This window comes from Manacus vitellinus, unplaced genomic scaffold, assembly GCF_001715985.3.
Source record: "Manacus vitellinus isolate BGI_N305 unplaced genomic scaffold, ASM171598v3 scaffold_40_pilon, whole genome shotgun sequence".
Classification (NCBI taxonomy): domain Eukaryota; kingdom Metazoa; phylum Chordata; class Aves; order Passeriformes; family Pipridae; genus Manacus; species Manacus vitellinus.
The window spans coordinates 2721362-2845530 of NW_021940541.1; the positions used below are offsets into that span (position 1 = coordinate 2721362).

Sequence of the window (124169 nt, forward strand, 5' to 3'; positions counted from 1 at the left end):
ATTTAAGTGTTATTAATATGTTCTTTGGTCATTTAGACAGACAGAAAGGCAAGGTAGGGAGAGATCATTTTATCCAGTGAAATGTGCAGGAATATTTACCCAAAACTAAACTTGAGGGTCTGGAAGGAGCCCTCCCACAGCCAAGATCAGCTGTGTCCCCAGATCTGGGGTTTATGAGGCATAAAAAAGAACATCTGTCTAATTGCTGTCTAATCCTTTGTATTGTTCACTTGAAACAGAAAATAAAACTCACCTGAGGCTTTGTCCAACCATCAGTTAGGGAAAGCAGGACAGGAGACAGACTGAAGGGGTAGGGGAAGGAGAGTGTCAGAGTGTCCTTAGTGCTTCATGGTCTGGTTATTTTCCTGATAAATAACTTGTGGTTTTGTCATCACTCCATGGCAGGTTCTCTTCAGGCCCCCATTGCATCTTCAAAGGCTCCATTAGCTGAACACCTTGTTTCAATTATTTTTGGAGGCTGTTGAGAGACCTGTTCTAAAACATGAATAAAACACCTTTTCCCTGGTTTGCTGGCTACCTGAACCAAGCAAAAAAACCTTGAGAAGCATTTCTTCAATTGTATTATAGCTTTTCCTTGTACAATAAAATCCCATTTCCCCTGAACTCAGACCTAGAATCCCCCCAAAATTTGGACTTCACACTTACAGGATTATACCTTAAAGAGGCTGGAGGATTTTATTCTTCCCTCATTTAAAGAGTATCAGACTGTTTGTCATCTACTGATGAGATATGGAAAAAAAGGATTTTGAATTTCTTGGTTATCAGGATATAGTAATTATATTCTGCTTTTCCCATGGGATGAGCTTCTCCTTTAGGCTCCAGGTCCTGTGCAAGGGTAAAGTTTTCCTGTGGAAATGCACAGGTTTGGTTGATGTAAAAGTGAATCTGAACAATCCCGTACAGAAAGTGGGAGACCCCTGGGGGACCCAGTTCCACACACACCAACAAGGAAAAACACCGTTTCTCCTCCATGGACATTGGATATTAGGAAAAATTTCTTCCCAGAAAGGGTTGTCAGGCTGGAATAGGCTTTCCAGGGAAGTTATGGAGTCACCATTCCTGGAGGGATTTGAAAGACATGTAGATGTGGTGCTTGGGACATGGTTTAGTGGTGACCTTGGCAGTGCTGGGGGAATGGTTGGATTTGATGGGCTCAGAGGGCTTTTCCAACCTTAATGATTCCATGATTCTGTGATCCCAGGAATGGAAGTGGATTTGCTCCAAATGGGAAAGAACAGAGCTTTAATGGAACTTTAATCTGAATAGTTTCAAAGCACCTTTCTTATCCTTGGCTAAATTGAAGCAAAATAAGAAGGAAGCTGAAGTTTCTTCCTCATTTGGAACTCACAAACTACCTAATTCCAGAAAATGGTAGGTTTGGTAATTTTAAGACAGATTTCCTGGGGAGTCCCTAAGGGCAAACTTTATCCAAGCAACAGCAGAATGATAGATGTGCTATTTAGGACACACAGCTCCACATCTGTGGATATGTCAGTAAAATAAGATTAAATTAGGAGAAATTCTTTTCAATTTCCCTTGGGTTTTGGTTGGCTCTCCAGAGACAACGAGCTTCCCTGGAGGTGAGCTCTAGGGAACAACTGGAAAAAATCAGCCTCCCAGCTGAGAAAGGGAGACAGCACATCTACACTTAAAGCTTCCTTGGCAGGAAACTGGAAGTTGCTAAGGGATGGATCCAACAAAAGAATCCAAAACTGAAAAGGACTTTGCTGGTTTGGCCCCTGTGCAGGAGGTTCTCCATCACCATGTTTGGACTTGGTTGGTTGAGAGTTTCCATCCATAATCATAGAAGGTTGGAAGAGGTCTTAAAGCTCATCCAGTTCCACCCCCTGCCATGGGCAGGGACACCTTCCACTAGCTCAGGTTGCTCCAAGCCCCGTCCAACCTGGCCTTGGACACTTCCAGGGATGGGGCAGCCACAGCTTCTCTGAGCAACCTGTGCCAGGGCCTTCCCACACTCACAGGGAAGAATTACATCCTCTCCTGCTGCAGCAAACCCACAATTTCTCCCAACATTCCCTGGCTGCTGATTTTCTCCTGCGAAGGAGAGAGAACTGCTCAGGGGGAACCTGAGCGGTGTGGGGTGAAGAGTACAGAGGAGCCCACTGGAAACAAGCTGCAGTCATTAATATGGATTCCAGGGTAATTTTATATTTCATGAGCTTCTTTTCTCTCTCTCCTCAAGCCCCCAGGAGATGGCAGATGTTTTTGGGTATCACGTGGAGAGCAATGTGTCTTTTTTTTCATTTTTTTTATTGTGAAGATTCCTCCTCACTTGAAAGGATTACGAGGGGAAAATCTCTCTTTTGTTTTTTGTTTGTTTTTTTTTTTAATCCAAAGCCTAACTCAGATCTTCTTCACCAAATGCAATCAACATTTCTGAAAAGTTTGCCTCACGGAGCCCTTTCCCTTTTGAAGGAATGAACTTGTTCATTAAAAGTGGCTCCTCAGGAAGTTTGGATCCCTTCTCTCCTCCAGGGTTGCAGCCCATGTGCAATAAAATACCAGGATCAGTGAACTGCAAAATGTTTGTGCTGTTCTACGTTGTACATTTATTCCATACACATTATTGTCTCCTTCTAAACCCAAATTCAGAGCAAAGCACCTTGTTAGATCAAATCTATGCATGATATTTGCAAAATTAGGTCTAACCCTGCAGTTTGTAACTAAAGAAAGGTATTAAAAATAAAACTTCTGCAAAAGCCACGTTGAATTTCTTCTGGCAAAATCCAACATTATCACTGTAACAATGGACAAGATCACACATTAAATCTCTATTTTCCTCGCTATGGCATTAATCTTATTTTAATACTGAATCTATTGAACTTATCTATAATTGTCCCTTCAATTTCTTTTTTTTGATTTCCTGCCTTCCTTTAACAAGAAAAAAAAAATCTCTCTTTTGCATACAGATATAAGGGTGGGAAGATGAAGTACATTTTTTTTTCTGAAAAACTGTAAAATTACAGTGCATTAATTCAAAAAAAAGCAAGTTCAAAAGACTGGCTTTTGCCAGTGCATCTCTGATGGATAAACATGCTGGAAATGGGACCTTTTCTTCAGTCTGCTCTGGAAGTATTTTAAAAATGCTCCATGACATGGAGATGGGGACTAAGGTTGGAAATCATGGCTGGATGGGATGTGGTCACTGTTTTACTGACATTCAACATCCATGAATTCCCTTAAAATGTGGGCATTCAGTGTGGGTGAATCAATGTTCCAGGACAAATACAGCAATGTTCAAGGATAAATACAGCAATGTTCAAGGATAAATACAGCAAAGGCACTCCAGAAGAAATGTCAAAGTTCTACCAAGTCTCCTCTCTCACCCGACTTTTATTTTAGCTTAAAATGTAAGAAATAATTTACTTCTTAGAAAATATGGAGGACAATTTATAAACTATTCATTTCCCCCTACCTTGCTGTTTAAGGTGGCTCTATTCTTTTCCCTCCTATTTCCAGGGAGGGGAACAGACAGATCAAACCCTGCTGAATGAAAGATATATGAATGATAAAATTGCTGGAGAATCTCTAATGTACATGTTCAAGACATCAGGCTTCAGTTCCTTTTGAGTGGGAGCAAGGACTCTGCCTATTCCCATGTCTGACGGACATGGCAGGGTTTGAAACATTTATTTTAAAGGACAAAAGCTAAAAGAACTTTTATAGATTTCAAAGTAACCAGGAATATTTTACAGAGTGTTGTGGTTTAATAATCATAAAGAAAAGAGAAAGAGAGGAATAAAACCCCAGATGAACTAGTGATGCCCAATAGAGTTTCTCAGCCTGTCCCCCAGCAGCAATTGGTGACTTCCAGCCAGTTCTTCCACTTATATACTGGGAATGATGTTCTAAGGTGTGGAATATCCTATTTAGACATTTTGAGTCCCCTGTCCTGGCCATGCTTCTCCCAGCTTCTCGTGCAGCTCCTCCCTGGCAGAGCCTGGGACACTGAAAAGTCCTTGACTCAGGGTTGACTGTCCAAAATCCAAAATATTGCTGTGTTATCAACATTGTTCTCTCTATCCCAGCCAAAACCAGATGATGAGTATTATATTTCCTAAACCTAATGGGAAGGGTCCCCCAAGCCAGACCTTGCAATATTGGCTGCACAGAGGAAAACAATAATTCATTTTAATGTCGCTTTGCAATTTCCCTCTGCCTTCTCACCTTCAACTGATGCTCAGCAAAATAAAATGATTGTGGATGTAGCAGAAAAATGCTTTTAGTACTTCTCATAAAATGAGATGCATTAGGCTCTGTGAGCTTCTCCTAATGGGTATAATAGGGAGAGGCAGACTGAAGCCCCAGACTAATTTTGCAGTGGGGATGTTATACAATGAGATATGGAACAAAGAAAGAGCTGGAAGGAGGATAAGATGATGATGGAGCCCTTCCTCAGTCTGTGATGTGCCTTTGCCCATTCCCAAGAAACGAGGAAGAAAAGTCTTGTAAAAATTGTCAGTGATATGAAAGTACATTATCTGGGACACTAAAGAAAAAAGATCATAACTTTTGCTCTGTATCCTCTCTATTCCCCTCGTGTCAAATGAGAGAACCTTAAAATACTCTTTTTTGTTTTATTACTTGGAAAAGTGGAACAAAGTTACAAATGTGAAGTTTTAAATAACTGTATTTTTAAAGAAACTTCTTCTAATGGTACTTTTGCCTACAAATGTCCTGATGTGGAATATTGTGCTCTCTTCCCGGGCACATGGAGTAAAGGTTTGATCCTGTAATGCTCAGGGAGGTGCCTGGGAAATGAATAGTATATAGTAGTATTTATATATGGTGTATATATATATATACAGTCTCTATATATGTACCACTGCACACTATTCAGATATACATTCAAATAGTAGATGAAAAGAATATAAACAACAGACCTAAAAATATCTCAGTGCAAATAATCTCTGCAGAGTTGAGAGATGACTGCTGGAATTGGGATAATATGGGAAAACACAGCAAAGGACAGCCTTAGGGTAAAACATGGACACATGTATGAGTTGGCAAATATGCAGTTGTCTATAATAATCAAATAAAATTTGGATAGACTTGAATATTTCTCATCCTCCAAATTATTCATTTAAATAATTACACTTATTTGCTTTTTTTCCCCCCCTAGGAGTGAAAATTCCAGAGTTTCAGACAAAGCCCACTACATGGAAGAAAACCCCAAAACCATTAAATTGGATGTCGTTGGCCATGCACCAGTTTTTCATAGGATCCCAGACTGGTTGGGGTTGGAAGGGACCCTTAAACCCATCTCATCCCATCCCTTGCCATGGGCAGGGACACCTTCCACTAGCCCAGGTTGCTCCAAGCCCCATCCAACCTGGCCTGGGACACTTCCAGGGATGGGGCAGCCACAGCTTCTCTGGGCAACCTGTGCCAGGGCCTCACCACCCTCACAGGGAACAATTTCTTCCCAATATCCCATCTAACCCTTCCCTCCTTCAACTTAAGGCCATTCCCCTTGTCCAGTCCTTCCAGGCCCTTGTCCAAAGTCCCTCTCCAGCCTTCTTGTAGACTCCCCTTTTTCCTCCCATTGTAAAATTTTGAAATAAATATGAAAATAATAAACTATGTGCTGTAGCCCAAAATCCCACTGGGGCAGCTGGGGTGGGTTTCCCAGCTCTCATGAGAATTGAGCACAAAATTCCAGAGAAAAGATGGGGAACCATGAGCAACATGGAAGAGTTTTTGTTTGCCACTTTGCAGAGGCACTTAGACTGGTGCCTGTGGGTGTGGAAGCACCACTGTCGTGGAATTCCCACACAAGGCTCACCCCTATTCCCTTGGAGAGGATGAGCCCTGGCAGATCCAAGGCAGGAGCCCGTGATCCCGAGGTTCAGGGAGTGTGCAATTATGTGTGAGATTCAATTAAGGGCTTGTGGAGGCCTCCCTTCTTCCTTTTCGACCAGCATTTATGTAACTTCTGCTTGATACAAATATAGTTCTTCCTACTTAGTAAACTAGAAGAACAATCCCCCTCGGAATAAAAAGTTCCCCTGGAATTTCATTCCTGATGCATTTTTCTTATGTAAACAGCTTCTGGGAAGGGAATGATCTCCAAGAGGGGGATGCTTTTCTTTCCACGTTGATTTAACGGAGAGGATGAGAATTCTTCACAGTGCAGTTCATCATTCCTTAACCATGGCTGTGACATGGTCTCCTGAGAAAACACACTCATTCCATCATTCCACATCAAGCCTGACACTTTCAAATCCCATTTCACTGTCACACATTTTGCCCTGCCATGCACTCCACAATTTATTTTGACAGAAGTATATTTCCAACCCCTTTTCCCAGTGCAGTCATTTCCAACGGGTGCAGTCCATGGGAAGCACAGGTGATGCTGGGAATGTCATGCTGAGGAGCAGAGGAACAGCACAGGGTCTTGTTGAAACCTGTCTAGGAGTCCTTCTCAAAGGAGAATTTATAAAAGATATATTAGAAAAAAATCAAACCATTAAGTTTTCATATAATGTAGAGTGTTTAGAATTGTAAATTTTCTCCTCTTTTGCAAAATCCCAAGAATATGCTTAAAATTGTAAATTATTTGACCTACAAAGCTTATCATCATAGATATTTAAATGGTACGACAGAGCTGGTTCTCCACCCCTACTCTGTTCTCATGAGGCCCCACCTGGAACTGCATCCAGCTCTGGAGTCCTCAGCATGAGAAGGATGTGGAGCTGCTGGACAGAGTCCAGAGGAGGCCACAGAAATGCTCTGAGGGCTGGAGCCCCTCTGCTCTGGAGCCAGGCTGGGAGAGCTGGGGATTTTCACCTGGAGAAGAAAAGGCTCTGAAGAGACCTCAGAGTCCCTTCCAGTGCCCAAAGGGGCTCCAAGAGAGCTGGAGAGGGACTTTGGACAAGGCTTGGAGGGACAGGACAAGGGGGAATGGCTTCCCAGTGCCAGAGGGCAGGGATAGATGGGATATTGGGAAGAAATTGTTCCCTGTGAGGGTGGGGAGGCCCTGGCACAGGTTGCCTAGAGAAGCTGTGGCTGCCCCTGGATCCCTGGAAGTGTCCAAGGCCAGGTTGGATGGGGCTTGGAGCAACCTGGGCTAGTGGAAGGTGTCCCTGCCCATGGCAGGGGGTGGGATGAGATGGGCTTTAGGGTCCCTTCCAACCCAAACCCATCTATGACAGGCACAGACAAGTGGAGAGGTGCAGAGATACTCAACCATTCTAATACATCCAATCAAAGCCCAAAGAAAAACTGAGGACCTAAGGTGGGCTGACATAAGGAATTTAAACCTGCCTCTCTGTCCTGTATCCCTCTGTTTGAGGAGGCCTTTCCAGGACCTGCCCTTGGATTGCTGAACTGTTCATGACACCAGCATTTTGCACATTACCTTTTACTCTCCTGCACTTAGAGGAATCAAATGCTTATAATGGCAAATTGGGAAACTGGGAAGTGATGTCGTTCCTTCAAGAGAAAGGGCATTTGATCAGGAAACAGTGACTTGGGGCAGGAATAGAGATTTCAGTTTTGGAAGGTGCTTTCTTCTGCCCCTGCTGGGTGAAGGGACAGGCCCCTCTCTCACCATGGAGGACACCTGGGAATGTCTCACTGAAATGGGCTTTTACAATGCCAGATCTTTTCCTCAGCTACTTCTGATTATCAGTTTCTGTCTTCAACAATAGTGCTTATTACAGTGAAGGGAAACCTTTCTTCAAGGGATTTGTGCACAGACCACAGATTAAGCACACACATTGATCATAACTATGGGTTATGATTAAAGTAAGGTTTTAAAATGTAATTTAGAGCTTAACATACTGTCTGAGTTCTTTTTCCTTGCAGATATTTAATGGTTTGTGGGTTTTCAGCAAATAGGAATCATATTTAAAGAATAAACTGAAAAAATATGCTTGAATTTCAATTATCTTTTTACTCTAGTTAAATTTTATTTTTTTTATATAAATATGTAAAGAAATCTGTAAATTAAATAAATCTTCTTATTAGGAAAATGTTCTTCCCCCAGAAGGTGGTTGGGCACTGAACAGGCTCCCCAGGGCAGTGGTCACAGCCCCAAGGCTGCCAGAGCTCCAGGAGTGTTTGGATGATGCTCTCAGGGACAGGGTGGGATTTGTTGGGGTGTCCTTGGCAGGGCCAGGAGCTGGACTCGATGATCCCTGTGGGTCCCTTCACTCTGTTCTTCAGAGCCAGAAAACACACTGGTTGGACTTGATGATCTTGGAGGTCTAATTCCAACCTTAATGATTCCTTGATTTTTCTTTGCACAGGGAAGCAGAAAACCTCCAGGTTGTGTTTCAGTGTTTCCTCTTCCGAAACAAACAGGCTGAACTGTGCCTAAAATAAGCACAAGCTCTTGAGCTGAAAAACAACATCAACCAGCTTTTTAGAATCCAGTTAATTATTAAACGACCCATGAAGATTCTGAATGCATGGCTGGCTTTTGTGAGCTTATCTGATAGACTTTCTCTCTGGTTTGTACAGATAACTTCAATTCCTCCTCTTTTCTCAAAAATATATCCATATTCATATATATCTATCTCATATATCTATGAATAGATGAGAACATGTGTTCATTTTGAGTAAGGGGTACTTTGACGAGGCACAACAGAGGAATGAGAGCTCCAGAAACGTTAAAAGGAGAATAAGAGGATTGCAGATAAGTCAGTTTTTGACATTAAATAAAGGTCAAATTCAATTATCATTAGAGGTAATTAAGAAAATGCTGCAGGCCAAGTAAACACAGTGGCCAACATACCAAGGAAAACCAGGTGTATAATCAGATGGACCTTAACACCAAAACACATTTGTACTAACTAAAACAACCCCATTGCATGTGTGTGTAAACATTTGCCAACTTTCTAAGCCCAGCTTCAAGGGATCAGTTCAGGTCTGTTCTTTCTGCTTTGTACCTCTGGTCTCTCCCCATATTTTTTTCGTTGCTCTTACCGAGCAGTGACAATCCAGAGAAGATATTTATCCTTCAACTCCCAGTGCCATTTGTGAGCAAGGATCCCAAAAAGCTGCTGCTGTTACTCAGTGCTGTCCCTGTGTGCTGTCCCTGATGGGGGACAGCTCAACTCGAAAAAGCACAGAATTAAGTGTGTGCTAATTTTTCATTTCCATAATGAGCTTTTAGAATTCTGTGCGGAGCACGAAGAAAAAACCCTTTCAAATATAGAAGTGATTTCCATGACAGGCCTTCCTGTGGATTGATTGCCACTCTGGCAGATAAGCAGCATCCCTTCAGTGCAGAATCAGCCAGTGCTGCTATCACAGCCCTCAGTCCTGCTCCATTACAAGAGTTCTGTCACAGGGACCCCTTATCTGCTGCTGGGTGATGGGCACGGCTGAGGAATGAAATCTCTCGTGATAGAAGAAATGGAATAACTGGATTGTAAATAAATCCATTTCAGACACTTAAGGAAGGCTAAAACCTGTGATTAGTTCTCCAGAAAAGGAATTATTATTTGTTTGTTAACTGGAGCCTGCCAAGTAGGTTATAAAGTGAACCCCAGTTCTAAGGTGAAATGACAACTGGAATAGAATCAGAGTTACAGACTATAATGATTAGCCCATCATTATACTCCTATTATTTTGGGAGGTTCCAAATATCATTTCAAAGCCCTGCTGAAATCAGTGAGTACACTGCCAAGAAAAAAATGAATACTCCAAAGGGAGCCTCACTGTTACTTAAGTATTTTAAGTACTTGTTTTGATGCAAGGAATATTTTCCAAGGAAGTTATGGGAGTGGAAAATTCTTGTGGAGAAAGATGGGTTATTTTTTATCATGGCTACTTCAAAAAATCAATTTCTGAGATAATACATTATGCTTAAGGAATCTGGTAAAACACAGGGTAGAGATGTACACTCATGTTTTCCTCTTTTTGCTACCATACTCTTACTTTACTCATCTCCAGCAGATCAGTAGGTAAGTTTGGTCCTCATCCTCTTACTACTTCAGCTGTTACTGTTCTCTGATTCAGGTCTTAAATATTGAGTATTTAAGTATGCACACACATAAGTATATATACATCTGTAAAAGTATTTAAGTATGTATATATATAAAGTATATAAGAGTATTTGAATATAACAATCAAGTTTAAAAGTGGAAGTTTTGTGTGATTTGCTGAACAATAAGTTGCACATATTACATGGCCTTGGAATGAGCAGAGTCAGACCTGCTACTCCACCAGTTTAAATCAACTCAGCCACAGAAGAGGGCTCTCCTGTGAAGATGGGGAGACCTGAGAACCCCTTCCAGTACCTAAAGGGGCTCCAAGAGAGCTGGAGAAGGACTTTGAGCAAGGCATGGAGTGACAGGACAAGGGGGAATGGCTTCCCACTGCCAGAGGGCAGGGTTAGATGGGACATTGGGAGGAATTCTTCCCTGTGAGGGTGGTGAGGCCCTGGCACAGGTTACCCAGAGAAGCTGCCCCATCCCTGGAAGTGTCCAAGGCCAGGTTAGACAGGTCTTGGAGCAACCTGGGCTAGTGGAAGGTGTCCCTGCCCATGGCAGGGGTTGGAATGAGATGGTCTTTAAGGTCCCTTCCAACCCCAACCATTCTGTGGCTGTGTGATTTAATTACCATAACTCTGCACCCTTGGCCCTCTACTGCACTGGCTGGAAAATGCTTTCAAAGCAATATAAAAATTCTCCTTTGAACAATACCCTATAATAAAACTAGGAATTTGTTACAGATTAAAAAGAACTTCTAGGGTTTGATCCTATAGTTTGTAGAATAAGTAATTTTACATTCATGCTTCAAGGTATCCTCATTCTCTTCAAGCAGATGTTGAAATGTAGTTATAAAGGCAACAAAGTTCCACCAGTTTCCTGAGCCTTTATCTGCTTTTTTTCCTGTCATTTTTCATATAATACAGGCATTTAAATGCTCTTTAAATACTGATCTTCCTTTTGACTGGCCATTGATCCTAATGTCTAAATCCATACCTGCTTTGGCAAGGTACATCTTGCTGTATATTGATAAATCTATATTTTTATGGTCTGTTATCCAAAAGAAAACAAAGTTTAATGTGATGCATAAGTTTATGTTTGATTTTATTTCTAGATAAATAACAGTGGAGCTAAAGACAATCCTCTTGACTGACCTCTGAGTTATAATTTCACAACTGTGTATACACATTATTCTCACATTTTCCATGCTTTGTGAGTCACAAAAAATTAAGCCAAATACAGATCCTGCATAAAATAAAAATGTGGGATTTTCATTATTTTATTTCTGTTGTAGAACTTTTTTTCATCATATAAATAATCTTCATTGATTTGTTTGGTGCTTAAATATACTCTGACAAGATCATAGAATCGTTAAGGTTGGGAAGGACCTCCAAGGTCATCAAGCCCAACCAAGATCTTAACTTGTAGGGAGACAACTCTCCTGTAGCACTGATGTCAGCTGCTGGTTTATTTATCTGTAGAATGAGATTTTCTCAACCAAAGAAAGACCAAAGAGGTCCCATTTCAAATGACACTGAGAATACAAGGCCATGGTCATCATGGGCTATGACCAAGCATCTTTGGTGTGACCCAAAGAAAGATGCTGCCCATGGTTTTTCTTCCTAACACAGCTATTTTGACATAGAATGAAGTTCTGTTTAAGGCTGCTTAATGTACTTTCAAATGTTTTTTCCATCCCTGGAAGTGTCTTCATTAAATCATATTAAACTCAGCCTCAATAGCATCTTGTGGCAAAGAGGCACGAACGCCAGCTATGCATGAGATGAAAAATTAATTCTGTTTTATTCATAATTTCAATGAATTTCTGTCAATTTGGACTTTAGGCAAGGCATAAAAGGAGATTGGAAAAAATAGTATATAGTAACATGCTGGGGTTGAAATTAACTCACAAACTACTTACCTAATTATTTCTCTGAGTTGCAAACACTGGTTTGAGTTTGAAGAACACAAGAAAAGAAGCGTTTGCTGCTCTGAATGCTGGCAAATGGGTTAATCTCCCAAAACATGATGCACAACATGTTTCTAAGAAACAGCTTGAATCAGAGAAGAGCAAGAGTTTGATCTGGAGCAAATGGGAGTTAAGAAACAGCTATACCAGAAGACAGGGGTGGTTTCAAACCCTCTTCTCTCCAGGGCCAAGGCACTCGAGGAGCTGGAGCAACACAAACTTTTCAACCCTGCCCAGGGAGAAATCCCTCCACTGATGCACAACAGCTATTTTTTGCTGCTAAACACATGAACTGAAGCCTGTTTGGCTTGTAGGGAAAAGTGCTGCTGGTGCAATGCTTGTACATGTGAACCTGCTCCCATGGGGGATGGCTGCAAATCAATTTTAAATGTACTTTGCAACACAGACCATGTAGACAAGGAAAGCTGCTGGAACAGCTCTAGCACTGCCATTGCATGGATTAAAATCATTGAGAGGAAACTCCATGGCTTGATGCTGTGGCACCCAGAGCCCTGTGATGCTCCTCAGCCTCTCTGCTCACAGCCCTTTAACTCCCAGATCCAGTCCAAGTGCCCCATTCAGGGATTGACCCCATGTGTGAACAAGATGGGGGTGTTGTGGCCAAGTCTGGATTCTCTAACAGAGCAAAACTCTACACAGAACAGTTCCCTCATTTTTACATCTCTCAGCAGGGCAAATTTGGCCAAATAATGGGCAGAAGCCCCCAGATAGGAGAGGTCAGGTCTGTGTCTCACTCCAGCTGGACATACTGGCTTCAAAATGTGATGCTCCATGGGCATTGTAACCCTGAGAGATGCTATTTCAGGGTAAAACTTGATAAAACAGTGCAAGTTAAATCATAGAATCATAGAATGGTTTGTGTTGGAAGGGACCTTCAAGCTCATCCAGTTCCACCCCGTGCCATGGGCAGGGACACCTCCCACTAGCCCAGATTGCTCCAAGCCATGTCCAACCTGGCCTTGGACAGTTCCAGGGATGGGGTAGCCACAACTATTCTGCATAGGGAAATAGGTTATTTACCCCAAGGACCAGCACTTTCCTTAACTACAAAAGGAATGTGCCCATGCAGTCCCTAGTGGTGCTCTTACAAGAGCCTTGTGTGATCAGCAGCAATAATTCAATAATTCCATCTTCAGGAACTGCTCCTTATTATTGTCCATTTTCCTGCTAGGGTGACCAACTCTGTCTGCATTTCATATGTTTTTCTCTCAGTCTCTGAATGTGTTCTGCTTTTCATGTTGTTTTTTTTTTTAATCTGATTAATAGGGTTAAGCTCTACTTTTATATTTTCTTGTCTAATGCTTGCTTTTGTCCTATCAATCAAGTCACTTTAGGCAGTCCAGCACAGAGGAGCTTATTTTCCTCAGCATTAGTTACTTCTGGCATTTTTCATCCTTGCTGCTCTTTACAACTTATTTTGCTTTAAAGGTTACATGGAGAGCCTGTTTTAAGAATCAGTGTTTTAAGAATTTCTTAAACACGATGACAGCTGGACAATATTTTATCTAAATGTTTTGATAAAAACAGCAGAGAGCTGGGTCTCCCTCTCTTGGTGTCAGGAACACCCATGTGTCAGCTCAGTTCTGCTGTAACCCATGTACAGGACCACTGTATATGCAAATGTGGAGAAAGGGTAGACAATAATCCTTAAAAAAAAGAAAATTATGCACTGTCAATGAAAAACAGAAAGGGTTTTCTTGGAATTACTTGTGCCATCACAAGTAAAGCCTCATCCATCAGGCTGGATGGGGCTTGGAGCAACCTGGTCTCGTGGAAGGTGTCCCTGCCCTTGAAAGAGGGATGGAATGAGATGAGCTTTAAGGTCCCTTCCAACCCAAACCATTCCATGATTCTATGATTCTATGATCTTTCCCTGTAAATTGGACATAGAAAGAAATAAGCTTCTGTCATGTCAATGACTAAAACATACCCTAAACAAAGCTTTGTGATGGTTAGAACATACCAAATGTTCTATGGCAAGAAAATGGCATGGAAATGGCAAGATAAAATTCCTAGTGGACATATATATTAGAATTCCTTCTCCTCTTACCCAAATATTCAACATATAACCTTAGAACCTCCAGCACCATAAATAAAAACAGTCCTCTAAGTTGGCGTTTCATTTAATTTTTGAATTAGAATGAAATGAAAGTGAATTTAATCACCCTATCCTGTTTTGGAACAAATAAAGTCATTATGATTAATGTTACTACACAAAAGGCTGAATTAATTTTAAATTAAATCACTCTTGCAGTAAGTTAAGTGTCTACAACCTAAGAGGGAAGCCCTTTATAAAATGGCATGGCAACTAAAAGGTCTCTGGAATTACTGACACTGGCCAAGGTGCAGTACATGGGCAGGAGGCAGAGCTTGGGTGGCCTCAGGAGAGATTCCCTTTGCAGGCAACAGAATTTTTCACATTGATATAGATGTATTTTTCTTAATGAGATGAGATGGGTTCAGAGTATGTGAATCTCTAATTCAATTAACAGATCACAGCTGTATTTCCTACTCAACTTTGGCCTCATTTTCTTGTGTTTTCTGCACTGGCAGGTCCATCAGTTCCATCCATTTCATTACAATTTTAATAACTACTCTTTCCTTTTCAAAGAGTCATAGGATGGTTTGAGTTGGAAGGGACATTAAAGGTCAACTGGTTTCACCCCCTGCCATGGGCAGGGACACCTTCCACTAGCCCAGGTTGCTCCAAGCCCTGTCCAACCTGGCCTTGGACACTTCCAGGGATGGGGCAACCACAGCTTCTCTGGGCAACCTGTGCCAGGGCCTCACCACCCTCACAGGGAACAATTTTTCCCAATATCTAATCTGAACCTACTCTCTTTCATTCTTTTGAGGTGGAATGGTGAAGATCTGTGAGTGGTGGGAATCTGTCTTTTGTCCTTATTTGCTGTAACTTAATGTCTCACTGCATCAAGTCTTATTCTTAGCAAGAAGGACTTTGTAAACCTGAGCCTGACTGACATTTTTGGTACTTGTGTGCATGTTCTAAATACACTCAGACCAGTGATGCTTAAAGCAGTTTACAAAATCAAATCCATGAGTGGTAATAAAGAGTCCTTCCTCCTTTTTGAACAAAAAATATGATTAAAAGTACCAAAAACTAGTGGGCTTATAGGTTAGTTCTGATCCATTAACAGCAACTAAATAATTTTGAGGCCAAATTTCTGGTTTAAAAGCCATTTCACTGCATTCATCATGTGAAGGGCTGTGGCCAGTCCTGGGATTCAATGAGGTGCTTTGATGGGAGTCGAACAAGGTTGTTTTGTGACTGTGAAGCTCCAGCGCCTCATTTGGCTCCTCCCTCTGCATTTCATCAGCCTCCAAACCCAAATCCAAACCCACTGTGACATAATATTAATTGAGAGCAAACATAAGCAACCGAGAGCAGCTGGATCTGAATTTCAGCAGTTGTTTTCCCAGGGACCAGAGGCAGCACAACACGAGTTGTGATCCCAACCCTGCATTTGGGAAGGGAACAGTCGTCCTCTGCCACCCCATCTGCACAACTGGCTCTTTCCCTGGCACAGAGCTGCCTTTGTCCAAGGAGGGCAAACACAGAATCATTTTATCATCCTGGGATTCGTAATATGCTCCAAATTGTTTCAGAAAGAGAAAACTTTTTCAGAGATTTGAAACGGGACATTTTTTTCCCAGAGATTTTTGGCGATTTGCAGAATCTTTCAAGGAAAATCCTTGTGAGAGGTGCAAAAGGAAGGTATTTTCAGACAAAAGTCAAACAGTAGAACCCCTAAATATAGTAATGGCTGTTGCTGAATTCCCTCGAAGCTTCACACAAGAGCAGTGAGAGCAAAGCTCTTCTTATCTCTTTGTTTTAAAATGCTCAGTGGTTTTAGTGTTTATGGCTGATCCTCTCCAAGGGATAAAATCTCCCCCTTTTCTATTCAAAATTCTGAAAGCATTAGAAGTTTTAAAAGATTCCTGTTCTTTAATAGGCAAACAAAGGAGGAAAAATAGGAAGTGACTCTGATTTTATGATAGTCATTTACACTGGAGCTGTTCACAGTGTATTTATCTGACAAGAAGCCATTACTTTTCCTCAGAGGATGCATCAGGATTTCAACCATGAACAGAATCCAACAAGCCAAGGAGGAGTTAGTTCATGGCCTCTCATGGAAATTAGTATCTATCCCTTCTCTCTGTCTCTTGTGGTTTGGTACCAACACACACCTTGAGTCCCACTGTGTGAGAAGGTGCTGATTCACATTATGATTGTTGGAAAAAACGAGGAATTGTTGTTTCCCAGCAGGCTTGGGGAGGCTTGAAGAAACTTTTGGCTGATGCAGCAATTAAATAACTGTAAGTCACATTGATACTGTATGAAGCCACATACCTGACTATGCCCATGACATACCTAGGAGTAAAAAACTGCATGTCATCAGCATTTCAAAAGAAACTCAGTTATAAGTTCATGAATTCAGAGAAATCTGTTTTCCTGACATTTAATGTTTTATTGGATACACACAACCCAGTGAATATAAGCACAGGAACACTGCATCACCTGCAGTGGAAGATCTTTCACAGCACTGAATGTTAATCTCATTATAAAATTGGTATAGATATATAGAGACAAATATATACAAAAGTAGATAATAATAGAGCACCTGTAGTTATTTTATTCTTTAAAATAATTCATTTTTTAAATGGTTAAATGCATATTAAATATTGCAGGTCCTATTGCTTTGCAAAAGAACAAGACTACATTAACCTCAAGCAGTGGAACTTAAATACATTGATTATATACTAAAAGATGACTTAGTGAGTGTGTTCTTCTTTCATGGGGAAAGATAGGGAATGGTTTGGAAGTCCATATATTTTTTTGGTGCAGTTCAGGTGTAGGAGGACTAGAAACTAAAGCAGTGCCCCTCAGCCATCCCAGGCCACCCCTGGGATGGACACACCATAAGTGCCTGAGCAGCACCAGGCTGCTGCTGCAGTCAGAGCACAGATATCCCAGGGAGAGTCATGGAATCACAGAATGGTTTGGGCAGGGACACCTTCCACTGGCCCAGGTTGCTCCAAGCCCCATCCAACCCGGCCTTGGACACTTCCAGGGATGGGGAATGTCCCATGAAATGCACAGAAAAAAGGGATCCCCTCCCACTCTGCACCCTACCCAGAGCTTATTTAACTTGCTGAGGGATTATGATGATTTCTATGAACAAACCTTCTCTCTCCACTGAAGCTGCAATTGCTCCTCACACAGGGCTGGGCTTCAGCAGCCCAATATGTCTCTTCATTTGAGGAACAAAACAAATCCTGGATTTGATGTCTTTTCCCTGCTCCTTGTCCAATGTTAGCACTTGGCTGGTTTCCTCAGACAGTAGGAACATACGGACATAGCCCGGAAACACCGCCCAGGATCCAGAACATAATTAGAGCAGAACAAAACACTGCATTTCACAGCTCCTGGGAAAGCCTTTCCATCAGCATGGAGGGGAAAGGGCCACATGGAGCAGCCAGCCCTGGGAATGGAGTGTGTAAAAAACAGGGGGATAAGAGTATCACCAGCTCCCAAGGGGCAGGAAAACTCTTTCCTTTCCCTGGACACCCTTCTGAAATAAATCAGGGTGCTGACTTCGGTCCAAGGGCATCTTGTGGCCAGGCTGTATCATTCCTAACAGGCAGAAGTACAGTGCCATTACAGAAATTACATTTATAAATGAAAAAATTTGACAGAAAAACCAGATTTTCTTCGGTAGCAAAAGCCACAATCCCAAAACCCACTGCACACCAGATGACCCTCTCTCCTCTATTGTTCTAGGACTGAAATCCCAGGGTTTTAACACCATCAACTTATTAATTTTATAGAACAGAATTAATGTATTTCTCCATTCAAATGACTTGTAGCTGTGAAGTCGTGTTTTCATCTGTTTGCTTGGTTTTCCCAGGCCAGTTTCAATTCTAGCATGGAAAATAGCCTGGAATAGCCCAACAGCTTCCTGGATCAAGACATACACCTGCCCCAAATCTTGCAGCTCGCTGTGAGTGCACCCTGAGTATGCCATGTGTAAGCACACAGGCCTTGTCTGAATACATTCATTGTGGAAAAACTTGTTCTGCTGGTTCATTGTATTATCACAAATGTTTTCGCTGACTTAACTCCTCTGATGACTCACACAGAGGCAATTGGGCTCCCGGAATAAAACACTGTTGTAGCAGTTTTTTCACATAAAAGGCAAGTGTTTCAGGGCTCCTGCCTCAACAGGGGTTTATTTTTAATGTACATAATACATGTTCAGTGTAATCTCTCGTGCGTTGTCCGGAAGCTCCAAGTTTGTATGCAGCCAGGAAGGATGATCTCCCACTGAATCAGTCTGGAGGAGGAAGCTGCAAACCTTAACGGGCCATCTAAATTTGGAGGAGAAATAAATTTGCCTCCTGGGACAGCATTATCTCTATATGGTTTCTATGGTTGCCAGTTCAGGTCATTCTACTCCTCATGAAGTCTCTCTCTCTGCAAAAAAAAAAAAAAAATCTGATTTTTTTAAAAAGATGAGTTACTGACATATTCATATTGTAGCATAAATCTATTTGACAGGAGTGATTGGCATTTTTCAAGCCATGCGACTACATTAAGTGGACACATTTGTGAGCTTTTGTGAACAGATGAAGAAATGCTACTTATACCCCAATTCCCACGTCTCCTGAACAAACAAAAAAAAGAGGTATAAGACTTGCAACAGGAGAATGAGATGATCCATAGGAAGGAGGTGGTGGCTGTGTTTGAAGGAAGCCAGTTCCACCTAATGAAGGCTGGGATAGGGCTTGTTGCTCTGGACCTATTGAAGCCATCACTGTTTCCTTTGGCACAACACAAGCAGAAAAACACAGCCTCATGAGGATGATGAAATATTGTGATGAAGTAAATTAGGAAAAGAGAGGGGCTTATGGTAAATATATATATATATATATGCAGGCTTACTTATCAACCCTGTTAAGGAAAAGAGTTCTGCAAAATTCCAGTGCTCTGTAGACTCTCTAGGAGACATTTAAGAATCATTTAAAACCAGAATTCTGAGGCTGAAAGGAACAGCTACTTGCTTTGCAGTTGGATACTTGATTTCAGAGTCTCTAAGCATGAAATAAGGTCGTGCCTTTGAAACCAGACTGGTGGGAGATACCTGATAACCGTGGGACAATGGAGCAGCCCCACAAACAAGGGGTGAAACGTGGGCTGGCCGATGCTCCCAAGGACTTGGGAGGGCAGTGTCATGCTGGGGATGAGGCTTTTGCATGCCAAAATCTCTCTCTGGAGCTTCAGATCCAGCAGGCTCGAAAACCTGATCTCACAGTTTGAAAGGAATTGGGCGGGGAGGTCAAATGAGTGAGTGGAACAGCAGCTCCAAAGAGCCTTCAGCACCTGAACTGAAAACAAAGAGGGGTCTGTTCCTCTCCTGAGCTCCCTGACAGCAACAGGATTTCCTCTAGCATGAAGGATTTGGGAAACTCAGATGCATCCAATACAGGGAAGAGTCTTCCAGTGATACTGAAGGTGTGCTCAGGAAAGAGTGAGTCTGATCCTCTTTGTGCAGGATCTGGAGACATTCCTCCGGTGAGAATGAAGCTTTTGGAAAATAACTGAAAAAGGAAAACTGAAAAGCTTCACCTGCACCTGCCAGACACTGGAGAACAGAGACATAACAACCAGGAAATACGAGGTAAAGGTAAATTCAGAATTATGGGGGGAAAGGTCCATCTGTTGAAATTGGAATGTTTGGATATTGGTGGAAGCCTCGGACACTCTAATTGATGCCTCAGTGATGTGAAACTGAACTATAAAAAGCTCCAATTGCATTTTTCTTTTAGCTAATACTCAGACTGAGAGGATGAATGTGAGCTAGTTAAAATTAGGAGCTATTTGCCACCGTGGAGAAGGAAATGGATGTACAAGGGCCCAAGTTGACTTGTCAAGGACCTTGCTCCAAGAGCAAGATTGCAGCCTGAGGCTCTGCACGTTGCCACTGAGTTATGAAACAGTATTTCTAAAACTTCAGCATCTCGCTTCAGATTTAATTAATTTTCCTCTCCTTCAAAGTTCTAGAAAGAAAATAAAACCATATCAGAAATATAAATGCTGTTACTATGGGCCTTTTGTTTCACTCCTGCATATCTAATAAACTCTCAGATATATTGTATGCCTGAAACAAAGCGAGTCCTCTTGTGTTCGGGAGAGATTATTCCCACAAAGGGGAATCGCTTTGTCAAAACAATGAGAATAAGAAAGTTTTCAAGATTAAAATGTCAGGTAGATAAACACATTACTTTGAACCATATTTGTATTCCACAGCTCCTTCAAACACGCCGGCAGTTATCTTTCAAAAAGTAAACACGCGTGAAATCTGATCAGCTCTTTATTGTACACGGAATAAATTATGCACGGCATTGTAGGAGACTCCTATATGGCTCATTTACACATCTTTTGATAAATGTAATATGCAGATTCCAAGTCCTTTGTGAGGCATTAACCTCCCTGCATATTGATGCTGTTATTCTGAGAGATGACAGGCACTCAAAGACCTTTCTGTGTCTCTTTGAAAGGCAGCAGGGCCCTTATTGGGGAGGGACTTGCTCAGTGATGTACAAATGACCTTTCTTTAGACTTCAGGCTTGTCATAAATTTTCTTCTCAATGTCAAAGAATGAAAGGTTTCAAGTCATTTTAATCTTGGTATGAAGTGGTCAGGATAGAAGACCTGCCTTTAGTGCACTATTCAGGAGGAAGTCAGTGCTAATCCACCAGCCACAGGAATTACTGGGAAGTTATTTTACTTGTGCTGGATGATAAAAATTCACACTGAGAGGCCAAACTCTTTGAAGATAAATTATTTGGCATACTTATCTCAGTTTAAGACACCTGGAAAGGCTATTTTAAGAAAGGAAAGAGCTCCTTAAGTATCTCAATTCGGCACTCCAGTGGGGCACCTTCAATCCCAACTCATCAGATGCTGCAATGAGGATCTGGAAGCTTTTCCCAAGTACCTGTGCAATGGTAATTTTTGCTAATACCTTGTCTGATAGGCCTGAAAGCCAATATAGCATGTCTTGCTACAGAACATTTACTGATAAATGGGATTGAAATTATGTGTATGCTTTTTTTTGTGTGCAAAAATGTTCCTTTTCCTTATTTGGCAGAAAAAAAAAAAAAAGGGATGCTGTACTTTAAAGGTGAGGTTTTGTGGATTTTTATTTTGAAAGAAGCAAATCCAAGGGAAATCTGAAGGCTTATTTAAAGTGTTCTTTGTATTTAAAGTCAAGGCTATTTATTCTTACCTCCTTCTTGTTCCTATTTAAAATCAAGGCTGGGAAAAAAAGACCTTTGGCGAAGGAAAAAAAAGGAAAAGACGCATTTTGTGAGATGTTTGGTGGTGGGGTCAGAGCATTTTCCAAACATCAGCCCACCTGCTGTCCTGAGGGGCAGTGCAGCACTCGGCAGGCAAGACCTGCTGGTCCTGGAAGGTCCATTTATCTGTGTCTCCAGGTTTAGTGACCTTGGCTGGATGAGCTGCTGGAGGAGTGAGGACACAGCCATGGGATCCGTGGGCTGGGAGGAGGGTGCAGGTCCTCACCTGTGCTCTCTGGTTACATTTGAGCAGCAGAGAAAGGGTTGGTGTGAAAATATCGGCAGCAAAAGAGAAAACTGGCTCCAAACTCAGCAAACTGACCTCTGAGAAATCTCCTCCTAGCTCAGCCCATCCTGTGGGATGAGCCCAGCATGTGGGGGCTGCTGGATGCAGGGAGAGTGGGAGTTGCTGAATTACACAAGTCCCCTGCTAAATCAAACAGCTGGAGGGCTGAAACAGGAGATGTCATTTGCTTGACAGTGCAATGATTATTTCACTTGACAAGGTAAGGAAGGACTTTGCTGCAAAACATCCCCAAGCTGAGACCTCTTCTCTTGATTCCTGGTTTCATTCTGGCTGGGAGGGATTGGTAAGGAATTGAGGAGCTGGGGAGGGAACAGAAAAGTAAATGGCTTTTCCACAAGTCCTTTGAATATTTGAAAAGTCGAGATATTGCTGATAATTGAATAGAAATGTTCACAATGAGCTGGAACTTGGTGAAACCTCCAGACGAATTAGATAATGCTGCTTTAGTAAGTTAGTAAAGGAGACTCTTAAAAGCCACAGTACCAGGATGTCATTGGCTTAGTCCTCATGTGGACATGAGAAAAGCTACTCCAGAAGGGAGCTTTTCAGCCTAATTAAGTCTCACTCAGACTTCCAGGACCTTGAAGTCCTTTGTGTGGCTCTAATACAGAAAACTGACAACATACTTCCCAAAAACCCCTCTATTAATTGTTAGCCACACAAAATTCTCGTTTTAAGTTTGCAGAAATGTAATTAGAGATTTTAGCTGATATTCTTGGCTCTGCAGTGCTGTTCTACAGATAAGAGTAAGTTCCTTGTCCTTCCTCCATTTGCAATAAAGCTGTAGCTGAAGTGCAAAGCAAGAGCAGGAATTCCATTAAAATCAGCATCAGGACAACAAAAATGTTATTGGCTCAAAAATCAGAGGTTTAAGATAATTATATGTATGCAGATGTATAATAAATGAAGCCTTATTAATTATTCTCTGGGGTTTGAGTGTGTGGGATGCATTTACTCAAAAAACCTGAAAGCACACACACACAGCTGTCAAGGCTTGGAAGAGTCTTTTATCATCAAGCAAAAAAATGAAGCAAATAAATAAAGGAAAAAACAAGAACAGGAAAGGAATGGCCAGAGTACAGTCACTCACTTTTAGAAGCATGATTTTAGAAAGGTGAGCCTTGGCAACACTGGTGCCAGCAAACCCCATTCCCAGGGGAATTAATACCTGGTGTCTGCTTGGCTCCAAATTAATGGGAAAGGATGGACTTCAAAGGAATCAGAGTGAAAAAAACAATTAAACAAACATGCTACTTTCTGCCAAATCCTGGATTAATGAGCAAGATCAGCCTGTGGGCCCCCTGATTTGGTAGAGCACTTGATAACTACACATTTCCAGTTAAATCTACAGCTCAGAGGATGTGTTTGGTGCTTGTCTCTGAAGGGAAGAATTACTCACACTCAAAATTACTTGCTGGCTGCTGGCATGGAAAAAATATTCTTTGTGTTTCTCTGCCCTGGACAGGAAGGCTTTCAGATGATTATTTTAGGTACCCATATTTTCCCGTTAAATGATATAGGAACATCTGACAATCTTTTTATGTATGAATTTACACAATGCTCCTGTGAGATGAATAAATGTGATTAATCTATTTTACAGGCAGGGAACTGAAACAGAGAGAAAGCAAGGATCAGATCTGTGGAGATCCTAAAATGCCCAATGACACTCCAAAGTTTGAAAGAAAAAATATCCATTCCACAAACAAAACCCCCAAGCTCAGTCAGTATCTTATTAAAATCTTTCAGCATCTCACTTGGTGGCTTCATCAACAGACTGTCCTGGACAAGGAAGGAGATGAATCTCCCCTAAATAAGCAGAACCAGAGAACAAGATAATCTAAATTCTATCACCTTTAACATCACAACTGCTACTTCACCACTGCCCATCTGTCAGCAGCACCTACAGCTCCAGAGCAGGCAGCTGAAGTAATTAGCTTTATGCTCCTGATTAACAATACTCTAATTTCAGTGCAACAGCCAATGAGGTCTTCAGACACCCAGAACCTCCCTCAAATCAGGCTATGTCACTTATTTTTGGAAAGGTACTCACAGACTACTTGCTTATATTGTTCTATCCTGACCTACTTTGAAAGACATCTCTGAAACAGCTTATTTTTATGGCAATAATTGAGTAACCAGACATAAAAATAATGCTGTGGTGCCCATTTTCTACAGTTGTGCAAGCACTGTAAAAATGTGCCTGGTAACAGGAAAATATAAATTAGTCCTTTGTTCCAGAGGGAGAAAATTGTCAATAAAAGCTAAAGAATAGAGCAACTTTTTATAGTCTACAATGCAAAAAACACCCTAGAATATTTTATGTTGTAAAACAAGAATCGCTGAATAGTTTGGAATGGAAGGGATGTTAAAGGAGGTTCAACCCCCTGCCATGGGCAGGAAACCAGGTTTTCCTTTCCAAGAAGGAAAGCTATAATTTAGGAGGAGGAAAAAGCAAGGATTGTCTCTTTGCTGATTCTTTTGGTATAACATGTTCTTTCATGAAAAACTTGCTCAAGACAGAGTAGCTTGGGCTCTTCCTTCTGTCTGTCCCTCAGTTTGGGAGTAGCTGAGGAGGAGCAGAGGATGCACTGCACCATCTCCCTCAGAGCATCGTGCCTGTTCAAAAACACTTTATTGCTTCAAAGAGGGTCCTTCCCCTTGGATATTATAGCCAGAGGAAGCTACAATAATTTTTTTTTGCTTTTGTTTTTAGCTATCTTATTCCCAGATTTAAAGCTGCATACTAAAAATCCCCACCAAATATAGGCATGGGAATCTGTGCCATCACTATGGCTAAAATAATTTAGGGGAAAAAAGTATCCAGCTCGAATTCCAGGTAGGATATACAAATTGCAGCTTAATTCATGAAGATTAAAGTGCTGCATAATGTACCTATTTTCCCACCCACTCCACAAGCTGAATGCTAAAGAAGGACTTGTTAATTATGGAGCTTTGCAGGCAGTGGTACGTTCTTTAATTGATTTTCTGTTGAGTGCTGTATCCAGCTCTTGGGTCCCCAGCAAAGGAAGGACATGAGTCTGTTGGAGTGAATCCAAAGGAGGGCTATGAAGGTGATTAATGGGATGGAACACCTCTGTTTTGAGGAAAGGCTGAGAGAATTGGGATTGTGCAGCCTGGAGAAGAGAAGGCTTTGGGGTGACTAATTGTGGCCTTTCAGTGCCTGAAGGCAGACAACAAGAAAGATGGGGAGAGACTATTTACAAGGGTATAGAGTGACAGGCCAAGGGGGAATGGCTTCAAACTGAAAGAGAGTGGGGATATTGGGAAGGAATTCTTGGCTGTGAGGGTGGTGATGCCCTGGAACAGGTTGCCCAGAGAAGCTGTGACTGCCCCATCCCTGGAAGTGTCCAGGGCCAGGTTGGACGGGGCTTGGAGCAACCTGGGCTAGTGGAAGGTGTCCCTGCCCATGGCAGGGGGTGGAATGAGATGAGCTTTGAGGTCCCTTCCAACCCAAACCATTCTGGGATTCTGTGACAATTGATCTGTGCAGCCAAGTGAAGAGACCCCCTTGAGTTACACTCCTGACTAAAATTATCACAAATAGGAAAAACACAAAATCAGTAACCAAACCCTGAATTTACTGGTCTTGCCAGTCTCTTCAGAGCCACGGAGCTGTTTGAACAGCAGCTCATGATGTATGTAACAATCTGAAAATTAGTCTCCCGTTCCCAAGCAACCACTCATTTGGAGGGTGGGCTGTGGCATTTTCCCCTGACCTTCCTGAACTAATGGCAGTTGTAAAAAGCTGAGGGGAGTGGAGTTTTATTCTATTTCTTCAGTCAGCATTTTGTACAATGAACAAAATCAATACAGGGCAGAATCTACATGAGGGTTTGGATGAGTGAGCTGTGCTGTACAACAAAAAACCCCACTGGAAAGGTCAAGTAGTGAAATAGAAAGGCAAGACCACATGGCAAAACCTCACCAATTTCTTCAGGAAAACTTTCTCCCTTTAACTCTTGCCTTCAGTGATGGCAGTGCTGACTCTGGTTGCAGTTTCACAGCAAGTGCTTGGCAGAGTCATCTCACATTCTGCAAACCCCAGGGTCTAACCCTTGGGGAAAATTTTTACATTTTCTCTTCTCCTGCTAAAGGGGGATCCACTGGCTTGTATCTCATCTGATTAATTAGTAGTATCCTGCCCTGTTAATTATGCAAAAAATCACACCTCATCGGCATAACACAATGTACATAAAATCCTCCCATGAAAAGTAGGGAGAGTTCATGTTCTACAAACTCTTTTTTTATCCTGCCTTTTATAGTGCTCGATAGCAAATTACACCAGATCCAGGCTGAGGATAAATCTAAGTTGCCTCCAGCAAAAATTTGGAGATGGGCAATCTCCATACTGCAGATTTGTTGTCAGAGAAATGCTGCAAAATATTGAACTGAGCACTTGGGAAATGTGCAACGCTGGGTAAAAACAGGGGTTACAGGGAAAAGCTTGGACTCGGAATTTTTGCCTGCTGTGTTGAAAGGTCATTGTGACCAGCTCAGCTTTAAATGTGTTTAAATGGTCTGAAACAAAACTGAGAAAACAGTGACTCTGCAAAGGGAGTTGTGGGAAAATCGAGGGATGATTTGTAGTTGTAACTCTTTAGCACCTGATTGAAGCGAATGGAAGCTTTGTTGAACTCAAAAATGTAACAAAAGGCCTCTGTAAGGCAGGCATCCATGTGCAGGACCTACATCCTCTTACAAGGACAGGCTGAGAGAATTCAGATTGTTCAGCCTAGAGAAGAGAAGGCTCTGGGGAGACCTTAGAGCCCTTTCCAGTGCCTGAAGGGGCTCCAAGAGAGCTGGAGAGGGACTTTGGACAAGGGCCTGGAGGGACAGGACAAGGGGGAACAGCTTCAAGCTGGCAGTGAGTAGATTTAGATTAGGTATTAGGGAGGAATTCTTTCTTCACTGTGAGGGTGGTGAGGCCCTGGCACAAGTTATCCAGAGCAGCTGTGGCTGCCCCATCCCTGGAAGTGTCCAAGGCCAGGTTGGACGGATCTTGGAGCAACCTGGGCTAGTGGAAGGTGTCCCTGCCCAGGGCAGGGGGTGGAACAAGATGGGCTTTGAAGGCCTTTCCAACCCAAACCATCCTGTGATTGTATGATAAATCCACCTGAAAACAGCCACCTTTTGCTTTTTAAGAAAACACTATGAACCTGATGCTCCTGTAGCTGATTCGATTTAGCCCAAGCTGGTTTTATCTCTGCCCACACCTGAAGGGCTTTGCAAGAGCAAAGTCAGATCCTGATGGTGAGGAATTTTTCACGTCAACTTCTAAATGCCTTTGAAGTCAATGCTGTCAGAGCAAAGAAATTAGTCTTGATTATGGCCTGACTGGCTGAAAGAAGCCAGGACACCCCATTTGAACCCTGATGCAGAGCCCAGGCACACAGAGGTTACAGGAGAGGCACTTTCCCCTGCAAGAGGGGCCTGGCAGCTGCCAGCTTACTGCTGTAAAGTCTCTTATGCATGTGAAATAAGTTTGTTGTGTCAATTTGAGGTGAATAACAGGCAGGGGTTTGGTACAGCCACTGGAAAAGCCACCTTGTGTAAAGCAATTCATCCCAGTGCAGCAACAGCAGCAGAGTCTTTCTAAATATGATTTTAGTCTGGCCCCCGTGCACTAAAATACATTGAAGACCCTCTAAATATTAAAATAAAAGCTGAAACCACGTGCAAATCTATACTATTTAAATAATGTCACATTATCTTGTCCATGGAAAACCCCAATTTTCTTTTACTTTTTTTTTTTTAAGACATAAAATTCAGGTTATTTGTAAAAACTTCGGAGTGGCAACGTTTTTATTCATTATTTTTGACCTGACAATTCTACCATTTAAAATCAGACAAGGGATATTATCTTTGTAATAAAAGGCTATCGAGAATCTAAATGAGAAATCAAATGCTTTTTCATGCTGGTTTAGTTTAGATTAGAAAAACTTGAACCAGACATAAACCTGAATTGCTGAAGCATGGAAAGGGAATCACAGCAGAGTGATAAATATCTGAGTTGTGTTGTTCTAGGTGCAGATTTGCATTAACTCAAATAAATTGATCCATAAGCTCTTCTAAAACTTAATTAATGCTGCAGAACAAAGCTGGAGATCAATTATCAGCTTGATATCTTGGCACAGATAAATTTGAACTGAATTAACTGTCCAAAAGTTTATGTTATCAATATCATGGTGAAATGATTGCTGTCATGGGGTAGAAATGGATCCCAGTGCAGCCTGAGCCAGAATCCTCTGTTATAACCAGATGCTGGAAATGCAGGAAGTAGATCCATAAACTCTAATTTTCCTTTAGCAAAGAAAGAGAAACAAGAGACTAGAGATGTCAAGACATGGGAAGTATTTTTCTAAGCCTACTCAGGAGCAAACATGACTAATTTTTTTTCAGAATGCTGAATTTACTGGTGAGCTGTGGATAACACTGTGAAATTGGTAGTTACTGTTAATAATCTGATGGCAGTATTGAATTAGTGAGACAAAGATGTAATTTCTATGTATCTGGTAACTCTTCAGGTACTTCATTTTTGCTTCTTTCTTCTGCTCCTTCTTTAGGCTGAATTTTCTTGTGGGTTTCCAGTGAAATTAGGCTTTTTTAATACAAGTTAGTATGAAATGAAGATAAGAAAATGTAGAAATGGAGATTCCCTGGTTAGGAAGTTCACACATACACATGAAATGTTCAGCTTGCACCAAGATGAGAAGGTGTTCTGGATGAGATAATTAAAAATTCTCTAAATTCCTTGATTTACTTCAATCCCTACATCATTTGTAATGAGGGCAAGCCTCAAAAGTCCTATATCAAAGCCTCCCAAATGAGATTGATGACTCCACTGCCATCATTCCATGTAAGAAACATAAATTAATAGAACATCTCCTAGTGTAGATCTGAATTTTGACATGAAAGACAAATTAAAGCTGTTTCCAGTTCAACTGGTGCACAACTTGGCAAGGATGGATGGATGGATGGATGGGTGGGTGGATGGGTGGATGGATGGATGGATGGATGGATGGATGGATGGATGGATGGGTGGGTAAATAAAGGGTTCTGTGATTTCCTTTTTAGCTGCCAAACAGCATCTTGTGGAAGCTAAAAACAGATGAGCATTTGTCTTGTCATCAGCATCATTTTCTCCATGATCCCCAATCTTTCTAAAATCTTGACATGTTTGCCACCTCCCTTTCACACAGCATTATTTAAAGGTAATGGCTCCACTGGAAGGTTTTCCAGTGGTATTTCCTTTCCTTTAAAAGTGCTCAGCTAATGGTGTAGGAGGCCATGAGACCGTCCTGCCTTTCAACCTCTGCTTAAGCAAGGCATTAAAAACTTTCCAAGACAGAAACAGAGTATCCCAGAGATGGATTTTGATCTCTTCAATCAATTATATTGATCAAACACTGCACCACTTTAAATTCTGAGTCAGATAGCCCTAATTTGTTTATAAAAGGGTCTCTTTGAAGATAGTCTTAATTAAGTAGAAGGAAAACCAGCATGTCATTAATGTGAAGAGAGCCATATAGACAGCTAAATAAATATCCCATCACCCAAGACATATGCTGGTGTTAAAGCTTTCCAAGAGAATGATTAGGGAATCACTAAATACAAAGGTATTTGTCCTCTGATCAAGGACTTCTGCTGGAGTCCCGAGTAGATAACAGACAGCTTGGTTCCTGGCTGTGTCTGTCCACTGCATGGCAATGAGTGTGTGGTGCAGTGCACTGGAAAATTCACCCTCAGAAATGTCATTTATACAAACGTTTGTGCACTGCCCAGCACCAGGGGACCTGTTCCCGGGGGGGCCTCGAGGAGCTGCTGCTGGAAACCACACAAGTCCCGGGGCTGGTGGGGGCTGCTGGAGTCAAAAGTTCACTCTGCTCAGTTGCCTGTGGCCACCACCCACGGCGAGCTGGATGATAAATTAAACACAGCATCTCCTGCTGAGCTAATAACTGCTAACAAAGATGGGAATAAATAGGATTTTGCCTCTCCCATGCTGCTGCTTTGTGCACAGTGGGCATAGGACCCCTGCAAGCTTCACTACACCTTGTAGTAAAATACTACAGACTTAAAATCTTGCCCCTCAAAAGTTATTCCTGTCATAGAGCGTTTAAGTGTTGGTTGATCATGATTTGTTACTTCATTTTTGCAGTTCCTTTGAAGTCATCGATATCCCCGGTTCATTTTGAGGCAGAGTTAGCTCAGGGGAGAGAAGGAGTGGATCATGGACTCAATTCCACAGCTAACAGCTTACTGGGACTCTGAGCCTCTAACCCTTCATCAAGGAAAACTGCTGTCCTTAGCAAGACAGGGGGAAAATGCTCCAGGATACTTCTTGGACTTGTTTTCATCCTGATACTCATTATTTGAAGATTATATATCCAGTGAGTGCAATAACAGGGGGTTGTTTTTATGTCTCTGCAAAAGAGTCATCTCATCTCAGAAAGACACAGAACAGAAAGGAAAGCCTTTCCCACAAAGTGCAGGGAATTGCTTCCTAGCTACAAGACCAGCTTGTGGAGCTTTTATTTCCATTTCTCTTATTAACTATTAATAATGATATATGCTCTTTGAAGTCCACTCTGTTTATACATAAAAATCACAATGTAACAGCAATGACGAGGCATAAGGTAAATCTGGGTTTCTAAACAAAACATTTTTAAATGATAAAGCAGTTACAAGCAGAGAAAATGCAAGAAAAAATTGGTCACTTGGGATGCTCTTGCTGACTTTTGGGACCATGAGAAGATTGCTGACTAGATTAGATTAAAATCACTGAAGCACACAATTAAATTTTCATGCAAAAAAATTAATTTTAAATATTGATGACAAGCTTTTCTGACAAACCACTTAAAAAATAGCTGTGGCAGCACACTGGTGTCAGTGCAATAGAGTGACACAAGTGAGGGCTATATGGCCAGTGATACCCCTTCAGTGTGTCAGCAAAAATCATCTGCAAATCCAGCTCTGTTCCTTGGATGGGACTGGTGTCATCTCTGAGGGGCAGATTCTCCAATGCTTGGTCACATTTTGCTGTTATGTTAAAGAAAGTTTCAAATAAGAGGCAGATGGTGAATAAGATCTGCAGCTAGGACACAAGTTCTTTGCACTGAGCCTTCATCTCAAACTGCTGAAGATTTGAGAACTTTTCTCAAGTTCTCATGGGTCTAAATGATAGAGGCCTTCCAGAGGAGGCCATGAAGGTGCTCTGAGGGCTGGAGCCCTTCTGCTCTGGAGCCAGGCTGGGAGAGCTGGGGGGGTTCACCTGGAGAAGAGAAGGCTCCAGGGAGACCTGAGAGCCCCTTCCAGTGCCTAAAGGGGCTCCAGGAGAGCTGGAGAGGGACTTGGGATAAGGCATGAAGAGACAGGACAAGGGGGAATGGCTTCTCACTTCTAGAGGGAAGGGTTAGGTAGGATATTGGGAAGGAACTGTTGGGTATGAGGGTGGGGAGGCCCTGGCCCAAGTTGCCCAGAGAAGCTGTGGCTGCTCCATCCCTGGAAGTGTCCAAAGCCAGGCTGGACAGGGCTTGGAGCAACCTGGGCTAGTGGAAAGTGTCCCTGCCCATGGCAGGGGATGGGACTGGAAGATCTTTAAGGTCCCTTTCAACCCAACCAGTTCTATGTTTTTTCCTGACAGGCAATGACTTCCCTGATGGGATGGAAAGGTTGTTTTTAAAGGCAGCCCTTGTTACACTCCAAAACTAAACTCTCCTGCTCTCTGACTGACATCTCCCTCACTGTGCCCTAACTGAGCCTCCAAGGACCATGGAAAAACACACACAACAGATGAGAGTTATGCAACTTCTTGTTACAGCAACAACCTCTCCCCTGCTGCTGACCGGGGAGTTTGTGCCTTTGTAGGGCCGTGCTCTCACTGCTCCAGGTCTGCTCCGCCTGATTTGGCCAAGTTCTGATTCAGTAGGCACAAGAAGGAGCACATTAGGGGCAGAGAAGTTACATGCAGGGAAGGAACTGCAGGTAGCAATAGCTCTTCTGTTTTTTTTTTTTCCTTTTTAAGAGTCTCAGGAACTGTGAATGCCTCAAACGGTGGAACTTTTTTAAGTACGACCCAAAAGGTAAGAGAAGGAATGTTGTGTTGGCTAGAAGGTAAAATGTAAGGGGGAAAAAAGCGTTTATAGGGGTTTCATACACAATTATTTCACATATGCTTTAAAAACTAAACTAGAAACAAAGGGGAGAAATACTAGACTGAAGGAAGGAGGGGAAAAAAAAGAGGAGACAGTCCTCTAAGTGGATGCAAAATGGTGGCACTGACATTGATGCTGTGCCACTTTCTTCATCTCATGTGTCTCGAAGAAATCCTCAGGAATGAGCTCCATGAAAGTCAAGAGAACAGGAAAAACTAAATCCTGTGGGAAAACATGTCGGTGGTGGGGATCTGACAGCACCCCCATTGATGGACTAGAGACCACCTAATGCTGGTGATGATGAGCCAGATTTCTAACTCTGGAACCTCTGGACATCATCTCTTTAATAAAACTCAAGAGATGACTCTGTCAATGGATTTGGGCAGGTACAAGCAGGAAAAGGTTCATGGTTTCCTTAGTGCTACTTTCCTGCCTTCAGTCATCCACACTTCACGTGAATAGAAAGGATGAAAGTGTTTATTTTGTAACTCAGAAGGAAAAAAACCCAACATCCAAATCCTGAAATGAAAGGAATATGCATTTTCTGAAGCAGAAAGTGATGTCTCAGCTGATCATTCGAATGTGAACCCAGGTAAGGGGTTGATACAGTTCAAGCAGACTTCTTCCTCCCATTCCTGCAGCAGCTTTAAGAACCCCAAGACCTGCCAGTCATTTAACCTGAAACTGTGCAAACTGAAATTCTCCAAAACTCACTGTCAAAGGCAACCAGCACTGCCAGTGCCACACACTGAGTCAAAGGAACCTCCCCACAGAATCCCAGAATGGTTTGGGATGGAAGGGACCTTAAAGCTCATCTTGTTCCAACCCCCTGCCATGGGCAGGGACACCTTCCACTGGACCAGGCTGCTTGTGTTATGTTAGTTGCTGACAATAACTCAGTGCCAGTGCCTGGATTCTGCTGCTGAACCTCCAGAAAAGTGTTAAGATCAGAGAAAATCCTGTTGGGAATTTAGCTCCAGCCTCAGGGGCCTCAGTGGCTGCCCCTGGTGCAGCAGGACAGGCACGTGCTTGGAGATGGAAACACTGAGCTGCAGAGGGCTGTGGATTGCCCATCGTGGGTCACTGCAGTCCTTTATGATCTTGCTGCCAATTAATTTCCCTTAATACATTCAGGAGGAAATCTGGGAAGTGCTGCTGCTTTCTGGACACATTCCTGGGCACTCACATGGTTCTCTGGGTACCAGAGCCCAGAAGATGAGGTGATAAAACAAATGCATCTTCTAGGTCAAGTCTTGGCCACTGAAGTTGATGGCAGAAAACTCTTTGACTTTCCTTTTGCTGTTTCAGTGGGGTCAGGATTTAATCAGGAGGAAACTAAACTTTCTATCTCAGTATTAAACCAAAAAAAAAAAAACAAACCAAACAAACAATCCAACAAAAATTGCTCTCTACCATTGCACTCCACTGAAACTGTGAGAATAGCAAAGAGCAATTAACAGAATATATAAATATATAATTTAGGTTTTGATTGATGGCCGGACTCAAGAAAAACCCTGGATTTTTTTTTCCATTGAGGTTAACGGTGCCTCATTCAAATACCTTAAAAATAAATAATCTACCACTCTTCTTTTCTTATTGCAATTTTGTTGGCATTCCCTGCAATGTGAGCTAGTCCTTTCCTCTGTTGCTATGGAAGTCTTGTCTTAAGGCTTACCAGAGAAAAGAGTTTAAAAAATGTAAATGGGAGATTGACTCAAAGATATTGATTGTTTCTACAAAGTGCATCATGATTTCATTCTTTCCTTGCTATATATCTTTTTTTTCAATGTCATAATAGACTCGCAACATAAGTTTCAAAGTTATAACAGAATTTTGGCATCTAAAAAGAATTATGTCAGTAATTATACAAGATTTTTATAAAAACTGTGTGCAGTGGAAGTCTTGAGAACGGGAAGGAGACTTGTGAATGAGGAAAGAATGGTGCACAACTCACTGGCTTTATCAATCCAGGGAGTAAAAATAGCCTGAGTTTTCGAAAGCCTTTTTTTTTATTTATGTCCTTTGTGGAATAAAAAGAGGTTATTTCAAATGATGTAAAGAGCTCAGAATTTTCTGTTAGGAATGATACTCAGAAAATTAGATTTAAAGCTAAGCCCATTTTGATTTAAACACTCTGGACTGATGAGAAGTGAGTCTTACTTCCTATTTGTAAACTTAAACCTGAAGCTTTGGAGTAAGTACCCAGAATCTTCATTTTTTATATTCTGCACACATGGCTTGGTTTCTGTTGCGTTTTCTGGTTGTTTTTTTGAAGCAGTAAATGTCTTAATTCCATGAGGGAAAAAAAATAGAGCACTGAAATTGAATTTTGAAAATGTAGGGGATAAATTAGCAATGAATCTTTTCATGCAGGGATGGCCACTTGAAGGCAGGTAGGAAGACAATCAGACAGATAAGTAAGCAGATAGATTGAAAGATTTATTCAGGGATTGGAAAACCATTTGGAGCAGTCTCATGAACTGCCCTGGAATCACAGCAAAACTGTTCAGCCAGAAATGTATGAAGGGACTAAAACTAGATTTTTTAACATTTGTGCAGGGAATCCAAAGACTTTTGGCTCCTGCAAAATATGGACTATTTGCAGCAATTAAATTGCTCTGTTACTCTTGATTCTATCAGAAATGTGGAGCAAACACTTAGAAAAATGGAATGGGGGAGTCTCTTTGATAATCAGATTTATGTTCTTAAGCTCCTCATCAACTTCTGAAAACGGATTATGAGCAACTTGGTCACTTAGGTAACAGTCATTTCTTGGGAAAATACTCTGAAAGCCCCAATCACCCAGGAACAGCATTAGACATCACTGGAAAATAAGAGAAAAAGGAAGAAAAACCCATTCTCTGGCTTTACCATGGCTTTTGAAGATCCCAAAATCACAACTCGGTGCTACTCTTGGAATCTCTTTGGTTTCTCTTGTTTGTTTGGACACAAATTCATGCCTGCAACCTTATTTTGTTCAATCACCAACATAACAAACAAGTTTTTATGCATGATTTGCTCATTAGTGGCTGCTTCAAACATCCCATCTCCCGGTACATAATCCAATTTTTAAGAATAATTGGGAAAATGATGTAGTGTAATTAGCATCCAGAAATCTGTTTTAATCCGTGTGGCTCTAGGTCAGCTGGGGAGAAGCAATTTCAATTAGGCATTAATTGTCTGGGGGGGAGGGGAGCAGGGGGTGTTACACAACCCTGCGGTGTCGCCTTGGCCGGCCGGGGAGCGAGATCTTCCAGAAAACTCAGAACTTGCCAGCGCGCTTCGCTTGGCAGAGCTTTTCCCCTTTGATGTATTTCCGATGGAAGGATCTGATCTTGCACCTTTTGAAGTCAGAGGGAGTTTAGCAGTTCCCTTCCCCGGGGGCGGGGCTGGAGCTCAGATCCCGGGGGTAACGTGGGCTGAGACCCCGCGCTTGGGACCGGGCTCATCAGAGCATCCCCGGCTCCTCCGGGGGTGGATGTGGGGCAGGCGTGTGTGAAAGTGCGGCGCTGATGGTAATTCCCTGGCCACAGACCAATTGCAGGAATGTCACATAAGTAAAATTCACCCCGGAGCCTCGGCTGGGAGAGCTCTTCACGGCCAGGCTGGGAATGCTGCTGCTAAGTGGACTCGTTTGTGGCACTTTGCCCTGAGATCTGTTTTCTTTTATCGGGATAAGCACCTGGCAAAAAAAAGAGTAGCGAGAAAAACTTCCAACAAACAAATGCAGGCATTATTAAGGTTGGAAATATCCTTATAAACCTGTCCTGTGTGGATAGATGGAGATTTTTATTGCTATGCAAATGGCTGTTATGTACAAGTCTCACAGGCTGCAGTGGAGATGAATCATTTAAATTGACTTAATCACTACATATTCTGTTAAAGGGTTATCTGAGAATCTCATTAAGTATCACTGCTAATGGTTGGAGTGTTTAGGACATTGTTTTAAAACTCAGAAGTCACCAAGTTTACATCTGACAGGGAAATAAACCCCTGGAAGCTCAACAGCCTGACTTTTTATTTTGGATGCTTCATTTAATAACTCCTCGGAGAAAAAGAGTGACAGCACTGAGATTTATGGTCTCACTTCAAGGTATTCCACAATTCATCTTGAGAAGCTCTGAGCATTTTCTTAAGCAACTTAAAATAGAATGACTTAGGGCTTATAAGTATCTTCATTTCCAACTTGTTGCTTGTGCGCTTTTCAATTACATACGTGGGGATGTACCTGGAATTCACACCACAGAGAAGTCCCACTAGCTCCCATTTTTCCCTCTGTATTAGCTTTAATTGTACTGGCTAATACAAGGATTTAGGGGATCAGCTTGGACAATATTTCCTAATGATATAAAGTAACACAGAAGCACAGAGCTTGAAGCAGAGGATTGAATTCTCAGGCTTAATGAGATACGGGGCTTCAGCTTATCTATTCAAGCAGGGATTTTTATTGACAGAAGGAGCATGAATGCAAGGTTTGGAAATGAAGTGAATACAGCAGCTCCTCAGAAGATCACCTTGACTGCAGCTCCCGTGGTCAGATGCCCACTCTGCCAGGAAGCTTCTGCATTATCCCCATCCTCAGTCCAAATCTGAAATCCAAAGATTGGAATTCATCCTTCCAATTTCTCCCTCTGCAGACCAGCTGGCACACGGACCTGCCTCTGTCCTCTCAATCTTCTTTTCCCTCCTTCAGTAATTTTCCACTTTGCACCCCCACACACCTTCTGCCCTCACTTGTTGCAATTCTTATTGGTTTTATGCAAAATGGACTTAATCCTCCCAGAGTTGCACCCCTGTGCCAGTGAATGTGATGCAGGAATGCAGATATGTCATGGAATAAAAGAGTGGTTTGGTTTGGGAGGGACATTAAAGCCCATCCAGTCCCACCCCCTGCCATGGGCAGGGACACCTTCCACTAGCCCAGGTTGCTCCAAGCCCCATCCAACCTGGCCTTGGACACTTCCAGGGATGGGGCAGCCACAGCTTCTCTGGACAACCTGTGCCAGGGCCTCCCCACCCTCACAGCCAACAATTCCTTCCCAATATCCAATTTAAACCTGCCTAATGCTCATGATTTTCTTCCCTGCTAGAGATCACGTGCATGCAGGTGTGTTTTGCAAACTCAGCACATTAATACAGTCTCCCTGCCAAAACAATTTTATTGCTATGGTACCAGTGAGGCTGCTTTAGGCTTGGCTTACCTCGAGGGGCAGGATTTGGGCATGGAACTCCCCAGGTCTGTGATGGGCACGGCACCTGCCTTTGGTGATGGAATGGTGCAATGATATTAAACAGCACAAAGGTGAAGGTTTGGGGATCGGGGATTGCAGCTCAGGCTCTTACAGTGGGGGTCCCATGGGGTGCTGAGCACCCTGCGCTGAGATCAGAGCGTTCAAAGGTGACAAAGCCGATCCCATCCAGGTCGTTATTCCTGGCCATCACAGCGCTGTTAAACCCGTCGAGAAATATTCAAGTCCTACCCCTGCATTCCTTCTCGGCTTTAAAACTGATGTAAATTTACATGCAAATGAGGTGCAGCCCTCAAGCTTTTGGCAATTTGCCACTGCAGCCTTTGATATTGCCCCGAGTAGATGGTCCTTTATGAGGAAGCCATCAGTCATCCCACAATACCGGAGGAGGATCATTGCCCTGCATGAGCTGCATAAAGATGGCACTGCACGTTGCTGTACTACCCAGAGCAAAGAGAGGAAACAATTCTGCTCCCAGGGTTTGCTTGGCTGCTTGGTTTCTTTTCCAGGCTACTGAGCAACTGCAGAAATTGGATTTACAGGATTAAAACAATGGGGATTTTTGGAACTGAAGTTCAGCGCTCTCATGTATGTGCAAGTGATAATCCTTGGATAAAAAATGCAATTTAACTGTCTTGTGTACATTCCCTCTTTTCAAATATTGTATTTCTTCCCATGTCACTGCCTTGCTGGTTACATATTCTTCTCTGTAAAGAATGTCACAGAGAAAAAAAAATCCTGGGGGCAAAATCCCAGGTCTGGCCCTCCCTAATAGATAACTCGTCATCCCTCCAAAAATGTTTGGGAGAAGAATAACTGTGTAAGAGTTGCTTGAAATTCCTACTGTTTACTGCTTGATTGCTTCTTTTAGTGCAATGTTAATAATGCAGCAGTGGCCAGAAAGGGTCGATAATGAGGTAATGTGTATTTATGGGCTCTATGTCCAAATGATCCTCAGTGCATGGTTATTTGAAAATAAATAGTGTATTGATTGGAACAGCCATGGAACAAAATGGTGTTTCAACATGTGCTGATAGTTGATAATTACTTAGAATTTTTTTTTTTTTGGTGGTGTTAATATTTAGCTCTTTTGTATAGAAAAGCAAATCCACTCAGAAAAATATGATCATCTCTCTATCAGTTTGAAAATTCTGCCTCTGATGAAAATGCAATATTCATACCTATTTCCCATATCTGCATAGTCCCATTTCAACACAGTCAATACCAATTTGAAAGAGGTTTTAAATGGCATTTAGTGTAGCCACTCTACTAATATTCCATTAAAACCACATAACCTTCTGTCCTGGGAAAAATCAACAGAACCCAAGAGCTGCAAGCAGTGGAATTTATAGGGCAAAATATCCAGCTCTTAAAACTCTCAGGTCTATGGGTGAAATCTTTCATGGCAACAATTTTGGTAAATGAATGAAAATTATTTGAAAGATGAAAAAAAGGATGAAAAACCCATGAAAAGAACAAATCAAGGGAGCTTTATCAGATTCTCCTCGGTGATTTGATGGACCCTGATCTCATATTCAGTTTTCCTTGTATTCTAAAGCCAACAGATAAAATTCCTACACAGAGGAAGAGCTGATATGGCTTATTGGGTGAATATCTGACTGAAAGAATGAATTCAATTTTGAAAAAGCTGGGATGGGTTGAAAATGTGGAGTTTCAATCAGAAAACATAACGACAACTTGCTTGGTTTTTCATGCCAAAATGACCCATGAAAAATTAAAGATGATTTTTAAAACATTAAATATCATATTCTGAGCTGCAGGCAGTAGGATTGTTGGGATGTTTTAACCAAATATTTGCTATTGATATTTACCAATGAAATACTAATCCCAAATATTTGGTGTTGACTCTTGCAAAGGGATGTAAATATTGACCTGCAAAGCTGATCTAAGCATGAAGAAGATACTTTGTCTTACAGTCAACAAACATCACACTTACTCACTTAAACCTCTAGTCCCCTGATTTTGCAGGGAGGAAAATGTAGATTAAAGCAGTCTGAGGATGTATTCACTCTCCACCAACACACCCAAAATGTGACACGCATCCTCCTCTACTTGCCTTTACCCTTTAGATCCTTTTCAGTGAGGTCCCAGCTAAGAAAACCACAATATTGTCTCCTGTAGGCACTTTTTTTAAGTGCCATTAGAGTAATAAAATCTATAGTGGTCTGTCCCTTGGCCTCCTTTATAATTCATAAGTATTTTGTAGTTGTGATCTTTTATATTAAGAACTTCCAAACTCCTAAACTATCAGGTTCAATCCCATTTAATTGCTTGCCTGCAGCACCAGAAAGGAAAAAGATGAATCATTTATTCATTTATAAACCTCCTCTACACAGCACATCCAGCTCTGTAGACTTAAGAACAACTGTCTTAATACCTGTGAGTTTAACAAGAAAATGTTTATAACACAGAGCTATAAGCACTTACCAAGCAATTGAGGTATTTTTTGCCTGAGAGCAGCAGATGAATGTACCATTTTGGCAATTCAAAGGACAGTTAAGGGTTTTTTTGCATGGGAAGGATCAGAGTTACAGGGCATTTGTTGAGGCAGTTGTAAAGCCAACCCAGATTCTGTAATTGCCAGTACAAATCTAACGTGCAGCCTGCAGCAGTTGCACCACTCCAGCTCTGTTTATTGATCCCTGTGATTCAATGTTTGTGCTCATGGGCATAAGTCAGCACTTTGAGCAGATCAGCACGAGGGCTGAAGGATCAATGGCTCCTTCCCCCTCCTGAGCCATTTTAATTGGGGTATCAAAGGTGGAGTAATCTTTTCTCAGGTCAGAAGACGTATTTGAAGCTGGGACAAAGCTGTGTTATAAAAGCAGAGAGACTCTGCTATGCAGATCTAAAGGGAAACCTTCTAATTCCAGGAACCGACCCCAAAGCAGCAGTTGGTGATGCTGAGCTCAGTTTAAATTGTTACAACAAGCAACTCAATAAATAAAGTGGTTCACTTCCCTCACCTCTCCCTTGGCAGCAGTGGAGAACAGAGAGGCAAACTGTCTCTGCAGGACAATGGTGCTCCAGGGAAATTATTAAGCTCAGACTCAGAGTCTTTATTTTGACATTCAGGAGCAACCCAGAGCGCAGACATGTTACCAGGAATGTGAGGGCTGAGCTCGCTTGAACTTTAGCTGTGTCTTCTCTGTCTCTTTTGAAAAAATCTCTCCTTCCTTCCATCCACCAGCATGTTTAACCAAGGAGAAATAATTCCTGGGGAGAAAATAAAAAAAGCTTCTCAGAACAGCTGCTGGCTGCTGTACTTAATGGAGAGGTGTAATTAGGGAGCTGGGGTGGCAGCTTGTCACAATTCAGAATTGCTCTCTGTGGTGGGGTTGGCTTTTTTTTCTCTTTTGCTTAGAGGTTTGTCACCTCTGCCTTTGGCTATGCAGGATGTTAAGGCTTTCACATTCCATGTGGAAGATTGGTCTACATCTTCTTTGGATTTTCTGGCAGATATCCTGTGGAGGGAGCACACGTGGGAGCCATGAAGAGAGGTGGAGGGAGAAAGGGGATTTCTTCAGGGCTCCTGCACTGGTCTACATCAAGAGAATGCTCTTGAGACTCTTTGGAGTGATTTCTCCTACCTAATTTGGGTTTTCTCCATCCTCTAGTCCTAAGAATTCTACCAAGGAAGTTGAAGCTGGTAAGTCCACATGCTGTAGGTTTTCTTCCTCCTGAAGAAGACATTTTGCCCTTGGGCTAATGCTGCCCCTCACAGCCAGCATCCTTCTAAGGGAACTCAGAAATGGCCCTGGAGAATCAAGGGAGGATTTTTGTCTGGGACAGAGCTTAGGAAACTTTAGAGTGCCCAGCTGGCACTCCAGTAAGAAGGACAGAAGGAACCACAACTTCTCTTGCTCCCCTTGGGATGCAAGCAAGAGATGGGGATAGTGAGGTGGGGTGGCTGGAGATCTGGATCCAGAGAGGAACTGCACTAATACAGGACACACAACTGAAGGATTTCATTGGAGTGGTGCAGAATTTGTCCCTGAGGTCCTGACTGAGTGAGGAGATGCTGCTGGCAGGAGGCCTGGGATCCTGGCTGTGCCTGTGTGGAGGAAGGTGGTGAGTGGCTGTCACACCAGGCACCTCTGCCCTGCTGCCTGCGGGGAGGTGAGGGCTCCCTGCCCTGATTAATTTAGAGGGGCCTGCAAATAAATCAAGGCTGAAAATGCATCCCTTGCCTTAGCTTTGGGATTACATTCCAGGCACATAGTTATCCAGTGGCTTTTAGACCAGGCTCCAGCAGCACTGTCTCACAGCAAGGGCGTGTTCCCTGGTTCCCGCTGAGCTGCCGCTCACCTGAGCTGGCACAGGTGGCACACCTGGAAGCAGCAGGCTTGGGACCTGCTGCAAGCTTCATTCCCTGCTTATTCATGAGGAAGTTGCTTATGGAGGCCTTTACAAGAGGCTGGTGGTGAGAGGGGAGTCAGGGAACTGTTGCCTCTCCCGTCATTCCCGTGCTCCAGGGGAGATGCTGCAGCAGCAGCACCCACAGATTCAGGGATGATTTCAGCTTTCCTTGGACCATAAAGGACATAGATGTGGAACCACAACCTAGAAGAAGAAAGGAGGTTGAGTTTTTTTAATGTATGTTTTATCAGATTTTATTTTCTCTGAGAATTGAGGGTAATTTTGCATTTTGACTGATTCATAGTAGTTTCTTGCTGTGTTGTGGGAGCAGAGAGGTGCCAACCAGAAACAAGATTGTGTTCAAAGGTGTCCACTATCAGACCTGGAGACTTCTCAGTTGACCCCTACAGCACTCTCACACAAAAAAGTAATTACAGATGATTTGATTTCTCAAATTTTCCTTCAAAACTGATAAATTGTCCTCATTTAATTTTGCATTTAACTGTGAATGCCACAGTTGACTCTCTCATGTTGGTGATATTAGATTAAGAAGGCTCTCCTTAATCAGTCTACACAAACTGGGCAGCACATCCTGCCACATTATTTACACCCACAGACAGGCAAAGATTCAAGATCTTCTTGCATACATTTAAAGTGAAGTTTGAAGTGAACCTGTGACAGGGATTTGTAAAGATGGGAGCACCGAGTGGAAAAGGAGTAAATAAAATAATTAGGGGAAAAGTGTCAGCATGGGAAGCAGGGGAGGGATGGAATAAGAGAGGCAAAGCAAAATGAAGATTGGCTGGGCTGGGAACACACAGCAGGTGTTTGGACAGCAAACAGGCATTAGGAGATGATTTTATGGCAACCCTACAGTGAAATGAGGGGATGCTGCAGACGGAGGTGAACTAACAGACAGAGATAGGTGCCTTTAAAAATTAACACACACAGAAAGAGGTAATGGGAGGTAGAGCTGGCATAAAACTGCAGAGATGGATGGAGAGGCATCAACAAAGAGGACACTGGGAGGAGGGAAGGAGGGGGAGTGTATCCTGGACTCCCTGCAGAGAAAACGATTATCACTGTTAGATAAGTGTAATAGTCCAAGTCCTTGAGATACTGTTATCAGGAGAAGGAGCTGGAAATACAGCCCGAGATAAAGGAGCTCTGACACAGCTCCTGTAACAGATCCCACCTCTGTAAGGTGATGCTGAGGAGCTCCAGATTGATCTGCTGCTGCACCTCACCGGGTGTCATCCAGAATTCAACACCCTTTGATGCTCAGACACTTTTCGTAGCATTTTGTGGCTAAAACAAGGAAACTTTCTGGATTTACAGTTTTTCTCTGAAAAACAGGATTTGAGCAGGTGACCTGGAAGTGGTTTGAGGACAGAGATGCCATGAGTTTGTTCTGATTTGCTGTGAAGTGCTTATTCTTCTGTTTTTCCCCATTTGGGAACCAAAATCTGAGATATTTTCAAAGGTCTCTCCAAGACTGTTTTCCTTGCTTTGTGTATCTATCTATATATGTATATAGTTAGATCGAATCTATAACAGGTATAATTTTATAAATATAAATTACACTACTATAAACTGTACTTTGGTACCTCTGCCCTACCATTTTTGCCTTTGGTGAGTTTATTGCTTATTTATTGCTTATCATTTTGCCTGTGGTGCATTTATTTTCCCTTTCTTTTCTCATGTATGTGGTGACCCCAGGTGTTTTCACATCTGTAATAGCATTCATTTTTTTCTCCCCTACCTGGGGCATCAGAAACCAAAAAAGTTATTGTCTGGGAAGCAATCACAGAAAATGCACTCTCTCAGTTAAAGGTATGGCTCTGCCTGATAACTTTGTTATCCTTCTGTTCTCAGCACCGAGCCAATATTTGGTGTCCTGCAGGTTATTTCCATTAGGAAGAGACAGTGATGATGGAGTTGTGTGGTCCTCTGGTGAGCCCCTATTTGTTTCCAGGGCACGTTCTCACTCCCATTTCCCATTTCCAGTGGGGCTGGAGCTGTAGGAGACCACTCACCTCAGCTCCCCCTCTACCCAATGTTCTGTACCAGCACTGTTTTCTTAGCTTTCCCTTTTCTGTGTCCCTCAGTGGTGTTTCCTTGCTGCCTTTTCTTGCTGTTTCTCCCATTTTTGTCTTTCTTTTCCTCCCAAAGTGCCTCAGAGATCTTTGCCCCTGTGTGTGCTCAGCACACAGTGGTGGTTTGCAGGGAGGCTGCTGGTCATGAATTGCTGGGAGATCTTGTTGTGTTCATTATTTTTCTAAAAGATAAGGTGGTTTTTTTTCAGCTAGTGAGTTAAATTAACCAGAGTTAATCCCACTGACAAGAAGACATCTGATTTGATGCCTGATCATTGCACCTTATTACAGGTAATGATAGTGGTAGGGGGGCTTTATTGCCTCTTCCTTTCACTTCATAGGATGGTTTGGGTTGGAAAGGACCTTAAAGCTCATCTGTCATGTGCAGGGACACCTTTCACTAGCCCAGGTTGCTCCAAGCCCCCTCCAACCTGGCCTGGAACCCTTCCAGGGATGGGGCAGCCACAGCCTCTCTGGGCAACCTTTGCCAGGGTCTCCCCACCCTCACAGGGAAGAATTTCTTCCAATATCCAATCTAAACCTACTATGTTTCAGTTTAAAGCCATTCTCCCTTGTGCAGGGAGGAAATTATTTATTTATTTATAAATGTATTTATACATAGATTCAGTCTGAGTAGCCAAAAAGAAATGTCTTCTGCCAAATGGCTCCTACTGAGGGAACTTCCCAAAGCAAGGTGGGAAATCCCTCTTGTAAATCATGGCTCAGTATGTAATAAATGTCAACTCAATGTCTGCTTTGCAGTAAAAGGTTGCAACTTGTCTATGAAACCATCCACCAGAGTAATCCTCTCTATGGCAAACTCTCATAATTCACATCAAGGGTATCTTTAAAATAATGCAAAAAAGCTGAAGATTTGTGGTTGTGCAGTGAGACACTGAAAGGTTGTGAGGAGAACAGCCAGCTGGTCATATCTCATCACCAAATCCATGCTGACATGGCCATAGCACAACTGTACTGGATTTTGAGCTTTATCAGAGATACTAGAAACTTTCTCAGGTTTTCAGATGAAACAATAATCCTGTAACCCCCTTTTTCCCAGTTTCTGGCTGAAATGGCTTGATTACATTGTAGGTTTTCTGCTCTCTTTTTGTGGAAGAGTTTGACACTTGTATTAAAGTAAAACAAACTCGAGGATGGAGGTGTTGCAGCCAGTTCTGAATGTGATGAAGTCAAAGATGAGGTGATTCCTCTCTTGGCTGGAATGTTTGCCATGCTCCTACCTTGGTTTCTGCTAGGATTGTCTCCTATTCTCACAGGCCTCCTGGTATTTGGCATAATTCCTAAAATAAAATATATTAAAAAAGGAAAAGAAAATGGTTGGAAAAAATCAGCACTAAATAGCTAAGAAGGGAAACCACTAATATTTAAGATGTGGTTTGTGTTTATTTTATAATGAAGAGGAAGAACTCCTTTAATGAATTAACAACTGAGAGCAGATTAGACCAAAAATACCCTATTGCCACTGTCTCTAATCCACTTCTAATAATGCACCAAGCTACCATGGAGCACTTCAGACCTGAAAAAGCCTTAGTAAGGAGCAGAAGGCAATTGTCTGCTTCAGCATCTCCGACAGGGGCATGGACACAATCCAGCTACAATTGCCTTTTATTCCATTCTTTCTAAGCTCTTCACAGCCCTGCAATAGTTTGGGCTGTTAAATGGAGTCTGCAGGTGCAGCCAAACACCCAAAATGCAGAAGCTTCCACTGAGGAGGAAATGTATTCCAGGGTGATAGGACTAAGATTGTCCTTCTCTGGATTTTTGCAGAAACAGAACATGTTTCAACATTATTAAAATAATTCAGATCACTTTGCCTGAAAAAAATGTGGATCTGATTACTGCTAGTTTGCATTTCTTTTTACTTAAGTTTGGAGAAGGCAAAGCTCTCCAGTGAATTAATTAATTTCACTCAATTTTGACAGACTGCTTAAATCAGCTTAGAAGTGCCACAGCTGAGTAAACCCATCCCACAGCCCGTGATTGCTTCTCTGGGAAGGACCTGCTCAATACCAACAGCAGCTGAAACAGTGCATTAAGGAGAACCACTTAATTAAAGAACTCTTGCAAGAGCAGACAAGGCTAAAGCCTGTTCTGTTCCTATAACAAATTGATGTGAGGTCTTAAAAAGTGATAAGGAATTTTTTTCTTTACATTCGTACATTTACCTTCATGATCCAATGGAAGATGTTCCACAGGGTCCCAGATCTGATCCCCCTTTAGCTTTCCAGGCTCACAACCCACAGACAGAAGTTTGCAGCTGTCTTTTTCCAAGGCTGGAAGTTATTTTGTTGGTATGTAATTAAATTAAAATGTTTAATCAACCTGAAGTTTTCAAAACTGGTGTGTTATGGATATTTATCTCCCACTTAATGCATTTATGTAATTATATATATTTTATAATATGCATTTCTATATAAAAATACTGCACACTTAGCCCTCTAATATTTATTTCACTCTTGAATGGTCCATCAGCCTTTCATGTGACAACCTGGCATGAACTTGATCCCAAAGAAAATGTACACTGCAAAAGTTCATTAAAAATGTATATCCCTATGAGAATGAGCTGTCAGGCCTCTGGACCAAAAGTGTCTTCCCATATTGATCTGAGTGGACACAATCTGTGGACCAGCTCCTGTGAAATACTAATTCCTTCCTTTCCTGACATGTAATAATTTTCTTTTAAGTGCAGCAGAATTTGAAGATGGAATCACAGCACAGTTTCTTAAGCTAACAAATCCCTCTGCCTATAATTTCTGCAGAAAATATTTTCATGTGCTTTATCATGAGGCAAAAATTGAAATGCAGTCACCTACAACTTAGAGATGGCACTAACATTTGTGTTTTCCTTCTCAGTGCTGTGTTTTCCCATGTTCCAGCACATAACTGGAGTCATCAACCTTGTTGACCTTTTTAAGTTTTGATTTTGTAGAGATCTTCCATTACTGTGAATGCTTCAGAAAAAACAGCATTCCCAGCAACACCTGCAGTCAGATAAACTCCTGTCATCTCCCAGTTCATCCTTCCCTTTTGAATTATTTATGAAGATCATGAATTTCTTAGAAAATCAAGCAGCAAGACACCGAGAAGTGAAGAGAGCCCTTTGTAAGTTTGTACCTGGGAATTAATTTACTTACCTGAATTGGGAAGTGGCCAAAGGGAAGGTGTGCAACCCCATACACTACACAATGAAATTGCTTCTTGTTGCTCGTTGTTGCAGGTCAAGCAGGTTACTGTGCCTGTAAATTCCTTTTATATAAGACCCACTTGCTGCAGACGACAAAGTAATCAAACCCTGCTCACCTTGGGAGCCTCAGAAATTCCCACAGGAAAGCAGAGATGAGACAGGGTTTGTACCTTCAGCAGCTGATGGGAGATTTTCCAGCTGCTCCACTGAGGCCAAGATTTCACCCAGGATGGTTTTGAAGAGGTTCTGTCTAAAACAGACCCAAAGAAATGTTTCAGCAGCAGGACATGGTGCTCAGAGGTGAGAGTGCAGTCCTGGGCTTGCTCTGATGCTTCGTGGCAGCATCTGCGTTTCCATAATCTTATTTGGAAAAAATAATCATTTCTGGGTTTAAGCTGTAATGGGAGAACTGAACAGCACAGGTAATTCTAAGGTTGTGATCTGCTTCTATTCCATTATCTAGGCAATTCCAAAGTTGTAGTGGGCTAACAGAATGTTTTGTCTCTTCTTCTTTTTTATTTTTAATCCTGTGGGTTTGTGTTAGAGATCAGTGCAGCCTCTCAGGCTGCAGATCTGTGTGTTTCTGAGCAAAGCAGCTGATCTGTGGGTTTACCAGGATGGAGGGCAGAGGAGCTGCAGGGTGGGCTGTCCAGGAGGCTGTGTCATCCCCATCCTTGGGGGTTTGAAGGGCTACTGGGGGAAAGCTCTGAGCAGCCAGGTCTGACTCTGGAGATGAAGCAGGGGTTGGACCTAAGCCCTCTGGAGCCCCTTCCCACTGGGGTTATCTAGAATCCTGTGAACTGTGTGGAGAAGATCTTTTACTGAGACATATTACAGATATTATAAAGGCTTGCTACTAATTCATGTGTACCACTTTTTTTTTTTTTTTGGCTGACCTCTGAGAGTCCCGAATGGATCCCTGAAAATATGAAAGGGAAAACATCAAGTTGATCCTGTCTGGAATGATCTATTTATTTTGGTGTGCCTGCCAAGCTGAGAGTCACAGTCCCATCTGTCTTGCAGCACTGGCCAGGCATCCCAGCTCATCAAGGCAGGCACTGAACAGAGACTGAAATGTAGCAGTGCCAGAGAATTTACTGCTGAGGTAAAAGCTGGGAAAACATGGGTGACTCTCACAAAAGTTGACAGAAATACAAGGTTACTGTGAGGATCACAAGGGCTGCCCCAGGACTTCAGTTCCTTGACCATTATTGAGGTGTTTGGTGTTTTATTCTCTGCAGGAGTGACAACAGAGGTGACCTCTGAGGAGAGAGGAAAATTAAGTCTCCTTTTAGATTCTGAGAGGGGAATTGTTTCAGTCCATTAAGCCTGGCATGGAATGCAATTCCAAAGAGAAAGGTATGACCCTGCAGCAGCCAGGGCTGTGCCAGTGTTGAAGCAGAGGCCAGGATCAGCCTCCCTGTGATGGTTTGTGTTTGAAGCAGCAGTGAAGAGCTGCCAGCACAGGGCTGCGAGCAGGGAATTCATTCTGCTGGAGCAATGAGCCAGAAAAATTATCTATGAAGAAGGATGGTTGTAAGTGAGGTGGTTTGGGATTTGTCAGGGTCACAGAGAGATTTCTAATAGCCCACGACAGATGTTAATCAAGACCAATATGAGCACTTTGCAATGTGCAGTTAAGAAGCAAAACTTGTGCATTTGTTGTCTAAGAAAGACCTTAGAAATGTTGTACAGGATAAAGCACAGAATTTGACTTCAACTCCAGCAGAGCTTACATCAAATGACATAAACTGATTGTAGGACCTCTGTCTTCTTTGTGGGCTGGAATTAAATAAACTTTAAGGTCCCTTCCAACCCAAACCATTCTGTGATTCTCTGATAAACTTGGATAATATTGCTTCTGGGAAGCAAAGGCAATATTAAATGATTGCATCTACGTAAGAGATCATAACTTCATCTCCCTCTCCTTATTCCCATTAAATTATTTAGGATAAACTGTTGGTGATACAGTGCTGATGATGGAATCCCAGTCCAGCAGTCCTGCTATTCAGGACTTATGGACAGCACAGCCAGTTACAGAATACATTTGTATTTTGCTACTTGAGCCCAATTAATATCAAATGGCTTGTTAGCAATTAAATAGCTTATGTTTAAATATTAAAAAAGCTTGGGAGACAAATATTTGAGGGAAAAGGCTATTACAGGTGCTTTCTCAGTTTAGATACTTGGCACATCAATTTATGAGTCTCTTTTATTACATTTTATGAGAAACAAAAATGAGTCAAAAAAGCAAAAGCTTTTTCTTAGTAAACAAATTCTCTTGTTTCTCTCTCCTATCTTAAATATTGTTCTTTAGCACAGTTTACAGTAAATTTGATGTGAGACACCCTACCTCGTTCCTTGTTCCACACAAGCAGTTCCACTGGGTCTCCCTTGGCCATCTGGGTCTCTGTGGTGGATGTCAGATGAGGAGCTGGGTCTGTGTGTCTCAAGGTCCTAGTCCTGCAGCTGAAGGCAACTGCAACTTCTCTTGCTCTTCTCTCACTCTTGTTTACCACCAGCCCAGAGAAGCTGTGGCTGCCCCATCCCTGCAAGTTTCCAAGGCCAGATTAGATGGGACTTGGAGCAACCTGGGCTTAGTGGAAGGTGTCCCTGCCCATGGCAGGGGGTGGGACTGGGTGGTCTTTAAGGTCCTTTCCAACCCAAACCAGTCCATGATTCTATTATTAATGATTTACTCAGTAAATATTAAACAATGACTGAGGGCCCATAGGGATGGACATTGTGGAGGTCTGAAAGATATTCCTCATATCTGAGTAATGAATGAATAGCATTAAAAGGGGGCAAATAAGGCTTCTGGTTGTCTGGTCACCTATAAAGGTGTATGTAAGTCTCCTATTGCCTCTCAAGGAGCCAAGATTTCACCTGTGTCGTAGCAGACCTCTGGGAAAGAACTCCTTAACTGCAGTAAATACTTCAGCCATGCTTAGAATTCTAAAATCCATGCAAAAAAATATTTGAAATTACCAATCACTATTTATATTCTTAATATAATGATATTCACAGAATGATATCTAAGAGAAGTTTAAAGAAGTAACGTGATGAGAGGAAACCATTGTGGGAAAAATTGCTACAACATTGTGAAGGACAAATAATACACAGTTCATCTCCCTGTTGCTGCAGAATGTTTATCAGAGAGACATTTGCTACCCACGTTTTCTTGGTGATTTTGCAAAATTGCAGTGTCACTCCCTTCTTCTTTTACAGTTAATCCAGTTTGTGCATTGTCTGCTGATAAGTAAAGAAATTTCAGCAGGCTGGTCTGGTGGAAGTGTCCCTGCCCATGTCAGGGCAGTGGAACAAGATGAGCTTTAAGGTCCCTTCCAACACAAACCATCCTGTGCTTCTATGGCTGCAAAAGGCTGTGGATATTTAGGATTCATAGTTGGGTCCACTAATGGGAATTCTGAGCCCCTGTTCATCTCTTGAAAACCCCTGCCTGTGACAGAGAGCTTTTTGGAGATCCAATAGTGGGCTGCAGCCAAAAGGGCTCTGACTTGTATTGAGGAAAATTCTGAGTCTCTGTGTTTCCCACTGATTTCTGTATTGTTGGACGTGCTCAGTATTTTGCAGTGTCATGTTCTACTATGGGGGGGGAAGTTAGTTACACTCCATATAAATATTTAGTCACTTTTTGTAATGTTTCTGAAATGCAAGCCAGCAAACTATACCCTCAGTCCCCTTCTCAGTTCTTTCTCCCAACTTTCTAAGTTCAATTTTCTCTCATCATTGCCCTGTTCTTAATTCCTGGATTACATGACAGAACAAAAAATATGTTCTTGTTTAGTCAAGGGAAAAATTACACAAGTGTTTTTACTGCATGTCTTTGTAAGTAAAGTGTCTTCATACACATTACAAACATAGAGGAATTCTACAAAAACAGTACTGTGGTATTTATTAACATAATATTTTCTTTCCCTTGATTCAGTGCTGATGCAAAAACCCCATCCTTGCCCTTAGGTTTAAATCATGCTTTAATTAGGTCGTTATAAAATCACCTGTGACTTTATTAATCTTGCAAAAATAATAGTTGTTTTCTGTACATGGTGGCCTGAGAATTGTGGTTTATATTTGTTTAAACTGCTTATTTTGTTACATTAAGTGCTTGAACTAATTAAAGACATTTTTGGGGATGTCTCAGCTTTGGCCTAATAAATGAGAGGCACAAGAAGGTACACACAGACACTTCTTATTGCCCATAAATCTGCACTTATTGCAACTGTAAACTCTGGAATGTAGTTTTATGGCTCCCATTTCATCGAGAACTATAGAGGCTGTTACTGATGGCAGATATTTGAGTAAGAGCAGTTTTGAATTTTAGGTTTGATTGCTTTTAACTGTGAATTATGCTGAAGCTGCTGTAGTCATTATCTTAAAAACTATTTAATTAAATGTAAGTATCCAGCTGTGTGTATTTTTAAAGAGCCAAAATGCTTTAAGATCTTGAACAGAAGAGCAATATATATAATATATATATTTATATCACAGGGTTAGCAAAAAACGTCCCCCCTCAGTTTTCTTAGAATTTTCTTACTCTGGGGTATTTCATTTGCAGCTTTAGTGACTGTTTTAGTCTCTATTTCTTGTGTGTAATTTTAATTTCTGAAATAATAAGCAGGAATTAAGGGCAGGACTCAGCCAGCACGATCAATATGCAGCGTGCCTTGGGCAGGGAGAGGAATGGAGACTGGAATCCTGTTCTGCCTACAAAAGAGGAGCAAGTCTAATGTGCCCTGACTCTTCTGTCCACTGCCACCAGACAGGAGCTTTTTTCCCCTCTTCATTTTTCTTCTTCAGTCTCTCCCAGTCCTAATTTCTTCCTGTCTGAGAGACCATTGTTCTCCTTCCATTTCCACTGCAGTCCCCATCCTTGTGCCAGATCGATACCAGAGCCCAATCCAAGTCTCTCTCCTCTCATTCCCTGTTGTCTTTACTTTTTCACTGTACCCACACTCTCCCTGCCTGGGTACCTGTCTTTCCCTGCCCACCTTTTAACTCATGTCATCACTCTTGGATTCCTCATTTGTCAGTGTCCTTAATTTTTCTTTTTCTTCTACAGAATGAGCTTATCTCTTCTCTCCCCTCCCTTCCCCTTCCTAATTTCTCAGAATTCTGTGTCTTGATCGCTCCTCTTTTTCCTCATTTCAGTGATATCCAGTCTCTTAATTCAGCCCTGTTCCCCTCAGATGTGTGAATCCGCAGCTGGTTACTCATACCAGCAAGAGCTGAGCTCAGGCTGCTGCCCAGGCTTCAGGCATGGCTCTGAGTTAATGTTGTGAGTTAAGGAGTCAGCATTAACTTGGAATGTCCTGGCTTTTGACTTCTCTTTTCACAGCTTGATGTTTTTGTAATGCTTTGTTTTTCTGGTACTTCAAAAAAATCCAGATGGGGAATAATGAGACAGCAGAATGTGTAACCCTGGCTTTGGCAAGCCTGCCACCCCATTGCCACAGCAATCAGAGCTGGTTAAAGGTGTTGTCCTGGCTCCTCCTGAAGCACTGCCCCTCCTGGTGCCACGTGCCAGAAAACCCACAATTTGGTGTCTCAGAATTACAGGATTATTAAGATTGGAAAAGACCTCCAAGAACATCAAATCCAACCTGTGTCTGATCCCCACCATGTCACCCAGCCCAGAGCACCGAGTGCCACGTCCAGTTGTTCCTTGGACACCTCTAGGGATGGGCACCCCATCACCTCCCTGGGCAGCCCCTTCCAATGCCTGAACACCCTTTCCAAGAAGAAATTCTTCTTGACATCCAACCTGAACATTCTCTAGTGCAGCTTGAGGCTGTTTCCTCTCCCCCTGTCCCTTGTTCCCTGGGAGCAGAGCCTGACCCTCTCCCAGCTCCCCCCTCCTGTCAGGGAGTTGCAGAGCCAGAAGGTCCCCCCTGAGCTTCCTTTTCTCCAGGCTGAGCCCCCCCAGCTCCCTCAGCTGCTCCTGGTACTCCGGACCCTTCCCCAGCTCCATTCCCTTCTCTGGACATGCTTCAACCCCTCAATGTCTTTTTTTGTCGTGAGGAGCCCAAACCTGGAGACAGGATTGAAGGTGCAGCATCACCAGTGCTGAGTACAGAGGGCAAACGATGAACATCTAGTGCCAAAGCCAGCTCAGCCACCTCGGGGAGGTGGCAGCTGTAGACAGGTCTCTCAACAGGGAACACATGGCCTGCCAATGGTGCCAAGGAACAAGAAGAAAGAAAAGCCAAATAACTGAGGTGACAAGCTGAGAGACAGCCAAGAGGGAAGGGTCAGCCCCTGGGCAGAGCAGGGAATCGATTCACCAAACTCCAAGATGCATCTCACTGATTTTCTGCAGTACCCTGACAGAAACCAGATACTACAGTGATAGCTAATTTAAAGGTATCAATAGACAGTCACACTCCAATCTCCTGATTCCCAAATCTTTTCCATAGTCACACAGTCACCCTGTCCCTCCCCAGCTCCACAGTATGCTGAAGCTCTGTGATATCACACACGTCTGCTTTGAACCGTGACAGATTGGGGCTGTGCAAACCATTTCCAAGGTATGGTGCAGCTTAGGATATCCCAGGAATGATTTCAAGCAATTACATACATGGATGCAACTTTGCACAAAGGCATTTTTTTTTATGAGCAGTGGAGATTTACTAAAGGATGGAGCTCTAAGAGTCACCACTGGAGCAGTACAGATCAGCAGGAGGCTGCATAGCTGCCCTGTATTCAAATCCCACCTCAGCTGCCTAGAGGAAAAAAAGATGAATTAAAAAATGCTTGATTTGAATGGAATTTCATCATCTGGATGTTTTAAATGGAATAGAAACAATTTGTCCCTGGAAGGTTCAAAAAACATGTAGATGTGGTGCTTAGAGGACATGGTTTAGTGGCAGTGCTGGGTTAATGGTTGGACTCAATGGTTTTAGATGTCTTTTGCAACCTTAATGAATTTATGATCTCAGAAAATACACGATAACGTAATCAAGGGTTAAGGTGTTGTTGAGTCCTCCTGAAATGCAATTAGAGAGATCCTATTCATGTTGTGAACAGCATACCTTTAATCTTAAACTATTTCAGAAGCTCCATTTGTGTGGATTTTTGCTTTGCATTTGCAGGAAAGCTCCAGTCTAGGTTAATAATATAGTGGCAGTACTTCACAATGCTCTCCAACATACAGAAGTAGCTATTAAACTGTCAACAGCACTAAAAGATGATATTTTGATGGCAATGGATAGGAGCCCCATCTTCCTGCTCGTCCTACTCAACATTTCTGTAGCTTTCAAGCACAGTCAAGCATAATTTGTCACTGACTTGCATATGTGACATTGTCTGAATAGGGAGTCTGAGCTACAACTGTGTCAATCAATTTTTTTTTGCAGGCAAAACTCCCGTAGCATCACCAGAGAGCTATTCCCTGTCCTTCTCTCTACCTCCTGCACTCATTCCTGTTCACCATCCACCTGGAGACCTCTGGAGGAGCTGCAGGACATGCCAGCTTCCCTGCTGAAGCTGTTCTGCTCATATTGACCTGTATAATCCCCTTCCCAGCTGCAGCCAGAGATATCATTATATGGACAGAGCAAGCAGCAAATTCCATCTCTGACGGGAAACGTTTCCAAGGGCTGAGTTGGCCAATATCTGCCTGGATATCTCCTCTCTTTCAGCATAACCTTTCCTTCAAAGCTGCACATATCCTAAAGGACATTTCCAACATTTAGTGCAGGTGAAAACATATTTGTTGGCTGTTGTTGCAAGCCCACCATAGGAGGGGGTGACCTCAGCAGTGATCTCTGTAATCACCACCTCGAAACCCTACTGCACCTGCAATCTGGAGGAAACAGCAGATCCTGGTTTGTGCCAAAATCTAGCAGACAATCACAAACCCTTCTGTCCCTGCTGCAGTTTTAAGCCAGTGATCAAAGTCTTAAAAGTCACTCAGTCCCATCTACATCAAACACCAATTAAACTTGTGTTTTTCTCAGTCTAAACCAGACTAGAGTCAGAATATCAGAGGCAGAAATAAGTTTTACTTCTAAGTTCTCAGGCAACATCAAATTATTTCGTGTCCTTGTGCCCCAAGTTGTTTTTCTTTCTTGTCTTAACTGGAATAATGAGAAAAAGGTGGGAGGAAAAGTGCATCTACCTGGGTTGTTCCAGAAAGGCTCAGCAGCAAACATTTTGAAGTCTGCCATGAAACATTCATCAGCCTCATTTGCATTACAGTGTAATGGTTCTCTGGGTGAAATCTTGAAATCATGGCAAATTTTTTTGATTTAGAGATTACTAAAATCACTCCATGCAGCTTGATAGGAAGGTACATGCTGGAAACTTCAATGAACCACATGAGCACAACACAATGCTGAAAGGATTTAAAGGAATTTGTCCTTATGTTCTCTGCATTTTAAGTTCTGAGTCCAGTCATTTTTTTACTGTTTGTTTGGCAAAGGCATATTTTCTAGAAAGGTATCTCAGAAATGTAGAGGTCACTGGTGTGCTCAGGACATTTTTGAAGTAAGTAATCAGTGTTTCCAAAAAACTATGTACCTCAAAAGTACTTCTGTCTAAGGTATTTTCTCCTTGTAAAGCCCTTGGTGCACTGTAATCAAGTTAACTCTCAATATCTTTTTTGACAGCAAACCAGCTTGAATCACATATTTTTAAGACTTTTTTTCTTTTTTAAGTTCAAATAACTCTTTCCTACAACTCTGTTTAGAATAGGAAGGTCAAAATACAATATTCCAGTGCTGCTGTTAGCAGTATCAGATAAAATTATATAAATCTTTGTTTATAATGCATTATTTAACTAAATAGATAATTGATTAAAAATCCTACATTGCGTCCAATTATTAGTTTCGTGATCAACTAATCAGAAGGAAGATTATTTTGTTATTATTTTCAGTTATTGTAGATTTGCAGACAAATGCTGAGGAAAATAATAGTGCTACTGCTGATTATTTAGAATACTTGCAATAAAAATTAAAATATCACCTTCAAAACCTTTTAAAAATAACGCTCCAATGTCTGGCTATTTTTTTAAAGTGAATTATGAATTTGCTGGCTTTCACTGTAGTTTTTTTTTTCCCCCATATCTTGTACTTGAAACGGGAACATTTTGGAAGCCAGGTGTTAGCTATTTAAAAGTCCAAGAGGTCATTCCAGAAATATGTGTGCACTTGGAGATTTCCTCGGGAAGCACTTGGAAACAGGGAGCCCAGTTCAATACTTAAGTGAAGAAAATGAAACATTCATGTGCCTTAGGCAGATATTGTTGCTGCAGCCAAGCAGGTTGAGGAGGCACAGCTGAATTTGTATTCCGTGCATTTAGGGATACAAATTCTCCCCAATCAGACTAAATAAATCAGCAGGCCCAGGCTTTATCATCGCAGATAACCCTTGTTAAACCAACGAGTTGTTTTTTTTTTTTTTTCCCCGGAGACAAAGGCTGGAATGAATTGCTCCACTGGAGCTGCCAGAGCAGCGCGTTGATGCGGGAGGCGGGAGGGGGAATTATTCATGCCCTCGCAGCCCGAGCTGGCACGTCCTGGCTTTCCCTGTCACCGCCGCAACAAGTGGCGGCTGTCCCCATCCCATGGCCCTGGAGAGCCCGGGATGCCTTCGGGAGAGGGAGCAGCTCCGCAACCCCGCAGTGCCCGACACGCCCGGCTGGACTTCCAGGTTAAGCCCTGTGCAAAACCGACTCGGGGAACGCAGTCCTCTGTAACTCAGATGTACCTGACCATAAACTTTGCTTCTTGGGAGAAAACGGCTTGTTTCGGTAAGTTGGTGCAGCTTCTGATGTTTTCTGAGCCTGCTGTAAACTCTTTTCTCTTTTCATACGTCTTTCTAAACACACTCTGCATTCTTTCTGATTTTAAAGGAAGCCTAAAAAGGCAGGAAATACCTTTATTTTTAACTCCAGAAAGTATGTAAGCAGTACCTACAGAGCGGACACAAAAGTTATGATCAAGCCTTCCTAAATTATCTTGTACTAATTAAATTTTCAAATCCCTGTAGCACCCTACTAAAACAAGGTGTATTTATGTTCCAAGCCTGATTTTTCCCAAACTGAGACTAACGTAATTCAGTGTCACATGCAAGAATCTGAAAGGAGTTTTATTTTCCATAAGAAAAAGTTAGTTTCCTGTTGGAAGTGTAACTTGTGTTGTTGCTCTTTATTCAGTTAAATACATTCCTGACTGGGTTGGGAACAGGAACTGAGACCTGCATTAAATCCTTACCATGCATTAAATATTCTGTTGTGTCATAAGATAGTGGAAAAACTTTGGTAACGTGGTTTTCCTAAGGAGAGGAAGGAGATATATTTTGTATGTAAAGGGTATGGCAGCGATGAACTAAAGGAAGTTTCACCACTTCTTTATAAAGTGAAAAACTTCAAAGTCTTTTGCTTTATTAATCATTATCAGCAAACCTACCTGTATTGTTTGTTTCAGCTGTCTGAGTTCTGTTATTTTCCAGTAGTGGTACTGTCAGCAGTGCCTGAGAGCTCTCAGGTAACTCAGTATTTGGCACAATTAAAAAACTGATATAAAAACAATCAGCTCCCCAGAGCAGAGGCCACGGGTAGGAGCATGAACGTGAAATGAATCATGAATGAGTCGATTGTGGATAACAAGGCTCTCTCTCTTTTTTATTTGTTTTTAATTGCAGAGTCCAGATTCTGCTGCTTCTGCTTTATTTTCTTTGTTTTGATCACAAAGGCATTTTATTTTGCATCCAAAAACCAGTCAAAATTTTGAAGGGATAAAAGTATAGCATAATGATATCTGGTGCTGACAGTAATTAAAAGCCCTGTGTTTTAAGGGAAAAAAAACAATCCAAGAGGTGAAAATAGGGATGTGTAAACAACAGGAGATATGCAAACAATGGATGTAATCCTGCACTCCTTAATCATGGGAGTAATCCTTATTCAGAAAAGTAATCCTGTTGCTTTGAATAGCCTCCCATCAGTAGGTGCTGTAGCACAAGGCCCAGCTTTTCCAGGGAGATAACAGTGTTTTACCTGGTTTTGTCTGCAGTGCAATTTTAGCAACACGGGTTTTAGTGATGTGTTTGAATGCATTAGTGATAATAATATTAAATTAGCCTTTACCAAATGTTCGGTTTTCCCTCTGCAAGTATGAAAGAGAAAAATGGGATAATGGATTAGATGTGTCAGGGAGAAGGTACAAACCCCACGAGTTTTATTAGAGTTGTGGAATAGCACTGCTCACCCTGTTGACCACATTTGCAAATCACTTTTGGTCCATGAGATATATAAACTTCGTGGGTTTTTTAGGGTTTGTTTTTTTTTTTTGCAACTTGAGCAAAAAAACCACTGTGACACCTGATATCTCTTAAGTATCTCTTAAAGGTGATGTTGATGAATACTGTTTATCTTATTTAAATACATGGGGTTTGTGGTAACGTCCTGTGAATATTTTTGCTGCTGTTATGGTTTGTGGTCTTGCCAAAATAACACCTGCAGTTCTGCTGTGCAAATAACCCGTTTTTATTTAGATGTGGGGGTTGTGTTGCCCGTTTTTATCAGCCCAGCTCAGCATTTCTGAGCTCTCCCCTTCCAGCCCGTGTCCTGCTGCCCTGTAATCCAGGATGGGGCTTGGGAGCACCTGTGTGCCCTTCCCCAGGCAGTGCATCTGTTAATGAGGGAAACTAATTACTTAAAAGCTTTCAGCACAATGGGGTTGAGAAGTATAAATAGTCATGAACTGCTCGTGGTGCCCTGCAAGCTGTGAAGCTGTGTCTGTGCTGCTGCCAGCAGTGGTGGTGTGGGTATGGATGTCACCCTTTGCAGTCCTTGCTCTGTTAAGGTGCTTCCTGGGGTGGAATATTCTCTTGTGTGCACCCTGAAGGGGCCAAAATAGAAGTGAAGTAAAAATGCAACAGTCCCAGATGGTATAAAAAACTTAAGTGAAGTTGGTATTAAGTACTCGTTTGGCTTTTTGTTGGCTGCAGTGGGATGTCAAAAATGAGCTGATTTTCTTTCATCAGCTGTAAGAGTTTAGCAAAGACATGCTGAAGATTTTGGTCATTTATATTTGGAAATGAGGTATAGTGGATTCTCAGTGTCTATCTGCACAGAGATGCAGGAACAGTTTAGTGCTGAGACTACATGGCTCTTATGGACATGAGGGTGCTGGAGGCAGTAAAATGTCCCCAGTGCCAAGAAACTGGAAGGCCAGACTGGCAGCTCCTGCCAGGGAGAGACTGGAGTGGTCCTTGGCAGCAGCATTTCCTTTCTTTTACTCCATACAGAATCCCAGCAGGAGCATTAAGTCTCTCCAGGCAAGTCCCCTTCTGTCCCCTGAACCCTGCCCCTGTGGTCAATTCCTAATCCTTGGAGAATCCCACAAGCATTGGTAGCACATCAACTTGAATTTTATAACCACAGTTTGGAGGATACTTTTTTATCCATCCATTCTCCTTTATTGAATTTTATAAAAAAACTCACAGGCAGCTATTTTTGTTTAAAGATCTCCCTCTGGCAACGGGCAGAGGTCAAGTGCCTATTTTAAATTTTTCCAACTTTTGTGAATTTTAGAGGTGGTTGTTCATGCAAATTTATCGAGAAGTCTTTAAAACTTGGCTAAAATGTGCTCATTTGGTGTCAAAAATCATGTGGGCAGTGATGTAGAGCAGCCTGAGTTGGTTTATTTTTTTTTTGTGTGTGTGTGTAAGAGGTGTTTTCTGTGATCACTGACATGACATTCTCATGTCTCTCTTCATTAGGGTTGGGGTTGGTGGTATTTGGTTGAAGGTTGGACTGGATGATCTTGGAGGTCTTTTCCAACCTGATTGATTCCAGGATTGGAGGATGCTCATGTCTCCCTGCTTCCCACACAAGGTGGGGGGATGTGTAGTCTCAGCTATTTCCACGGGTTAGAATCTCTGTGAGAGCAAATTTCTGGGTGTGCATGTTGGAAGGGATGGTAAGAACAGGTTTTGCACGGTTTGACAGCATTCCCAAGGGAATGTTGATGTATTTTGCTGCTCTTTGGGGTTGGTGACACACCAGCAGTGCATTGTGGCTGTTCTGCCTGGCTGTGGGTGTTGCTCTGGTGGATGGTCTTTGCTGCATCAACATAAACACGTGTTCAGATTTCCCACTGAAAAAGTTGCATAAATAGTAGTTAGATGATATTTGAAACAATACCAGCATTCAGTTCTAAATCCAAATACTACACAAAATAAAAGGCAAGTTTTAAAGCCCAGGTAGAGGAACTATTCTGGCTGTTGTTTTGCAGCTGAGAAACTGTGGCAGAGAAAGCAGGAGGACTGGAAAAGCCAGGGTGCAGCCTGCACAGGGTCTGGATTGAGCAAGGTCTGTGAGTGTGGTCCTGGGAATATCAACCAATGACTTGATTGGTCCCCCAGGTCACAGCCACGTGGCAAACTTCATCTAACACAGCATGGTGTGGACACTGGCTGTGGAGAGGAAGATGTGTCCCATGGTCCAACCTGTCCTTGTGATGGGAATTGCCATGTTTGCTGTGTGTAGGACCCTGGGGACAGCAGTGCCATGTGTGTGTGACCAGGGAACAGTCACAGCAGAAGGGAACCACAAGATGTTGTGGAACAAAAGATTAAACCAACATAACTACCTTAATTACAGGCTTATCAGCAGCTTCCTAGTGGCAGAAGCCACGAGGAATGCCCAGGGAGGTGGTGGAGTCCCCATCCCTGGAGCTGTCCAGGGAATGACTGGACATGGCACTGAGTGCTCTGGGCTGGGTGACAAGGTGGGCATCGGGCACAGGTTGGACTTGATGATCTTGGGGGTCTTTTCCAACCTCAAGGATTCTGTGATTCGAAGCAGAAAAGCTGTGCTGGTGTGACTGTACACGTTGCACTTTAATGTATGGCAACAGCACAGGTGAAACTGCAATGCATATTCTTAAAATAAAGGTTTTTACTGGTTCTCCATGTGTTCCTTTGCTGTAAATCCCAGTCTGAGAGCAGCCAGGTCTGGAGGAGCAGAGTTAGTAACAGTCCTTACCCTGTTTGTGGTCCAGCACAACCCCACCAGTGTCCCCCCAGGGCAGGTTTCAAGGGTGTTGAAACATTGCTCTTGTTTCTTGAGACAGTTCTGCCTCTGTATCTCTGAAGAGAGGGAGAGGTGAGCAGAGGACAGTCACACTCAAACCTCTCTCTGTGTGTGGTTCCAGGCTCAAACATGCCTCAGATTTCCATCAGTGATGTGCAACACTCATTAATCACAGTCCTGTGTAACACGTCAGTCATACACCTGACACTCCACTGGGAGCAGCTGGGAAAATTTTGGGAAATTACTGTCAGGAATATGCAATGACCACTATTTTGAACATGGATTATCTTTCCTCCCCTCTGTGCAAAGTATAAACAGCTCTCTTTGAGTGTTGTGTCTTGTTGATGGTACGTTACCATTAATAATTAGGTTCCTGCATAGGGATGTATCACAAACAACTGAAAATATGCCTTTGCTGCCTTTATACAAACCTCTCCTGATGATTCAAGACCATCAGTGCAGGATTTGTAAGGGACAGAGCACATAATGGTGCAGAACAAACATACAATAAACAAGGATGAAATTACTGCCATTTACTTTTGCCATCTTTTGGAAGATGAAGAATTGAGTCAAGAGAATGTGGATACAATTTCCCTTGTGTCTGTAGTATAGCACAGGATAAACATATGGAAAAAGAGAAGTGTTTTTAGCAGCAGAAGACAGAGCAGAAGGTAACACTGGCTGCACAATATCTTCATGCAAATTTATTGAAAAGTCCTTAAAACTTGGCCAAAATGTGCTCTAGAAGGGTTCAGCTCATTTGGTATCAAAAATCACGTGTGCAGCCATGTGGAGCAGCCTGGGTTGTTTTTTATGGTGCATTCAAACTGCATATGAAAGAGGTGTTTTCTGTGATCACTGACATGACATTCTCATGTCTCTCTTTGTCAGGGGTAGGGCTGGTCAAAGGTTGGACTCAAAGATTTTGGAGGTCTTTGTGGGTGCTCTGGAGCACCTCGGGGTTTGTGTTTCAAATCTGTTTGGATTTAATGGATTACATTTATTTTTATACTTCATTGATTTAGACTTCTGGTGTCTCTTAGCAATGCAAACATATAAAATAAAGTTGGGAGGTCGAGTACAAAACGTCTGGGAAGATTGGGAAGATACCTGGCATGGCTTGGCTTGGGAGTTCCCATGGGAAAGCAGGGCAAGGCACAGCCCATGGCCACACACAGTGGCTCTCTACACTCTTCTACCTGCTGTGTCTTCTGAAACCACCAACTGATGCTTTTTGGGTGCCAAGGAGGAGCATTGAAAGTTATTTTTAATTTTTTTTCAGTAATATCAAACTTTAATGGGCAATGTTCCTCTGCAAAGCCTTACAGGAAGGGGGTATTTTTCTGTGTGTGTAGTAAGTTTTTGTTAACAGGTCACCTTTATTAAGGGTAGATTATACTGAAAACAAGGTTTAATCAACGTTATGTGTCCAGTTCTCACTTTGCTAAAATTTTGTTCAACTATCTTTTTGCTCATGTGACTGAATAAAAATGAGACACCCAGTAAATTCCTGACCTTCATTAGTGATACTGTGCAGTACTGCAAAGGCAGAGGAGCTGTCTGCAGGGAGGGTCTGTGCCAGCCTGCAGGTAACTGCACAAAATATCTCCATTTTTAAAAAGGGAATGGAAGAAATGGGATTTCTTTCTCACTTTCTTTGTCTGGAATTGGATGTGGACACTCCAGTGTGCATTGTGGCACGGGGTGTGATATACAGAGAGGTCATTGAGGATGGATCTCTTGTACAATCCTTCCCATGTGGGATAAAAGAGTTGATGTCATTATGCAGCCTGAGAACTGCCTACTGGCAACAACCTTTGCCTGGTGAGCCCATAGCTAAATAAACCAAACTCTTATTTCCCTATTTTATCCTCTTTTTGTTATCTTTTATTTCAGAATTTCTCAAGGCTGAATTTTTTTTTAAGGCAAATGCTGCCTGCTTCAGTTTTTTCCCCTTTTTTTCCTCTTTCAGTCTTCTTTTTCTCTCTGCATATTGCCTTGAACAACAGCTCATGACCTACTTCTGTCTTTTAATTGCTGCTGCAATATGAATTTTAATTCCAACTGGAGTCCAGATGTATTGAGGGTACACAGCACATGCCAGAGCTGGTGCCATTTATCTCACAGGCCAGTGTTTTCCAGCCCTTTGAATTCAGGGACCCCTTAACCTCTCTGAAAAAATATCTAAAACCATCATCACACATTTCACTGTTGTCTGGTGATGGAAAATTGAGATAATAATTGTTAATCTAAATGCTAATATGTATTTTCTCTGACAGCTTAGTTTGTTTTACTGTTCTTTAACCTTTGACTAAAAATATTAATGGAGATGGATGTGAGTCTTGTGTTTGCATCCCCCAGTGCCCAAGTGAACCTGGCCATGGGCACTGACAATTTATAGGAGGTTATGTCTAGGGGTTTTTTATATATATTATTATACTTATATTTCTATTATTATACTAATATTTTTTTCCTCTTTTCATTACTATTTTTTGGTAATTGTGAACATGAGAAGACAAGTGGGTCATTGAGAACCATAGGTATTATACATGTGGTAGAGATCACAGCTTGATGAGCAGGGTATTGGGCTTTACATGCTCCAAGAGAGTTTTGTGAACTTTGTTCACAAAAAAATCTCTTTATTCATTTCTCTGCACTTGAGGAGAAACACTGGCTGCATGTACTGCATTTTGAGCATCTCACAAATTCCTCTATCAGTGGATATTTTGCTATTTTGCTTAGCTAAGATTTCCCTTTTTTTACTCCCTGAAATGGGTAGTGAAGGCAAGTTATCAATATGTCTTCAATGAAATTAATTCCACCAGAATTAAAGCTAAACTCGAGAAAGGCTTTAATTTGAATCATTCTATGACTGTAGCTTGTGAAGGACTCGGGGATCCTTTGGGAGGGAAAAAAATAAAAGCATCTATAAAAATGTAAGCTGGTTTAGGCTTGGTGAGATCAGATCTTGAAATTCTGGGACACACTAGGTTTTGTGGCTGGGAGAAATCCAGGGAAGGACAGCCTATGGGGGAGGATCCCTGCCTTCACCATTACAGTACCCTCTTTCCCATAGATATTTGCCAGACCCTGTTGCTTGCTAATCACTGCCAAGGAAGGATTTAACAGCACAGATGCATCAAATCATTATCCCAGTGATGTATGACAGGTATGATGTTTTTGCAACCTGTTCTCACAGCCGACATAACGTTACTGCCTGATATTATTACTGATATTTGATGTACAGTACAACTGTACTTAGTTAACTCCAATGCATTTTCTGCCAGAGCAGGAAGGAAAATCACCTTCTTGGAGAAATGCCTCAGAGCAGGATGAGTGAAAAAAGCAGATAGGAGAGTGTGAGAGGCAGAAATTTAGCACATTAATCCTGAAGACCCTCCAAAATCTGCGGAACCTTGTAGCTGAGATTTTGGAATACAAGGCAGCAGTTTAGCTGTGAAATAAAACTCTTTAAAGGAAACTGTCATGATATTACCTAGAAACATTTTAGAACAGCAGCTTAATCCAAATGTTTATGGGTAAGGTAGCAGAGAAATGCTTCTGTGCTCAAAGGAGAAGTACTTTTATGTTTGGGAAAACAACCTATTCCTCCACCAAAGGGCTGAAGATGTGCCTTAAACACAACATTCAGCCATGGCCCAGGGAGTCATCCCTGATACAACCACACTTATGTCTCCTTCATACCTACATTCACAGTGGCACCACAAGACCATTAAATAAAGTTTCATCTTCTTTTTGCATCCTCTGTGGAGGCAGGAGACCGAGTTTTGCATTGGTCTCTTGACTCCCCTTTGAGTGGTTGATGACAATTTCTGTGCTGCCATCCTGCCCACAGCCAAAACCTCCCTCAGCAGCACACAAAGCCTTCCACCAGCAGCTGAGTTATTAGAAATAGCTTTCCTGTACTTCTGTCCTGTGGGAAATGTGGGCTGGCTTGGTTATTGCACGTGGGAGGAGGATGCGGGAGCCAAACGCCGCTGCAGGTCCCTTTTGTCTCGCAGGTGGAAAGATAAAAGGGCTTGTAAAGGGGTCTCTGAGCCCTCTTCCATAAAACCAGGGGGGATTTTCTTGCTCAGGGCCCATGGGGGGTTGTGAGAAGGGCCTCCACTTGCATTTCCAATGCTGCTTTCACCCTGTGAGGCTGGAACAAGGAGCAAGGGATGCAACAGGGCAGGAGCACAGCTCCTGGAGCTCTGGGCTAGTGGAAGGTGTCCCTGCCCATGGCAGAGGGGTGTAATGAGATTGTCTTTAAGGTCCCTTCCATCCCAAACCATTCTGGGATTCTGATTCCTGCAGTGCCTGTTTGAGGCAAGTCTGACTCCCAAGTTTTGTCATTCCCTGCAAACCTCTTCCAGGTTGAACAGGACTGCACTGGGAAGGCTTGTGGAAGCCTCCAAGGGAACAGGGCTGAATGCAGGGTTGATAGGCTTGTGGGAAGTGAAAGAGCTGCTTCAGTGGCTCCTTCCAGGAGCTTGGGAAGCAGAAAAGTCAGAAAGAGCCAGCAGGGAGAAACCTGAGGAACAGCTCAGTGAGCTGCAAGGAAACCTGGGCTGCTGCCTGCATTTTACAGGGTGGGAAATGAAGTCCTGCCCTGGGTCTGGGAGAGGCAGATAAGGGAAGAGTGAGGAAGGGGGATTTTCTCACGTGCTGGTGCTGCCTTTCCAACCCTCCCAGCCTAGAGGGTCGTGGAGTGATTTAGTCTCAATCAGCTGTGCTCATGTACTGTTGGGATCTTCAGTGAGCTGCCCTGCCTCTTACATCCAAACTCCACTTTATTACTTCCCGTGTTCTTTCTCTTCCCCTTTGTGCTCCTCAGGTGGCAACTGTGTCTCAGCTTGTTTTCAGAAACCAGCAATAATATTTCCTGAGCCCATTCCTTTCTTTAATTCGTTGTTCTGGTGTCTGACACATCCTGCTCATACAGAGCTCTCCCTGGACTCCAGAGTCTCTCTGCAGTACAAGTGTCTTGAACACCATTTATTTTAATCAGGGTTTCCAAAATTCCGTAACACTTCAGGCCAATTTCCACAGTAAGTCTGAACACATTCAGCAAAAACATGTGCAGCCAGTGATCAGACATAATTGCCAACAATTTCACACCCACAGAATCCTTGCTTGCCTCTAACATTCCCAGAGCCCCATCCTTCCCACCACTGCTTCAAGCAGGAGTCTCCCAGTTGCTAAGGGGATGGAAATTTTTATGCACTTCTATATGAAATAGTTTCAGCATAAAGTGGAGAAATAACCAGAAAGATGTATGGGTAATGTTTTCTGTATTAAAGTGGAAGGACGAAACTGCAGTGAGAAGCAGATCTCCAGAGGTCTGGAGGCCAGGTTTGATGCAGGTACATCCAGGCGTTCAAAATATTACTTGATCCGTGTCTGCTGCATTTCACTGGAGCTCTGACAATTACAGGCTGTCACAGGAGACTTCCACTTCTACTCCTGGCTCAATTACTGTCTCATGCTTCTCATAAATTACCACTGCTGTACATAAAGTCAAGTTCATTCTCCTTTTTCTTTAGTATTCTAAGGAAAAGGGAGAGGCTGAACTTCTACCACCCAGCATCAAACTGAGCCCAAGCCTCAGATGAGCTCTTTATTGCATTTAAATTAAATTTTTTTTGGCAAAATTGTGGTTACTGATGGCACTGAGTTTAAAAAAACAGCTTCCTATGCTTATTGGCCATTCCCAAATTGTTGCTATAGGAGTACCTAGTACACCAAGGATTAAAATAACAAATATAGCTAATCAACTTAGGTCCTCTTAAAATTTCACAGACACAAATCAGTACTAGACACAACACTTAAGGACATCACTAGATTATATTATTGCTACTGTACTTTCCATACTGCATTCTGTTCCTTACACAGCCTAATCCTTGTTTTCCTTTTTCCCTCTTCTCACATTTACCTTAAGCTCTTTGTGACTCCTGGTTTCTTTCCCAAGAGATTAGTTGATTGCAGCTCAATAATGTCTGAGTAGTTCCAATCATTCCTTGCACTTGCTGTTTGTAGTGATCTGAGTGTGTCTACACACAATTCCTGAATTGTGTCCAACCCTGACACTCAAATGTGTCAAGCAGGCTCTACTTCCCTTGTAAGTGTTTCCCTTCTCTTGCTTCTCTGCTTTTCCAACTGGGATTGCACAGCCTGATTGCCAGAAAGGGTATCAGCAGAGGGTCATCTCTGGAAGTGCTCTCCTGTTGAAATGAAATTCCTCCAAACCTGGGAAACTGTGAAGTGCACACACAGAGCTACTGGAATATGGGATGAGTTGTTCCCAAATGAATTATGGAAGTGCTTAACTGAGCTGCAGGAGAGAAATGCCTCCATTCAGGCGGTACCTCCAAAAAATTCCATATCTGTTAGAGATCCCTGTATACTCCTATGACTTTGCCCCTCTTCCAGCTCAGGTGTCTCCCCCTCTGAGACACCCCAGTTAGTTGCATTTGGGCTGATGTCTGGAGAGGTGGGAATGGATTTGGCTTTGTGATGTCATGGATTGAGGTATGAGAGAAATGGCAGGGAGGTTGGGAGATGGGAAATGTTTTAGAGTCCTGGGTAAGGATGTAAGGATTTGACTCAGTTTAATAGAGGAAGAAGCAGTTGATTCATGTCTGGCACTTGTGCACAAATCCTCTCCAGGAAAAAAATATATCTGCTTAATCAGTTTGACCAAGGGTGATAACACAGTGTTAAAAAACAGGTGGCAATGGGATGGAAACCTCATGGAAGAGATAGGGTTTAGCAAACAAGGCTGTATTCCGTGTTACCTCCTCTGGCTTGACAACAGCAGAGGGAATGTCTTGACTGCACTTCCTGGCTCTTATGTTTTAATGTACTTTATTAAAGTACATTAACATTTTTGTTGTCCTAAATGCATGAGCAGCTCCTTGAGGAAAGAATTCCTTCGAGCAGTGGATTGCCTGCCCTATTCCTTTATGTGCTTTCTTTCCTCCTATGAACCCTCTATTGTTTCCCTGCCCCACGCTTCCACCCAGCTAATGGGTTTGTTCTGGGAACAGGAAAATACACTTCTGAATCTCAGGTCTAGAGTCCATCTCCTGTTTCTTTATCCCTCTAATGAGCCATTTATGTATAATTAGAGAAACGACCTGAGACACCTATTAAGAAGGATTTAGCTGTGGATCATAAAATCTGTAAAGAATCATAGAAATATGGAATGGTTTGGGTTGGAAGGGACCTTGAAGCTCATCTCATTCCACCCCCCTGCCATGGGCAGGGACACTTTCCACTAGCCCAGGTTGCTCTGACCTGGCCTTGGACACTTGCAGGGATGGGGCAGCCATAAATGGCATCACTGATGCTCTGTTTCAAGAGGGCTCATTAACTCCCCAGCACTGTTTCTGAATATGAAAAGTCTTCCTTTCACAGTGCAGGATTTTTAACTGTGCCCTGGCTAAGGATTACCTCAACCTGCTATAAATTGAGATGTTTCACTAATTGGTTTCTTGGTTCATTAGCCAAATTGTGAATATGAGGGAAATGGAAAAGGCTCAGAATGAATTTCCCTTGCAATCCTTAATTTAAATGGTGAATAATAATTTAGTGTTGAACAAAACATGTTATGTGATTTGCTGTGATGGAGGTAATTTTTTACTTAGGAATCATCTGCCACCTCTAAATCTTTGTGGGAACATTATCCTCAGCTCTGCCTCGTTCTGATCTGATGTGACACAAGGTAGAAAGTATAATCGTTAGAGTATAATGTAATAATCTCAAAATTTATACAGAAACACTTTGTCATGGGAAGTTTCTCCTCACATATTATTTTAAGTATTGAGATAAGAGGCAAAAATCTTTAAAAGTCAGCTTTAGGGCCATGGATGCCATGGCTCTATTTCCATTTCAGCCATGTAAGTAACAAAAATATATAACAAAAATACAATGTGTCCCCAGTTTACTCTTTCCAATGCAGGGCACTCAGCTAAAAATCAAAGATTAACTCTGAGCAGCTAAAAGGAACACATTCTCCTGATTCACAGAAGCCACTGCTGTAGAATTTAATCTGTTTTATGAAACCCCAACCATTGATTGTTATGGCATGACCGTGGCACGGGAGGTCATTTGTGAGCACTGAATTACTGGTTGCGTGACAGGGGAAAAAAGAAGGCTAAAAGCAAGGTTAAATTAAAGAAGCTGCTAGAAGCTATTTATGTGAGATGAATGGATATTATCCAAATTAATGACAGGAAACCTCCAATTAGCTGAATATTGATGCAGAATTACAGCTTTATAAGGTAAATACATGTTTTCTCAAGCCAAAGGCGTGGGTAAGGGAATGTTTATCCTGCAGCTGTAATGGGGGTACAGGTAGATGAACATTTTCTGTGTATTGGGGCACTGTGACCTCACTGCTGTTGCTGACAAATCTTTACAATAAATCTGTCATTGTTTCCTAACATCAATAGGAATATTAAACTTCTGACCTTGCTCTCTAGACTGTTATCCCAGAGTATGGGATGGGCAAAAGCCTCGACTTGCTGCTTTGTGTTTCAATAAACAGCTTAGCTTTTATTTTAGGGCAGAGGTTTCTTCTTCAGCCCAGTGTATGTTGTTTTGGCATCAGTAAGTGTGAGGGGGAACCTCTAAGCTTGTTTCTGTTTTGTTAATTTATATAATTTCTCTGCAAATATGCATCAAGGAGAACTGTGGCTCTGAACTCCTTTTGTTGTGTTTTTTTTTTTTTTTTTTTTTTTGGTGATTTATACACCATAAATAATTGTGTAATGGAGTTATTGGATCAATTTACTCCTTGGGAAGGGTAGAATTTTCTTTGGAATTCTCTTTATGTGAAAAGGGGGTTGTCCAAGGCCAGGTTGGATGGGGCTTTGAGCAACCTGGTCTAGTGGAAGATGTCCCTGCCCATGGCAGGGGGTGGAACTGGTTGGGCTTTGAGGTCCCTTCCAAGCCAAACTATTCTTTGATTTTATGATCTCCCAAGCTGTGTCCTCTCACGGTAAAACACTGCAGTTCACATTCATGAATCCTTGTAGTACACCATTAACTGTGTATATATGGTCTGCAAAAAAGCAAATTAAAAAACCCAAACAAAAAAAATCCCACCCCAAATTCCCAAGACCTATTAAGGTCCTATTTTCCTAAATATTTCTAAAGGATGCCCACAGTGTCTTTTATATAGTGATGGGAGCACAATAACAGCACCAGGCCAGAGCAAGGATCCTGTTACAGCCTTATCCTGATTCTGGTCATTCAGGTTCACAATTTCATTGCATGTTGTGCAGAAAAATTATCTTGTAACATTCCCACATCTCTTCCTATGCATCTTTTGAAGATGTTTGTTATTCTTGTCCATCTCTACCCTATTCCCTCTCTTTTGACTTTTGCTGACAAGTCCCAACTTATTTAGTGCCAGTATTTTCCACTAATGTTCCTTTTTCTGGGACATTCTGGGAAAATATTAGTTCTTAGTATAGTTCTGCTGTTTTAGGATGCAAACTGTGTTTAAGGAGATTTAGAGGCACTGCTGTACTTTATTTATTTACCTGGTTTACTGTATATTTTCCTTGGTTCTTGGCTGTGCTCCTTTGTCAACTTGATCTTCTGTCATTTCCATATAATTTATATTGAGTTTATTTTTTTTATATTGTCCACTGATGTATCTTAGTCCTATCATATTTTTGAGATGCCTGTGATATCAATATCCCTTTTTTCCAAATTAAGCTGGCATTCTGGATTACTCAGCATTTCTATACTATATATTCTTACTTGAACTCACACACTGTATTGCTTTGGTTGCTATTTTTATGCTTCAGGTACAAATGCAGCTTTCCTTGTCTTCACTGTTCTTTCAAATTATTTTTTTTAAACCCGAGATTTTTCTCTCTCCACTCTGTCCAAAAATACAGAGGCTTTTATAACCAACTTTTCTTCAGCTTTTAGTTGGTGAAAAAACCATAAAAACCCATGAAAAAAAAAATCCAAGAAAACTCTCTCAACTTTAAAAGCATTAACTGTGCTGTTCTATTCTGGTGTAGGTGGGCAAGGCTTTCTTTGCAGTCTCCTCCTTATTCTCCAGGGTTTTCCCAGTAAACTTCTCTATTTTCCTACTTTCCATTGCATTTTCCAGCACAGGGACTGCTTTGGAGTGGGATTGGGTTTTTTTCTGTGACAGTGTTTCTTGTTTTTTTCCTGTATCCGCCTTGTCTTTCCCAGTTTGTCTGACTACCTGAGGAGAGATTGATCTCCTCCCGAAAGCTGAGGGATATTTCCAACACACCTAATCGAAGACAAATGCTTATATATGTAGTTTGATCCAGATAAAGCACCAGCCCACCTTTACTTTCTTTCATTTTTCCCTGCCTTTGATCCCCCCAGCTGTTTATTTTACATTTCTAGCAAGAGACATTTAGTAAAGGCTTTGGATATAAGATGAATCCTGCAATCAGAGCTTTTCCTCATATTGTATTTTCAAACTGAAATCCTCTCGAAAGGTCACTTGAAGGCTTGAAATATTGGAGCATTTAGATTGCTGTTGATTTTTCTCGCAGTGATTGACTGGCCATCAAGCTCATCATGCTCTTCTACTAAAAACAGAGTAACTGGTTATGTTTTATTTCCTTGCAAAGAATTTTTCCATGTAGCTGCCAGTGGAAATGCACTGACCAAATGGTGCAGAGGAAAAACCATTTAATGTATGTGCTGTAATTAAAGGAAAGCCCTAATCCATTTATCAGTGCTTATGATGGGGGGTTCATTTTCACAGCCCATGGGAGTGTTTGAGTTTTTCTGCACATAGCCCAGAGAAGCTGTGGCTGCCCCATCCCTGGAGGTGTCCAAGACCAGGTTGGACAGGGCTTGGAGCAACCTGGGCTAGTGGAAGGTGTCCCTGCCCATGGCAGGGGGTGGAATGAGATGGGCTTTAAGGTCTCTTCCAACCCAAACAAATTTATCATTCTATGATAGCAGTCTCTGAATGATTAACTCAAACCCATATCCCCAGTGAGGGGACATGATGACCTCTTTCATTCTGGGGGCTGGTTTGCATGAGGTGCTTTTTCTTGAGTGAATTGTATCAATATTCCTGTTAATAACATGTTTTTAGTTGTACAGCTGGCTGTGGGTGTGTTGTCTGGGACAATGTATTCATTGGTTTGGTTTGATATCCTTTCACCAAGTTTGGCTGAAATAAGGATTCGAGTTCCCAGTTCTCCAGGCAACCCCAAATGGTGGATAATTTCAGTATAAATAGCACTGAATCAAGGCAGGAATGGCAGAAGGTGGTTCTTTTATGAAACAAATACATTAAAAATATAGCCCCACCACCATCATACATGCAAGGATCAAATTGCTTCTAAGACTTTAGAAAAAAGTCATATTGAAGGTTTTGGGTAGATGGCAAATTCTTCCAGCAGTGACCTGCCTAGACATGAGTTTGATGCCATTTTAATTATTCCTTTTTAAGCAGCATGATGAAGTGTGTGAACTTGCATGTGTCATCTCAGTACTTTTTTCTCTTTGCCATCAGTACATTTCTGTTGGTCCACTCTTAGTTCATGCCCTTAAAATACTTTTCTTCTTAACTTCCAGGCTTTGATGATCCAGCTCTGCATTGACACAGTGCAGAGTGTTTGAGTTATGGTAGAAAAATGTTAATAACATCCAGGGAGGGTTTTTTTTTGGCTTGGGAGAAGATAGATCATGTAAATGAGGCAATCATTGCTGAGAAGCTCACTTAAAATCCTTCATTTCTCCAGTACAAAGAGCCAAACCTTTTAAAGGAAATGGAAGATGTGAAGTGCTTTATGGAACTCAGTGGCAGAAATATAATAGCTCCGTGTATCCCCTTTATGCAAGTGTGGGAGTTTTTTGTAATGAGTGAAAAAGTAAATTATATATTATTTTTGCAAGAGAATTAACTTTTATTTATGTAATCAATGTTTATTATAAGTTACGGATTTAGAGAAACAGATTTGAAAAAAACCATACTCTCTTGAGTTTACAATGGGAGTGATGTGCTTGATTTTCACCACAGTGAAATAAAACCTTATCCTTAAAAAAAAAAAAATAAATTCTTCAATTCTTACAAACATTCTTCAATTCTTATAAATATTCTTCAATTCTTATTAAATGTTCCTCAGTTCTGGATAATCCTGTATCATCTTCCATTTGGCAGCCTCACAGCAGCTGTTGGCTCAGTGTCTTTTGATTAATTCTCTCCCTGTTCCAGGGTGTATTATACCTAGTTTGTTTAGTGAAAGGGAATATGCTTCATATTTAAAAATCCCTTTTAATGCAGTTACTGCGTCTTTGCAGATTTAATTAGGTCTCAGTCCCTTCCAAATCACAGAAGTCAGAGGTCCCATCTCACTTGTCCCTGAGGCATCATTACAAAAAGTCCCCAGACAGAGTTGAGTTTCCAACTGATGACTTTACCATATAGGGGCTAATTACTCCTAATCTTACACGTTGATGAGGTTGTATTTTATGTCTCTGAGCCCCTGAGACTGTGGCTGCCAAATTATCCGCTCCTGTAAAACACGGGTTATTTCTCCATTAAACGGGCTGGCTTCACAAATGACAATCCCTTCCTGCCAGGCTCTTGCATTTTAAACCCTAATTATTCCTGGCACACGGTTCCATCCGATGAGCCCTTGTTAATCCACGGTGTGATCTGGGATAAGATGGTGGTGCCTGGCTGGTTTAAGCCAGGGAAGGGTGAGCAGAGCGAGGGAGGAAAGCCGGGCCCTGAGTCCGGGGGGATGTGGGAGCTGCAGCTGGACTCTGTGCCTCACTCAGCCCTGCCTTGAGTGCTGCCTCTCATTTTATGAGCAATAACCCCAACAGATCTTTAAAAGAAATGACTCAACACTTTCACCTTCTGCGAGGGGAAAAAATGTCTTTGGAGTCTGTAATGCATGAAAAGTGTTGGAAGCCTAATCTAGTATAAGCTGCCTTCAGCCAGCCCTTTTAAGCACCAGGGAAGAGAAATGAATATCTAAAAAGCAGCAAATAACTACAATTGCACTCTGATTTCATGGTTACATGTGCTAGAGGTCAGGAACACAAAGCTGTTTATTTCTTCACACAAAGCAGAGGCTGTTATCATAACCTGCTGCAGGCACAGGTATTGGGAACTCTTCAGGCAGGGAAATCTTGTATTTTATTACAGCACTGCTTCACACCACATAACCTCTCCTCCCTGCTTCTTCCTCTGGTAGTTCTGACCCAGCCTGGTGGAGCTTGGGGTTGGCTCCCAGAAGGAGGAGTTTATGCCAGGAATCCAAGCGTGAATAATTTGGGTTTAGTTTATACAAGACCTTAATCCAGCTCTGCCAATAAGTAACCACTAACTGGGAGCTTTGTTAGAAAAGAAGAGGCTGGGAAGAGTAAGTTTTGGAAATGGTGGAACTTTTCCTTGTCTAGTTGCAAGGAAGTCAATAACACCTTGATTTAGCCACTACTTTTTAAAAAGCAACAGGGACCTAACCTGGTAGTGCTCTTTGGGGGGAAAAAAACCAAAAACAAAAGACAAATAACTCCTTCAAACAACAACAAAACCCCAAACCCTCCACCTTGGAAATCCTGGGAAAATCCAAGTGTTCTTACAATGGCTTCCACAGGCAGAAACACCAAGGTATACCCAGGGTACAGAAACGTTTTGAGCTCATTTCAGTATTTTATTTAAATATAAAAAGACCTAGATAAATTAGAAAAATCCACCTGCTTGTGAATTAATAAACTTTCCTTCGATGTTGAATGAAACATATAAATCTATGTTTTTATATCTATCAGCATTGAATTTCGGGCCAAGGTGTTAATTGCAACATTCCTCTAACTAATGCAGTGACACATTTGGAGCAATAAAATGGTTCTAAATCAGTGTGACATAGAGCAGACTGATCTTCCAAAATGGTGCATTCAGTTTAGAGTATAAAAAACATTTTTGCCCTTTTATTTAAAATAACATGAGTGGCCGACATTTTTGTTTTCTTTTTTTTTTATGTCATAGATAACTTCTATTCCACTAAGCACCCACAAAATATACATGCTTCTGAGTGTACTTTAATTTTCTTTTGCTTTTTAAAAAGGCACTGTGCTGAAAGCCTGGGTTTTAATCTGTTTAAGGAGGACAAAATCTTTAACCCAATGCCCTTGCAGGTATCCCTACAGTGTTTCTCTCTCAGGTTGGCTGCAATTGGTTGGATTTTAATTTACAGTAAATACTGCTGTTGTAAATATTGGCCTTTTCTCCTCAGTTCTCTTGAATAATGCAGTGCTCTCTAGATTCAATCCCTGTGTGTACACATCTGTTTATCATTCTCACCATCCAGATTGCAGGGAAGTGTTATGGGAAAGAAAATACAGGATCACTAAGCTCCATGGCCCATGGTTTGAAATAAAACTGGCTTGTTTTCCTGCTCATGGTGGGACAGCTCTTGGAGTGCTCCCAGCACACATTTATATGTGTCCCAGCAAAGACCAGGCTCTTCTCTGTTTTCCCTTTGGATATAAAAGTCACCAAGGTAACTTTTTTGAGCGGATGTAAAAAAGGTCCATTACAAGCTAAAACAAAGAGCAAATAAAACAGCCAAAAGCCCATCTCTTCCTAAAAAAACCCTGCATATTAACCAAATTAAGTCCAAGTAATCCAATAAAGATGTCCACCTAAGTCCAAGAAAATCAGGAGAAAAAAGAAGATGTAGTTGTAGAAAGGAGGAGGAAGGGGACGTGCTGCTCAGAGGGGAAGTGCAATTGTTATTTCTGGAAGGAGGGACAGCACAGTTGGTGGCAATGAAGTACTTTCCTGGCCTCTCACACCATCTGCAGTGGGTTTGTGGCTGGGAATTCAGCCAGGACACTGTTCTAAAGTGGGAAAGTGTGGCACCAGCAGCTGAGTGACAGGGAAGGGGGTCCCCACAGTGATGTGTTAGTTACCTGAGCTCACCCTGGCTGGAAAAGGATGGGAACTGTATTTGCACCAGGATTCAGGAGTCAGGTAGAACACTGTGTTGCTGATACAAAGAATTACTAACTCAGTTAACGTGACTGGCAATGACTAATCCACTGGCACAGTGTGTGTCCATTGCAAGGAGCTCAGGTTAATAATTACAGCCTATTCCACAACATGCCCACTTTTTCCAAGGAATTTTTCTTTGGTGTTTTTGCTTGGCTTTGAGAAGGTGAGGGAGGAGAGTCGTGTTGCATCATGAGAGAGTTCAGCTGGGAGCCAGCCTTAAATGGAGAGGGGAGATGTCAAAATTGAGGGCTGTAGCAGTGTAGACAGGCTGTAGAATTTTATATCCTAATTTCCAGCTGAAACTTTCCTGAAAGAAAATTCCACCTGAGCTTCTTTTCTGCCAAAGCATCCAGGCTTGCACTGGCTCTCTGCACACTCCCAGTGCAAAGTTCACTGCCCTGGGCTTCAGACAGACCATCAACTGGTCACATCCCACCCGAGCACGGGTGTCACCAGCAGCTCTTAACATACTCTTTGTTAAGCTTGAAAATGCTTGGGAATGTCCTACAGGTCATTTTGCAGCTTCCAGCTGCAGGATTTAATGGCAGTTAATGTTAGAGAGAATATTGATAATGACCGAAGAGGTTTTTGAAAGCACATTCAGCAAAGTCTGTCTCCTGTAACTGGTGGACCTGAAGAGACCTTTGGGATCAATCCTTGTCCCAAAGCACTCAGTGGAAATGCTGAAACTGAGAAGGGCCAGGATTTGGCTTGGGGAGCAGTGCTGGATGAAGAGTGCAGCTAAATTATTTAATGGTTTATGTGCTGGCTCTGGATCAGACATTGTCGTGGAAAAGAACAACTGTAGGACAAACCAAGTGGGGGTGGTGGGAACCATCCACAGCCACTTAATTCTGCCTTTGAGAGGGGGTCACTTCAGCATTTGGTTACACTGAGCTGTTCAGTTATTCCTTCTCACTGCATTATTCCGTGTATTCTCTGGGATAAAACCTGGGTATCCAATGCTGTGCCTATCATAAACACATTTAGGAGGGTGACTAGTAATGATTTGCTACATGACTTTAAACAGGACAGATGTTGTACATGATTATGTCTAAGGTACCAGTTATGGCATCATTAGATTGGCCTCCAGCAGTTAACTTTTAAGTCCCATAATTTTCATAATCTTAGCATGAGATTCAATATTTATTTAGAGACTGAAAGCAAAAGTATTAAATTGAAAATACAGGCTAAAAAGAAAGAGGTCATTTCATGAGGGCACTTGGTGTGTCCAGCTGGAGAAGAGGAGACTGAGGGGAGACCTCACTGCAGGTACAACTTCCTCAGGAGGGGCACAGGAGGGGCAGGCACTGATCTCTGCTCTGGGGGGACCGGGGACAGGACCCAGGGAATGGCCTGGAGTTGTGTCAGGGGAGGTTTAGGTTGGATCTCAGGAAAAGGTTCCTCCCCCAGAGGGTGGTTGAGCACTGACCAGGCTCCCCAGGGCAGTGGGCACAGCACCAAGGCTCAGGGAGTGTTCAGATGATGCTCTCAGGCACATGGTGTGACTCTTGGGGATGGTCCTGTGCAGGACCAGGAGTTGAACTGGGTGATCCTTGTGGGTCCCTTCCAACTCAGCACATTCTGTGATTCTGTGACAGAGCCCATGAGCCAAGACCCAAATATCACCCTGGTGCTCCTCCCTCCTCCTCTGTCTCCTTGGCCATTCCCTCTTCCATCTGCCCCCCGTCTCTCCTCGTTGCTCCCAGGACAAGGAGCAGCACCCCCCAAGAGGGATGTGTCCTGCCCAGCTGGTAGGAGTGTCCATGGATCAAACATGGGAAACCCAGTGAACCTCTCCCTGTGGCAGCCTCTCATTTTTACAAAGGCATTGATTTTCCTGGGGAGCTCATTGGAGATGAGCCATCGACCCTTCTGTCACGTTGTTTCAAAGAGACCACAAGCTCAAAAGCCCAAGGCTGGACATAAAAAAGGATAGGGCATAAATCAAATTCCTCCTGGAAATCAGGCTAAAATCTGATCAAAGCAGAGGGCACAGTGTAAAAGGGTTGTCAGATTTTTTGTTCTGTGTGTTTGTTTTTCTTTAATTGTTTCACATGCAGTAAATAATAATTAGGAAAAATAATAATAGTTAGGAAAAAAACAGGACTTCTAAAACACAGGGGCAAGTTTTTTGCAAGCACATTTGTGTCATGCTATGCAACATCCTCCTGCCCAGGAGAAAGTGGCCCTTTGTGTTTGTTCCTGTATCAGTCTCAGTGACATCATCATTAAAATGTAAAGGTATGTGAATGACTTTATTCACAGAAGTATCCTCTAAAGGGTGAATATTTTGAAAATAACTAGTCACATATTGAAATATTTTTCCAATTGGTCTTGCATCAAAGTGTGTTGGGGCATGTGTGTATATTTTACAAATGCAACCCTGGAGAGCAAGGAAGACCTGCAGCAAGTAAAGGAAAATGCGTTTTCTTCTCAATCAGTCACAGCTCTGGTGTCGCTGAATGCAATAATTTGGGATCTGAGCTTTTAGTCTTGCACAAGAAATGGAATATACAAACAATCATCAGTTGTGGTGGTTGCTAGGCAGCAGGTTAGTGCTCCTTGAAAAGCAGCCTGGTGGGGCTGGTGGGTGCAGACAGTTCCCAACCTGGCTCCTTCCCATCCAGGTGACACCCACAGCCAAAGAGAGCTTGAAAATTCTACTTTTCCAGCATTTAAAAGATGAAAAGTTAAAGCTTTGAGGGCTTTAACGTTTAAGCATCAATCCCAAGCTTTTCTGCACCTCCATTTCTGAACTGAAAGCCTGAGTGATTAAAGAAGAAAAGAAAAAAGGCAATTGCCAATTATCTTCTGTTGAGTCTTGTGATAAACCCCAAATCCACCATGCCCTGTTTTATGATCATATGACAACATTTTTGTTTTAATCTCTGGCATGATCTGTGTTTCTAAACCTGTTGTCATGGAATTCAAAAGGGATAATTCCAAGATCAAACAAGTCATGGATGCACAGTAAAAGCATGTGATGAATAGAGATTTGGTTTTTTATTTTCCCTTCAAAAGGTAAATGTAGGTAATAATTCACCAACCGAAAAGTTTTATGTGGTGGAATAATTACTAAGTTCAGCTGTGTGAAGAGCTGTTAGCTTTAGAATTGAGGCAAGTCAGTGGCAACTCAAACTAGGGAGAGCTGCATAGAATTCTTAAATTATGCAAAATAGAACTATTTATTTGTGATCAAACTAGTGACTTAGAAACAGAACTTTTTAGGCTTTTTAGTTATTTAAATCTTAGCTATTGTGAATGCTGACTTTTTAAACTTGGTTTTAGCATCCCCTATCATCAGGCAGTTTCTGATGTCTGTAATCACAGCACTTAATGGGAAAGTCTTTCCAGAAAGAAATAATAATCCCAAGTATTACACAAAACCAAATGCTTCTATTGCACAGAAGTAGCGTGAAAAGTCTCTATTAAAGTTGGCATGGCTGATCGTTCGGTGTCAAATTTGGCTCATGTGAACATCTTGTTCCTTTGTTTTGGGAACAAAATGGGAGTAATAGAGGTGTGTGTCGGAATCACTGCTTTGATGCCTCGACAAAAGCATCTGTACCCGCAGCACACATCATTTTTCTGGACTCACCACTGTATTAAGAGTATTAAAAGGGGAAAAAAAAAAATCAATAAATACCATTGTTAAGCCAAAGCATCATGAAAAAATCCCTGCAGCAGGACATATATTGAGTCATAAAATGCGTAAGAGACAGTGCACAGGTTTTCTCTTGTCCTCCCTACAGTTTCTTGTCTTAAAGTTAAGCTCTTTCAAAAGCAGGTAAGTGTAGGAAATATTGAATCCCTGAGGCCAAACAATTACCTCAAGCTCTTATTTCTTATTATGCACAAGCAGCTCTGGGCTAATTTGTGCAATTTGTATTTGCCACCAGTTCTGAGGAACGCGGGTGGAATTTTTATTTACAGAATCCATTTGCACCATCAAAGTCTCTGTGGGTTATGACCTTCACATAAATATACATAATAGCACAAAATAACTCTTCATAAATATACTTTTTGGCTGCAGAACTACTTTTCCTTTGTTTGCTTATGCATTGTGTTTGTCATGTTTGCAGTCACTTAAGAATTTTCTGGCCATCTCAAGCATTCCTGAACTTCCAGAAATGGACGTGGACCCTAAAATGTGGGTGCCTTAATGATGTGCTGGGAAGGGGACTCTGAGAGGGGTTGGAGGAGTCCTTCCATCAGCTCCTTCTGTATGAAATGTTTCTGTTAGTTAAATTTCTTTTGAAAGGACATTAGGTGGTCAATAAGCCAAATAATGTGACAGTAGGTACTAAGGAATCCCAGTGCAAGGCTCTGAAGCAGGAATTGTATTCAGAATGCCTTAAAATTGGAGATAAGTGGAACCCAGAAAATTTAAATTTGGATTTAGCTTGGACTTGCCTCCTTTGTTTGCCTTTATCTCCTGGCTACTTTCTTTTCTGGCACATCTAGTGTTCATATTTAAATGTTTTATTCAAATTTTTGTAACCCTAATGTATCTCTGACATGAAGGAGCTCCAGAGTTTGCCTTGCTCTTGGTTTTAATCCTCTCCTGCCTCCTGTTCCATATTGAGGACACTTTCAGAGCCTGTCAACCCGTTATCTCCATCTCTGATTGCCATCCATCTGCCTGGTCCCACGTGGTCCCAAATATCACCTTCAGGACAAAACCCCTTCCTGTGATTCCTGACCCCACAGAAGGGCTTGTTTAGGCAATCCCAAATAACTTTTTCCTATGAACAGTTTTCCAAAAGAATAGGATGGCCCCGAAACAGGAATTTTGGCAAAAAACCAGTGTCACCTCCCTTGTGCTACCCTTTGCCTTGGTGTGAGCAGAGAGCACTTCATACAGGAACCAGAACTTCCCAGTTTTACCTAGAGAGGACTCCTTTTCTCCAAGGAGAATTTGGGTTCTGTTGCTGCTCGTGCACAGCCTCCGACTGCTTTGCCAAATCTTTGTGTCCCAGTTACAGAAATTCTGTCTCACAGGATCCTGGTGAAATGTATGGAAAATACGGGATTGCTTTCAGCAGGACAAAGGGATGGGTGGAAGCCAGTCCCACCAAAGTGGAGGAACCATGAAGCTTCAAGATGTCTCTTGTTCATCAGCAGTGGGGAGCTTGATGACTTGCTCCTTGTCCCTAATTTTTCCTCTCCCTGACACAGGAACCTGTGACATTCATGGCATCTCTTCTGTTTCTACAGTGAAACTACTGAAAAAAAACTATGAAAGAGAATTATTTGACTATTGAACATTGTTATCCCTCACGATCCACCCCAGTTCTTGGTATCCTCCCTCCATACCCTGTTTTTGGGCTCCTCATTCCCCTCCTACCACATTTTACAAAGATGCCAGCAGAGCTCCATCAGGGAGCTCCAGGGACAGCCCATGTTGTTTACAGTGAAGAAATCAAGCCTATGCCAGTTAAATTTTCCTGTGCACTCCCATTTGAGCCCTTGGCCTGAGTTATGTCCACACAGTTGGGCTTTAGAAACTTCAGTGAGTTAGTCACTACTTCTAGGGACTGAGATTTGTCAGCATAAGCCTATGGTCCCTAAAGAAATGTAGGACTGTGTTCTTCCCCACACCTCTGAAAATTGAACAAAATAAATGTTTAATTTATAATAAAAATAAAACTTGGAGGAGGAGAAAGAGAAAAGGGAGAAAGTAAAGGATTTTCTTAATTTTATCTCTGTGTGTGTGATGGATTTGCTGGGGGTGATTCCTCCCTTTAAATTATTAACTGAAGATAAAGAATAATAGCAATGCATAATGAAAACACATTTCTTTTTCTCCTTTGCATGGGCTTGAAGATATAATTCTTGTGCTCCTTCCAACCCCCTGATGGGCACCTCGTTTCTAATGGCAAGGATAATGAGAGATTTATGACTTCTGGCTTTTTGATAGCAGAGCAGGACTCATTTGTCCCTTCCATGGTGGATCCTGTAATCATCTCTGCAGGCAGCAGCTACAGCTCCAAGGTGTGTGAGCAGGGAAAGATAATTCACTTATCAAAATCTCACGATGCCACTCGTAACAGAAGAAAATCCATCCTGACATCTTAGAAAAAATATTTTTCTATTTTGTTTACATAATGAATCCTGTTCAGGCTGAAATGATTTCAGGCTGTTTTGCTTACTCTGATTTGAAAGCCTTCCCAACAAAGCTGCCTTAAAACACTGTCATCTTTGTGCCACTGTGTTCAAGTGCTTTCCTTTGTGGCAAAGTGCTTGTTTGTATTGGTTTGGCTTTTTTCATGACAAGAAAGGTTTCAAATAAAGAGCTGGCAGCTGCTTTTTCCTTCTTTAAGCCTGTATCATTTGACCCCCATTGTAAGGATGTGCAGGGTACTTTTTATGAGTTCTGCAAAGATTCTTTGAGAGGACTGGGAGACTGTCCCTGTGTCATCCTCTCTTGATGAGCACACACTGTGGGTTTTAGCTGTGTTTGAGCTCTCTGGGTGGCACCCTGTGCTCCTTCAAGTATCTTGGTGAAAATTACTGCCTGGTCTTACAGGAAAGTTGTTAAATGTCAAATCCTTCAGAGATGAATGTCAGGTGTATTGTTATGGGACTGTAAGAGAGTAAAATCCTCGTGTGGCTGTGGGGCTGCCCCCTGCCCCGCCCAGTCCCATCTTCACTGGGCTGCTGCCTTTGGATCATTGTCTGTGCAACACCTCCCCTCTTCCTGGACTTTAACATCCCTTCTGAAGGCTCAGGGTAATGTCCTTGAAGGACAACAAGACTTTTACCCAGAGAAGCTGTGGCTGCCCCATTTCTGGAAGTGTCCAAGGCCAGGTTGGACGGGGCTTGGAGCAACCTGGGCTAGTGGAAGGTGTCCCTGCCCATGGCAGGGGGTGGAACGAGATGGTGTTTAAGCTTCCTTCCAACCCAAACCATTCTGTGCCTGTTCCAAGGCTTTCTGGAGATGCATCACTATCTCCACTAGCAAGTAAATGCAACGTTTGCTGGTAGATACCATATAAATTGATTTAATATCATCAGGGATTCTGATAAAAGTTGGAATTTTCAGCATTCATCTGTCTCTACTTTTAATATCAAGCATGTGAACTTCAGCTTCGCTGTTCAGTTCTATTTTAGATGACAGCAGTCTTTGCAATCTTATGATATTCCTTCTTTATGACACATGAAGAAGACCAGAAGACATGGATTTGGTTCCGGTGTTCGTTCTGCCTTGGCTTTCATCTCAGATGTATCTGAAACGTCCGGATGGTTTTTCTGGATGACTCACTTCAGATCTGAAGGAGCGAGTGATGATCTCTCCCAGCCCTTTCTGAGAGGGAGCATGATGAATCTTTAATGGTGACACTTTTGTCCTCAAGGCTTCCTCAGGTATTTGAATTAAAGAAGTCACAAGGAAATTTAAGCAGTTTTAATGTTTTAAACAGAAGGAAGTATCAATTACTTCCTCCAGTAGGAATAATGCACAGAAGGAGGAAAAGGCTTTAAAAAGAAGGTTTAATGATGTTAAAGGTATTGTATTAACAGGGTGGTTGCTCTGATGGCTGACCCTGCAGCCAAGCCAGTGGTGTCCTTTTGCTCCCAGGTTCCAAATAGGGAATTTGAGCATTTTTGGATAATCAACAGTGCTGACTAGGGGGCTGTAGGGATCCTGACTGCCATGGACATGGGAGGGAGCCCAACTCTCTTCACCATTTTCATAGATGATCATTTAAGATGAACCAAAAAGATAATTTTTCTGCAAAGTGGAGAAGTTTTCCTCTTTTCAGACAGTGTTCATGTTCTGCAGTGCTGTTTTATGGCATTTTGAGGGAAGTGCTGGAGGTTCCTGGAGACTCTGGAGGAGTTCATTGGGAGGTGATGCTGGTGGCTCAGCAGTGATGGGGGATGTGAGCAGTGCAGAGCAAGCAGGGCTTGGAGCAGAGCAGAGGAGACCAGAAGTGCTGACACACATTTGAAATTTGTCAGCATGTGAATAGTAAATGAACAGAATATGCAACTTTCATGACAAAAACTGGAGATGAGGCCAGGGCCAGTGGTCTGAAGTCATTCCACCTCTGCCCAGTGTCACTCTGGGTGTCAATCATGGAATTGTTTAGGTTGCAAAAGCCCTCTAAGATCAAGTTCAACTGTTCCCCCAGCACTGCCAAGCCCATCACTAACCCACGTCCCCAGGGGCCACTCCACAGGTTTTTTGAACACTTCCAGGGATGGTGATACTACTGCTTCCCCAGCCAGCCTGTTCCAATGCTTGACAACCCTTTTGCTCAAGACATTTTCCCTGAACTCTAATCTAACCCTCCCCTGACACAACTTGGGGCCGTTTCCTCTTGTCCTGTCCCTTGTTCTCTGGGAGCAGAGCCTGACCCCCCCCAGCTTCCCTCTCCTGTCATGAAATTGCAGAGGGAGAAGGTCCCCCCCGAGCCTCCTTTTCTCCAGGCTGAGCCCCCCCAGCTCCCTCAGCTGCTCCTGGTGCTTCAGACCCTTCCCCAGCTCTGTTCCCTTCCCTGGACATGCTCCTGCCCCTCAATGTCCTTCTTGTAGATAGTTTATCATCAAACAACATCCCCCAGCAGGCAGCCTGTATATGTCTAGAAAACACCTGAAACATTGGTAAAACAGCATTTTCCATGGACTGTTTCTCTGTGTGTCTCAAGTTTTGTACAAAACCTCAGCTGGCTCCACACTGGGCTGTCCTGTGCATGCCAAATATTCGCAGGACGCTGTTTTTCAGCAGCACCCTCACCTTTGCAATCGATCTCTGTTTCAGCAAGCTGATTTACAAGTACATCTTTTCTGAATCATTATCTGAGCCGGCTGCCAGTTGGCCCGAGGCAGAGATCCAGGCACTCGAGACTGGGAGAATCGGTTCCAGCTGCACTCCCTAATTAGGAAAACCCTGGTCTGGAGCCGGATGTCCAGATGCCTTGCCAAGGAGCGTATCATTTGGTTCAACAAACAGCGTTTTGAGGGGAAAAAAAAAAAAGAAAAAGAGGGAAGATGTAACAGGACAAAGGTCACCTGCCAGCAGTTGCTTCTCTATTCCTCGTTTCATCTCCCGTTAGTGTAAGCTGGAGAGGTGGATCGTGGTGGGAAGGGAAGGTCTGGGGAGGTTAAACAAATCCATGGGATTTCAGCTTGGATAGAAATAAGTTTCTCATGCTCCCCACAGAGATGGAAAGTACTTGAAATGCCATTTCTTTCGTGCTTTCGCACCAGGGAAAAACTGAACTTTGCGTTTCGTTGTGTAACAAGAGTTCCAGTGCAATGTGTTTTGTCAGCAAGGAGAATTTGAAAACCTGGTATGTGACACATCTCAGCTAAAGCCTTGTGCTCCCCGTAGTGTCTTCATTTCAAACACAGACTCAAGCTCTTTTTAAAGGTTTAGTTTTTTTTTCTTTGCTTGTTCTGGTGACATGAATTAACAGACGTGAAGCTTCCAGGAATAGATTTAATAATATCAGGAAAAATACTGGTGCTTTTGCCACCAATGCCATTTAATCTGTCTCAGCAACGAGATCAAGTGACTTGCCAAAAGTTTGAGTGTTTTCCAACAATAGGATTCCTATAGTAATATGAGAATGTCGTTGCACAGGATATGGTAAAAAAGGCAGTGCAAAACTCCACTGTGAATGATTTAGCAAAGAAAATAAATATTTCCTCCTCTTCTTCTTCCCACCTCAATTATTCCCATCTTTTCTGCTCCAGAAACAGCTACTTTTTAAAGTTAGATAAGCAAGGATTAACCAGTCTGTTCCAAGGGATCTGTAGGAAATTGGAAGTTTCTACCTACAGATTATTGCTAATCATAGGAGATTACTTTGATAAGAATAATTTACCTGTTATATGAAATCTGCAATGTGGACTTTGACAGCTTGTTCTTCTTTGGCCCTTTAGTGTCAGTCTTTTGTGCTGGAAGTACATTTGAATGAAATTCATGGAAAACCATCTGGTAAAAGAAGCCTGCCTGGATCTGATTTATCTCTGGCCAGCCCTCTGGATTTCCTTGTGCACTGGTTGACATTCACAAGTTGATGTTCTCCTGTTGTAGTTTCCTGCTCGATCCGAGACAACTGTGGGTTTCTTACTGTAAAGCATTTGAGGAAAATATTGATAACTCAGTGGAATTTGTTGCTTTATTACGTAAGGTTTTTTAAACAAAATTTTGGATTTTTTAAGATCTTGTCATAACTCAATCCAAGAATTTCTTCTTTATCCTTCTCTGCAAGTTATTCTCTATTTAGCTGTTTTAAAAAGTGAATAAGACAGCACATGTGGCAGCTCTTCATCCTGATGGCATTCACATGTAACTCATCACATTACTGGCACACTGAAAATAACCTTTCCGCGAGGCTCCCCCAGCAGTTACCCCTATCCCACTGCTCGTGAATCCTGATGGATTTTTTCCCTTGCTGTTTTTGTGCTCCTCTCTGTGCCCCACGACAAGGTGAGGTGCTCCAAGGGCATCTCGCCCATGTTTGGTGCCAGCAGTTACCAACATTAGATCAGGTTCACTGATTGCAACTCTGCATTATTTCTTTGCCAAAAAACATGTTGTGGGCCCTCTGCTCTGGCTATTTTCTGTATTCTCTTTTTTTCCCAAGCTGTGGCTAATGAGTCCAGCTGTTTGCTCTGCTGCTCAGGACTCTCTGTTGCTCAATGACAAAAACCAACCTCTTTTTTCATGCCAACCACGGATAAACACAGTGCCATTGGCATCTTGGAGTTCTGCTAGTAAAGTGTTAAAGTATATTTTAGTGTACTTTATTAAAAAAAAAGGTTCATCAAACATCCTCTAAGTGTTTTGAGATGTGGTAGGACTGAAGGAGATCTCTTGATCTCTTCTTTCCTCTCTTCCCTTCACCCAAGGAGACAAAGCCATGAAGCCTGTTATGGTGAGTACGCTTAAAAAAACACTTCTTGAAGTGGAGCTGAGTTACATTCCTTTGTTAATATATTGTTACATATAAACTGAAATTCTGCTTAGCAAAAAACTTCTGTGGCAGGCTGTCTAGGTGAAAGAAAAATAACACAAAAGCGCTTAGCAGTGGTGTGACATGTTGCTGTAAAGCAATAGCCAGGAATACCAAGAGATTTCAGTCCAAATGGAGAATTTCTGAAAATTAATTTTGGATGCTTGATACAAAATAGAAAGTAACGTAATTTCTGGCAGAGGGGTTGACAGCAGACGTAATGCATCATTGCAATGGCCCAGCCTGTGTGTTAAATGGAAATTAGCTCCATGTAAAAAGCTGCAGAGAGAGTAGAGTTCACAGAAAACAAAAAAATAACAAAAGCAGAGGCTGATGTACTGGTGTAATAGTTGCCCTGAACTAGAAACGTTCTGATGTAATAGAACCGGTGAATATGGCTTGAAATTACTGCAGTTCTTTAAACGTGAAGGTGACTTAGTGCAAATGAAATGGAGCTCACAGTGTCCAACCCATTCCTGGGCTGGTTTGTGCTCCCTGTTCTGCAGACAGCACAAAAGGGATGTTTGTTGGAATCTGCGTTTCCCACCTTCCCTGATACCTCCACCCTCATGCCTGAAGCCATGGAAATCAAAAGCAGAGATATTGGAGCTTTGGATCAGCCCTGAACACATTGTGAGACTGTCCACATCCTTGCAACAGGATCCCAGGGGTTGTTCAAGTGCCTTTCCTCCAAAGCAGGAGAAACAGATCCCAGGGCAACCAGATCATTTACAGGAGCTCTTTCCCTCCTGCTTGCACTCCGTTTAAAAGCACATTTTCTAACTCATCTCCTCCAGAACACTGGAAATAATGTTCCTTTCTCTGTGTTTTTCCCCAGGGGTGACACAGAAGCAATGGAGCACTGACGGTCACAGGACATGCTCAGGCCTTCAGCAGGAGAGTGCTGGGGGGGGCACATCGAGCTCTACCAAGGTAAAATAAATAAATTCTGTTTGGATAGCAGTCAGCAGAACGCATGAGGGTTTAGAAAACAATCACTGATTGCTGAGCAGTGTGTTTGGACTTGGTTTTGTTTAGCTAGGCTTAGCTTAGGCAGCAGAAAAGCCAAATAAAATGATGGCTAAGTGTTGTGATTCTGTGCGCTCTTGGTCGGGGGGAAAATTGCCTGTTTTGTTGGGGAAAAGAAGTTGTTAAAAACACCCCAGGAGACTAAATCAAGTGGCATCCCAAATATCAGTACACTCTGCCTGAGATGTTCTCAAGATAAAGCCTGAAGCTTTCAGATCCTCGCAATTACTTTGTGTAAGTGTGGATTTTTCTCACAGGGTGCAGTGAAGCTTGAAAGCTCCCAACGAGCAAAGGATCTGCTGGTCAAACCTTAAGGATCCATTTCTTTGCCAAAGATTGGGAGGAGGAAATAATACAAATATCCAAGCAGAAAAAGGAAAAGCAAATTATTTAAAATACTGGTGCAGGAGTTGTAGCTAATCAGGAGCGTTTTTGACATGCCTTTGGACTCTTGCAGGATGTCTCCATCTGTGCAGCCCTTAACAAAAGGAATAAATGTCAAATTAGCTACTGGAGCATGAGAGATGCATCCAAAATAAAGTCTCTCAAGGAACATTCTTCTTTGGTGCCCTGTAGAAATCTTGGGGAAGGCGAGAGTTTTGGAAGGCATGCAAAGGTCTTAAACCTGGAGGCAGAAGTAAATGAAGTGCAGAAAATATGAGGCAAATGTTGTTACAAACCATGAAAGAAACAGAGAAGGAAGAAAATGCTTTCCCTGGGGCTGTGAAATTATTGAATTGTCAAAACCACAGGCAGCTGGTTTAAAGAGTTGATAAAATTTATTTGGCATTTCACCTCGTTAATAAACGCTTGATCTACCTCTACCCATTTGGGTTCCCAATCACCTCCTTCTAAAGAGTTACAAGGGAGCCCAGTTTTGGTGGTGTTTCCCTGCACGGAGGACAGGAACACAGGAATGCTCTCATAGGATCTCAGGTTTGGGTTAGAAGGGTCCTTAAAGATCATCTCCCCATGTGGTTTGGTGCAGTGTCCCAGCTGTGGCACCAAAGCCCTGACAAGGATGACCCTGGTATCTGGGAGGCCACAACACTGCCACCCTCACAGTCTGAATAATATTGTGTTCTGTGAAACCCTTGTTGAGCTGATTATCAGATGAGAGACGCCCAGATAGGACTGGGGTGAGCTCATAACAAGCAGGAGTAAATGGCACCTAAACATGGGCTGAGCTTTCATTATGGAGCTGATCCTCAGATCCTGCATGCCAATTCAGTGTTTGGGTTTTTTATTTCCATCAGGATCAAAAGATCTGGGAGCACAGGGCAAGAGCAATCTAATCAGCCAATTTACAGCAGCAATGAGATTAGGCCAGATGCTTTATTGCGTGTGACTTATGTGACCAGCCACGTGGATAATAATAGCAGGAGGTTTTAAACTCAGGTTTACTCTTTGTCAGAGAGCTGGAACATGAAAGCACCTCCTTTGACTTCTCAAGTGAAGTAATATATGGAATATCAAGATAGATGTTTACTGTCATGGAGGGAAAATGAATCTGGGCCACTGTCAATCAATCTTGGACATAGATTTTTTTATATCATTGGTAGGTATCACCAAGTAATTATAAGCAAGAGGGAACTAATTAATTAAAATAGTACCCAGAACTCCTATCTGAGTAATGGTACCACTTTTGTGGGAGGGATCATGGAGAAGTTTCTCCATGCTTATAACTGATGAGGTTGTAGAGCTGTGATGACCTTTGTGCCCACAGGTTCTCTGCACCATGTGATGTCATGCATAATGACCCATAATATATTTAAATGTACTTCAGGTTCCAGCAGACCATCATGAAAGAGAGGTTTAGAGTCTGAAACTGGCACTTACCTTTGCCATGTCCATTTTTAAACAGCTACAAATCCCAAATGTGGTGACAGAATAAATACTCAAAATAATAGTGTGGAATACACAATTTAAACTTCTTTAATATTTTTTTTCATTGAAGCCTCCAAGACAATTCAGAGCTGATTTCAAGAACGTGTTCTTAAGTGACAAAAAAATTTAATATGAGTAGAAAATTAAGAAGAGATATTGAACAAAACTGTCTGTGATTGAACAAAACTGGTGTGATAGCTGGTAGATGAGAAACAGTTGCACATAGAGTATGTTGATAATTTGAATCTTTTCATTTGCAGGAATCTCTGTCTTCACAAAATACAGCCTTGATTTCACCAGTAATCATTTCACAGATGATTGATGGGAATAAATCCAAAGGAAAGCAGCCTGCCTTGCCTATGCAGTCCATGATCCCCCAGCCCAGTGCTTGCCACACAAAGCAGTCTTCGTCTAATCAGGGGTCAGTCAAGGTTACCAGAGCATTTTTGGTACTTCCCAGCAGACTGGAGGTTCAGGCATCTTTAGAAGACACCAAGTCACCACTGGACTCTCACATCACAGAGAAAAAACGGTGTCCCAAGCAGCAGAACGGGTTTGCCTCCATAACTGTGACAGCCAGGCGTGTGGCTGTGGGCTCTGGGGACACAGCATGTGGCCCTGGGGCTGTGCAGGACCCCAGCATTGTGTCCCCCACCTCCAGCAGGGTCCCTGCTCTCCTCCCTCAATGGCCTCCACCAGGCCACACACCCCAACGTGCCTCTCCAGGAAAGGTTTCTGAGTCTTGCCCAAGATTAGGTGAAGAGCCACAAAAGCAGCTTTTTGACCCTGGAATCAAGGAGACTGGCTTGGGCCTTGAAAGCAGTGATGGGATGGAGAAAGTACCACCTTCATTCCTCTCCTGTGTCCACCTCCAGGTTTCTCAGCGGTGCCCAAGTACCATCTATTATTTCGACAAGTCCCTCGATGTGTGCATTGCCCAACCTCGAATTAAATGCCAAAAAACATATAGATCCACGTTATCCTTCAATATAAAGTGCAGTTTGTCCAGATTAACAGCAGATGGAGTAGATGGCATAGCTAATGGAGAGCCCATGGAGGAGACAGCTCCAACAAAGCTCCCAGGAGCAAACAAGACTCCACTCAGATCAGACTTGAGTGCAGACTTCACAGAAAATAAGGTAATTAATAAAGTGAAAACAAAGGAAGGCTGTTTGGGTAGCAAATACCCTTTGCAAAGTGTCCTTATCTCAGAACTTCCAGCATTTGTGGATATACCCAGAGGACATAATAACGTAGTAGCAACAAAGAAGGAAGATGATGAGCATTCTGGCAGCTCTCACAGTCTGTTTTCCCTCCAACTTCCTAATTCAAGTGGTGAGCCAGGTAAGTGATTTCCTTAAACCTCAGTCTGGTGGAGCAGAGGTTCAGGCTGGAACAGACCCACCGCAGTGATTTTGTGTGAGCAGATAACAGTAATGCTTGTTTCTGCAAAGGCACAGTGAGTCAGAGCACAGCCCAGCTTTCAGTTCCAGGATTGCCATGAATATTTGCCATGCTGCTCATCAGCTGATAGGGAAAACTCCACCTGTGTTTTCTGCACTAAACCTCTACTTTTAACCATCTATTACTGTAATTTTTTTTTTTTCTCCCTGTAACATGCAAGTGCTTATCCCCTGAAAATAACTAGGTCTTTCTTTGAATAAGGGCTGAATTTCAAGGTGTGAAATTTGGAAGATGACTGCACTGAGCTCAGTTTTGTGCTCCTTGCAATCAAAAATTATCTTGTTTTCAGCTTTTAGTTTAGAAGGCTACAGTAACAAGCCCAGGGTTTTATAACTAATGGATCCAGGTAAATGGTTTGCAAATCTTGAACATATTTGTTTCCAACATTTCCAAGCATTTTGCAAGCATAAAATTTCCTTTGCAACATTGCTCTTGGGGAAGGGAGAGGTGCCCTGGGGATTGCTTGGTGCCCAGAGTGGTACAGCTCCTGCTGCACTGGGTATTTTACAGTGCAGCTGTTTTCCAGCACATTTGGATAACCACAGCTGAGTTTATTGACTTTCCAGGAAGGGAAGGTGGATGGGAGGAATGTCAATGAGCAAGTCTGTTTTTCAGCAAAAGCACGATGATTAAAACTTACCCCCTATGTATCCCACGACCTTGGGCTACATTTAATTGCAATTACCTTGTTCTTATATGGTCTTTTTGGTCTAAGGGTCAGTGTATGAACATAAGCTACTTCCTAAGATTCCTCTGTAGCTTCATCTTCCCAGTGTGCACATGGAAAAAAAAAGATGAGAAGCTGCATCTTGTCTTGAGGGCTGGACAAGGTACAAATTCCTTGAAGTTACTGCTGCTCTCCCTTTCCCATGCCTGAAATCAATGACACTGATCCTGCAGCTATAGGGATGCAGGAGCAGCACCTGAGAGAAAATATCCCTTTGTGTTTCCAAGCATAATCCATGCTGCGTGTTGTTGGGAGGGAGATGGCACAGAGGGAAGCGGGAGAGGGAAGATGCCAACCAGTGCTAAAGGGTTGGAGGGAGAAATGTAAAGGGATGACAGCATCAAATTAAGCTTTTCATTGCATACATCCCAATTTCAAATAACAATGTCCTCCTGAAGTTTCCGTAGGGAGTGTCACGTATTCAAGGCTTTGTTCAAAACCATCTAAGGTGTCCCTGTGATATTCCACCGAAACAAGGAATAAAATAACACTGAGCCTTCCCTTGGCTTGGTGATACCATGGTGGCCATGGAAGAATTGCTTTTACCAGAAGCAATTAGAAAGTGAAATGGGACACTGCTCACGGTTCCACAGTTTTACTGAAAAGAGGAAATCAGTGAGGTAAGAAGCTGAGAAATACTGGTTTCTGAAAAAGGACTTCCACCATTTGTGTACACAAGAATATAGGTGTAAATAAACATGGGAAGTGTTACCTTTTTAACTGCTTCCACCTTTTGTGTGAGCAATAATGTAGAACGTAAAGATATATATTTCTCTTGCTCGAACCCTTTGTAACATATAAGAAGGTGTTTATCAGCTTACTACAACTTTCCTGTGTGAAATTTGTATAAACAACCAGAATAATGCTGCAAAACAACAGCCTTTCTCCCCAGGATCACTGAAGTAATGAGGTCTTGCACTGCCATCAACCATTAAAGGTGACAATCATGAGAAACCTGGTTAAACACACGAAACATCCACACTGCTCATTAAAATGAAAGGCAATTGGTATGATTTTAACCTGGGAGGAATGACAAAGTGAGTCCCCTTTAGTTCTGGGTCAAATGAGGGAGAGAAGTGATTAATATGAGATTAATCATAGAATCATTAAGGTTGGAAAAGGCCTTCAAGTCCAACCATCCTCCAGCATTACCAAGGCCACCACTAGCCCATGTCCCCAAGTGCCACATCCACATGGCTCTTAAATCCCTCCAGGAATGGGGGCTCCACCTTTCTGGGGAAGAAATTTCATATGACAACATATTCCCAATTATTTTAGATATTTTTCCCTCCAGTATTTACTAGCTCATATCCACTCATGTTAAGCTTTAATCTGCTAAATGTTTATGCAATTAAATGTTTGTGAAATGAAATGTTTAAAAAGAAGGAAGAACTAGCAAAGAAGGGGCAGCAAACAACTTTTGACACCATGTTAGTACTTTAACATAGTTATCTTGTTGGCTGAAGGAACTGCAGAAAGCACTTTGTCCATCACATTTCTGATGACCCAGAAAGTTGGAGTTTATATTGGTTTGCAGCTGGAGGCAATACCTTCCTGCCAGCAGAAATACAAGTGGTAATAACATCACCATGGTTAAAAAAAAAAAAAAAAGAAGAAGAAGAAGAAAAATTACTTTCAAGGCTACACTTCTGTGTATGAAATCTGTAAATGTAGTTTCCAGGATGTACAGGCTGCTTTATTAGGATCTGAATTGGAATGAGCACCCAAATACTTCTCTGCTTTACAGGTGCTGGGGCCAGGTTTGCTGTCTCCTAAAGGGCCAGTTGAGTCACGGCCTCTTTGGAATGTCTTTTTCCTAATTTTTTGGTGTGACTTCACTAAAGAAATGATAACTCTACTTACAGGATTGTTCATAGTATTTCGTGTTCAAATCCAAGTATTCAAGTCTTGGCTTTACACAGACCTGGATAACCTAATCTAAGGCCCTGCTTTCAGCAGGAGGCTGCTCCAGGTAATCTCCAGAGTTATGTATTTCCACCATGTGCCACATATGAAAAGGATATTTTAGGATTATTAATGAAATGTAAATTTTGGGCTATGCTCATGAGTGGTTATTATATGTAGAAGTCCAAATCTCTCAGACTCAGTGTTCAAAGCCGTGTTTCGTGCTGTAGCATCCCAAGGATGGAATATGATCCCGTGATTTCATCACTATGGACTGTATCTTCTACCAGCTCCATTGTTTTGGGTCTCTACATCCATCATCTGGCAAAAAATTGAATTCCAAGTGCTGCAAAATCCATGTTACATGTGAAGTCAGACTTGAACTGCGGGAGGCCGTAGAGTAGTGGGACTTAAATGTGTTTATTTTAGTGAGTGACCAGCATCTACATCCCCTGGGCAGCTGGAGGAGCGTGTGAAGTGGCCCACTGAGAGCCACAGGACCCCCCTCAGAGCATGGCTAAGGGGAAACCCTGGCCAGGCTCCATGGGGTCCTTGTCACGGGTGATGGATGTGCATCACCCTCCCTTTGGTCACAGCTTTTAACAAGCTGTCAGAACCTGCTAACGCTGCTTTTCAGGGAATGCTGCAATTTCCTTCACTGTCTGCAGCTGATGTCTCATAAATACAAGGTAAGTTAAAAATGAAAAGATTAGTCTTGTTTCTGCTGAAGACAGGAACATTTATAATCTTGATTTCTCACTTACATTTCGTGAAGTGTATATTCCACATGAATATCTAGTTTTCCATCCATCTTTTACAGTCTATTACCTACTGGGCTCTATGTTGAATTATTAAAAAGGGGCAAAGAGAAGAAAATGGGACAACTTTAAATTCCTTTTGACCTCTTGATTAAACAGTATCATCACTTTTCTATGAAAGATTATAAATGCCAACGTCTGAATTTATCTGTTTAAGCTTAAATAACTGTAAACCTCTTGATGCCTGAGCACCTTCACAAACATCAGCTATTTTCTAAACCAAAATAGTTTCTGCTAACAGCTACAGTTTTATTCTTCTTTTGTTGTCATATCCAAAACTGCTGTGCAGAGTTATTAAGGAAGAACCACTGAGGTGGAGAGTAAATCCAGTTTGGATGGTGGGTGCTGTGCTGGCTTCCTCAGCTCTGTGTTGAGATACAGAAGATGGTCAAGGAGGGTGGGGGGAGATGAAAAAAGGGGCATGTCATGAATCACACTCCTATGTAAACATCAGGATTGTGGGATATGTATCAGCACTGGTGTGCAGCAGGACCAGGGCAGTGACTGTCCCCCTGTGTTGGACTCTGTGGGAGCCTCAAATCCTGGGGTCAGTTTTGGGCACCTCACAAGAAGAGAGACATTGAGGGGCTGGAGCGTGTCCAGGGAAGGGAATGTAGCTGGGGAAGGATCTGGAGCACCAAGAGCAGCTGAGGGAGCTGGGGGGGCTCAGTCTGGAGAAAAGGAGGCTCGGGGGGACCTTCTCTCTCTCTGCAACTCCCTGACAGGAGGGGGAGCCGGGGGGGTTGGGCTCTGCTGCCAGGGAACAAGGGACAGGATGAGAGGAAATGGCCTCAAGCTGTGCCAAGGAAGGTTTAGATTGGAAAATAGGAAACCAAAAGAGTTGTCCAGCCCTGGCACAGCTGCCCAGAGCAGTGGTGGAGTCCCCATACCTGGGGGGATTTAAAAGCTGTGTAGAAGTGACTCCTGGAGATGTGAGTTAGTGGTGACCTTGGCAGTGCTGGGGGAGCAGTTGAACTCAATGACCTTAAAGGTCTTTTCCAACCTTAACGATTCTGTGATTCCATGAGTGAGTCAGCAGTGGAAGGTGAATGACACAGACAGGGGATGGTTGTAATGGACATGGTCAGCAGGAGCTGTGGGCACTGGGAACCAGTGGGGGTGTCCGGGGGAGTTGTTCCTTCTGCAGAACTCTGGAGTGAAATGCTCAGGAGGGGAAGAAAACATTTACATCAGTGAACAGGATAGATCAGAGAGCTGGTAATGGAGTTGCTTATATCTTTTCCCAAAGAGAATGGCAGGTGACTTGAAAGCATAATTCACTTAATTAAAATAACCCTAGTCAGTGAAGAGGGAAAACTGAGATGGGATCTGGGCTTTTGGGGTGTTCAATGGCCCCAGATGATTACAGGCTTGTTTCCTTCTTAGACAAGAGTTTTATTAACAAGTGCTGAAGTCAGCGGCATGTTTTCTAAGGGGTAAATAGCTAGATTTTAATTTGTTTCAAGAGCTATTTTAATTTCTTTATGCAGTGCTCAGGTATGTATATACATACTCCTACTGGAGTAAAAGCAGAACAGCTGGTGCTGTGGGACTTTGAGGTGCTTCTACCTGCAAAATAAAAATATATTTGTGCTTTAAATACACATCGAAGAGCCTCTGATACTTGAGATGTTTTGCATCACGAAAATCCTGTAGGTCACTTTTAAACTAATATGTACTCCTGGTAATCAGAATGGGCTAACTAGGAAATCTGAAGACTATAAGTGGTATTTACTTTCCATTATTAAATAGTATTTGAAATGTTATGGTGAAAGAATGTGGCCTATCTGGTGTTCTCACCTCGTCTTCTGTATATGGGAAAGTCACCATGCAGTAAGGCAAGCACAAGATTTGTGTATGTGTAAATAATATATATATATATATATATATATATATATATATACATGAACAAGATATAATTAGAGGAAAGCTGTTCCTTACAATATGGAATTTATTGTATAGAAACTTGAGTAGCTCCAGCTGATGCCAATTAACTCTCCAGCCTGTGAATGTGTACAGCAGCAGGGATGGTGAAGACAGGAGAAATATGAAATATGGCACACAAGATTTTACTTTAGCTTGCACCTGCTAAGCACAGAGAGCCAAATCTTCAGCTGATGTCAACCAATAGAAATATCTGCCTTCAGAGGGGTGACACTGATTTACATCAGCCCAGAATCTGGCCAGGGACGTTACTGACTTGGCACTATGGACACAGCAGCTGGTGCCGACTTGTTAAGAACAAAGCACCACATGCCAAAAAGCCCATTAAAAAGCGCTCCTTTGATGTTTCCCTTCATCTGGTATAAATTTAAAATGGAGGAGGCTGTCAATTTTCCTTAGTCTAGACATTTTGTGTCATTGGGTCTGTGTCACACTGCAGTGTGACCTTCATGTACTGCGTCACATGCTCAGAAATTGAGAATTCGATCCTTTCAGATGCTGAAAACTCAGTGGGGAATTGGCAGTCCTGTTCTGGGTGACTCTGGAAGATGCTGCCAGGCTTCAAGACAGACCCCAGCCTGTGGGATGGGCAATAGCAGTTGTCTGTGTTTATCCTGGAGCTTTTTTATTCACTTTTTGGAAGTAAGAGGACGCCTCTTCTCTGCTGGACCCTTTCGCATTTATGGAGTACCAAACTCTTGAGCTTTATTTTTTGTTTCAGTTACCTGCTGCCGGTTTCCCCATCCTCTGGTGCGACCAAGGAAGGAGTGATGATGTCTTTGAGTGTAAGAGAAGTAAGGGATCAGCGTGGAGGGGTATTTATTGTTCCATTTATTTAAACTATGGGACTCAGAAGAGTTGTGTGGCCTGCCCTTCATATGGATAAATGTCTACCCTTGGAGATCTTAGACAACAGATGAAAGCAAGAGGGATGGATGATGTTCAAGTTGTGTTAGTCAAAGCTACCCTTAAGCTGTTTTTCAGTGATGTCACTGTGATGGCACACTGGCCCAGGCTGAGATTATTTTCCTATATGATTTCTCTGTGGTTTAAGGCAATGAGCAGCCAGGGATGGTTGGGGGGATGGTTGGGTTTTCTTGGTTATTCTTTTGTTTGGGATTTTTTTGTGGATGCTTTTGTTTTTCTAAGGGCATGATCATAAAATAATTTGGCTGGAGTTGAAGGAGCTCCTAACCTTCAGATGTCTTTTGGGGATTAAAGGCCCAGTTTTATGTTATGGGACATAGCAATGAATGTGTTGGATAGAAAGGTCATTATTTCTCGAGAAGACAGAGGGATGTCTACTCTGTTAATGATGTTATGGAACACATTTCTATGAGTGAAACACACAAATTAGAATTATTTTCCCAAAGATCTTTGTATTGTCTGAAGATCCAAGTTGGTTTGGCTTGTGAAAGTTAAGGGTTTGATTCTTCTGCTGTTTTCCATCTTCGTTAGGTTGGACTTCATGATGTTAAAGATCTTTTCCAACCTACACAATTCTATGATTCTGTGATTCTATGACATTTCTATCTGGGGTTGTCAGAGTTGGTAAAAATGTGAGACAGTTTTGGAGTGAAAGACTCTGGAGGGTGCAAGTCACTCGTTAGCACTCAGGGCAAGCGGCAGCAGATGGAATACTGGAATCATTAAAATAATGATTAAAAGAGTTGGCTATGTGGATTCAGTGACTGCATTATGCCACTAGAGTAAAGGGCCTCATTTTGCCCTAATTCACACTTGGTTTAAACCAGGAACAACCCTTCTGCAGTCTGTGAAATGAATACTTGGCTCAGCCTGGCTGCGGTAAATTATCAGAAAGAGCTGAACTAGGTGCCTTGGACATGATGAGAATAACAAGTGGTCGATACATTTCTTACCCAGCAAATCACCATTTAAATGTCCTGAATCATCCTGAACATTTTTTTTTAAAGTCACACTGCATCAGATTACTCCTTGAGTCATTACAATAGTGCCTGATAGCTTCTAGCATGACATCCTGGAAATGCAAACATGGATTTCTGACTCCGAGGTTTTTGGTTCGTGGCTGTTACTGGGAATGTCTCACAAGTACAGCAGCAAATTTCAAAGTATTTTTCAATAACTGTTTCCATGGTTCTTAACAATATGAACACACATCCTCTCACTCTAAGGACCAGTTGCCCGGGAGTGTTGCGTCTGTTAAAGACACAGGTCTGGCACAGAATGGTCGAAAAAACAAGGCAAGAAAAACTAGGATGATTCAAAGCATGAGTCTAAAACCTAAGACTGATTGTCTTAAATGAGAAAATAATTACCAGGTGCTCGACCAACCTCCAAATTATGAAAGGTTTAATGAAAAGGAAATATTTTTCCTTTTATTCTGTCCCAGCTCATGGGAAGCAAAGGGGCAAAATGTTACCAAAACATGGAAACGCTGTAGTCGACCAGCTGGATATTGGGAGCTCACTGGTGCAAGCTGTCAAATCGAATCATGGAGGTGGATTATTAGCTGCCCACTGAAATGTTCTGCAGCAACAATACACTGTCATGATTTGAAGTGTAAGATGATCTCCTGCAGGTGCCATTGATAGAGTCATAGAATCATTAAGGTTGGAAAAGACCTCCAGGATTATCAAGTCCAGCCTTCAACCGAACACCGTCATGCTCACTGAACTATATAACTTAAATTTCAGTGAAGAAATGTTTCCTGATGTCCAACCTGAACATCCTTTGGTGCAGCTCGAGGCCATTGAACTGCACCATTTTGCTGGTGCAGCCCTTGCAAGTCCTTCTTCCCACCGAACCTCTCCGTGCCAGTCGGAGTCGGTGCCACGTCCTGTCCTCAGCAGCATATCTGTACCCGTGACCTCCCTGAAATAAGTGTCATTCTCTTGTTTGACACCAAGAAAGAAGGCCAGTTAGTTATTTGTGAAGCATTTAGAGAAAATAAATTAGCTATCACCACGGAGAGGCTTATTGTGAGGGGCTGTTGATTAGTTGGTTATGGGATTGTTTGCTCTGAAGCCAAGTGTGGGACTACACTAATTTTGCCAAAAGCCTTCTGTAAACAAACTGTTTCTTGACATCAAGAAGCTCTTCCTACTTTGGACTGATTATAAGGTTTGAAGCCTAGCAGCTCTTAGGTACACTTGATAAGCTTTCTCTTATAAATGATTACAACTTCCTACAGTCAAATATTAGTTTTTGCCAAAAGAAAGCCTTTTTCCTTCTGAGAAATGTGTCCACAGCTGTCAACATGGTTTAAAGAAAACCCGAAAGAGAGAACTAGGAAAAAGATAACCTTTTTTTGTTAGAGATAATTTTTTAATCTAGACTCTTAGCTTGAGGTTTTATTGATATAGCTGAGATAATTAAGCTTTATCCCCACCAGGCAGGGCTGTTTGAAAAAGAATTAGTGCAGGTACAATGACACTTTCATTGGGAGTAATGGGCTGTCTGATTCTCTTGCTTCAAACTTACAAAGTAACCTTGACTTTGGATCTTGACAATTCCGGGAACGGAGTTGAGGACACGACCCAGCCCTGTTTCTCAGGATCCAACCCCAGGTTTTTGTTGAAAGGTAAATCAAGACCTTGTTTAGCATCACATTTTGAATAGGGAGCACGGGCAGAGCTACATTCCCAGCAATTCAGGTAGTTTCCATGGGTGCTAATGCTTAGCAGCAGCTGAAGCTGCCTCTTGTAAACGAGTCATTTGACAAACATCAGGAGGCAGTTTGGGACATGGGGCTCATTGCTGGTCAGCAGAAAGTTTAGTAAAAACATCTGAATTTTGTAGCACTCCTTGCCGACTGCAGCCTGTTGACTGATTAGAAGTGATGCCTTTTCCTCGGCAGCCATGTGAGACATAAATTATCCGTCCTATCTCGCATCCCTTGACAAACACTGAAATAACGAATAATGCTGTCATTGCTCTCAGTGTTTCCATCTTTCTGTGTTACCAGGCTGCCGAGATGATGGGGGCTGTTTACTCATGTCTAAGATTGTGTGGCTTAGCTGTGGCAATCCTTGATTCATGATAAGAATTGAGTCATCAGTCTTTGTCATCGGGAGTCTTGCTTTGGATTAGGGATCGTTGCTCGAGGCACATGTGGGCTCTGTGCAACCCACTCCTACACGTTCCTGGGTCTAAATCTTGAAGAAAGCAGAAGTTTCTCATATTTGAGGAATGTTAATTGCTGCTGCTCTCTGCTTGGGGTATTGGCAGCATCAGCTCCCACCATGGAGGTCCAGGAGAGCTCAGCAGCTCAGGACATGGGGCTTTTATTAAATTAAAATAAAAAAACCCAATGAGTGGTCTGGAACAGAAAACCTACCTACAGTGGGGATGTCTGATCTCATTAATGACACACAGTGGATCAGCACTGTGTGTCTCCTTCCCAGCCACCTTGTGTTGGGCTGACTTGGTGGCCGGGGAGGATTCGTGGTGCTGCGGCTGCTAAAATGAACTTCGGCCAATTTCAAAGGAGCACTTTGTCACAAATCGTCAAAAATCCCCACTGAAACACTGTGAAGAGTCTTCTATGCAAGTATGAAAAGCTGCATTATCCTGCTGTAAAGTGAAAGGGGAAAAAAAAAAGGCAGTAACAATGGCAAAGGGGATGTTTGCCTGGATTGTGTGTGTCTCAAGGAAAGGCAGGTTTAACCTGCTGTAATGCAGGGTCACTTCCCGTTAGCAAAACCCCCTGAAGGGAGAGGAGGGAGAATGTAAAAAGATACTTTACAGTAAAACAATATACTTCTTTTTCTCAGAGATCAAGGATTCGTTTTTTGTTGTTTTTTTTTTTAAAGGAGTTTTTGAAAACCTACCCTTGGTTTCGCAGAATATTTTTAACTCCTCCAATATGGTATGGTTTTCACTAAGCCATTATTTAAAAATTGAGCTGTTGTCATCTTCTTTCTTGCACGGGACAAAAATGACCTTTCTCCAAATGCAATTATGACTTTGTTCCTTAAATTTTTTTCCTGAACTTTTACAACTAGGATCTGTACTCGCTGAATTTTATTAATGGAGTCATTCTGTTCTCTGTTTCTTTGAGTTTTGCTCTCCTGTATCTCCCAAACCATTACACTTTCATGTCTTTGTTCATTAGTTTTAAAGTCTTTCTTCAGCTGGGATAATAGGAAAACCATATATTTCTAGTCATCCAGTTGCAATTCTAGCTGCTCTCAGAGGGGCATATACATTTCAAGTTTGGTTCGTGGGGATTTAGATATACAATTCCAGATAGTCTTAATGAGAGTAACAGTCCTAATTCCCCACACAGTATATTAAAAATGGGTCCAGAATGTACAGAGTGAAACACTGTGATCTTACCTTTAAGTACCTTTGCCTTGTTCTTTTTTTTTTTCTCAATATCATTTGCATCTGTGTTCGTTAGTGAAGGTAATTGAGAGCTGCCCTGAGGATGAGGGAGCTGATCTTTGGAGCCCTTGTCTGGTTTGCTGTGCTGTGTTTTCCTGTGGATTCACTGCACCTGGGTGTACCTTTTGAACAGAAAGGTTAATTCAAGAGGGAGTTGGAGGAAAGAATTTAGCAAATTGACTCTGTTATTATTCTGATTGCCTTCAGTGTTAGACAAGAACAAGACACACCTTTTTTATCACCTTAATTAACTAAAAAAATTTAAAAATCCCCCCATACTGTGAATCTAATAAGGATTAAGATTTAGTTATGATATTAGAACAAGATCTAAGGAAGACAGTTTTCATGCAGGAGGAATGTGGTGGTTTTATACCTGAATTTCATGAGGAATTGTGCTGGTTTTAGTTCTTTCTTAGACATCCTTTTGTTGTCACAAAACACCAAGAAACATCCATCACTTTTTTCTAATTTGAGACCCCATTCCTAGTTTTGTTGGTGCGTTTCTTTCTCTCCTAATCCATGTCTTTACAGGTATTCCCCAGACCTTGTGGGGTGAATGCCAATGGTGGCATTTCTTTTAGCAGGGAAGGGTGCAGTGAGGAGGGAGGGTTGTCTCCACTTGCAATGCATTAAGGCATTTCTTGGAGCTTAATTCTCACTTCCTGAAGGTTCCTGTACTTACACCTGGAAGCCAATATCCACAAATAACTGGTCTCGTAGTTAGGAGTAAATGGAGTGTGAATACTCTTCTTTCTTTTGTTCAGATCAATACACTGAGAAGTTAGAGAGGAGAGATGTGAGAGTCTGCTCCTTCACTCACTCTGGTCTCTCCTGTTTTATCCTTCTTCCTTACAGCCCATTTTGACCACCCTGACGATTCCAGCTGGAGTTTTGGGTACTGATGCCCAGCAGCAGCAAACGGTCCCTCCTGGGGACACAGCCATGCTTTGAGCTGTCTGGCTGTCTCAGTGAAGAAGCTGTTTGGCTTCACAACACACACACATTTGTTGCACAGACCATTTCTTGATATGAAGGCAAATTATCTCCTACTTTGATGTAGCCATGGACGAGCAGAAACTTTTCTCATTTCCAGTTTCTTCTTCTCTCTGTTGTCTGCTGGCCAGTAAACTCTTTCAATTTAAAAGGTGATTTAATGAGATAATTTGTTTTCCATTCATGTTCTTTCTGTGGCTTAGCTCCCCTCTTTTTTTTCCCCTCTATCCATCTAACATTTTGGCTGCCTTATTGAAAGGACTTCCTCCTCTGCAGTTAATGCTACCTGCTGCTTTCTTCATCTTCTCCTACCCCACTGCATGTTCCTACCTCCTCCCACAAACACTCTGTGATGCCCATAACCCATTAATCTGTCCCAATATTTTTTCCTCTCTATGTATCCTAAGATATTCATGGCAACACAGTGTGTGACTGCAGGTACAGGATCAGTCAGGGACTGAAGGAACAGGTCACTGTATATGCATGAACTCTGAGTGTATGCACAGAATTGAGTCTGTCCAGTCTGCTGAGAGCATTTGTATCAAAACTATTTCCCTCTGAGAAGAGAGTTCAGTTTTGACAAAAGATAAGGCAAATATTTGCAGTGCATGAAAAGCAAGGAGAAAAATAAGTTATATCAGAGAGGAGAGGGAGAGCTTGGATGCTACCCCAGAATGTGAGAGCTCTGTATGCACCTCCTTGCTTTGAGCAGATTTCCTGTAAGGCTGTGGAATTGCTTAGGATGGAGTTCATCTCAATCAATGAAATAAAGGACTGTTTTTTTTCTGTCTGTGGTGATCTTCAGGGATCCCTCATTAGAGGATCCCCTGAGAAGCTGACTCTGTCTCCCTGTATGAGCAGTTACAGAGAGGAACTTTAGATGTTATGATTCGAGTTGATGATCTTAGAGGTTTTTGCCAACCTAAACAATTCTGTGATTCTGTGTTCAAAACTTTCTGATCTGCATGGTAAGGGAAAACCAGTAAATGCTGTGTCTTAATGGCTCTGATTTCCTCAGAAATACAGGGTAGTCAAAAAGAGCCACTCAGACCACTAAAATGCATAGGAGACCATCATTTTGTTGCAAGAATATTTCTCATCTATTGTGAGTGGGTTAACAATTGGGAAAGTGAACTGAAAACTTGCCACACTGCAAGATCTGATTTCAGTGAATGACTGTGAAATAAGAAAGTGCCTAAGACAGAATCATAGAAACACAGAATCATTTAGGTTGGAAAAGCCCTCTGAGATCATCGAGTCCAACCATTCCTCCAGCACTGCCAAGCCCACCACTAATCCATGTCCCCAAGTGCCATGTCTACAAGGCTTTTAAATACCACCAGTGCCATCTCATCCTTTCTCATGGATTGGCTCAGAGGAGAAAAACACTTCTAATCTTCCCTCTGTCCTCAACCAAAACATGGGAAAGAAGTGTTTAGAGAGGGGCAGCTGCTGAGAGTGAGTCAGCAGAGAAAGGAATTATGTTAAATCTACTTTTAAAAAGTCTTTGTATTTGAAACACTAGTCATTTATTGAATGTTTTGTGTTCACATTATAGAGTAGGACAATCCCTGCCTGGTTTGTTTGGCACTGTGGTTAGGGCTGAAACCAGTTGGTTTTTTTCCCCTTGTACCTCCCAGACGTCTCAGTTGCATTTTTTTTCAGAGATTTTAAATAGCTATTGATCATTCCCCCCTACATAAATATCTAGGTCTGATCCAGCCTGTAACTAGAACTGCCAATAGGCCATTCATGTACAGGATTAAAAAGGAAGAGCAGAGTTGTGCTGTGTGCATGGCCATGGGGCTGCTGCTACAAGGGACCACTGCCCAGGGGCTTACGGGGACATTGAACAGTTTCCATCTGCTCCTCCTTTCTCTCCTTGCTGATCCTGATGCCCTTTCCATGCTGTCCCTAATTTCTTGGATATAATTTCCTGATTTTTCTTTTTTTTTTTGCTACTCTACTTTTTCTCCCTTCCAAACTCTGCCTAAAATGCACCTTTGTAAATGGCCACTTGGTTTAATCAATTTTAAATCATAGAATCCTAGAGTGGTTTGGGTTGGAAGGGACCTTAAAGATCATCTCATTCCCACTCCCTGCCATGGGCAGGGACACCTTCCACTAGCCCAGGTTGCTCCAAGCCCCTCCAACCTGGCCTTGGACACTTCCAGGGATGGGGCAGCCACAGCTTCTCTGGGCAACCTGTGCCAGGGCCTCACCACCCTCACAGGGAAGAATTTTTCCTAATATCAAATCTAAACCTACTCTCTTTCAGTTTGAAGCCCTTGCCCCTTGTCCTGTCACTCCAGGCCCTGTAAATAGTCTCTCTCTATCTTTCCTGCAGGCTCCTGTCAGGTCCTGGAAGGCCACAATTAGGTCACCCCACAGTCTTCTTATTTCCAGGCTGAACAAGCCCAGCTCTCTCAGCCTTTCCTCACAGCAGAGCTGCTCCAGCCCTCTGATCATCTTGGTGCCTCCTCTGGGCTTACTCCAAGAGGTCCATGTCCTTCCTCTTAAGCAAATAAGAGGCAAGACAAAGATACATAACACAGTTTTTTGTCAGAGATATCTTGACTCTTGCATGCTGTCCGTCAGAGTGTGTATGCATTTTTTCAGAAGGGCAGTGTATTTTTCTGAATAGTGCCCTCTGAGATTGTTTATACCCTCTGTGATTATTTCTGTCAATAACTTTTTGTTACAGTACAGCTGCACAGCAATCCTGATAAAACTTGTATCAGTTACAACTTTTAAAATATATTCCTGAAAGCAGTTTTGCAGGAAATAAAAATCATGTGGACTGTGAAAAAAGTATTCTCATAATATAGGATTTGGGTGGGTTTTTTTCTGTTTCTTACAGGAACACAAATGCTGTTGGGAAGCAGAAGGAGGAGCTGCATTCTTCCAGATGCAGCATCCAGAGAGGCAATCACTGCTGCTGGCTCATCAAAAAGGAGAGATCCCTCCAAAGACACCTCCAAATCCAAAGAGATCCAAGCACAGGGTGTCCTCAAACCAAAACTGTCTGTCTCCAACTGTATGTGCAGCATAAAAACATCATCAAGGATCCTCTCGGAAGAAAACGTTCACAGGCAAAACCAGCTCCTAAAAAGTAAGGTACAAACCCTGCTGGGGTTGTCAGGAATATGGTTTCAATAATACGATGAGATCAGCCTCAAAGAAAAATGTGAAATAATGGAAAGTCAGGCCATTTTTGTCCAGCTTTAAGTGCAGAGTATGAGTCATCTGGTGAGAGATCAATCAGCTAATCTGACTGTATACATTGCTATGGTTAATAGAAAACAAGATTAAAATGAGAAGGATAGGCTTGCTTTGTAAGGAAGGTTCAAGAAAATCTTGAAAAAGCATTAAAATTGCAAAGTCAAGCAGCCCCAGTCCAACCAAGAAGCACCAGAAGTGAGGTTATTTTTACAACCTCGTTCTGATACCTTTCTTTCACTTCTGCAACCTTTTCTTTTTGACACAACAGCCTGAACTGTGATTATCAACAAGGTTTCAGCATGTAAAACATAATTTCCTCTAGTTCAGCAGCGGCTGGGATGTCTTACTTCCAACATTTATTCTCACAGCTAAACTGGAGGTGACACAAGCAGCTGTATTCATGCATAAGATATTTTTGCAGAAGAAAACTGAGATTAATTTGGCTTTAATATCAATGTGTTTGTGAGAAATTTATTCCTTAAAATGCTGTAGTGGTCATACACCCTTTTTTTCTTAATAGTTTTTTGTAGACAGGTAGGCAAAACCTTTTCATTATTGACTATAAAGCTACTGAATGTAACACCCATTTAGCTGGGAGAAGCCTAAATTCTGCTCTCAGTGCCTGAAGTTAAATTTTCCTAACTGGAAGTGAGTTTTGTTTTACAAAAAGTGAAGGATCCACTGAGATCTGTCAAAGACCAAGTTAATCCACACCTCTGTAAACCTGGCTTATTGAGGAGTTTAATTTCGTGTTCACAGGTTTCAAGGTTTATTCCAAAATGTTACTAAGAACAGTATTAGGGAGGAAATACAGCTCAGGCTTTTATAAGGCAAATGTACCCAACACAGATCATTTTAATATGTTTTTTAAGTACAATATAATATGTACAATATGTCATAAAGAGGAAAATATTTGAAGTTTATTGTAACCAAAAATTGAAATAAAACAGTAACGGGCTTTATTCCCAGATACTTAGTGCTAGAAATCAATTTATTTGGCAAGGAAGAAGTACTCCAGTGTGACTTTTCAAAATAGTTCATATGGAGCTCTTCCGAAGTTCTTTTGTTATTTTGGAGTCATTCTGTCCTCCAAATGAGAGTCTTGTCAACTCTGATTTTTGAGCACAGAGCGTCTTTTGGTCCTAATTTGTGCAGGGAGTAGCAGCCAGTGAGCATTAAAATTTAATTATAATTGTAGCAAATAATCTCTTTTTCTCAACGTGAATTGACAGCTTTCATAATAATATGCTGTAATGCATATTAAACTTTGTTGATTATTTTTTTCATGGAGTCTTTCCACTGACTAAGGAATATGTAGAAATGATAGAAAGCAAACAGTATTATCAGCAAAGCAAAAGACCCCAGTATTGTTTATGAAAGTCTCAATGTGGTCAAAAGGAAATGATATGTGATTAAAGTCCATAACAATATGTTATTTTGTGCAATAAATTGGAGTGAACTCAAACTGCAGGTCACAGCGTGATATCCTTTGCTTTCCATGGTGCAACTGTGTCTTGCTTTTGGGAAGGGAAGACCAGCAAACAGATCTAAGTGTCCAAGAGGTTTAATTACAATTATACTTCAGTGTGAGCTCTGGCTTAATGTGAAAGATCCTCTGGGTGTCACAGGGCAGGGAGTAGTACCTGTGATTAGATCTGATCTATTCTGCTTAATGAGGCCTATTAATAACACCTTGGCATTCTTATTTCAGAAATTGCCCTCTGAGTCTAATGAGGTGGAGAACCCAATAAAAAATTAGCCATGCACTCTTAACGAACATTTAAATCTCTCCAAGGTGATTCTGAATTCTGTGGTTCAGCTGACAGAATAAAGGAGCTCAAGGATGAGTGGGAGCGAGCCAGGAGGGTGACACTGTCCACATCTCGCTGGCCAGGTGTGACTTGGGAGAAAAACAATGTGCTCACCTGGCCAGAAACCAGCTCCCAGCCGGAGGAAATTCCAGCAGCCCCATGGACACTGCAGGTAAAGTATCGATTTGTTCCCTTTTTTCCCCCTTTTTCACTTCTTTTCACTTCTTTTTCCTTTTTTCCATTTTTTTTTTCCCATGGATGGTGTTTGCTTCCTGGGAACTGGCTGCAGGCAGAAGTTCCCGTTTCCTTGATTTTTCTCCTTTCCAGTGAAGTTTTGGTGGTCTGTATCCACTGCCAAGACTTGCTTGGTTGTCTGGTTGTCCAAGCTCCCCGTTTTGAGCCCCAGCTGCCATTCCTACAGAGGAACATGTTAAAATTTGGGGATTTTACAGCTTTCCAATGTCTCAAACATCCAGCACCACAAGCACCAGCTATAGGTGTGGACACGGCCCCAGGTTGGTACCAACCACCAGCAACAGATGAACTTTCCTGCCTTTAACTCCAGCACATGTTGCAGACCAATCTCTGCCTTTTATGTCCCAAGACATTCCTAAATGTTGAAGCAGCCTTTGACTGGAAAGTGTTTTCTTTCTTAGTAGATCTGCATGACAATCTAAATAAACAGGGAAGTTTGTGAGCTGTCAGTGACAAGCTGCTTCAGCGATGGGGTGAGACAAGGAAATAGGCAAAACATCAAGAACTTGAATTGGATAACTTATAAAAATATGTAATTCAAAACATATAAATGTATAAACTTGATAGGACAAGGGAGAATGGCTTCACACTGCCAGAGGGCAGGGTTAGATGGGATATTGGGAAGGAATACTTGGCTGTGAGGGTGGTGAGGCCCTGGCACAGGTTGCCCAGAGAAGCTGTGGCTACCCCACCCCTGGAAGTGTCCAAGGCAAGGTTGGACAGGGCTTGAAGCAACCTGGGCTAGTGGAAGGTGTCCCTGCCCATGGCAGGGAGTCGAAAATAGATGGCCTGTAAAGTCCCTTCCAATCCAAAACATTCTATGAATAATTTTCATCACTTTAATTATCTCCTACTGAACCTATACTGATGCCTGTCACGCTTTTTTCTTCCTTTGGATTATGTTAAAATAAAGTGGGGTTTCTGTTTCCTTTAGGAAGCCCTAGAAATCCACAATCCTCAGTTCATCTCTCGCTCCCAAGAAAGGCTGAAGAGACTGGAACACATGGTCCAGCTGAGGAAAGCCCAGCAGGGTGAAGCCCCTCCGAGCAGCCCGGGAGCGCTCGTTCGCAAGCTCTCCTCAACATCCACTTCCAGCAGGAAAAAGCACTACACCATTCCTGACCCTCTCAGTGGTGAGTTTAACTGTGACCAGCAGCGGGGCTGAAAACTTGCCACATGTGTAGTATTTCCATATTAACTTGTGGAAAAAAACACGAGGCCTGCTGCTCCTGTTTCACTTCTCTGTGCTCCAACGTCTGTCCAGATACTCCCAGCAGAAGGAAGCAGGAGCACAGAGGTGGGATAGTGGGAATGAGGAGTGGTCTGTGGTCTGTAGCAGCAGGAGGAGACCTCCTTGGGGACTTCTTGTTGTTGTCATATGTGGTCATGTTCAGAGCTGATACTAATTGTGGAGGTGACAGCAATAAATGGCATTTCATCCCTCTCCCAGCTCACAGGTGACCAGTTTGGGGAGAGAGGTGACAGGCAGGGAGAAAAGGTGGGATTTGGGATTAGGAGGCCCAATTCAATTTTCTAAGGAGCTTCAGGTGTGGATTTGCCGTTTGACTCAGGAAGCCCATGGCAGTGAGTGGGCTATGAAAGAACTCTGCTTGTGTATAAGGCTGCTAAATTGAGGCATCTAAACTCTGTGATTTCCTGATTCAAGGTGACTATGTTGTTTTATTATCCCAGAAATAAACAGTCTCAACACCCAGTGAGCAAAGCAGTTCTGAGCAGCTCCCTCCCTAAAGCACCTCTGTAAATATTATCTAAGCACAAGATGTAAAATTGCTTTTCTTTTCCTTTTCTTTTTTCCTTTTCTTTTTTGTTTTTTAATTGCCATCTGGGTGTTAATTAACTCAGTTGACTAAAGAAAAAGATTTATTTGATTGATTGGCATTCCTCTTTATAGCTTGATTTTAAACCTGTGCCTGTTTGAAGATACATTATTCCACTGAAAAGTAAATCAATTGAAAACGTTAAACAACCAGAAGAGACACCTGGAAGATTCAGGAAAGGGAATATTTGATGTCCTCAACTCAGGCTGTGCTACAAGCTCTTTCAGCAGCCATGGCACAGGCCAGGAGTTTGTCACCTATCTTAGAAGAAGTGGCAAAAGTCTCCCCCTTTTTTGTCATCTTTGAAAGTCCCCCAAACCACTCTGCAAACACTTTATGAAACAAACAAAAAAGCATGATTAAACCTATTCCTCCTTAAATTATAATGAAGGTTTAATCTTTATGCTTGTTTAATGATTAATAAAAGCATACAACTGAAATATATTAATTAATTATTCAACTAAATGACTATTTCCCTCTTTTAGTGGCTGGTCATTAAAGGTAAATTTGTCTAAGGAGAATCTTTAGTTTCTGTAACTGATCTGCCTTCATGAAGCCACAGGTAATTTTCTGTTTGTGAGATTCTAATATTTTTATAATGACAGAAGTGTCAGATGTCTGTTATTTAAGCATAACTGCAGTTAATATTGGAAACCCAAGATCCCTGGACAGGGCCCAGCTCTGTAGGCTGCAGTACAGAGGGCTGTGTAGGAGTGTGCTGAGCATATTTAATTTGCTCTGAGTCCTGACAGTTGATATTTTAGGATTTGCCCTGGTGGATGCTGTTGTGCAGAAGGATTTGTGTCATCAGTGAGACCCAGAGTGGGGGATCTTTGTTTCCTGCGAGGGCTTCTCCCTCGTGCTCACCCGGGGCACTGGATGCCTCTGTCCTGATGTCTCTGCTGATGACATCTCTGTCCCTCTGAGGTCACAGCCTTCTCCTTCCCTTCTGCCAGCCCCCAATTCCCTGCCCAATTCTCCGTGTGATCACATGGGAAGGTGGTACAGGATAGGGAGATGTGAGTGCCCATTTTATTCAGGTGGAAATGAGGGTTAAACTGCAGCCTGAGGTGTTTCCCTCGGTGCTTGACAAGTTTGCTGCACTTATTTCTCTCTGAAATAAGCTTGTTACATGTGCTGCTCTCTGGTCTTGCAGCTTTTATTTCAGTAAAATAATCTATGCCCAGAGCAATGATCTGCAGAGATTTTTCTCTACCTGGGATTATTCTATCAGCCTAAAATGTCTTTATTGGTAATATAAAATTATTAGCGTGGTTTCCCTATGCTTTGACAGTGTTGTTACAACTTTAGTTTCTTGTAAGAGAAAGAAATAATTGGCATTCATCACCATTTCCATATAAATACCAACATCTGTGCACTTTCCATTTACCTTCTCATCCTCAGAAACCCAAGTTGTTTACCATTTTTTAATTGTGATTCACTAGCGGGGTTTTACGAAGTGCTGAAAGTAATCTCAGAAAAATGAAAATGTTTATCCTGCAGAAGATTTTTATCGTCACAAGAGCTCTTTGAAGGCAAAGAACCTGCAGCTCTTGCTCTAGCCTTTGTGCTGGGTAATGGGTACTGCTAAATTTGAGAGTGCTAATTAGTCCAAGATAGACTACTCTGCTGTTTACTATGTCAGGCAAATTAGAGATCCCACTGTGACGAACTGAATAGAAACAATGTTCAAATAACTGGATTTAAATCTCCAAAATCGTAATGTAATTACTTCAGTGACAGGACTACCAGCTGTTTATAGGCCTTTAAATCTGCATAATGAACAGCCCTGTGATCTTGGTGTACACAAGCACTTTGAGAGGTTTAACAAAATTTCTCAGGCACATATGATTTTTTCATACCTTCCATTTTGCTACCCTCTGAGAGGCTGGTGGTTCACTGGAAGTGGCAATAGAAGTTGAATGTTACAGTTCAACCCCACCACTGCTCCGATCTGTTCTTCTGGATTTGTATGCAAATCCTCCATCTTTAGCAACATTTTGGAAACAAGTTTTTATCTCCTCAGTTGTGGTTCCAAACTGTTCCAAAAAGCTTCACTGTAGCCCTAGAAGCCTGGAGGGTGAGGATTGCTGTTGGTTTGGGTTTTCAAGGTTCCTCGAGCAGCTCTGTGCCAGGGAGATTTTTGTTTAGACTGCTGAGAGAGGAGGAGGTGGCAATCAGAGAATACTCCTGCACCACTAAAGGGGCACCCTTGTGGTTTTCACATGCCATTGGTGGCTGATGAGAGGTTTGCAGCCACCAGCAGCCCATGTGTGACTTTAGTTGTGCCGCTTCTCAGGTCCCTTTTCACCATCAAAGCTCGGAGCCAGCAGTTGTGCCACTGATCCTTTGGGCACTGGCATCTTGCTGAAGGCTGACAGCTCTGAATAAAGACTAAGCTGCAGCCAGGTAATTGAATTAGGGGGTGGAACGACCTATTTTGGGGATATTATTGCTCATCACACGGATTAGGTCAGTGCCTGTGAGTCAGCTGGACACGGCAGCACACTGCAGGTCACTGGCAGTGGGTGACAGTGGGTGACACGATCCCTGGGGACAACGGGAGGAGGTGAGAGTGAACGGGGTGACCAGTGTGTCCCCTCCATGACCTCACCCTCGGGAAGGAGGAAATAGGCAGCCCCTGAGCAAGGAAGTGGGCAATAAATTGGAAAATCTTCAAATGTGGAGAGTTTTCTGTGTGGGTGATAGGAAACAACGTGTCTCACAGCGGGTGACTCACGGGGCTCAGTCAGTTTGCTGGGGATCATTTCAGGGGGGCCTTGGAGCAGCCAAACAGAAAACTGAATTTTTATCCTCGACTTTTTAACCCAGGAGTAAAAGGTCTGATTTCAGCCATGATTAGAAATTGAAGCTGAAGAAGTCAGGTTTAAGAAGCTGGTGCAAATTTTACCAAAGATTTATTTGATGTTTGATGAATTTACCAAGCTCTGTCATACCTTCTTCATTAACTGCTATTTTTCAAATAAAAGAAATTATGCTTTTCAAGACCATATTCTCTAATGAAATGAAAAAGATTTAGGAAGGCCAGGTGATACGCTAATTGATTTTTTTTTTCTGGATAAATTCCATTAATATTTAAGTAGCATTTGGACAGAGTGGACTGAAATCTCCTGCATCATCCCCAGAACTCATTTAGTATGAAAACGTTTTCGCAAACCTATCAACTTTACAGCTTTTTCAGAGGTATTAGTGATTGTTAAGACTGAAATATTAAGGAGGGTCAGAAGTCTCAGTAGCCACAGTGTAGGACCTGAACAGCTGGAAAGCCCGAGAACCACCTTCCTGTGGGTCCTCCTGGGGGAAGGACCTCCTGGGAGCTTCAGCATTTCTCTGAGATGAGCAGAAGCTCAGACAGTCTCACCCTCAAACCTTTAACTAATGGCTTATGGCATGTTTTATAAATAATACCAAAATGTCATGTGTTGACTGGAGCTGAAGGAATTCATTGCATGAAGTCATTGACATGGGATGTGCAAAGTTTGGGCAGCACCCCTGGGTGTAGACACTGCTTTATATTCTCTGGATGAATTCCCAGTCGAGTGCTATGGGCACACAAATCTCAACATCACCTCAACATTTATCTTAGATTCAAGGCTAATTTATTTTTTAGGGGGCTGTTGATTTAAAAAAAGCAGTGTTTAAAAAAATGTTTTGTATCTTAGGACTTCTCTGGGCAAATGGGCTTTCGGGGAATTATTTTTTTCAGTTCAGTAAAAAAAGCAGTTAAATTAGAGAACCACCACTGCTCTTCGGGGACTGGCAACACATTCTCAAACACAAGTTTTAAGTCCTAACAAAGTTTGAGAATTTGCATTCGTGCTAGAAGAAAATGTATGTATATTCTGTATATTTTGATAAATTTTGCCACCAATTTTCTCTTTTAAGTGTTTTGATGATTTAGTGGTAAATAGGAAGTCAGGGGCTGGTTCCAACACAATCATTTCATCTGTTCTCTGTCTAAACATTTACTAACTTCCCAAGCAGGGAAGTTACTCATCCTGTTGGAGGTGCAGTTCAGCATTAATTAAAATGTATTACAAGGATGACCCATTTACATTCATTTACAACTTGCTGAAGTAGCTTCTTTCTCCCACTGTGGAAGTGTCAGACCTGGTGCACACAGGGCTGGTGGAAATACCAGAAACTCAGTAGTTTCACATGGTTTGAATAAAACACCAACAAAGTGTTTCATGCCTCTCTATCTATACCTTTATTTAACTGTGATGCATCTCTGGAAATGCTGGATATCTGCTTTGAAATCCCTTGTTTTCTATCATTCACAGTAGTTGTCTCCAAAAGTGATACAAGGCTATGAAATTTGATAAGGAGCTTTGATAAGGAACTTCTAAAATGCAATTCAGAAGACTATCAGCTTGGGCAATTGTCCACCTTATGCCCCATTTTATCTTTGCTTGGTGGGAAAGAACCTTAATTCAGGTCTGAATGATGTGCTTGGCAGGTTATTATAGCTCTGAAGGTGTGCTGCTCTTCCACTTCAAAATACACTTTCTTCTTAGTATTGAGTATTAGCAATATTTAAAGGCACATATAATCTTTATTTTCTCATTTATAACAATTTTTAATTTAGTTTTCACTTAAATTTTGAATTCTAATCCTAAAATCTTTCAAGGATTAGCCTTATTTCTGCCTGATGTTTGCATGTGTGTTTTTTACTCACACATAACAACCTGAGAGGAGCCAAAAGACACCATGAACGTTTAGCCATGACAGTAGCCTTTTGACTCCACACTGCTTGACAAAGGATATTTTTATAACCAAGGTGGATTGATTATTTTCTTGGAGGATTTTCCCCAGACTCCCTTTTTAATCCATCCCTTCAAAGCCCTGCACAGCCACACACCTTGTTGCAGGCACAGCTGTGGGCAGTGGTGGGTCTGATGCCCTTCAAGATCGTTTCTGTGCCATCAGGAGAGAATTATTCTGGAGGAAGAGCACCTGCCCAGCTCCTGGCCTCTGTGGTGCTTTCCAGATTCCAACACAGAGCCCAGGCTGTCTTAGGGGCTTGTAGGAAAAATACAGATTAGCTTTTGGTGCTGTACAAGAAGAGGTCGTGGGGCTGCAGATCCCCACGTGGGTTTTGCTTGTTCTGGTGCCTGTGCACAGGGGTCTGGAAGTGTTAGTGTGTCTTTATGCCCCATCTCTGGAAGTGTCCAAGGCCAGGTTGGATGAGGCTTGGAGCAACCTGGGATAATGGAAGGTGTCTCTGCCCATGGCAGGGGCTTGGTATGAGATGGTCTTTAAGGTCCCTTCCAACCCAAACCATTCTGTGATTCTGTGCTTAACAGCTTTTATTTAGGAAAAAGAAAAAAACAATTAGTTTTATTGCAGAAAACCTATATCTGAGAATTCCTGGAGTAAAAATTCATCGATTTGAGCAGCTGTCACTCACAGTGCACAGGAGAGGATATAAACCCAGGCCCTGCTGGTCAGTCACACTCTCTGACTGTATCACACCCCTGGAGAGGTCTGCCTTGACTTACTGTGGGAGGACTTCATGCAGGCAGTGCAGGTTTGTACTGGGGTGTCATTTCTAGTGCCCTCAGCTGCTCTTCTGTGCCCAAGGACAGGGGAATATGCAAGGAACTGGCTATGGCATCAGGGATCTCCTACTGAGGACCATATTACCATAATGCCTGAATTTGCTGTGCAGCATGAAATGCCTCCTGGTTTTGTTTTGCACTGCAAAGAACCCACAGTGATGGTTTTACGTGATTTCAAACTTACCCTGTGCCATTCTCTGGATTGGAGGACATGCCTTGTGGGAAGGGATGCCTCCTGTGGCCCTGAGCTGTCAGGATTAGGTGTGAACCTTGAGCAGCAAGGGAGGCTGAGCCTCCTCTGGAATATGCTGGGATCCACACTGCTCCCAGAAAATCAGTGACCCTGGCCCCCAATCCTGCATCAGGATCTTCTGGGTCACAGGCAAAATCTGCTCCCTTTGGTTTCAGGGTTATTTGGACAGCAATAGCATCCAAGTGTTTATTTGAGTTAATCAACGTATAAATGAACATTAAAACACTAATAAATAAAAGACAAATTATGTTTTCCTAGCAAATTGGGCATGTTGCTTGTGTGTACTGAGGATTTAATAAGAATGATTAAGTGTAGGCAACTGCTGAGTGGAGAAAAGTTTGTCCTGAGGCAGAGGAGGCTTCACAGCCTCTCTCCTTTCTCAAATTGTGCTTGGAAAACTGCACCAGTTCAGAACAGAAACTGTTGCAAAGCTCCCATTTTGATTAGAGGGATAGAACATCCCTCCTATGAGAAAAGGCTGAGAGTCTTGGGATTGTTCAGCCTGGAGAGGAAAAGGCTCCAGGGAGAACTTAGAGCCCCTTCCAGAGCCTAAAGGGGCTCCAGGAGAGCTGGAGAGGGACTTTGGACAAGGGATGGATAGACAGGACAAGGAGGAATGGCTTCCCACTGCCAGAGGGCAGGGTTAGATGGGATACTGGGAAGAAATTCTTGGCTGTGAGGGTGGTGAGGCCCTGGCACAGGTTGCCCAGAGAAGCTGTGGCTGCCCCATCCCTGGAAGTGTCCAAGGGCAGGTTGGATGGGGCTTGGAGCAACCTGGGCTAGTGGAAGGTGCCCCTGCCCACGGCAGGGTGGTGGGACAACAGGTCCCTTCCAAACCAAACCATACCATTCTATGATTCCATGATCCTATGAAGTTTACATAGAGATACAGCTTACTCCCACCTTGTATGAGCACCATCCTTTCCTATTCAGAAACCAGTTTTTGCAGAGAAGGTGTTAAAATCACCTATTCTTGAGAATCACTGACTGCTAAGATCAGTAATTATTTTCCTCTATCCAGGGAAATGGTGATTGGAATTATCACAGATCTCTTCATATTTGATCAGAGAAGAGTAATGTAATTTTCCTCCTTCTAACACTGGGCATAATTATTCAAAGCCCTTCCAGACAGGTGTAAATTGAATCAGAAATGATGGTACCAGGCCAGGTTCCCAACACTCATCAGCTGAGGACATGGCAATGTGGCACAAGGATGTGGGGAAGGTGGATCACTTGAGAGAGCAGAAATCATCACTGGTTCTTAATCTGAATAAAGGTCATACACAGCTACATGTGACAATGACAAAACCCATATGCCACCAAAATGAATGAACTCTACAATGAAAGTGGTTGCTGTGGGTCTTATCCAACCTCCTCATTCTGTAGGGCAGCTTCAGGATCAAACACAGCTCCAGATGAAGCTGTTAAATATCTTTCCATTGACCTGAGGAGATTTAGATCTGGCCTTAAGCTTTCAAAACTTCAACCAGCAGCAGCACATCACGGCTACGTGGAACAGGACCTTTAAGATTTAAATAAATGCAGATTTTTCCAGTATTAACTTTATTTTCCCTCTGCTAGATAACCTCTTCAAACCAAAAGAAAGGTACATTCCTGAGAAGGAGATGCATATGAGATCTAAAAGGTAAAAACCTCTCCAGTTTAGAGTTCACTCGTGGTTTTCTTCCACTGTATCACTTTGATAGATTTGGTGCAGCCCTGCCCTTTTAGCACCACTTTTCTACCAGTTTCAGCCAGCGTGGCATGAAAACTAAGTCCCCAACAGGTAACTCCTGTAGAAAATTCAAAAATGGAAACAGTGCAGTCACTTTGGTGTTTTGTTTTTTTTTTTTGTGATGTCTGATCTTTAACTGCATTGCACTTTGTGCCCTCATGAGCAGCAAGGGAAGCTGTGAAGGGCCACCAGGTGGAATTTATCCTGATTTTAAGAGTGCTCAATATGTGTCCCTTTCCTCTCCTCCAACATACAATCTCCAGCCCAAACGGGCTCCTTCGAGAACTCAATATTGCAAAATATCATGAGGAAAAATCAGAATTGAACAGGCTTTTTGTGCATGCAAAAACAGGACTGCTGGGAAGGAAGGTCCAGCTTTCTTTCCAAACTCCTGTGAATTTTATCGTTGATTTTAATGGAAAAAGATCAGACCAAAAGTCACCTTTTTTAAAGGCAACTCTTGTTATTTTGAAAATGGAAAGATTGTGTTCTCCTGGTAAAAAGAGTTCCTAATGACAGTGAAAAAATGTTAACAGTCTACAGTCTTATAATGATGGTTTTCTTGTATTTTAGAAAAATACTTGGAAATGATTGCTTGGTATTAATTTTGTGACATAAATTAAAAAGGAATAATGTACAGGCCAAATTCTGGTTTGAATTATGTTGCTATAAATTGAAACCAACTCCACTGAGCTCATTAGAAGCTACTGCAGAGTTACACTGATGCATTGAGATAACCTGATCACCTCTCTTTCTTTACTTTTTTTCATTCCAATATTAGAATTTCCAACAAGATTTTCAACAAATCAGATTTAATATAAAACCATTATTGTTAATAATTTATAATTCCCCTGCCATAAATCTACTTCAGGTACTTAGAGATGCCATTAATGACAAATATTGCATTGAAAGCAAACATTTCCTATAGGAGTCCAACAGATGACATGTGAACTTCACTTTCTGAATTCATTACAGGATTTATGACAATTTACCTGAAGTTAAAAAGAAACAAGAAGAAAAGCAGAAAAGGATCATCATGCAGAGTAACAGGCTGCGGGTGGAGATGTTTAAAAAGGTGAGGATTTATGGTGAAAGCCACGTAGAGTTTTGTAACCCTGCAAATGGGTCTGTAGAGGCACTGGGGAGACTGTGCTCACCATGTGTAAACCCTGAGAGCTGGGGATGGCTTTTAAATCTTGTCCTCGGGTTCAGGCACTTCTTTAAACTTGAATTAACAGCTGAACCTTCACAGAAGGATGGAATGGTTTGGGTTGGAAGGAACCTTAAAGATCATCTCGTTGGCCATGAGCAGAGACACCTTCCACTAGACCAAGCTTCTCCGAGCCCCATGTTGGACTAAGCACCTCAGATTTTTATTTTTTAAAAATCAGTAATTAATTATGATAGAAAGCTGCAGGTGCAGACTGGAGGCATTCCCAAAATGCTCCATGTTGCAGATAAGTACTAGTTTCTCCTTGATTAAATACTCTGTTCCTCCATCTAACAACACCCTTCCTGACCAAGATGGAAAAACCTGCAGTATTTGGTTATTTTTTGAACAACATAATGAGTATATTTGAAGTCTGAGAATGCCAGTACCATCTCACCTCCTTTATCACCGAAGTTTTCTACCACCTCATGTATTTTAACAGTATCTTAAAACTGTTTTTCATCTTTTTTTTTAGCAATTACTGGACCAGCTCCTTCACAGAAACACAGAGTGACAAAGGAGTCTCTTGCCCATCATCCTAATTGGATCTTGAATGCCTTTGACTGCTCGATAAGCCATAAATTAACTGTTATCTCAATTACCTGGAGGTATTTTTCTTATCTTTGGCTCTTTAAATAAAGAAAGATCATTTGTATTTCAATTGAAATTTTAAGGCAACTTTCAAGTAATCAAAGACAGTCTGAAAAGGAACACAGCTGTTTCAGAGCATCACCTTTTGGTCAGCTTACCCAGAGGAAATAATTTTAAGAATTTTTAATGCAAATATTGATTTACAGTGGTATTATTTATGTTAATCTTTTGAAAAGTATTCTTCTCTGTAGCAATAGAAGAGAGTTTGTAAGACGTGGAAGACTGATTTCTCTGAAGTATTCTATTAATTGATGTCCTGTGAGTGAAATCCTTGAAGTAAAGAAAAATGAATATTGTTATTTGTTATGTTTAGAAAGTAGTTGAAATAGCATTACCACATAATCATAGCAGCGGCAGTTTCACATTAATACTTAACATACCAAAAGGGAACAATATTTCAGCTTTCTGAGGGACTCTACTTCTGTTCATATATTGAACTGACCTACCAACATTACCAATTAAAAAGCAATATTTAAAGATTTGTTTATAACACATTTTTTTCATGTTTTGCATTGTAATATATATTTTACTCCACTTCTGTGAGCATTCAGTATTTATAGAAATGGCATATTAAGAAGTGGTGCCAAGAAGTATGTTTGCATCAAAACTGCACAAAACTCAAACCATCTGTAATGTTTCCTCCAAAAATATTTAAATCTTTATTTGTACATTCTGGAAGTAAAAACAAGCAGCTTACAAACCAATGGAGTTTATTTATGGAATAAAGTATGAGTGTAATATTGATCCAACCGCTCTGTTTTTATTTGGTGCTGTTAAATATAACACAATTATTGAAACTGCTAGAGAAGTCATGTTTTTGTACCCACAAACCCCGTGGTATAAAATATAGTAGAAATCATTTCAAGTGCTAATCTTTGTTGCCCCAACCCCTGATTGAGTGTGCTTGAAGGAGGCTGGAATTTGACCTTTGATATCTCTGCTTTATTTTTCTAATCTAGGCTGAGATGGAAGGTCAGTTTTTTTGGAAGAGGGATGTTTGTGAGCTGGGCTTTGGCCACTGCGACATCCTCCAGCTGTGTGACCTGTGCTGGACACAAGGGACCTGCTTATATTTTGTGCTCTCTTTGTTGGATTATTTAGCCTTTTTGTGTTCCAGTTAACATAGGAATAATGTTAATTTTTGTTCACAGAGAAGACAGAGACCTATTGAACAAATATGTTGCATTCCAGATAGGTATCTTCAAAAATTCATCAAGTAGTTCAACACAATGTAGAGGACATGGAAGGTAAGGTAATGCTGGCTGTGAGGAAGAGGCTGCCAGGGTTCTTCCCCAAAAAAGGTCTTTTTAACCAAGCAAGCAAAGCTTTACTGGAAACCAAAGTCAAATCTGCACCACAGATAACTCAAAGCAGAACTTGTAAAAGGAGCTCCAAGAAGGAGCATCCTCCAAGCTTTGCAGCTCAGCTCCGTGGTAGATCTGCTCTCCTGAGGGCTCATTGGTCCCTCTTGCTGCTCTTCAGGAAAAACACATTGCCTGCCTCAAACAGGAGGGTCTTTCTCTCCCTGGTGCACTCCTGGGTCTCCAGCACAGAGTGATAAATTACAGCCATGCACACACCCACATGGTCTACTAGACTGAATCTGGAGGATTATATTTCAAGCTTTCATCCAGTTCTAGATCACTACAACAGTTAGAGACATTTCCTATAGAATCAATGCCCAAACCTCCTTTGATTTCAGTAGGAACTGAGCATTTCTCCCCCTTGGTTGCTTAGTCTCTGGTTTCTTGACTTCAGAGAAATTTAGCTTTGATTCAGGAAGTCAGAACCCTTCAGGAGCATTGTTTCCTGTACATATATCATATCCAGAGAATTATCATATACATTTAAACCTGCTCTACTTTATACCATTAATCCTGCTTGTAATCTCACCCTTTAGCCACAGCAAGATGTTTTGGCATGGAGAAAAAGCATTTGGAATTCAGTATCCCTGAAGGACACAGCAAGATACTTCCTCTGTCAGGGATGTCCCCTGGTGTGGGACTGACACCCAGAGCCACCAGAAGAGAGCCTCAAAGCTTTTCCCACTTCTTCAGTGGCAGAGTGGAAGAGACAGGGTCTTCCTTGTTGGGAATAAGAGTATTTTACATGGAAATCAGGCATTTGTCCTGCAGGGATGCCCAGGAATTCAAGGGAGATGGCTTAATCCAGCTGCCATAGTGTATCCCTACTCTGTGCCCATACAACTGTATATGTAAATATACATGTATATTTGATATGCTTCTCACTCTCTGGCTGGGAATATCAGAGGAGCTGATCCTCCTTAAAAATCATGGCACCCACATGATCCTCGTGAGGAAAGGAATGATGTGAGTATTTTATGGGATGGAGAGCACAGGCTTCAGGTGGGTTTTTGCTCCTTGGAACTTTCATTGATATTCTGACCCTCCTGATGTCCTCAACACCTCAACTGACCTGGTTTCCTCTCCCTTTTGCTGTTGTTGGGTCTGGGATACCACACCAACCTGCTGCATCCTCACCTCCCCTGGCTCATGAACAACTCCACCTGCTCACAGCCTTAAGCCAGTGCACTACTCAAAAAATCTTTTGTGTTTGTATAATGGATATTTCCAAATACTTTTATTCTCTCTAAATAGAATTTTCAAAATCTTCAGGACAAATACATGGCAATTTGAGGTGGAGATTCTCTTATATAAATAAGCTTGGGAGTATAACTATTGAGGAAAATGCATGATGCAGATCACTGTCTGAGAATGTTTTACATGATGTGAAACCTTTGATTCAGAAAATGGAAAACTATCTCTGTTGCAAACCTAATTTCTCTCTTTCCGGGCCTGAGAAAAGAAGGTACCCACCAAACAATTCTGACATTCATTTCAGCTCCACAATCCAGTCATTGTGGTAGAAAATAGATGGTACAGGAAAATGTTACTTCACAAAAACAGGAGCCTCACAGGCATAGCCCTGTACAAGCAGCAGCAGCTTAGAGTTAAGGAAATAGTGCTGTGATCTCACTTTGGACTTGCAGGTACTTCAAAATAAAAAGCATTTGCCGTCAGATAAAAGAGTTGGAGATCACCAACACTGGTCAAACTCTGGAATTTTCCTTCTTATTGGAAAAACTTGCTGATTGAGTTCAAAGTCTCCAGGTGTCAGCTGTGTCTTCAAGAGGGACAAATTTCCTGCTGGGACAACTCTACAAGGATTGACATATCTGGTAATAGCCACTGGTCATATTTGTTGGGTCATCTCACACTGCTGCTCTGTGTGTGCCCGTAGAGGAGGTTTTAATAATCAGTGTTGGTTGGGGTTGAGATGTTGAGATGGTTTGGGGTTGTTAAGGCACAGAGCCTGTGTAGCTTTGTCAACACATGGACTTGGTATTGTCCTTCCAGAACACAAAGCTGCTCCATAGGGTTGGAATTTTTTCTTTATGGGAAATGAAGCCCACATGGGGAACACACAGCGGTTTAGGTGTGCAAGACATGGTGTTTGTTTGCTTGCTGGCATCATTAATTTCATCTGACAGAAATGGCTCATTAAGGGCTGAAAGTCATTGTAAGGTAAAGCACCGAGGGTTACAGTGTTCTGGGGATTTATTTAAACCCAAATATTTTCCTGTGTATGTGTATGCAAGCCATTAATTACTTCTTCGAGTTTACTCAGCTGGTCAGATGGATGAGGAGAATGTCTGGGTAAGACTTTTTAGGGGTTTTGTTGTTGAATATCTGGAATTGGTCACGTTAGTGTAATGTTTTCTGTGAGAGAGCTGATTTACAAGGAAAACAGCACACAAAAGCAGGGATAAAGTTTCTGGCAGCTCTCTCCAGAGGAAACCATTCCCTGATACAGCCATCACAGTAAGAGCTCCACGGCTAAAAATACCCCAGCTTGCCTCATCTGAAGGGCTGTTTGCCCCCTTGACTTGAGGAACAGACATGCCTGTGTGCTTTGATGGGTGGGTAATTATCTTTTCAGGAGCACTGACTGGCCACTTGTTCACTGCCAGAGTAAATCAGGATGCAAGGTTGTCCCACAGGGTCGTATTTCCAGCTCTGTGACTCCAGCCAGTGTAGTTTGTCACTCAGTGGTTCCTTGCTGGGCTGGGGTTGGGCTGGATGCCTGTGAGATGCCCTCACTGTGCTCCCCCACTGCCCTGGCCACAGGTCAACACCAGGCAAGAGGGGCTGGAGAAGTCCCAACCCCAGCTGAGACCATTCCCCATCTGCAGCCTTCTGAATAAAGGGGGTTTATTTTAAAAGTGGCACAAGCTGAAGTGCAACAAAACCAGATCCTGGTTAACAAAGCTAATGAAAATCTTTCAAATATACTGTAGGTAGAGAAACTCGATGTGTGTCTGAAAATATTAACTAAGTTTACATTTAAATATGTGTCTACTGGCATCAAAATCACAAAAATTCTTGCCCAAAATCCTTACTTAGGAGCCTGTGCTGCTCCTGGAGTGGTGCCAGTCTGCCCATCAATAATGATGTACTGGTGTGTTGGGCTCTGGAAGAGAAACTTGTCTCCCAGCTGAGCTACCTGGAGGTATCTTGGGAGATCATTGTTTGTCTCTTGCAAAGTCTCTTTAGCTGTGACAAAACTGCTGGAGGAAGCATGTCATGCATATTAGGAAAAAATTCCTCCCTGTGAGGGTGGTGAGGCCCTGGCACAGGTTG

At 42.2% G+C, this 124169-nt stretch overlaps 1 protein-coding gene across 2 annotated transcripts; it reads left to right on the plus strand.

Moving 5' to 3' along the window:
• The first annotated feature begins 56315 nt into the window (after nucleotides 1-56315).
• Nucleotides 56316-120259, plus strand: CUNH10orf90 (chromosome unknown C10orf90 homolog). Of its 2 annotated transcripts, none has more exons than XM_018078411.2 (9): nucleotides 56316-56535; nucleotides 87656-87750; nucleotides 89994-91077; nucleotides 105812-106063; nucleotides 107969-108156; nucleotides 109174-109372; nucleotides 117494-117557; nucleotides 118623-118722; nucleotides 119333-120259. In XM_018078411.2, exons 1-9 carry the CDS (start codon nucleotides 56370-56372, stop codon nucleotides 119369-119371), a joined length of 2187 nt encoding a protein of 728 aa, XP_017933900.1. In that variant the 5' UTR covers nucleotides 56316-56369; the 3' UTR covers nucleotides 119372-120259. The 2 variants fall into 2 exon arrangements, with proteins under 2 accessions (XP_017933900.1, XP_017933901.1); XM_018078412.2 differs by having other exon boundaries at nucleotides 107993-108156.
• Nucleotides 120260-124169: the final 3910 nt, after the last annotated feature.

Excerpts from the sequence above, each read along its gene's own strand:
- CUNH10orf90 (XM_018078411.2), top strand. The coding sequence starts at position 56,370 with ATGCCTTCGGGAGAGGGAGCAGCTCCGCAACCCCGCAGTGCCCGACAC. Across the intron at positions 87,751-89,993 it reads GCACATCGAGCTCTACCAAG|GAATCTCTGTCTTCACAAAA; the intron begins GTAAAATAAATA and ends TTTCATTTGCAG. Across the intron at positions 109,373-117,493 it reads CATTCCTGACCCTCTCAGTG|ATAACCTCTTCAAACCAAAA; the intron begins GTGAGTTTAACT and ends TCCCTCTGCTAG.